The sequence below is a fragment of the Anolis sagrei genome, chromosome 7 (genome assembly GCF_037176765.1).
Source record: "Anolis sagrei isolate rAnoSag1 chromosome 7, rAnoSag1.mat, whole genome shotgun sequence".
NCBI classification, from domain to species: Eukaryota; Metazoa; Chordata; class Lepidosauria; order Squamata; family Dactyloidae; genus Anolis; species Anolis sagrei.
The window spans coordinates 34,841,200-34,985,378 of record NC_090027.1 but is presented as its reverse complement, the minus strand read 5'-3'; the positions used below and the strand labels follow the sequence as shown (position 1 = coordinate 34,985,378).

At 41.5% G+C, this 144,179-nt stretch overlaps 3 protein-coding genes across 5 annotated transcripts in view; 1 reads left to right on the top strand and 2 right to left on the bottom strand.

Moving 5' to 3' along the window:
- The window catches only part of SCN3B (sodium voltage-gated channel beta subunit 3), an 18,685-nt gene extending 537 nt beyond the window's left edge, over window positions 1–18,148 (bottom strand). Inside the window, exons 1-6 of the mRNA XM_060787388.2 lie at window positions 17,630–18,148; window positions 10,192–10,355; window positions 7,555–7,780; window positions 5,552–5,690; window positions 2,742–2,842; window positions 1–472 (exon numbers count right to left, since the gene is read on the bottom strand). The exon at window positions 1–472 is cut by the window's left edge and continues 537 nt beyond it. Of these exons, the coding sequence (XP_060643371.2) occupies window positions 2,779–2,842; window positions 5,552–5,690; window positions 7,555–7,780; window positions 10,192–10,355; window positions 17,630–17,684 (648 nt within the window). The 5' untranslated portion in view covers window positions 17,685–18,148 and the 3' untranslated portion in view covers window positions 1–472; window positions 2,742–2,778. The remainder of the gene's footprint in view (window positions 473–2,741; window positions 2,843–5,551; window positions 5,691–7,554; window positions 7,781–10,191; window positions 10,356–17,629) is intronic.
- Window positions 18,149–80,243: 62,095 nt separating this feature from the next.
- ATP12A (ATPase H+/K+ transporting non-gastric alpha2 subunit) lies at window positions 80,244–120,069 on the top strand. The gene is made up of 23 exons (XM_060787431.2): window positions 80,244–80,495; window positions 89,075–89,221; window positions 92,363–92,422; window positions 92,699–92,902; window positions 94,020–94,133; window positions 94,992–95,126; window positions 98,431–98,548; window positions 100,053–100,321; window positions 101,224–101,422; window positions 101,532–101,641; window positions 102,553–102,687; window positions 103,916–104,108; window positions 105,333–105,508; window positions 106,073–106,209; window positions 106,923–107,073; window positions 110,619–110,787; window positions 113,150–113,304; window positions 113,966–114,089; window positions 115,182–115,327; window positions 116,353–116,486; window positions 117,639–117,740; window positions 117,988–118,079; window positions 119,594–120,069. Exons 1-23 carry the CDS (start codon window positions 80,487–80,489, stop codon window positions 119,620–119,622), a joined length of 3,108 nt encoding a protein of 1,035 aa, XP_060643414.2. The 5' UTR covers window positions 80,244–80,486; the 3' UTR covers window positions 119,623–120,069.
- A 5,476-nt stretch (window positions 120,070–125,545) lies between these two features.
- LOC132782610 (uncharacterized protein CXorf65 homolog) lies at window positions 125,546–139,449 on the bottom strand. 3 transcript variants are annotated; one of them, XM_060787449.2, is made up of 7 exons: window positions 138,567–139,449; window positions 138,007–138,044; window positions 135,245–135,331; window positions 134,475–134,594; window positions 130,556–130,630; window positions 127,169–127,267; window positions 125,546–125,918 (listed from the first exon to the last, which is right to left on the bottom strand). In XM_060787449.2, the coding sequence occupies exons 2-7, from the start codon at window positions 138,029–138,031 to the stop codon at window positions 125,842–125,844; spliced, it is 483 nt and encodes a 160-aa protein (XP_060643432.2). In that variant the 5' UTR covers window positions 138,032–138,044; window positions 138,567–139,449; the 3' UTR covers window positions 125,546–125,841. The 3 variants fall into 3 exon arrangements, with proteins under 3 accessions (XP_060643432.2, XP_060643429.2, XP_060643430.2); XM_060787446.2 differs by lacking the exon at window positions 138,567–139,449 and adding an exon at window positions 138,194–138,547; XM_060787447.2 differs by lacking the exon at window positions 138,567–139,449 and adding an exon at window positions 138,412–138,547.
- Window positions 139,450–144,179: the final 4,730 nt, after the last annotated feature.

Below are 144,179 nucleotides of genomic sequence, written 5' to 3'. Positions count from 1 at the left end.
GTTTCTCGCCTGTCTGGTGCCTTCATTTGCTGCTGGAGAAATCAGCCACGCGACTGGTTTCCCCAAGAGCTTTCTGTGACATCGCTCAGGTAGTATCATAATTAAATTAACATTAAAGACAATCATGGTTGAATAAATGTTGCTTGTGTTGCCCCCAGGATAGCTATGATGTTTCAGAGCACCCAAAGGAAGCTCCGGGTTTGATGAGAGATGAGAGTATTTACAAAGCTGTTGAGAAGATACTGATGAAAGCGCTCTTTCAGCCCCGACTCCTTTTGATTCAGCATGCCTCAAAGGAGAAGAGTCTTTGGCAGATGGGTTGAGAGCACAAGATGGGAGCCATGAAATCAAAGCAAGGTCCTAGACAAATGGAAACAAATTTACACTGTCTCATCCACGGTTCTTCCTTCTCCTCAGTGCTAGGCTCCTCCAAACGTGTCTGCAGTGACTTAGGTCTTGCGTCTGCACAGTCCTGGAAACAGAGAAACAGTCACAGTATAATTCATGCTCTATTTTTCTGAGTTTAGATAGAAATTAGAAATTGACTGGTTTTATACATTAAAATATATGGCATAGCTCCATAGCACTCACCCACAACCATTTGAGGGTTAGCATTTGAGGGTTAGCATGGTATGGTGGTTTGAGTGTTAGATTTCTTTTTTGTTGTGTCAGGAGTGACTTGAGAAACTGCAAGTCACTTCTGGTGTGAGAGAATGGGCCATCCGCAAGGACGTTGCCCAGGGGAAGCCTTGATGTTTTGATGTTTTATCATCCTTGTGGGAGGCTTCTGCCAAGGTATCTACCTTGGCAGCCACCTCTCCACAAAAGTCAACATTGACACTGAAATACAACACCGCCTGAGCTTTGCGAGTGCAGCTTATTTCCGAATGAAGCAGAGAGACCTGTGAGATGTGGACTGTCTACAGACGTCACATGCAACTCCTGGAATGATTCCATCAGGCTGCCTCCGGAATATCACTTCTGATGTGAGAGAATGGGTCATCTGCCAGGACGTTGCCCAGGGGAAGCCTTGATGTTTTGATGTTTTATCATCCTTGTGGGAGGCTTCTGCCAAGGTATCTACCTTGGCAGCCACCTCTCCACAAAAGTCAACATTGACACTGAAATACAACACCGCCTGAGCTTTGCGAGTGCAGCTTATTTCCGAATGAAGCAGAGAGACCTGTGAGATGTGGACTGTCTACAGACGTCACATGCAACTCCTGGAATGATTCCATCAGGCTGCCTCCGGAATATCACTTCTGATGTGAGAGAATGGGTCATCTGCCAGGACGTTGCCCAGGGGAAGCCTTGATGTTTTGATGTTTTATCATCCTTGTGGGAGGCTTCTGCCAAGGTATCTACCTTGGCAGCCACCTCTCCACAACAGTCAACATTGACACTGAAATACAACACCGCCTGAGCTCTGTGAGTGCAGCTTTTTTCTGAATGAAGCAGAGAGTGTTTGAGGACCAAGACATCCGTAGGGATACCAAGGTGCTTGTTTATAAAGCTATTGTCCTCCCAACCCTGCTATATGCCTGCGAGACGTGGACTGTCTACAGATGTCACATGCAACTCCTGGAATGATTCCATCAGCACTGCCTCTGGAAAATCCTGCAAATCTCTTGGGAAGACAGGTGGACAAATGTCAGCATGCTGGAAGAAGCAAAGACCACCAGCACTGAAGCGATGGTCCTCTGCCACAACTCCGCTGGACCGGCCACGTTGTCCGGATGCCTGACCACCGTCTCCCAAAGCAATTTCTCTACTCCGAACTCAAGAACGGAAAATAGAATGTAGTGGGCAGGAAAAGAGATTTAAAGATGGGCTCAAGGCCAAACTTAAGAACTCTGATATAGACACTGAGAACGAGGGAGTCCTGACCCTTTAGCCACTGCCCTAAATGAAGGAGAGACTCTATCTACATGGACCATCTTAACTGACAACAAAAACAACATCTTTAAAAACGTAAGCCTGTGACACTAGTATTATCATTTTTGTCTTCTCCTTCATGAGTTTTCACATTTTCAACTGCACGAATTTTCAGACATTGGGCTCAAAGCCAACCATAAAAACTTTGGCATAGACACTGAGAACTGGGAAGCCCTGGCCTATGAGCACTCCAGCTGGAGGTCAGCTGTGACCAGCAGTGCTGCAGAATTTGAAGCGGCACGAATGGAGGGCGAAAGAGAGAAATGTGCCAAGAGGAAGGCGTGTCAAGCCAACCCCGACTGAGACCGCCTTCCACCTGGAAGCCAATGCCTTCACTGCAGGAGAAGATGCAAATCAAGTATAGGGCTCCACAGTCACCTACAGACCCACCAGAACACTGACCTTGGAAGACCATTCTACTCGGACATCGAGGGACCACCTAAGTAAAGTAAGTAAGTAAGTAAGTAAGGGGCTTCTCTCATATCTCCGCATGAGGAGCTGGAGCTGATACAGGGAGCTCATCCACGTTCTCCCCGGAGCCAGCTTGCTACTAGAAGTGATAGAATGCAAGGCATGAATATGAGGTGTTGTTGTGAGTCTTCAAGTCATTTCAACCCAAAATAATTCATTTGCAGCATTTTCATGGCAAGATGTGTTCAGAAGCGCTTTGCCATTGCTTTCCTCTGAGTGCGAAGGGCTGAAGGTCACCTAATGGGTTTCAGGGCCAAGTGGGGATTTGAGCACACACACAGATTTTTTTTTATTAATCTGCCAGCTAGCAGATGCTTTGCACAGAGCTCTCTCACCTTCATAACAAGCTCTACCCCTTTGTAGTTTCGTCTTTTATTCCTCCACAGGCACAGCACAATTTTCTTTATTTTCCGATGGAATGGCGAGGTAATCCGTCCTATAAACCAAAATGGAAAGGCTAAGATATCCAAACTGCCACTTTCTTTCCACACCTAAGTGATGAAACATTGACTTTCCATACCGAAAGTTAGAGGTTTGATCCTTGACCCTACTAGCTGAAAGGAGAGATCTCAGCAGAAATGAGAACAGCCTTTGCTAGAGATAATAGAATTGCTGCCAGGAAAGCAATATGGAGACATACTATAGCTGTGTCTGATTATGAGACCTATAGCATACCTCTGAGTTACTTATTCTGTTGCTATTGGAATGTAAGTGTTATTGCCTGGATTTCATTGACTTTGTTTCCCAGAGCCTAAATCAGTGGTTCCCAACCTGTGGGCCATGGACCACCAGTGGTCCACAAGAATGAAAATATGGCCCGTGGCCTCACCGTTACTACACAATTGCAGCAAGAGTAGCTGGTCTCATGAAATCATTTTCTAAAATGGCTTTTAGAAAAAAATTAAAATCATGGTTCTGGGGCCAGGCCTTCGTAGATGTATGTAGCATTTTATAAAGACATTGACTGGAATGGCGATTTGACTGATGAGACTGTTTCATTGTGTTAATGCTTGTTGATGTATTGTTTTAATTATGATTTATGTTTATGTTTAATTAATATACCGGTGGCAAAAATTTGTGCTTTTTTAATCTGTTTATTTGTTTTGTTCTGTTATAAATGTTATACAATGGTATGGTTGCTGATGACATGATAAATATATGTAGTGGGTTAAAGCGTTGAGCTGCTGACCTTGTTGACCGAAAGATCACAGGTTTGATTCCGGGGAGCGGCATGAGCTTCCGCTGTCAGCCCTAGCTTCTGCCAACCTAGCAGTTCGAAAACATGCAAATGTGAATAGATCAATAGGTACCACTACGGTGGGCAGGTTTTTTTGTTTGTTTTGTTTTGTCGTATCAAGAGCGACGCTCCTGTTGTGAGAGAATTGGCCATCTGCAAGGACATTGCCCAGGAGACGCACGGATGATTTGATGTTTTACCATCCTTGTAGGAGGCTTCTCTCATGTCCCCGCATGAAGAGCTGGAGCTGATAGAGAGAGCTCATCAGCCTCTCCCCGGATTCGAACCTGCGACCTGTCGGTCTTCAGTCCTGCCAGCACAGGGCTTTAACCCACTGCGCCACCGGTGGGCAGGTAATGGCACTCCATGCAGTCATGCTGGCCACATGACCTTGGAGGTGTCTATGGACAACGCCGGCTCTTCGGCTTAGAAATGGAGATGAGCACGATGCCTCAGAGTCAGCCATGACTGGTCTTAATGTCAGGGACAACCTTTAACCATGTTTAATTGCGGTTTTACTATTGTAATTATTTGTACTGGTGCCCAATGTAAGGCATTGAATTTTCCCATTATTTATGTGTAAACCACTTTGAGTCCCCTCAGGGCTAAGAAAAGGAGTATATAAATACTGTAAATAAATAAATAGTGCCGAGGCTTATTAAATATGGTTTTCTGTGGGTGAGCAGATGGCAGCTACTGGATGGCCTATGTTCTGTATCAGAAACTAGAGCTGATGTAGTCTATCCAATGCAATCCAATGCAGTCTAACAAAATTGAATCTAAAGTTGACCAAAAACTGATTTGCAGCCCTTTTGGTACTAATGTTAGAGAGGTTAAAAAAACAAAAAAGATTGGGAACCACTGGCCTAAATGAAGGAGTGACTCTATCTACATGGACCATCTTAACTGACAACTTTACAAATGTAAGCCTGTGACACTAGTATTATCATTTTTGTCTTCTCCTTCATGAGTTTTCACATTTTCAACTGCATGGGTTTTCACACATTGGGCTCAAAGCCAACCTTAAAAACTCTGGCATAGACACTGAGAACTGGGAAGCCCTGGCCTGTAAGCACTTGAGCTGGAGGTCAGCTGTGACCAGCAGTGCTGCATAATTTGAAGAGGCATGAATGGAGGGTGAAAGAAACCTGCCAAGAGGAAGGCGTGTCAAGCCAACTCCGACCGGGACCGCCTTCCACCTGGAAACCAATGCCCTCACTGCGGGAGATGATGCAGATCAAGAATAGGGCTCCACAGTCACCTACAGACCCACCCTGGAAGATTATCCTACTCGGGCAATGAGGGATTGCCTAAGTAAGTAAGTAAGTAAGTTTCACACTTTCACTGCTGAAGCTTTGAAAACTAAGATGGTATGTTCTGTGCATTTTTGGTATTGCTATTTGGGGGATTTTGGATGTTATTGTATTTTCCCATGTTTATGTTGACAATGACATGGATCTGAACTTCCACTCATATGAATGGGGAAGCTCTTCGAAATAGAGAGTTCTTGTTCTATCAGAGGTGGCCCTAGGTAATTTTCAACGGTAAGCAAACAGTATTTTGCCCCCCCCCCCCCCAACCAATCACTGATATATATTTTCTGTTCGTCATTGGTGGAGTTCAGGATGCTCTTTGATTGTAGGTGAACTATACATCCCAGTAACTACAACTCGCATATGTCAAGGTCTATTTCCCCCCAAGAGCGCCTCAAGAGCGCTCCTGGGCAAAATCAACTATACTGCGAATGCTTACTTTTCGTAATGGGTTGAGCCGCCCCTGTCTATAGTGTCAGATCTTCTAAAAAGCATGACCTAAGGCACATCTTTTGTCCCCCTTGTTGGTACAGCACACTTGTGATTTGGTCCCTCTCTTGTCCCATTCCAAAGAACTTTGGTTCTTCCTACTTACGCATTTTCCTGGGCAGCTTCTTCTGCTTTGGAGACTTTCCTATAGCAGTAAACCATTTCTACGAGCAGCCACAAAGTAAGGAAGATCAAGAGAATATACATCATTACTTGAGAGACAATGGATGTGACATCTTCCCCAGCTGTACAAGAGACAAAAGAAACGTAATGACTGTTGAGACTTCTCTCTCCATGGGATCCAGCAGACTTTGCCCTACTTTGGAGCCAAGTCTGCTTTACCTTTGAGCTTTGATAGCTTTGTGTTACTTAAAAAATAACCCTGAAGATCTATCATGAAGAAACTGAATTGCCAGCTTTTCTTATTTGTGGTTTAACCTTTTGAGTCTTCTAAGTAGGCAGCACTGGACAGACCTAGTTATTTTATAGGGCACACTGTGCCAGTTGGAAAATTACAGCACCTTTCAGTTCCAAAGTTAAACTTTTCCTGGATTGGTGTAGGTTTTTTCGGGCTATATGACCATGTTCTAGAGGCATTTTCTCCTTATGTTTCGCCTGCATCTATGGCAGGAATCCTCAGAGGTAGTGAGGTCTGTTGGAACTAGGAAAAAGGGTTTATATATCTGTGGAATGATCAGAGTAGAACAAAGAACTCTTGTCTGTTGGAGCTAGGTGTGAATGTTTCAACTGACCACCTTGATTAGCATTTGATGGCCTGGCAGTTGTTTGGTGTGGCTTGTTGGTGCCTGGGGGAATGTTTTGTTGAGAGGTTATTAGATGTGCCTGATCGTTTCCTCTCTGTTCTTTTGCTGTTGTAATTTCAGAGTATTTTTTAAATACTAGTAAATGTTGGGGGTGCCCTGAAATTTGCTTAAATCTATCCGAACGCACCTCTTCCTATAAACCATCAAGGATGTTAAGATCTTCCAGAGAGGCCCTGCTCTCGGTCCCACCACCTTCGCAGTTGCGTTTGGTGGGGATGAGAGACAGGGTCTTCTCTGTGGTGGTTCCCCCGGCTATGGAACAATCTCTCTGGCCCCTCCCTCCTGTCCTTCAGGAAGCAGCTAAAGTCCTGGCTGTGGAATCAGGCATTTGCAGATTGATGATGGATGATCCAGCACAGCTTAAGTGGTAATGGACAACAACAATTGGATTGAGTTTGATGATGAGTTGGATGATGCTTTTAACTTGTTGAACTGTTTTTATACACATTTAGATCTTATTTAATATGTATGTGGTTTTTATGATGTTATTTCTTGTATTGTATAGCATTGAATTTTTGCTGTTAGCTGTTCTGAGCAAATAAATAAATTAACCTCTAGAGCAATGATTCTCAACCTTTGGTCCTCCAGCTGTTTTGGACTTCACCCCCCCCCCCCCCCCATAATTCCTAACAGCTTGTAAGCTGTCTGGGATTTCTGGGAGTTGAAGTCCCAAACACCTGGAGGACCAAAGGTTGAGGACCACTGCTCTAGAGTCTCCCTGTAGTTTTTGGATGGTGTGGACAGCAGGATAAGGAGCAATTTAGACCTTTCCACTGTCCACATGGGGCACCACCACTGTACCATTTTCCTAGTGCTTATCAGCACTGGGAAAGAGGGATGGATCATGGCCATGTCACTGCCATAGCCATTCCCAGCTGGCCGCAGAGCTCAGTATGATGGTCAGGAGCTCACATGGAATTTTGTGGCCAGCTGAGAATGGTGAAGTGATAGTCTACCAGGACCAACGTTATCTTAACCCACCATAACAGCAGGTTCAGGATGATGCGTTGCATGTGGCTGCCTCCGGGACCAATCCGAAGCGTTTCTGTTCCAAACTAGCCCCAGATTTACTGGCCAGAGTAGACGTTCTCATAGTCTTTTTACTATAGGGGAACCCTTAAAATAATTTTCAGGCCTCAAGAAACTTTTTCATAAAAAGTATTATCTCTAAAGTTCAAAAAGAAACCCAACTTCTTGTGGGACTCATGGCAATCTTTCCTGAAAACCCAGGATTAGGGGAGTCCCTAATTAGGAAGCCCTGATGGAAGGGATTGCCCCATCATACCATCCTCTAGTACTGTGAGGTGGATCAGCGTCGTTCGGGTATAGAGCGGACGATGGCCCTCAAAGTTGAACTCCCGAGTGATGTTGCAGGTGTAGATCCCTGAATCATTCAGGCTGATGTTGAGTACGGAGATGGACACGTCCTGCATGTCGGCGCTGCCATTCCACTGGAGCCGGCCACGGAAGCGGCTGTCAAGTTCCCGCTTCTCATTTCTGTACTCATAGATCTGCAGGGAAAGGAAGAAGGCAGTCACTTCCAATCACCAATAATGTCATTTAATATTTTCCCTTGTACTTTTATGCTGTACAACTATAGTACCAAGGTTCTGTCTCTTTTTGTGATGGTTTGGTTATATGCTATGGAATCCTAGAATTTGCAGAATCCACTGTTTAATACGTCTAAGTATTCGAGATGCAAACCTTAAGAATCCACAAAATGGAGTCATGGCTACTAAAGAATATTCATAGAGTTGTAATGGTTGGGCCCTTAGAGAATAACCCTGAAGTTTCCTCTCCTAAATGATCACATTTCTTAATCTTTCCCCATCACCAGTTATAAGGATCATTTAAAGAAGAAAAGAAAGAGGAGATAATTTAGAGCATGGGAAATAAGTTATGAGATTCAGAAATGTCACAAAGGGTGGTTCTACACTGGAGAATGCCAGGCTTTAGCACAGCTACCAAATCACCACTAATGATAAGATCTCCCAACCAAAAGGTTGCCAGTTCGAATCCCTAGGTCAGCATGAGCTCCTGACTGTCAGCCAAGCTTACTGTTTACCTAAGCAGTTTGAAAACAGCTTGTCTTATAAATAGAGAAATTAGGTACCACTAAAAGAAGCGGGGGAGGTATTTTACGACACCAAAAAGAAAAAGTTCAGAAAAATGTCCAGTGACCAAAAGAAAGGAGGAATTCCTGATGGTTCTTTGTCATAGAGGATAAAGCAACAGCACTCTCCTGTGGCTGGATTCGAGCACAACCTCCAAGGTGCCAAAAAGCTGGATGTCAACACATGTTTTTTCCCTTTCTGTTCTGTTTGTCTTTGTCCTATTCATAACATCATTGAATGTTTGCCGTGTATGTATACTGTGATCCACCCTGAGTCCCCTTGAGGAGATAGGGCAGAATATAAATAAATATAAATTATTATTATTATTATTATTATTATTATTATTATTATTTGAAACACAACAAGATGAGTCCACAGCAGACAAGATCACTGGCTGTTGTTTTGGATCACACGTCGGACACTTCCCAAGTGTCTAGGACTGTGTGATGTATCAGCGAATAATGTGTGTAGATCCCAGTAAGGTGGCCTTTTGCAGCTGGCAGATGGTGATTTTGTCAGCACCAGTTCTGTTTAAGTACATGCAAAGGTCTTCAGGCACTGCACCCAGTGTGCCAATCACCACTGGGACCACCTTGACTGGCTTGTGCCAGCGTCTTTGCAGTTCGATCTTTAAATCCTTATATCATGTCAGCTTTTTCAGTTGTTTCTCTTCAATCCTGCTGTCGCCTGGGATTGCAACATCGACAATCCATACTTTGTTTTATAACACGATTGTGAGGTCAGGAGAATTATTCTCCAAAATTCTGTCTGTCTGAATTCGAAAGTTCCAGAGTAGCTTGACGTGTTCATTCTCTGTACCTTTTTCCAACTTGTGATCATAGAATCATAGAATCAAAGAGTTGGAAGAGACCCCAGTCCAACCCCCTGCAAAGAAGCAGGAATATTGCATTCAAATCACCCCTGACAGATGGCCATCCAGCCTCTGTTTAAAAGCTTCCAAAGAAGGAGCCTCCATCACACTCTGAGGCAGAGAGTTTCACTGCTGAACGGCTCTCACAGTCAGGAAGTTCTTCCTCGTGTTCAGATGGAATCTCCTTTCTTGTAGTTTGAAGCCATTGTTCCGTGTTCTAGTCTCCAGGGAAGCAGAAAACAAGCTTGCTCCCTCCTCCCTGTGGCTTCCTCTCACATATACATGGCTATCATATCTCCTCTCAGCCTTCTCTTCTTCAGGCTAAACATGCCCAGCTCCTTAAGCCGCTCCTCATAGGGCTTGTTCTCGAGACCCTTGATCATTTTAGTCTCCCTCCTCTGGACACATTCCAGCTTGTCAATATCTCTCTTGAATTGTGGTGCCCAGAATCCCACGAGTTCTTTGTTGCAGGCAGATGGTATTTGTGGCAGAAGTTCCAATGAATCATCTGAGCAATGGTGTTATGCCTCTGCTTGGAGTCTGTCTGTGCGATGTTTTTACAGCAGCTGAGGATGGGATCTATTGTTTCATTGCTTCCTTGCAGAGTCTACCCTTGGGATCTGTGCTTCTTTGCAGAGTCTACATTTGGGATTATTATTATTATTATTATTATTATTATTATTTATTGAGTTTGACATCACTTCAAGTGTTTGACAAGGTCTTAGCCTTTTCTATCTTAAGAGAGCTGGCACCTCATTAAACTGCAACTTCCGGGATTCCTTAGCATTGAGACATAGCAGCTAAAGTGTATTAATTCTATAGTGTAGATGTACTCTAGGATTCCCCCCTGAAAGGAAAGATGACAATATGGTATATTCTTGAAATCCCTTTTTGATTTCTCATCTCATCAAGCTTGTATAATCCAAAGGTTACTTACAGGAATATCTTGGCCCCCTTCAGCCTTGTAGAACCATTTGACCACCGTGTTGGCGGAAACCTCTTCTCGCTTCATGCAGGAGATGCACATGAGCTTCATGCGTGAACCCTGCACTGCCTGCTTCTCCGATGGCACTTCAACGCAAACTGCGGAGCAGACGCCGACTGCAGATACAAAAGGGACAGGGATATTTATTTATCATGTCAGGAGCAAACCAAACAGTTGTAGTGCATTAAAACAAACGAACAAAAAGAAACAAAACACAAAGTTTGCAAACTTTGTATTTGATTAAATGACCTTTGACCAGATTCCAGGGATTAGATTGCATGTGTGAATAGATACAGTGGGGTTGAGAGACACATGAGAGACACACGTGGAGAGTAGAGGTACACAAACACAAAGGATGTGTCTGCACTGTAGAATGAATGCAGTTCGGCACCACTTTAAACGCCATGACTCTATGCTACAGAAATATTGGTGTTGTAGTTTTACAAGGTCTTTAGCCAAACTACAGATCTCAAGATTCCATAGCACTATGCCATGGGAAATAAAGTGGTGTCGCACTGCATTCATTCCACAGTGTAGATGCGCCCACAGACAGAGGAGGAATGACAAAGAGCAATCTGTTAGTTAAGCATCTCCTCGTTCTCAATGAAAAATAAAGCTTTTGATTAATTGCTGGCATTCATTGAGAATGGATTAAATAACAGGATTTGTAAAAGCTGCCCTCCTTGTGTGCTGATCCCAATAATCTGTATTTAATAATAACCTTGGGCTGAACCAGCCAGTGCTTTACAGATTACATATGTGCCATTCCTTCTTTCTCTGCAAAGGTCTCCAATTTTTACACCTTTTTGACATTTCAGACATTACTTTGATTTGCTTTCAATTTTTGGGGCTAAAATTAAAACTGATATATTTGGTATACATGTGGATCACAGCCAACCAACTGGACATTATATAATCCAGAATCAGGGCATAAATGCTAAAAGTTATTTTTTTCCCAATTGGGGATAAAAGAGTTTCTAAACAGAGATGGTGTTCAAATACAGCCCCGAGTCCTTCTTTAGGGTCTACATAAAATCATAGAAGGACAACACATAATGTTGCTTAATACCATAATTGTGTTGGCACACTGCCCATGGCTTGAATATTCCTATTTAAAAGCCAAGGGGAGAAATTAGTGGACCAAAGATTGAAAGACATTTACTGGACAAGAGGAAAACTGTGGACAAAAATGGGCCAGTACTTATACTGATAGGGAAAAATTGGATGAATCAGAGCATAAGTGAATGACTCGTCTTTCATGTTTGGTAGGAATAAGGCAGTTGAAGTTACTCATTTACTATGTAGAGTCAGCTCTCTTGAGTTAGGATCAAAATTGGAAAGATGTGAATTTTTTTCTGTGTCAGGTGCAACTTGAGAAACTGCAAGTCGCTTCTGGTGTGAGAGAATGGGCTATCTGCAAGGACATTGCCCAGGGGGCGCACAGATGTTTTATCATCCTGTGGGAGGCTTCTCTCATGTCTCTATATTGGAAGCTGGAGCTGACAGATGGGAGCTCACCCTGCTTCCCAGATTTGAACTGCCGACTTTTTGGTCAACAGTCCAGCTGGCACAAGGATTTAAACCATTGCACCACTGGGGGCTCCTTTGTGAAAAATAAAAGCACTATATAATTCTTTCACTTCTCTGGGAATCTCCGTTGCAACTCTGTGGTCAGTTTCTGGGGGAAGTAAACCAGATCTATAATTAGAGAGGCCATATTCATAAAATCCATGTAAATATTCTTAATCCACAGCATTTAAGGCTAACCTAGAAGAGCAGCAACACTTCTCCTAGAAGTCTCTAACATGGAGGACCAGCCAGATACTGTAGACTCTCATCATCCATGGGAATTGCTAGATACCGGATAACTAGTTTCTGGTTGCGTGAGAGTTTCAATTAAAAGTAGGCCTAAATAATACTATACTCAATTCTATAGTACACCACAAACGTTTTATTAATTTGATATGAGTATTGAACTATAATAATAAAAAAGAAATTCAGACAAGTAAAGATGTCCGGTGGTGCAGTGGGTTAAACCGCTGAGCTGCTAAACTTGCTGACTGTAAGGTTGCAGGTTCAAATCCGGGGAGTTGTATGAACTTCTGCTGCTAGCCCCAGCTTCTACCAACCTAGCAGTTCGAAAACATGCAAATGTGAGTAGATCAATAGGTACTGCTCCAGTGGGAAGGTAATGGTGCTCCTTGCAGTCATGCCAGCCACATGACCTTGGAGGTGTCTATGGACAATTCCAGCTCTTCGGCTTAAAAATGCAGACGAGCACCAATCCCCAGAGTTGGACATGACTGGACTTAATGTCAGGGGAAAACCTTTACCTTTACCTTAAAGACAAATGTAATTTAATGGAACAGTCTTCCTATTTTTTGCATTACAAAACACTTTTTTATTTTAAGGATTATTCCTTTGATTTTTTCCCCCAGTTGCTTGGGAGTCCTATTTGCATGAATTCTGGTTAACTAAGAGTGTACTTTACTTAATAAGTAGCTAACACAGAATAGTGGATTCTTTTGTATCTTGAAAGCAGATAGTTAAAAATAAAGATAACATTCAAGGATGGATAGATGTATCTAGGTCATAAAAACAATCAGAAAGATTTCTGGAAGACAAGAGGTCAACAATTAGCAAATGGTTTGCACATTCTTGGTCTGGAAACTTCTGGGCTGCTTCCAAATAGGCATGGGGAATATACCAATGTAATTATAATTTTATGCAATGGCATATCATGTATTTATTTGTTACCCTTTAAAGACAACACAAGAAAGCCTTAAGAGTAACTTGCCAGGCTTTTGTCATTTTAGCATCTCGAGACAAATACGCATCATGCAAATGCAAAGTTTTGAACCCTTTTGGGAATATGAAAAACCATGCCACTGTCACTTTCGTTTTCTTCATCGGAATGTATAGGCTGAAAACTCACAATATTTTCAAATGCAAGCATAATATTTGAATAATTGAATAATTAAAAGCTCCAATAAGAGCATGCTGTACCACAAGAAGCCCCAAACCATTTCACCCTGTTCTTTTCCAAAACCGCAAGAGACAAGAATATTTGCCCTTACGTTATGAACCCAAAAAGGTGCATTTTCCACCCGCCTAACAGAATTGTAGACTTCTGCAGTTCTAATGCATCCACTTAAGTATCTGACGCCAAGGTTTGAGAAGTGAATATCACTCAACAGTTGGAACATTTTCTTTTCCAAAAAACATACATATGTGTAATACTGAATATATCCTTTCCAAGTGACATCCAATATTAGCAGTTCTTTGGTGCCAAGTGAACTATGTCAGTAGCCTCCCTAAATACCCGTTTGTCATGGAAAACACCAGAGATTATCTGAGCCATGAAGTTGGCACTTTGCTTTAGGGTTTCGTTTACATTAAAGGGTTTTTTAAAATAGGATGCTAAAAGCACTTCTACATTTCTCATGCAATTTGTGCATGGATATGAAGCTTGCTAATGCAATGTGCAAGGGGGGCGGGGGAAGTACCAACTGAAAGTAGAGTATGTAACGCACACAATCTAGGGATTTATAGTTATGGGGAGTGCGGATCCTCATTCAATGCCAGGTTTGAAGTGCTCCACAAAGCCTCAAAGCATTTGGGATATGCTTAGAATTAACAAAGGAATATGGACGTGCATTTTCACCCCTTTGCAATATCTTGTTAGGATGACATCCAAATAAAATTCTCATAAGCATGCTACTCTAAAAGGTGTAATCATTCCCTATTTGCATTTCCAAGATTAGTATATCTTTGGGGGGGGGGGGAACTATATTTCCCTCATCACTTTTGTATTGCCTTCTTGAGTAACCCCATAGGGAAGGTAGGAAGGATGGATCTTGTACTTTGCCATCGAAAGGGCTTCCGAAGAGCTGACCCAGTAGCCATTTCAATACCAAGTGCATGGCTTAAAAAACTGAAATCTATAAAGTTGGATTTGGCATTCAGCAGAACAATAGAGGTATCTTCTGGTTTCATTACAGGAATGAGGATTGGTGGACACTATGGAGCATTGTTCTCTTGAGTCCTTGCTCTAGATTTAAAGCTTGAAGGTGTCTGCTTGGGGAGGGGACACTGTATTTAAGCAGTCTTTAAATACAGTGTCCCCTCCCCAGTGTGTTCACCTTGAACAACATGCAATTCTGAACAAATAATGCATTTCCTATACTAGTGTTTCACAACATGGAGATCAGGATCCCTGGGGGGGGGGGGGGAATCACAAGGGGGTGTCAGAGTGGTCACCAAAGACCATCGGAAAACATCGGAATTGTGCCAGAAAAGTTTGGCCCAATTCTATCGTTGGTGTGGTTCAGAATGTTCTTTGATTGTAGGTGAACTATAAATCCCAGCAACTACCACTTCTAAATGTCAAGGTCTATTTTCCCCCAAACTTCACCAGTGTTAACATTTGAGCATATTGGATATTTGTGCCAAGTTTGGTCCAGATCCATCATTGTTTGAGTCCACAGTCTGTGCTGGTCAATGACCGAAATAAATGATTTGATTTGATTTGAGTCCACAGTGCTCTCTGGGTGTAGGTGAACTACAAGTCCAAAACTCAAGATCAATGCTCGCTAAACCCTTCCAGTATTTTCTGTTGGTCCTGAGAGATCTGTGTGCAAAGTTTGGTTCAATTCCATCACTGGTGGAGTTCAGAATGCTCTTTGATTGTAGATGAACTATAAATCCCAGCAACCACCACTCCCAAATGTCAAGGTCTATTTCCACCCAAACTCTACCAGTGCTAACATTTGAGCATATTGAATATTTGTGCCAAGTTTGGTCCAGATCCATCATTGTTTGAGTCCACAGCGCTCTCTGGATGTAGGTGAACAAGTCCAAAACTCAAGGTCAATGCCCACCAAATCCTTCCAGTATTTTCTGTTGGTCAGGGGAGTTCTGTGTGCAAATTTGGTTCAATTCCATCGCTGGTGGAGTTCAGAATGCTCTTTTATTGTAGGTGAACTATAAATCCCAGCAACGACACCCAAATGACAAAATCAATCCATACCCCAAGTATTCAAATATGGGTGTATCAAGTATTATGTTTCATAACAGTAACAATATTCCAGTTATGAAGTAGCAATGAAAATAATGTTATGGTTGGGGGGTCACCACAACATGAGGAACTATATTAAGGGGTCGCGGCATGAGGAAGGTTGAGAACTACTGCCCTATACACATACACACACACACACAACAGTAGAGAAATATCACAAATTAGAAAAAAAATGTAACTGTATGCTTGGATATTGCAATCAGTGGATTGCTATGCAGGCACAAGATGAACACTTTCCGTAGAGTTGCAACTTAATCTAATCACTTTTAGTTGTTAAGGTGTGTTAAGGTGTGTATGGACTTTTGAGGACATACACACATTCCTATGGCTTACATAGGAAGATGAGACCAGAAAGGAAGGAAACAAAAATCCCTTTCTTTGCACTATTCACAGGCATTGTCAGATGTGCTGAAGTTGCACTATTCCGCTTCCCCAACCCTCTCGGCAAAGACGTAAACAAAGAAAGCTAAGCGAATTCCTTTGTTCTCTTCCTGTTGTGGGGAGAGAAGGTTGGGCAAGATGGTAGAGCACAGGCTTGGGAAGACAACAGGCACCTGCCTTATGGTCCCACCACACCTGGCAGTGCCAGTTCTGCCTTTGGTCGTATTCACTGATTTCTAGTCCATGCGACTGCTTCATTACATTGTCCAGATCCAGAAATCTAGGGCATGAGCAAAAAAGGCAATCTTCCAGGTGTTGCTGGGGATGCCACTCCAATTGGATGAGGCTGGCTTCAAGACTGCTGGGAGTTGTAGTCTAATAGCTTAGATGGGGTTAAGCTTTGCCCTTTCCTGCCTTGGGGTTTTCTTCCTGACACCTCTCCTCATAGAATCATAGAACCACAGAGTTGGAAGAGACCTCATCGGCCATCCAGTCCAACCCCCTGCCAAGAAGCAGGAAAATTGCATTCAAAGCACGCCCAACAGATAGCCATCTGTTTAAAAGCCTGATGATGATGATGATGATGATGATGATGATGATGATGATGATGTAGGGACTGCGGTGGCACAATGGGTGAAAACCTTGTGCTGCTGAACTGCTGATCTTAAGGTTGACTGAACTGCTGACCTAAAGGTAGGCAGTTTGAATCCACAAGATGGAGTGAGCTCCCATCTGTCAGGTCCAGCTTCCGCCAACCTAACAGTTCAAAAACATGCAAATCTGAGTAGATAGAATAATAGAGTCATCGAGTTGGAAGAGACCTTATGGGCCATCCAGTCCAACCTCATTCTGCAAAGAAGCAGGAAAATTGCATTCAAAGCACCCCCGACAGATGGCCATCCAGCCTCTGTTTAAAAACATGATGATGATGATGATGATGATGATGATGATGTAGGGGCTACGGTGGCACAATGGGTGAAAACCTTATGCTGCTGAACTGCTGATCTGAAGGTTGACTGAACTGCTGACCTAAAGGTAGGCAGTTTGAATCCACAAGATGGAGTGAGCTCCCATCTGTCAGCTCCGGCTTCTGCCAACCTAGCAGTTCAAAAACATCCAAATCTGAGTAGATAGAATCACTGAATCATAGAGTTGGAAGAGACCTCCTGAGCCATCCAGTCCAACCTCATTCTGCCAAGAAGCAGGAAAACTGCATTCAAAGCACCCCCGACAGATTGCCATCCAGCCTCCGTTTCAAAGCTCCCGAAGAAGGAGCCTCCACTACACTCCGGGGCAGAGAGTTCCACTGTTGAATGGCTCTCACAGTCAGGAAGTTCTTCCTTATGTTCAGATGGAATCTCCTCTCTTGTAGTTTGAAGCCATTGTTCTGCGTCCTAGTCTCCAAGGAAGCAGAAAACAAGCTTGCTCCCTCCTCCCTATGACTTCCCCTCATGTATTTATACATGGTTATCATGTCTCTTCTTAGCCTTCTCTTCTTCAGGATAAATATGCCCAGCTCTTTAATCCGTTCCTCATAGGGTTTTTTTTTTATCCTCCACGCAAGGTGTTTATTTCTAAGACCCAGGTCAGAATTTGTATCCAAGTAGGATGAGCGTGTGGCTTCTCCACGTCCTTCTACTCAAAGATTCATTACGGAGTCTCAAGGCAATATTGGAAAAGATCTGCCTCGGGCTACTACTATTATTCACTATTATTACAATTATATGCTATTATTCCCAACTCTGGTGGTGTGCGAACCCTAGCCTTGGCAAGCTCTGGTGAGGCTGAAAGCAACTCATTTTCCCTTCTTTGTTTGCACTCTGGTGCCAAAAGATGCCCTCCTAGCCATGTCAAGAGTGATTCATGCCAAGCTGAGACAATGAAACCCCCCCCCCCCCACCACACACACACACACACACACACCATACTTACCCCAGAGCACAGCCAGCAGGGAAGAAGCATAGGCTACTTTGGTCAGGGCAGCCATGGTGGGTTGGTGGATGGAGGAGGAGATGTCCAAGCTATCTTCCCAGCTGCTTGCCTTGGTGGATGGAAGAGGAGATGTCCAAGCTATCTGCCTAGCTGCTTGCCTTGTGTTGAATGGGGTCGGGGGGAAGCTGGAAGAGGAGGAGAAGTAAGAGGAGGAGGAGGGTCCTCCTTGCAAAGCCGAGGCTGGCAATGGACAGACAGCGAGGTTCAGCACCACGGAGAGCGCCTCCCTCTATGGACAGCTCTGGGAGCCGCTCTTCTCTAGTCCTTCCTGCCCTGGGAGGGGTCCCCACTGTCTCCCACTCTCCCCAGCCTTTCCGTGGGAAAGAGGCATCCCGAAGACCTGAGGAAGGCGAGGAAGATCGGTGAGCCTTGGGGGACCTGAACGAGGAGAAGGAGGAGGAGGAGCAACAGGAGGAGGAAGGCTGGGTTGGGCTGGGAACAGTTCTTCCAAGCCAAGCATGCGCAGAGCTCGCCTGGTCAAAGCAGGCGACCCCTCCCATGTCGAAGGAGGGGGGAGATTGCCTGCCTTCCTGCCTGCCTTCCTCTCTGCCTTTCCCTTTCTCCTCCCTCCCTCTCCCACTCTTTCCTCCCTCCATCCCTCTCATTCTTTCCCTCTTTCCTCTTTCTTTCCCTTTCCCCCATTTCCTTCCTCTCTTTCTCCCTCCCTCTATTTCCATTCATATCTTTCCCTTTCCCTCTATTTCTTCCCCCTTTCTTTCCTTCCTTTATCTTTCTCTTTCCCCCTCTTTCTTCCCTCCATACCTCTATTTCTTTCCCCCTTTCCTCTTTCTTTCCCTTTCCCCATTTCCTCCCCTCTCCCTCCCTCCATCTATTTCCTTCCTTCCATATCTTTCCGTTTCCTCCCTCCGTCCCTCTATTTCATCCCCCTTTCTTTCCTTTATCTTTCTCTTTCTCCCTCTTTCTTCCCTCCATCCCTCTATTTCTTTCCCCCTTTCCTCTCTCTTTCCCTTTCCCCATTTCCTCTCCTCTCTCTCCTTCCATCTATTTCCTTCCTTCCATATCTTTCCCTTTCCTCCCTCCATCCCTCTGTTTCTTCCCCCTTCCTTCCTTCCTTCCTTCCTTCCTTCCTTCCTTCCTTCATCTTTCTCTTTCTTCCTCTTTCTTCCCCTCATGCCTCTATTTCTTTCCCCTTTTCATCTCTCTTTCTCTTTCCCAATTTCCTCCCCTCTCTCCCCCTCCATCTATTTCCTTCCTTCTATATCTTTCCCTTTCCTCCCTCTATCCCTCTATTTCTTTTCCCTTTCTTTCTTTCCTTTCTTCCTCTCTCCCTCCTTTTCTCCCTCCATACCTACATTTCTCTCCGCTTTTCTTCTGTCCTCTCTTTCTTTCCCTTTCCACATTTCCTCCCCTCTTCCTCTCTCCATCTATTTCCTTCCTTCTTTCTTTCCATAACTTTCCCCCTTCCTTCCTTCCTTCCTTCCTTCCTTCCGTTCTTTCCCCATTTCCTCCCTCCTCCCCTCTCTCCCTCCATTTTCTTCCTTCATTACATTTCTTTCCCCCTTTCCTTCCTCTCATTCTTTCCCTTTCCTAATATCCTACCCTCCCCCTCCCTCCATCTATTTCCTTCCTTCTTTCTTCCCATAACTTTCCCCCTTCCTTCCTTTCGTTCTTTCCCTTTCCCCATTTTCTCCCTTCCTCCCTCCATCTACTTCTTTCCTTCCATTTCTTCCCCCCTTCCTTCCTCTCTTTCTTTCCCTTTCCCCATTTCCTCCCCTCTCTCTCCATCTATTTCCTTCCTTCCATATCTTTCCCCTTTCCTTCCTTCGCTTCTTTCCCTTTCCCCCATTTCCTCCCTTCCTCTATTTATTTCCTTCCTTCCATTTCTTTTCCCATTTCCTTCCTTCCATTTATCTTCCCATTTCCTTTCTTCCTTCCTCTCTCTTTTTCTTTCCCTTCCCCCCATTTCCTCCCTTCCCCCTCATCCATCTATTTCCTTCCTTCCTTCCTTCCTTCCTTCCTTCCTTAGAACTGGACAGGGAGAGAATGAAAAGAGCCATTTCTCCTCTCCTTCCCTTTGCACATACAAATGTGCACATACAACTCCTTCTGTCTTCCTCCTTCCCTTTCTCTCTTTCCTTTTCTCTCCATCTATTTCTCTGTGCAAAGCTGGAACACTGAAAGAGATATTGAAAAAAGAAAAGAAAGAGAAGAAGAAATGAGTAAAGAAAGAAAAAGATGACACCTGAGTAGCTTTACAGAAGTTTCCCATACTAATGCCCACTATCGTTCATGCCCCACTCCCTAACATAAAGAAAACAATATGCCTGGCTTTTTGCCAGCAAAGCTTTTTAGGAAACCTGTCTCTTCCTTTAAAATCTCTTCACATCAACGAGGTGTTGGCAGGCCATTTTCTTCCCCCAAAGAGAAGTGCTCTGGCTCAAGTTTGGTGTGCCCAGCCCACTTTGGCACTGAGCCACACAGAAAGCAATGGGCACGCTGCCCGTACATCCTGCCATGTGCTTTGGGTGGCCTCTGCCGGGAGACTGTGTCCACATGAGGTTGCAGTCTGGCCAGGCAGTTTCATAAGAACTGGGGGGAGCGGGTGAGCCTGGGTGAGAGCGATGGTTGGGTACTCCTGTCAGAACGAATGGCATTGTCATGAGCCTGTAATGCTGACATTCGGAAAGCTCCAAAGGTCATCCTTGCAGCTGGAGCTGCCGAGAAATCCTCTGTGTTCCTGCAGGTGCTGAGAGGTTTAGTGGCAGGATCAGGGTGGGGAGTCCTTGCTTGGGAAAAAGATGCTCAGTCTGTTTGCATGCAGCTCCAACTCTGTCAAACTGGACAGACTCTGATGTGCCTTTTTTGTAGACAGCAGAGATGGTCACTGCTTGTGAGCAACAGTTCAATTCAGGAGGATCCATTACTTTCAATGGAGCCAGCCAAGAGGTCCTCTGAACCCTAAGTATATGCACTTGTTTCTGAATTCTTTGATCCATCTCACACATATAAAATGCTCTTTTGAAAGGCAATTCTCAGAAAGTCTTTATCCAAGCTGGAATGTGTCCAGAGGAGGGCGACTAAAATGATCAAGGGTCTGGAGAATAAGCCCTATGAGGAGCAGCTTAAAGAGCTAGGCATGCTTACCGTAGTCAAAAGCCAGTCCGAAGGTTCAAGGTTCCAGGATTCCAAAGGTTCAGGAGACAGGTCAGAACACTGAAAATCCACAAATCTGGGGGAAAACCAGCAGCATCTACCACCAAAATAAGACAAATACCTTTCTCCTTATATCCAGAAACACCCAGCTGCAACCCTTCTCTTGCATACCTCCACCCTTAATTGCTTTCACCCATTAACTCTTACTTACAGATTACTCAGCCCTTTAGAACTAAGACTTACATTAACCCTTCCATCACCAGCTGCTCGGCCTACCACCACCAACCACCATCAACTGCAGAACATGATACCTGATACCTGAAAACTAATATCAGTGCTGCATCCCAGACCAAGAAATGAGACCATAAGATTAAATCCACCACACTGGACTGTAGGAAAAACAATCCTTTTTTATTGATGAAAAATTGGTTACAAAAGAAAGTTAAATGCAAAGTCAAAAAGCCACCATAGACACACAGCAGTCAGGAAAATCTCTGAACTTGAGCAAAAGTCCAAAAAAGCACAAGACAAGAACCAGGTACTGGTTAGCCTCTCGCTAACCATGTACTTGAAAAACTAGAAGCCTCTGGGATTGCCGGCCATGGAACACAGGAATTCTGCCAAGGCACAGCCACAGTCCCAAACGTTGCTTGATCTAAGGAGGCACCCGGCAGGCGGCCCCTTATACCAAAGAAACTATTCCTTGAAATGCCCCTTGACTTTGAAGCCTGAGCCTGTCTCTCCTGTAATCTATTTGACCTTTGAATCACTCCTGTCTCTCGTTATCTGTTCCCTTCGATCCTCATTAAAAATCCCAGGTGGAGTGCTATCACGGCTGGATTCCAAAACATTTTCATCCGGCTGTTCAGTTTCGTTTTCCCCGCCGCTGAACTCAGCATCAACACCAGTTTCCACATTGTCAGGGAAAACTACATGTTCAGTGGCTTGCTCAGTTGGAAATACTATCAGAGAATCAGGTTCACACAGATCAGGTTCACACAGATCAGGCTGAACCCCAACAACCAGTTCCTTCTACTCTTCCAGGAGGTCACCGCTCTTCCTTACCTGGAAATGGGAAATCTTAAAATGCCTTGGAAAGAGTGTGTGGCTGCGGGCATAGTGCAGGCCCAGGAGAGAAAGTGTGTGCGTACCTTCCTGCAGCACCTCTCCTCTAGAGTAGTCAGCTTTAAGAACAAGTACCCTCCTTAAAGTATGCCTGCCTGCCTGCAACTGAGGGCCTCTCCTCTAGAGTAAGAAACAGCTTTAAGAACTTGCCTCCTTTAAATGCCTTGGAAAGTGTGTGTATGACATGCAGGCCGGGGAGATAAAGCATGTGCACGCTTGCCTACAGCTGAGTGTCTCTCCTCTAGAGTAGAACAGTTAAGAAGCCTCCTTAAAGCATATGCCTGCCTGCAGCTGAACACCTCTCCTCTAGAGTAGAAACAGCTTAAATGCTGAAAATGATGGGAAGGGGAGCATGGGAAGCCCCCCCCCCCCCAATAATGGGCTAATAATGGGCTGGAGGTTTAGCACAGATGGTAAATCATCAGTAATTATAAGATCTATCAACCAAAAGGTTGCAAGTTCGAAACCCCGGTTGGTGTGAGCTGCCAACTGTCACCCTAGCTCATTGTTTACCTAAGCAATTCGAAAACAGCTTTAGCTGTAATTAGAGAAATTAGGTACCACTAAAAAGCGGTGGAAGTGTTTTATGACACCAAGATCAGAAAATGCTGGGCAACCAGAAGAAAGGAGGAAGTCCTGACGGCTCTTTGTCATAGAGGATAGAGAAACAGCACCCCTGGTCTTGAGCCCAACCTTCCATGGCACCAAAAACATCTAAACAAACCACCTCCTGTTCTGTCTGCCTGTGTATTGTCTATACAAAGTGGCATTGAATGTTTGCCATGTATATGTACTGTGATCTGCCCTGAGTCCCCTTCAGGGTGAGAAGGGCGGAATATAAATAAAGTGTTGATGATAGTAATAATAATAATAATAATAATAATAATAATAATAATAATAAACTGGAAAAGCTGACACGATATGAGGATTTAAAGATCAAACTGCAAAGACTCTGGCACCAACCAGTCAAGGTGGTCCCAGTGGTGATCGGCACATTGGGTGCAGTGCCTAAAGACCTTGGCCAGCACTTAAACACAATTGGAGCTGACAAAATTACCATCTGCCAGTTGCAGAAGGCCACCTTACTGGGATCTGCACGCATTATTCACCAATACATCACACAGCCCTAGACACTTGGGAAGTGTCTGATGTGTGATTCAATGCAACAGCCAGCAGAGTGTCTGCTGTGGACTCATCTTGTTGTGTTTGAAATAATAATAATAATAATAATAATAATAATAACAACAACAACAACAACAACAACAACAACAGAAAACATATATTTTGCCACCCCGGAGCAAAAGCCGATAACTGCCCTCTGATTTTAGGAGGCTCTCAAAAAATGGATTGCAGCCCCCATCAAAAGCTGGGACACTGAAATGGGTCAAGGTTTACCTTGCACAAGCCTAATTCATACTATAAAAAGGAGCTTCCATTATAACATTAGCAAAAACTTCTTGATTTTAAGAGCTTTTCGGCAATGGAAGGGATTGTGCAGATCTTTAAACAGAGGATGGAATAAATGGCCCTAGTGGATCTTTTTCAATTCTATGGCTGTATGATTCCCTTGGAGTTCTGGCCAAAGCTAAGTAAAACCGTAGGTAGATCTGTTGGGATGTTTCCCCTAAGAGTTATTTGCGGATGATATAATCTATGCCGTGTCTAGTGGGAGGGTATTTCTCCCTGGTGCTTTTTATAGATTTTCAGGATCTGTTAAGAACCGTCTCGTCTGGCAACCACATGCTCACAGGAGCACAATAGAAATGATGTATGATCATGGCAAGCCAGGTGCACATCACAAAATGCAAAGCTCTGGCTCTGACAGGGTATTTGGGTCAGCAAAGTGCAGACCTTGCTCTCTGGGCATTCATCACAGAGCAGACAGAAGACAAGACGAGTGATCACATTAATCCTGCTGACTCAGCCACTATGCCAGTGGCAGCAAAACTTCCTTTCCTCCGTCTCTCGTATCCCTATGGCATTTGCCCTGGATTTTCCTCCTGCTCCCGAAAGTTCAAATTACTTAACAGGAATTATGTGCTGTCTCACATGCTTATTTTTAAGCATTCGCATAAGAAGAGGGATAATATAGCCCACTGAAATTCTCTTTTTCTCTCCACTTGTGCTCCTTCTATTTTTATCTTTTATATTCTAATTTATGCAATGCTTTTGATACGAAATAATAATTTCTATCCATAAGCATTGCCTATGACGGCATTTTATGCATGCACCTTCAAGTTGGTTGTCGACTTATGATGCTTTGGCTCCATTGCTTCGTGTCCTAATCTCTGGAGCAGCAGAAACCAGCTTGCTCTATCTTCAATGTGATTTCCTTCCAAACATTTAGTCATTCATAACTGCCTAAGCGGATTCCGGTCACTATTGTTGTTCTAAAATCAAAGGCTTGCTTTAACCTCCAAAAATAAAATTTACAGTCCTGTAAGCACTGATAGAAGGAGGCAAAGATTCATTTTTTGTCATGTGACATACCCTATGTAACCAATGTTTACAATACTAGAAGTCAAACAGGTTATTGGAAAGCATTACCATCATTTCATCTCATTGACTCATGGAAATATTAATGTACCACTCCATCAGAGGTAAGCACTAACATGTACCCATGTTGACCATAATTGTCTTTTCCAAGGTTCTGTGCAAAAATGACATGCTTAATATGGCTTGCATTCATTTTATTTGCTGGCTTCTAGCATTGGGAGTCAATGTGGTATACTGAGTTGAGTGCTGGACTGCAGGATATCAGCATTAGCCATGGAAACAACCTGTGGGTTTCCATGTCTCAGGCTCTCAGGATCAGAGAAAGGCAATGTCAAATCAGCCACTTTACTGAATTCTGATGCTTAATCGTTTCCCATATGATACATTAGGACATACCAAGGTGCTTGTTTATAAAGCTATTGTCCTCCCAACCCTGCTATACGCTTGCAAGACGTGGACAGTCTTAGAAGTCACATGCAACTCCTGGAATGATTCCATCAGTGCTGCCTCTGGAAAATCCTGCAAATCTCTTGGGAAGACAAGCGAACAAATGTCAGCGTGCTGGAAGAAGCAAAGACCACCAGTGTTCTGTTGCGCGCTGGGCCTGTAATTTTTTTTCTTTAGAACAGGATGTGCAACCTTTGCCCAGTGGGAAGCCAGGGGGCCCAAAGAGAAGTTCTCAGAGGTATTCCACCACAAATAATCTTTAGATGGATTGTGAAGTATAACAAAGTTTTTTATTAATAAACAATCAAACAGAAACTTCTCTTGTCTTCAGGAAAGATAAACAAATGATTTTATGCAACTGGTGGCTTCCTAAACTTGCCCATGAAGGACAGGCAACTGTCTTCAATAACTTCTTTTTTACTTTAAAGGAAAGTCCCCTTTTTAACTTCTCCCAGGTTGACTGTAATCTAACCCTTACTGATGTGGGCTCCGCTACCGGGTTGAACTGCTTCTTTAACACCGAGTGGACCTACCAGTAAAGACTTAGATGTTCTCTAGCTGGAGTTCTTTGATCTTTAGGCCTGTTTCCCCAGAAATCTATGGAGACTCTCAAGACTGTTCTCCCCCAGAAAGTCCTCAAAGCTTTGGGGAGGGTTCTCCAGAGTTCTCTGGTTTGCTCTTAAGACTGTTTCCCCCCGGAAAGTCTTAAGGGTTGAAGCTTTTGTACAGGGGAAGCTTACACACATCCTGTACATTAGCTTTCCTTGCTGAGACTAACTAAAAATGGCTCCCTTCCCTTCCCAATTGCCCTGAGCAAAGGGCGGAACCAAATTTAACGATGATGGACAGGTGACTTGCCCTATGACTGCAACCAAAGGAAGCCACCTATCTGCAGAGTCCCTGAAACCGAGGACTGCAAGCAAACATTTAATACAAAGCAAATAAAGTTGGAGCTCCTGGTACAGCCGTACCAGAACAACCAGCATTGAAGCGATGGTCCTCTACCATCAAGTTCGCTGGACCAGCCACATTGTCTGGATGTCCGACCACTGTCTCCCAAAGCAGTTGCTCTATTCCAAACTCAAGAATGGAAAATGGAATGTTGGCGGGCAGGAAAAGAGATTTAAAGATGGGCTCAAAGCCAACCTTAAAAACTCTGGCATAGACACTGAGAACTGGGAAGATCTGGCCCTTGAGCACTCCAGTTGGAGGTCAGCTGTGACCAGCAGTGCTGTAGAATTTGAAGAGGCATGAATGGAGGGTGAAAGAGAGCAATGTGCCAAGAGGAAGGTGTGTCAAGCCAACCCCAACCAGGACCACCTTCCACCTGGAAACCAATGCCCTCACTGTGGGAGAAGATGTAGATCAAGAATAGGGCTCCACAGTCACCTACAGACCCACCGCCAGGACACCGACCTTGGAGGATCATCATCCTCAGACTACGAGGGATCACCTAAGTAAGTAAGTAAGTAAGTAAGTAAGTACATTAGGATAGCCTCAAGTGAATACAAACATTGAGAATCTACTCAGTTGTACAAGGAGCGCACAACTCCCTTGTTACATCAGCTCCACTTGCTGCTGATTAGTTTCCGAGCACAATTCAAATGCTGGTTTTAACGTATAAAACGCTACACGGTCCTCAAGAGCTATGGAGACTCAGCATCAGGCCTGTAGCCAGGATTTTGATTCGGGGGAGGGGGGCTGAGTTTGATTCGGGGGGGGGGGGCTGAGTCTGAATGAAAGAGGGTCTACCCTAGCAAACCTTTTGTATTGTTACCCCAATACCCCCATGCATATGAGATATATTGAGCATGGTGATCAGATCATGATATGAATAAACATAACAGTTTAAATAATGTACCAGTAAGGCTGAAGCCCCCATAGCCCCCCCCCCCCCGGCTACATGCCTGCTCAGCATCTATATATATAAATTTGTTAGGGGCATCCAACGAGGAAACAAAACTCAAAAACCCCCCAACGAAACTTAACCAAAATTCCCATGCCCATAACACAACCCACAAGGTACAAACATATCTACTCAAAATGAAAAACAACACAACAACACACTCACAAAACGGCAAAACAACAAAACTCAAAAAAACCCCAACGAAACTTAACCAAAATTCCCATGCTCATAACACAACCCACAAGGTACAAACATATCTACTCAAAATGAAAAACAACACAACAACACACTCACAAAACGGCAAAAGGATAAAACTCTAAAAAAACCAACGAAACTTAACCAAAATTCCCATGCTCATAACACAACCCACAAGGTACAAACATATTACTCAAAATGAAAAACAACACAACAACACACTCAAAACGGCAAAAAAACAAAACTCAAAAAAACCCCAACGAAACTTAACCAAAATTCCCATGCCCATAACACAATCCACAAGGTACAAACGTATCTACTCAAAATGAAAAACAACACAACAACACACTCACAAAACGGCAAAACAAATGAGCATGCGCATTGGCGCCCAGCCGCAAGTTCCCTGGCGCGCGCACATGCCCTTCCGGCCAACGTTCCCTCTGCGGAAACCATGCCCACTCCAAGCCCCGCCACGCCACTTCCCGCACACACATACACCCCTGCCGCACACACACACACACAACCCCACACTCCATCACTCCCCCCGCCGCCGCACACACACACGCAACCCCACTCCCCCCGCCGCCGCACACACACACGCAACCCCACACTCCATCACTTCCCCCGCTGCCGCACGCACACACGCAACCCCACTCCCCCTGCCGCCGCACACACACACGCAACCCCACGCTCCATCACTCCCCCCGCCACCGCACGCACACACGCAACCCCACTCCCCCCGCCGCACACACACACACAACCCCACGCTCCATCACTCCCCCCGCCGCCGCACACACACATGCAACCCCACGCTCCATCACTCCCCCCGCCGCTGCACACACACACACAACCCCACGCTCCATCACTCCCCCACCCCAATCTTACCTCCTTTTACTTCACGCCCCCTCCAAACCCCACCCCGCCCCTTCCCGCCCTGTCAAAATCTAGGAAAGACAGGAAGGAAGGAAAGAAGGAAGAAAGAGAAAGGGAGGTAAAGAAAAAGGGGGAAGGAAGGAAAATTAGAGAAAGAAGGAAGAAGAAAAGGAAAGAAAAGGAAAGATGGAAGGAAAGAAAAGAGAGACAGCAGAAAAGAAAGAAAAAGGGGGAAGGAAGGAAAGAAATAGAGAAAGAAGAGGAGAAGGAAAGATGGGAGGGAAGGAAGGAAGGAAGGAAGGAAGGAAGGAAGGAAGGAAGGAAGGAGGGAAAGAAGGAGAGAAAGAGGGAAGACTGGCCACAGCAACACGTGGCGGGCAAAGGTTGTTATTTCTATTATTATTATGATAATGCTATTGTTCCTCTGAGACCCTTTTAGGGGGAATGGGAGAGGTGTCAGGTCCCAGAGGCAATGCATTGCATTATTGTTATTGTTATGATGGTGGTAAAATAAAAGGAAATAAAAAGTGAATGAAGGAAGCAAACAGGGAGGGAAGAAAGGCAAAGGAAGAAAGGGGGAGGGAATGAAGGAAAGAGAGAAGGATGAAACCAAGTAGTGAAAGAAAGAAAGAGGTAGAGAAGGAAGAAAGGAGAGAAAGGGGGAGGAAAAGGGGGAAGGAATAGGTAGGTACCTCTCCTTCATAATAGTCCAGATATCTACCTCAACTTTGATAGGTTTTACTATAGGCCACAGCAACGCGTGGCAGGGCACAGCTAGTATATATATATATATGTATATGTATATGTGTGTATATATATATATATATATATATATATATATATATACACACACACACACACACACACACACACACACACAATCAGTCCAGACTTGTAAATGGCACTCTATTAGTCCACAGAAGTAAGAAAAGTTGAATCAGTTGCCCCCCATTTAAAAAGTATAATTGCCTTTACTTTCATTCTGCTTGGAAGTTATTAGGGTCTAAAGTAAACATTTCCCTTTGACCTCTCATTGAACACATGCATTTTTCCCAAGAGAAAGTAGAGAGGAGCTTTCCTCCCCAACGGAAAGACACCTTCATGGAACTGGCAAAGATTCTGGACTTTTAGCCTTTGGGCTGGAGCAGAGAGGGATGGAGCGAAGGGGAGGAGGCGTGCAAGAGAGAGTGCTACATGTTGATGAATATGAATTGTGAATGCTAGAGAGAGCAGAGCCGCTCTCTGTGCAAGGGTTGCTATGGGAACCATCCCAGCTAGGGCAAGGCAGGCAGAAAAAAGGAGGAGGAAAGCCTGGCACATTGGCATTGGAATATGAAAGCTGAGAGGGAGGAACAGAGAGAGAGAGATCTGCTGTCAGTAACGGTCAGTGTCCCCAAAGATGCCTCATCAACTGGGACAGAGAAGGAAAACCACAGCAAGGATATCTGGGTTCTGCGTAATGCTCTCAGAATGGTTTCCCCCAGCCATTGACGTGATCACAGAAATACCTGTATTGGGCACCTATGCCGTTTGGAGTCCTTCATTTCTTTTTACGTTGTAGCAGGTTGACAGTCTTTGAATGCTGTCAGCACCTCTTCATCATCCACCATATCAACAACAGCACAATTTTAATCCAGGGTAATCTGAGTATAGGAACACTTAGCAAACACCTTCAGGAAATATGTCTTTGGAGAGGAGAGAGGAAGGGATGAGAGATTAGCACTGAGCCAGATCAACAGCCTTGCTTATTGAAGGGAAAATATCAGAAAAGAAAATGAACAATTCCAGTATCCATCCTCAAGTTTATTTATTCATTTTATTTATTTATTTACGGCATTTATATGCCACCCTTCCGTAAATAAATATTATGGTAGTAATATAATATATTGTATTATATTACTACCATATATATATAGTGATGTTTGTTTGTGGGATTAACATAATCCAAAAACCGCTGGACGAATTGACACCAAATTTGGACACAATACAACTATCAGGCTGACAAGTGACCATCACTCATAAAAACACTGAAAAATGTAGCAGGAGGGACTTAAAGCCAACAAAATAAAAATACATTAAAATTAATAATATTAATATAATAATAATAATTAGAAATCCAGCACTGCAAAGCTGGGCTATTATTCCTGAGCATGCGCAGGAACAGTAATAATAATAACAACATAGTATAATAATAATAACATAAATTAATATAATAATAAATATATAATAATATAAATAAAATAATATAATACAATAATAATAATAGAGAAATAATAGAATCTATATAAATAAAAAATGTTTTTTTGTGGGATTAACATAATTCAAAAACCACTGGACGAATTGACACCAAAATTGGACACAAGACATCTCTCAGCCCAATGAGTGACAATCACTCATAAAAATACTGAAAAACACAGCAGAAGAGACTTAAGCCAAAAAAATACATTACAACCCATACACACACACACACACACATACACGCGCGTGCAAACACACATATACACACATATATGTACACACATACACATATATAAACACACAAACTGGGCCACAGCAATGCGTGGCCCAGTTTGTGTGTGTGTGTGTGTATACACACACACACACAGGTTTTCCCCTGACATGAAGTCCAGTTGTGCCTGATTCTGGGGTGTGGTGCTCATCTCCATTTGTAAGCCAAAGAGCCAGCAGTGTCTGTAGACACCTCCAAAGTCATGTGGCCAGCATGACTGCATGGAGTGCCGTTATCTTCCTGTCAGAGTGATACCTATTGATCTACTCACATTTGCATGTTTTTGACCTGCTAGGTTGGCAGAAGCTGGGGCTGACAGAGGAAGCTCATGGTGCTCCCTGGATTTGAACTTGCGACCTTTCGATCAACAAGCTCAGCAGCTCAGCGGTTTAACATGCTGCACCACCGGGGACTCCCCTACAAATCATCAATTTTGACTTTTGTTCATTGTTGTTTTGAAAATTTGGAAACCTTAATCCCAGAACTGTGCTTATTGCAACTTTCCAACAGACATAATTTCACATATACATTGAAAAAGAGACTCCAACTTGGAGACGAAGGAGCAAAACTCTTTCCTCTCTCTGTTGTGGCCTCAGGCTATCTCGGTGGGACATGATGAGAACATAGAGGTATCAGAGACAAAAACAGCGTTGAGGATGATTTCCATTTGTATGTGTATATTTTTAAAGCTTAGCCATGCAAAATAAGCCCTAAAAGCTCTTTCCCATAGCTAGCAGGTGCAATATTTTAATTTCTTGAAACTTGTAATATGGAACCTATCTCCCAGCTGTTTGAAGGTGAACTCATTGGCACAGCTGGAAGCATGTCATTAGAAAAGCCTTTCCCTCTCAAGACATTTGCCCACAGAGTCACTATCGAATCTTATCTCAAGTTTTGCAAAGTGGAGGAGGGTGTGTGTGATTTTTCAGGCATTTGCTGCCAAAATGGAAAAGTAAAACCCTGCATCTCGATCTCTTTGTGTCAGTAAATGTCCTCTCTCCATGTACAGACAGATGGGCTCCTGGAACTCTCTCAGGAAGAGACAAGGAACAAACATTATGTTTCGTGCTATCTAGGACTTGCAATTTCACTGAAGCTCAGCTTAGTAAGAGCCCATTTATTGATAGGGCTAGTCTTCACCCTTTCTTTTGGAGTCATATACCATAGGTTCTAGAGGACCCAGTAATATTTACTACTAAAACAGGCATCCTGTTAGAGAGATACATAGGCAAAAGTGATTTTTTAAAAATAATATTTAACAGTTATATCCAATTGACAGTGGATCTGACAATAAAGACAGAAGCAATGTTTACATGGGTGAAATGAAAAGGACTCCATGTAAGTGCAGCACAACATACATAGGTGTATACAGTGGACTTGAGTTTGTCACTAACAGGACGCCAGCTGTTACACTTCAATATGTTTATAATATTGTTTTAGTGTTAATAATCACTGAATGTTTCACTAATAGTGTGGCATGGAGATGTGTAGAGTACAATCCCCATATCTGAGATGGATATGTTCCAAGATCCCCTGAACCTGAAATTGTGGATGATACCAAACCCTCAATTTTGGGCCTGAAGCATATCCTAGGATCACATTAAAGAATCTAGAAAGATTTATCAACACTTCCAGAGAAGGATATTTTTTGAGTATGGGTAAGTGAAAATATAGAGCATCAGAAGAGAAAGACATGGAAAATAATGATAGAAAATGGCTGGTATCCTATTGGAATTTGCACTACTGCAACATTGCAGATTCTCAGGAGGGAAACAAAGACATATCTATGATATTGTTACCACTGGAGAAGCAGAGATAGAGGTGTGTCCATTTCCAAATGGTCCCAATGCACAACATATTCTGATATTCAATACCCCACCACGCCATGGATCACCTTGAGTGGTGTCCCATTGTGCATCATCCTAATTCATCAGATTGGTTGCACATTGTGTCAGCAGCATAGCTTAATCTTCATCAACATAATCATTTTGTCCAATGGAGGATCACATACAAATACAGTAAGAAAAAGCAGAATGGTGGACCACAAGGGATGATATAATAATAATAATAATAATAATAATAATAATAACAACAACAACAATAACAATAACAATAACAATAACAATGCTGACAGCAGGATTGAAGAGAAACAACTGGAAAAGCTAACACGATATGAGGATTTAAAGATCAAATTGCAAAGTAACTGGCACAAGCCAGCCAAGGTGGTCCCAGTGGTGATCAGCACACTGGGTGCAGTGCCTAAAGACCTTGGCCTGCACTTAAACACAATTGGCACTGACAAAATTACCATCTTCCAGCTGCAGAAGGCCACCTTACTGGGATCTGCACGCATTATTCGCCGATACATCACAAAGTCCTAGACCAGTGATGGGCAACCTTTTGAGCTTGGTGTGTCAAAATTTGCCAAAAACCTGAGCATAACTTGGGTGGAGTGTCACTTTGAGAAAAAAAACACAATTTTGCAATACTTATAGTTTTAAAAAGAAAAAAAATGTATAATCCATGCTGAGTTATGGAGTGAACAATGCTCAAATGTGCCGATGTTAAATTTGTAGAGCCTTTTACAAATTTAAGGATGGAATTAGATTGGCTCTTATAAGGTGTATTTCTCTGTATGTGGTCGCATGTGTCTGCGTGTCATCAAAAATAGCCATGCGTGTCAGTGCTGACACATGTGTCATGGGTTCACCATCACGGTCCTAGACACTTGGGAAGTGTCCGATGTGTGATCCAATACAACAGCCAGCAGAGTAAGAATAATAATAATTTACTACATTTATATGCCACCTTTCTCACCCTGAGGGGGACTCCATGGACCATTATATAATAATAATAATAATAATAATAATAATAATCATCATCATCATCATCATCATTGTCATCAAAGCCAGAATTTAAAAGTTGACTATAGATTCCAAGTGTAGACTCTGCAAGGAAGCAGACAAAATGATGGATCACACACTCAGCTGCTGCAAGAAGATGCTCAGACTGACTGCAAGCAGAGGCATAATGCCATTGCTCAGGTGATCCATTAGAACTTGTGCTACAAATACCATCTGCCTGTGACAAAGAATGGGTGGGATCACAAGCCTAAAAAGTTACACAAATGTCAAACTACTCTACTCTGGGATTTCTGAATTCAGACAGACAGAGTTTTGGAGCACAATACTCCTGACCTCACGATCATGGAAAAAAACAAAGTTTGGATTGTCGATGTTGCAATCCCAGACAACAGTAGAATTGATGAAAAGCAACTGGAAAAGCTTACATGATACAAGGATTTAAAGATTGAACTGTGAAGACTCTGGCACAAGCCAGTCAAGGTGGTCCCAGTAGTGATTGGCACACTGGGTGCTGTGCTTAAAGACCTTGGCCAACACTTGAAAACAATCAATGCTGACAAAAATACCATCTGTCAGCTGCAAAAGGCCACCCTGCTCAGATTTGCACACATTATTTGCTGATACATCACATAATCCTAGACACTTGGGACATGTCCAATGTGTGATCCAACACAAAAGCCAGCATAATGATCTTGTTTGCTGTGTACAGATCTTGTTGTATATTATTATTATTATTATTATTATTATTATTATTATTATTATTCCAGGTAAAGATAAAAGTGCTTTAAATCAAGTCTCCCTCTAATGGCTCATTAAAAAAACCGGAAAACTCTGATTCTAATGTGAAATGAAATCCTTTCTGTAACATAATAACAAAGACAGAAGGAAAGGAGAACAAATGCAATGTGAAGGTTTTAGGCTGATAGGCAACCATTCTGCCTTAAGGCAGCTGGGACATGCGTCATCATAATGTGAACTTCAGCACCGAGCCACATGGGAGCAGCATAGAGAAGTAAATAAAGTTTTCTTCAACATCTTTACAAGTTATTTGGATAAAAGAGCAGAGATCATACTCCCCAGGTCTGCAAATAAGACAAATGGGGAAGATGTAGAAATGGAAAAGGTATTCAAACTATCTTTGAAAAATGTTTGAAAAGCATGTTTCTTCAGGAGCAGAAAACCCTAATCAAGAAAATCCTTGAGTGAGAAGAATATTCATAGTTTGGGATTTTTTTTTTGTACAGAAACAGCATATTCTGCATGTGAAGCAATATTTGTTGCACGTAGATATTACTTGTAGTGCAGCTAATGCTATTTCCTATACAGAAACCATCTAAGCAAAAAGCACTATATGTAAATTTTGTGCAGAATATATCCTAACTGTACAGAATATGCTGTTTCTGTGCAAAAAACCTGTGTGTGAATTTTGCACAGAATACACAGAAAATATTATTTCTGCAAAAAAAGAAAAGAATTTCTGCTTTAATTTTCTGCTAAAAAATACTATGTCAGTGGTTCTCAACCTTTCTAAAGCCATGACCCATTAATACTGTTCCTCATGTTGTGGTGACCCCGCAACCATAACATTATTTTCATTGCTGCTTCACAACTGCAATTTTACTGTTATGAATCGCAATATAAATATCTCATATGTAGGATGTATTTTCATTCACTGGACCAAATTTGGCACAAATACCTGATATGCACAAATTTGAATACTGGTGGGGTTGGGAGGGTTGATTTTGTCATTTGGGAGTTGTAGTTACAGGGATTTATAGTTCACCTACACTCAAAGAGCATTCTGAACTCTACCAATGATGGAATTGAACCAAACTTGGCACACAGAACTCCCATGACCAAGAGAAAATTCTGGAAGGGTTTGGTGGGCACTGACCTTGGCTTTTAGAGTTGTAGTTCATCTACATCCAGAGAGCACTGTGGACTCAAACAATGATGAATCTGGACCAAACTTGGCATGAATATTCAATATGCCCAGATATGAACACTGCTGGAGTTTGGGGGAAATAGACTTGACATTTGGGAGTTGTAGTTTCTGGGATTTATAGTTCACCTACAACCAAAGAGCATTCTGAACCCCACAACTGATAGAATTGGGCCAAACTTCCCACACAGAACTCCCATGGCTAACAGAAAATACTGTGTTTCCTGATGGCTTTTGGCGACCCCTCCAACAACACCCTTGCGATCCCCCCAGGGGTCCCGACCCCCAGGTTGAGAAATGCTGTACTATGCTGATTTAACACTATGTGCTAAATCTGCAAATGTACATGCTAAATTGTATATAGTCTCCTCCTCCTCTCTCCCTTTCTTTTAAAATGGAATTAATGAAGAATTACATCCCTATTAAAATTGATAATATCTCAGATTGCAGAAACAGAACTCAAGATGGTTTTGAAAAGACAGAATATGATAATGAATCCCAAGTGAGATAAATATTACACACACACATTCACACACACAGATACATACACGCACACATGCACACACACATATATAGGATAGGTTAATTCTGATGTAAGACTAATGCATCGGGAAAGGTCAAGGGGGTTAGTAGGACACACACACTAATCAGAAGTCAGTACAGTAGTAAGATAAGGCAACTAAACAGGATAGTGCAATTCTAGATTGCATCAATAGATGAGTAGTGTCCAAGTCACAGTTAGTAATGGTGCCAATCAATTCTGTTTTATCATGCCTCTTGAGTCTATTCATGTCAATGTGTTTTGAGTATTGGACTATGACTTTGGAGACTAGGATTCGAGTCCCCGCTTGGGCATGAAATCCACTGAGTGATCACGGGCAAGACACACACTCTCAGTCCCAGCAAATTTATGACCTTAGGGTCACTATAAGTTGGAACTGACTTGAGGGCACCCAACAAAAAGAGTCTGTCCTGATTTGGTTAGAGTACTTTGGGCCAGGTTTGGTCCAGATCCATCACTGCTTGAGTCCACAGTGCTCTCTGGGTGTAGGTAAACTATAACTCCAAAACTCATATTAAAAATATGGACAGCTTAACATACCTAACATCAAAAAACAAAAGGACCCCAATAAAAGAAACTGACTGGACAAAAGTGACAAATTATTTGAAACAGGAAAATGGAAATGTAATAATATAAAAGGAAGAGAAAACAGGAGAGAAGAAAAGACAAGATAAAAGAAAGAAGAGGAAAAACCACTTGGAAGATATTCAGGAAGTCAACAAAGGAGACATACACCACTCTGCTCCTGATTTTTAACTATGTTTTTCCCTCTCTTTTTGTCCTCACATGCTATGATATATTTCTCTCTTTTTTCTTTTCTTTTTTTCTCTCTCTTAATATTTTTGCATTTTTTTAAAAGAAAACCCTCAATAAAGATAATTTTTTAAAAAAAACCCTCAATGTCAATGCCCACCAAACCCTTCTACTGTTTTCTGTTGGTCTTGGAAGTTCTGTGTGCCAAGTTTTGTTCAATTCCATTGTTGGTGGAGTTCAGAATGCTCTTTGATTGAAGATGAACTATAAATCCCAGCAACTACAACTCCCAAATGACAAAATAAAAAAAAATTGAGTGAAGGACATACATTGGGTTGTTAGGTGTATGGTGACCAAATTTGGCAGCAATTCATCCATTGGTTTTTGAGTTCTGTCAATCCCACAAACGAACATTACATTTTTATTTATATAGATTTGACAGTGGAACAATCTGTTTCAATGGCAGACTCTCACTATTTTTAAGTTGTATGTGAACCTATCAGCCATGCATTTCCTTCTGCAATTGAAATAACTTACCTCTGAGTTCCCTTCTTGGATATTAACCAGAGCAAAGTATACAGAATGCCACCTAATTCTCCTAGCCTTCCACACCCAATTGTGACCTCTGCACACACTTCCTGAGACTGCTTTGTTCATCTCTTGTCAACCAAATCCATATTCTTTGAGCTGCCACATTCGATTCAAGGCAATATTTTTTGCTGCATTATCAGTTCTGAGGAGTGAATTTCATGGTTGAGTTCCCAGTGCAGATCTGCTACACGGCATTGTTCTCCAGTCTTGGTTTTCATTCTGAGTCCTTCCTTCAGAGCTCAGCTTACTATCAATAGCAACATTTCATATTGAGGTGTGATAGGAAAAGAGAAAAGCTTTATTTTTGTAATATTTTATAGGGTTTTCTAGCCTATGGGTAGCTATCTTTGAAGCAGGCAAGAAGACAGAACACCTCCCCCCACCCATCATTGTTAACCTCATTCTCAGATGGGTTTAAGTACGAGGGTTGAATGAAAAGTATTGCCTCCACCTTCATTACTTGGGTTTGGATGGGAATATTTTAATAAATCAAATGTGGAAATAATCCTTAGAATGTGCTCTTTAACTACCACTATTCACTTTTCCACATGATCAGCAGACAATTGGTTACATTTCTGCCAACTATGAACAAGTTTTCTGAAGCCGTCACGGAAGTCAACACTGTTTCTGCAACCAGCGTCTCACAGTTCTCTCATTCTGAGTACCCATTGGGCACAGATCTTCCAATAGCCAAGCAAAGCAATAATGTGACCCACACATTCTTGTGAAATGCTGATTATGCTTGAAATTTCTCTCTGATATGACAATCATGACAATCAATCTGTCAACCTTTTGCTTGTGAAACTCGGTGGTTGCTATCACAGGACGTCCAACTCTATGTTTGTTATACAAGTCAGATGTTCCCACCTCAACATCTTTAAACTTACTCGCCCAACAATGCACAGTATTAATATCAACACAATCACCATAAACAGCTTGCATTCTCTGATGAATCTCCTTTGGGGTGACACCTTCTGCTGTCAAGAATTCAATGACTGCACATTGCTTAAGTCGCATTGACTGACCGTCTGTGCAGGATTCCATACTTTGCACTTTAACAACACAACAATTCAATGCTAAGGCTTCTCGCCAAAATGGAACTGTAGAGGAGAGTCTACTGAACAAGCCAGTACCTGCCACATACCAGTACTGCCATCTCTTGAGGAGTTACGAAGGTGGAGGCATTACTTTTCATTCAACCCCCATAGAGAGTGGGTGGCAACTCCAAGAAGAAGGTGAACAAAAAAAAATCCTGGTCTAAATTTGGGCAAGAGAAATGTGTCGTCATCAGTACAAAATCAATGCAGTGTATTAGAAGTAGGTGTGGTACTAAGGGATAGAATCTGGGGCAGTGTAGTCTAGATTGGCAACTGGATTACTTTGCTGGAATGGATAACCCCACAGAGAGGACAACTACAACTTAGCGGTTGAGAGAATTGCAATGGGTGAAACTGCTTGTCTTAGTCACTTATTATTAGTGAATCACCCCAGATCACTACATCCTACCACTTTACACAGATCTCCTTGAAGAATTTGCAAGAATAACTCTCTGATGGCTGAACCTCAATTCCTCAACCACAATTCCAGGAGAACCAGACTTTCTATTCATCTCCCTTGTCCTCCTTTTGCTGCCATTTGACTCCTAGCCTTCAAACTCTAAATGTCTTATTCTTTGCTTTCAACTTTCTCTTCTTGACACTTCCACAAGACTGTCATTGGCACAGCACTTCCACCTCCCTGCCTGAGTTTCTTCCACATGTAGTCTTCTCTCTCTTTTGTTTCATTTTCACTTTTCCTTCTTCTCCCAACTCTTCTCATTCTCCTCTGTCTGCATTTTCCCTTTTCCCATCCAGAGCATCCATTCTTGCCTCATGTTACGCTGCTGCCTCTTGTGGAGGGATCATAATGCAGTGTTAGATCACACATGAGTTGAATTCAGAAGGTTCCCATTTCTTTGGCATATCCATATCGAAACTCAGCTATAAAGGAAATAGACAAGATCCTGAAAGCATAGACACATCACTGAATGCTAAAATTAGAGTGGTCCATGCCATCATTTTCTCAATTTCTATGTAGTGAAAGCTGGATGGTGAAGAAACCTGATTAGAAGCAGATCAACTCGTTTGGAATGTGGAGTTGGAGGAAAGTTCTTAGGATACTGAGAACTACTGAAAGGAGAAATCAATAGGTCCTAGAGGAAATCTAGGACCTAGGACCATCAATAATAATAATAATAATAATAATAATAATAATAATAATAATAATAATTTCAATCTGCCTGTGACAAAGAACTGGTGGGATCACAAGCCTGAAACAATTACAGAAAATGAACACGTCAAACTCCTCTGGGATTTCTGAATTCAGACATTCTAGAGCACAATACTGCTGACCTCACAATCGAGTTAAAAAAACAAAGTATGGACTGTCGATGTTGCAATCCCAGGTGACAGCAGGATTGATGAGAAATGTCTAGAAAAGCTGACACAATATGAGGATTTAAAGATTGGACTGCAAAGACTCTGGCACAAGCCAGTCAAGGGGGTCCCAGTGGTTATCGGCACACTGGATGCAGTACCTAAAGACTTGTGCCTGCACTTAAACACAATTGGCACTGACAAAATTACTATCTACCAGCTGCAGAAGGCCACCTTACTGGGATTATCTGCACACGTTATTCGCCAATACATCACACAGTCCTAGACACTTGGGAAGTGTCCGACGTGTGATCCAATACAACAGCCAGCAGAGTGTCTGCTGTGGACTCACCTTGTCGTGTTTCAACTGATGATGATGAAGAAGAAGAAGTGGTGGTATCACAAGCCTGAGAAAGTTACAGAAAATGAACACGTCAAACTATTCTGGGACTTCCGAATTCAGACAGACAGAATTTTGGAGAACACCACCCCTGACCTCACGATCGTGTTGAAAAACAAAGTATGGATCGTTGATGTTGCAATCCCAGGTGACAGCAGGATTGAAGAGAAACAACTGGAAAAGCTGACACGATATGAGGATTTAAAAATTGAATTGCAAAGACTCTGGCACAAGCCAGTCAAGGTGGTCCCGGTGGTGATCGGCACACTGGGTGCAGTACCTAAACACCTTGGTCTGCATTTGAACACAATTGGCACTGACAAAATTACTGCCAGCTGCAGACGGCCACTTTACTGGGATTATCTGCACACATTATTCACCAATACATCACACAGTCCTAGACAGTTGGGAAGTGTCTGACATGTGATCCAATACAACAGCCAGCAGAGTGTCTGCTGTGGACTCGCCTTGTTGTGTTTAAAATAATAATGATAATGATAATAATAATAATAATAATAATAATAATTTTATTTTTGTACCCAGCCTCCATCCGCCCGAAGGGACTCGGGGCCGCTTACAAATGGCACAATGTGCCTAAAACAATGCATAAAATAAACACACACTACAATACAAGATAAAACCAATAGCATATTAAACAATAATTTAAACTCAAAAACAATGCATAGTAATTCTTGGTGAGAATCAAGCCTGGATTCTCACTAGAAGCCAAGATGACCAGACAAAAGATATTATAGTTTGGCCACATCATGAGAAGAGATGACTCACTAGAAAAAGACAAATGCTGCTTTATAAATGTGGAGAGTAAGAAAAGAGAAGACCACATTGGAAATAAATAGACTGATGCAGAGAAGCAACAGCCCTCAGTCCCTATAAGTTGAGGTCAACTTGAAGGCACTTAACACCAAAGTTCGTACCTTTCTCTTTATGAAACCCTGGAGAGCTTATACCAGTTAATAATGTTGGTACTTGATCAACACTGGACAGACCTGTCATAATGTATCTCTCTTCGCAAGCTGCCCCTTTCATACCCCAACATATTTTAGATTTTTCTGCATTCTGCTATCAGAAGCTCTCCCTGCAGTAACTAACGTTGAGATCCAGTGTGGTGTAGTGGTTTGAATAGTCATCTAGGACTCTGAGAGATTGGGGTTTGGAATCTATACTCATCTATGGAAAGCCAATAAGTTTTTTTTGTTTGTGTCAGGAGCAACTTGAGAAACTGCAAGTGGCTTCTGGTGTGAGAGAATAGGCCATCTGCAAGGACATTGCCCAGGGGATGCCCAGATGTTTTGATGTTTTACCATCCTTGTGGGAGGCTTCTCTCATGTCCCCGCATGGCGAGCTAGAGCTGATAGAGGGAACTCATCTGCTCTCTCCCCGGATTTGAACTTCTGAGTTGTCAGTCTTCAGTCCTGCCAGCTCAAGGGTTTAACCCATTGTACCACTAGGTATCAAGGCCAGTAGGTGACCTTGGATAAGTCCTACTCTCCCAGCCTTACAGAACAGCAATGGCAAACCTTCATTGCACAATAAATCTTGTCACCCCCAACCCCACAGTGAGAGGGTCCTCATAAACTGGAGTCAACCTCAAGGACATAAGAACACAGTTGCCACTGCGATTTTTGTTTCCATCTATGAAGACAGTTGTTGCATTGCGCAGGGAGGAGGCTTTGTCATTGCATTAAAAATAGATTGCACCTTGCATACAGTAACCAAACAGCATGAGCCACACCTTTAAACAATGTGGTTGGCCGCATAAAACACTGTCTTTGGCTATAGTTAGGCAAGGTGATGCACAGTGAGTCATTGACTGCTGATATCATAGAGCCCTTTGTTTCCTGGATTGAATGGTCCATCTTGTTTTCCCTGGTGCGCTCTCTCGCTATCATGATAGTGGGGCAAACACACTCAGGGCAGATAAATGGAATTTCCCCAGGTATAAACAGGATGGAGGTTTTCAGTGACTCATGACTGATGGCTGTCGATTTTAGAGGATATGGACTTGACCGTCAACAGTATTTAGGTCATTAGTTCAACCCCATTAGCAGTGACAAAGAATGATTCCCATACATTAGCATTATGTGGTTTGAATCAGTTGGGTGCATTGCTCTCCCACCATCCCTCCATACGTTCAAAGGAAATAGGTCATTCCACATCTTACAAACTGAAGCCCTCAGATCCTCTTGTAAGTTTCAGTATTGAATTGATGGCCTTTTAGCAGGTGGAAATGAAAACTGGTGCTGCAATTTCATAGAAAAATCAGAAGCCACGGATTTCTAGTATAGACAGATTTGACATATTGAATGTATAGCATCACCAATTAACGTGGCATCTTAAGCAACCAAGAGACCTTCCCTGTGGGAGTTGACTATAGAATTGCAGGTAACTGTTCTCTAGGCATTTCCTGGGTTGTTCAGAGGGGTTCTCTGGTATTCTAAGCTCTCAGCACATACCGTATATACTCGAGTATAAGCCGACCCTAATCTATATAAATAAAAATGTAATGTTCGTTTGTGGTATTAACAGAAATCAAAAACCACTGGATGAATTGACACCAAATTTGGACACATGACACCTAACAACCCAATGTATGTCCTTCACTCAAAAAAATTGATTTTGTCATTTGGGAGTTGTAGTTGCTGGGATTTATAGTTCACCTACACTCAAAGAGCATTCTGAACCCCATCAATGATGGAATTGAAGCAAACCTGGCACAGTTCTCCCATGACCAACAGAAAATACTGGAAGGGTTTGGTGGGCAGTGTCCTTTGGTTTTGGAGTTGTAGTTCACCCACATCCAGAGATCACTGTGGACTCAAACAATAATGGATCTGGACCAAACTCTACACGAATACTCAATATCCTCAAATGTGAACACTGGTGGAGTTTGGGGAAAATAGAATCTTGACATTTGGGATTTGTAGTTGCTGGGATTTATAGTTCACTTACAATCACAGAGCATTTTGAACCCCACCAACGATAGAATTGGGCCAAACCTCCCACACAGAACCCCCTTGTGGGCCATAGCAATGCATGGCAGGGGACGGCTAGTGTAATAATAATTGTAAAATAATAAATGCAATAATAACAATAATAAATAGAGAAAAATAATAACTGTAATAATAATAGAGTAAAATAATGTAAATGCCATCTATATAAATAAAAATGTAATGTTTGTTTGTGAGATTTACATAGTACAAAAACCACTGGACGAATTGACGCCAAATTTGGACACTACACCCCTAACAGACCAACAAGTGATCATCACTCATAAGCCCCCCCCCCCCCAAAAAAAAGGAAAGGACTTAAAAACCCAATAAAGGAAGGAAGGAGACAAGGAGGGAGGGAAAGAATAAAGAAGGAGAGAAGGAAGGAAGGAGAGAAAGAGAAGGGAAAGAAAAAAGAAGAGGGACACAAGAAAAAGGTAGAGAAGGAAGGAAAGAGAGAAGGAAAGAAAAAAAAGGAAGTAAGGAAGGAAAGAGAGGAGGAAGGATGGAACCAAAGAGCAAAGGAAGGAAGGAAAGAAAGAGATAGAGAAGAATGAGGAAGGGAAAGAAAAAGGGGCGGGGGAGGAAGGAAAGAGAGAGGGAAGGAAAGAAGGAGGGAGGGAAGGTTGGCCACAGCAAAGTGTGGAGGGTACAGCCAATAATAATAATAATAATCATCATCATCAATAAAGTAAAATAATAATAATAATAACAATAACAACAACAACAACAACAACAGAGTAAAATAATAAATAATCTTGACTAGTGTATAACCCAAAGGGGACTTTTTCAGCCTTAAAAAAGGGCTGAAAACCTCAGCTTATACTTGAGTATATACAGTAAATGAAACCCCACTCAACAAGCTACCAGAATATGTAATCTTTCTTTATTTGAGAAAATTCCTTTGTGCATAAAATATTATGGCCAGATGTTGCCTCATCAAATGTAGCAACGGTGGGGTTTTGTCATAGTGTCTAGACGTCTGCCAGTGCTCCCTGGCTATCCAAAAAATCTGTAGCAACTTCAGAACATGTTATTTCATTGCTGCCTGTTTGAAAAAAAAATAGGTTTGGGGGTCAAATTTAATCTTTAACAAATGTAAACATGAATCCTAATAATAAAATTTATTATTATTATTATTATTATTATTATTATTATTAACAAGATCATACCTCTGCCTTATCTTATATAAATAAAAATGTAATGTTCGTTTGTGGGATTAACATAACTCAAAAACCACTGGATGAAGTGACACCAAATTTGGACACAATACACAAATCAGCCAATGAGTGACCATCACTCAAAAATCACTGAAAAACACATCAGAAGGGACTTAAAAGCCAAAAACTAAAATAAAAAATACATTACAATACAAAGTATGCGCATAAACACATAAATACACATATACACAAATATATACACACACATACACACACACACAAAACACATATACACAGACTGGGCCACAGCAATGCATGGCAGGGGATGGCTAGTCTATATAAAAATAAAAATGTAATGTTCGTTTGTGGGATTAACATAACTCAAAAACCACTGAACGAATTGATACCAAATTTGGACACAATACACCAGTCAGGCCAACGAGTGACCATCATTCATAAAAACATTGCAAAACACAGTGGGAGGGTCTTAAAATAAAAAAACAACCATTACAATGCATGCACAAGACCACATATATACATATATACACATATATACTCACACAAACACCTATACACAGACTGGGCCACAGCAATGTGTGGCAGGGGATGGCTAGTCTATATGTAAAAGGCAATATCTTGCAAAACCAACAGTCCATTTTCCACAGGAGACACATTTTCCGCATAGGAAGCTATACATCTGAATTGTGCACCAAAAGTGGTCCAACTTTCTCTGACATGCCTTTGTGAAGACAAATCAACAAAACACATTTTCTATAAGAACTAAAGAAAAAAGTTAGAGAACCACAGAGATGACACCGAGTAATCTATGATAATATTCACATCACGTTTATCTTTGCTAATGAATGACCGTGACCTTATTTGAAGAGCACGACAAGCGAGTATCTAGGATAAGGACAAGGTGTGACTGTCTGTCACCATCTCGTATTTTAAAAGGTATGATTGACTTCCCATCATTCATTGCAGGATGCTCAAATTATATTGACACAGGGATCACTTACACTAGATATATCCAACTTGCAAAACACAACCAGGATGAATCTGACCCAGTTTAGATGCATTCTGTTCCCTTGGCTCAATAAATTACTGCTTATTCATTAGTGGAAAAAAAAACAGGTTTCCTAATCATTTCCCATTCTCAATTATATCCCATCTTTAATTAACAAGAGGAAAAGGATCCATGTGTAAATATAATTTGGGCATCCTGCAATGAATGATGGGAAGTACATGATACTCAATACTCAATATTATCTCTGTAGTGATGTGTAGTTTCCATGATAAACAGATTAGACAGATGGAGTGATTGAGCTGATCTACACTGTAGAATTAATGCAGTTTGACACAACTTTAACTGCCATGGCTTAATGCTATAAAATCCTGGGATTTGTCGTTTGGAGAGGCACCAACATGTTTTGGTAGAGAATGCTAAATACCTTGTAAAATTACAACTCCCATGATTCCATAGTATTGAGCTATGTCAATTAACGTGGTACTAAGCTGCATTCATGTAGTTTTGACATCACTTGATCTGCCATATTATGGAATCATGCAAGTTGTAGTTTGACAAGGTCTTTTGCTTTGTTTGTCCAAGGGGACCAATGCCTCTTCAAACTACGACTGCCAGGGTTCCATTTTTTTCGGGTCAAGAGCGACTTACGAAACTGCAAGTTGCTTCTGGTGTGAGAGACTAGGCTGTCTGCAAGGACATTGCCAGGGGATGCCTGGATGATTGATGTCTTACCATCCTTGTAGGAGGTTTCTCTCATGTCCCCTCATGGGGAGCTGGAGCTGACAGAGGGAGCTCAACCCAATATCTTCGAATTCGAACTTCTGACCTATTGGTCAGCAGTCTTGCCAGCACAAGGGTTTAACCCTTTGCACTACTGAGGCCTCTTTAATATTAAGTCATGGCTGTTGAAGTGGAGTTAGTAAAAGGTAAAGGTTTCCCCTGACATTAAGTCTTGTCCAACTCTGAAGTTTGGTGCTCATCTCCAGTTCTAAGACAAAGAGCTGACATTGTCCATAGACGCCTCCAAGGTCATGTGGCCGGCATGACTGCATGGAGCGGCGTCACCTTCCTGCAGAAGCGGTACCTATTGATCTACCTACACTTGCATGCTTTCGAACTGCAAGGTAGGCAGAAGCTGGGCCTAACAGCAGAAGCTTACCCTGCTTCCCAGATTCAAACCAGCAACCTTTTGGTCAGCAAGTTCAGCAGCTCAGTGGTTTAACCCACTGTGCCACTGGGGGAATTAAACTGCATTAATTGTACTTTAAGTCTTATGGGTCTATTCTACATAATCTTGGTATTTATTTGCAGTTTGATGGCATGCTTGAAATTCTCTATTAAGAGTCACGGGAGTGAGTTCTACGCACCTTGCCAAACCTGGATTCTATAGGACATAGCTTTGAGACAAATGGCTTGAAGGCACATATGTATATGTACACACATATAGGACGTAACTGCAGAATCAATCAATCAGCTCTTGAAGGGATACTGACGCCAATCATTTCAGCTGCTGCAGTCAACCAGGAAACTTGGAGAGAAGTAGCCCTTGGCAAAACACCTCGAGGACCATTTTCAGAGTCCGGGAGGAGTCTTGGCACCTTCTGCCCCACTTTACCTTGCTCCACAGTGTGGCAGCAAAACTAGGAAATAGTGTTTCTGGGCTGACTGCCATGGAGGACTCTGCATCCCAAGAAGATCCTGACTTGCAGCAGACCCCAATATTTATCTCAATGACAGGAAAGGGATGCCTCAAAACTGGTATGAATTTCCTTCTGAAATGAGGCCAATCTGGGCCTGATTGCAGTTGGAATTTCCTCTTGCACAGCCAAGGCCACGTTCCCAGCCTGGTGCCTGGAGCGATCCAGATCTTGCCTCACGTGCAACTTGGCCTCTTTTCTTCCAGGGTGAAGATCATAGGGAGGGGTGGGAACAGTTCCTGAGATCGGTTTCCAGTCTGGGACTATTATCTTATTAGAGAGAGCAGTTGGTTGCAGTGATCCTCTGCCAAGTATCTCGTGCAGCATCTCTTCTGGAATGGGGATGAGTGAGGCCACACAAGAGGAAACAGGTCTAAGTGGGACATGGAGCAAAGCTTGGAAATAGTCCTTTGCAATGGGCCACAACTCTCAAAATCAGCCAAAATGGCTAAAGGCTAGTGGAGATTTGGGAAGAGGGTTGTTGTAGGTTTTTCAGGCTGTATGGCCATGTTCTAGAACAGTGGTTGTCAACCTTCCCAATGCTGTGACCCCTTAATACAGTTCCTTATGTGGTGGTGACCCCCAACCATAACATTATTTTCATTGCTACTTCACAACTATAATTTTGCTCCTGTTTTGAATCATCTTGTAAATATCCGATATGCAGGATGTATTTTCATTCATTTGGCACAAATACTCAATACGCCCAAATTTGAATACTGGTGGGGTTGAGGGGAGGATTGATTTTGTCATTTGGGGGTTGTAGTTCCTGGGATTTATAGTTCACCTATAATCAAAGAGCATTCTGAACTCCGCCAATGATGTAATTGAACCAAACTTGGGTCACAGAGCTCCCATGACCAACGACAAATTCTGGAAGAGTGTGGTGGGCATTGACCTTGGGTTTTGGAGTTATAGTTTACCTACATCCAGAGAGCACTGATGCATCTGGACCAAACTTGGCATGAATACTCAATGTGACCAAATGTGGACACTGGTGCAGTTTGGGGAAGATAGACCTTGACATTTGGGAGTTGTGGTGGCTGGGATTTATAGTTCACCTATAATCAAAGAGCATTCTGAACTCCGCCAATGATAGAATTGGGCCAAACTTCCCACATGGAACCCCCACGACCAACAGAGAATACTGTGTTTTCTTATGGTCTTTGGCGACCCCTCTGACACCCCCTTGCGACCCCCCCAGGGGTCCCGACCCCCAGGTTGAGAAACACTGCTCTAGAAGCATTCTCCCTTGACGTTTCACCTGCATCTGTGGCATGCATCCTCAGAGGTTGTGAGGTTTGGGAAGTTCTAACCAACATCATAGAATCATAGAGTTGGAAGAGACCTCATGCGCACTCCAGTCCAACCCCATTCTGCCAAGAAGCAGGAAAATCTCATCCAAAGCACCCTCAACAGATGGTCATCCTGCCTCTGTTTAAAAGCCTCCAGAGATGGAGCCTCCACCACCACTTGTGCTTCTACAGTCAATGATCCTCATTTGCAGATTTCACTTCTGCAGATTTGATTATTCATGGATTTGAGGAATTGCTAAGTTCTTCATTACACAATAGTGTTATGCTGGAGGACCTAGAGATCCAAGAGAGAATATTTAGGTTCTCCAGGGCAATTTTTTGGTTAACTTAGAAAGTTAAAACTGGCTCCAGTCTCATCCTGGAGAGCCTCAAAATATCTAGAGGTTTTGATGCAGAAAAATATGATCCCATGGAAAGAAATGGGTTCAACCTAGATCACTGTCTCTTGTATCCTATGGGGTTTGGGGTAGAATAATTTTACCCCATGGAACAAAGTGGTTTTAAATTGGTGTCAGTCTCCTTTAATGTAAGGGCCTTTGGGCAGGGAAAGGGATCTCTTGGTTTTTGGATATTGTTGTTTCTCCAATACTGACCTCTGTGATGAATGTAAGATGAATGTATTGCCAGCTCTTAAGTTTCCATGTGTGAGTGTAATGGGGAGGCAAAACTCAAAACAGGACTCGGGCGATTCCCTATCCTTGAAGGACAGTCACCCATGCTTTCCACTCTTTTTTAAATGATCTTTATTTCAAGAATTTTACAGCCATACATAAAAAGAACATAAGGGTGGAAAAGAAAGGGGGGGGAGTATGGGGTGTGAGATGGGGGGTATGGGAAGTGAAGGGAGTGAGAGGGTAGGATTCCAGTCCATTCCACAGGAAGCTTGCTTTCTTTTAATCTAGTATTCCTTTTATCTTCCAATTTCTCGCTACATTCTTGTCTTAAATCTTATATCTGAGATGAGATTTTTCCTTTCTTCTTCTTCTTCTCTCTCTCTCTCTATAATTAACTTATTGTTTCACTTCTTCTTCCTACTACTCTTCTTGATGATAGCACTTAGATAATTTTTCCTGGAGGTGAACTGTCAGGGGCGACCAATCTGTCTTTGATCTGTTGTCTATATCTTGTAGTAGAAATGTTAGCGAGTCCATATCTTTGTAGTCCAGTAGTTTTATCAGCCAGGATTCAATAGTTGGGATTTCTCTCTGATGCCATTTCTGGGCTATAACTGATCTTGCCGCCGCAGTCAAGTAAAAAAAAAAATTGTCCTTATTTTTGTCTATATTAAAGTCCAACAAATTTAATAAATAATATTCCAGCTTCAATTCAAATTTCATTTTTAATATTTTTGGGGTGTGCTCATGTATTTTCTTCCAGAAGTTCTTAATTTCTTTACAGTGCCACCAGGCGTGGAAGAACATGCCAGATCATCTTTGCATTTCCAACATTTATTAAAGGTAAAGGTAAAGGTAAAGATAGTCCCCTGACATTAAGTCCAGTCATGTCTGACTCTGGGGTGTGGTGCTCATCTCCATTTCTAAGCCGAAGAGCCAGCGTTGTCCGTAGACACCTCCAAGGTCATGTGGCCGGCATGACTGCATGGAGCGCCGTTACCTTCCCGCTGGAGCAGTACCTATTGATCTACTCACATTTGCATGTTTTCGAACTGCTAGGTTGGCAGAAGCTAGGGCTGACAGCGGAAGCTCACGCCGCTCCCCGGAATCGAACCTGCGACCTTTCGATCAACAAGCTCAGCAGCTCAGTGCTTTAACCCACTGCACCACCGGGGGCTCCAACATTTATTATTATTATTATTATTATTATTATTATTATTATTATTATTATATCTTGCTAATATCTGGGGAGTTAAGTACCAAAAGAAGAATAGCTTGTACCACTTTTCTGTGATAATCATCGATCTTGAATACTTCAATTTCATTTGCCATATTTTCTCCAAATCTTCTAGTGTGATAGAATGGCCAACATCTACTGCCCATTTGATCATGTTTTCTTTCACCAGTTCTGTTTCGGCCTTCCATTCTATAAGTTTTTTGGTATAACATTTTTATTAATTTCTTTTCCCTCTTCATGACCAAATCCTATATTGTTTCTTGCGAGGTGAAGTCATGTTTTACATCTTCCCTGTAGCTTTCCTTAATTTGTAGATATTGAAACACATGCTTTCCATTCTTGAGGTGATGAGGTCGTATAGTGTACAGCACTTGGAATTCATTGGTGGTCTCCCGTCCAAGTTCCAATCAAGGCTGACCATGTTTACCTTCCAAAATCAGAGACTTCTGATTCCTTCCAAAAATGATGTATCCTGGCAGTACACTGTTGTTTGTCACTAACACAATGCCTGTCATTTCGTGTTTACTTGGCTCAAGGTATAGATTTGAGGAGCACTGCATCTGCTGTTTGTATACAGGCAGAGAGCAGTTAAGACTATATATAGGCCAACCATTCCCTTTACTGAGATAAGGAAGAACCATGCATTCCCACCCTTCATAAATACACACAATTTTCCCAATCCAAGTGACAACTGTCAAAGTTATTTGACAGCTGCAGAAATTCCTTTTGCTTAGTCCATGAGGTTTGTTGCACCATCAGGTTGTGTAGGGATGCACAAGTGTTTGAGTGACCTACATAACAGAGCCAAACAAATTATGAGCTGACTAATAATCTCTTCGGTTGAGAAGGAGGCATTGTCATTTGGTGCTTAAGAAATTATCTTTGTCTGCTTCCTGATTGATAAAACTAGATGAGCTATGGGATATAGTGGGACGGCGAGAGAGAGATACTTTAGATATCTCAAGAGATATGCAAACTAAAAAACAAGCTCAATCCATGGTGAAATGCTGACTGTTGAGCCATGTTCCTTTGCGTAAATTGACCTTTCATGTTTTTTCTTCCTTACATTGGGGCTTTCCCATCAAACAAAATAGAAGTCTTGTCCAAAGTAAAGGAGGTGGGGAGAATTAAAGAAAGTATAAATAGGGAGAGTGCAAAAAGAAAAGAAAGACGTTGGCTGAGAACTAGAATGGAAACTGAATTAGTTGCCTTTTGATTTGATTTGTGTCTTGGAAGTGCAGAGGGGATTGGCAGAATTTTGTAATTCATGTATTTTAAAACAGCAGACAATCACTGAGTGTTGGAAAGGTCTATTTAAGTCAATGCAATTAAAATCAACAAGAAAAAAATACTTCAAATCAACTCCTATTTTGAAATCTTTTTACCATCGAAAGTGGGCAATTTTTGTAACAACTCAGGCATCATGATTTACAGCTCAATAGTACCCTTGGACAACATAGGAACACAAGTGAAGATCATCGGACATGCAAGCCATAACCATTACAGAAATATACTTTGTTACAATAGATGAAACTCTGCAATCCTAGGAACACCTACATTGTGTCTATATAGTCCAGATAAAATTAATTCACCTTATTTTAGTTATTGATTTCATTTTAATCCATGAACAGATTAGCCCCTGCTAAATCTCACTTGAATAGCCAGAAATTCCCTTAGAGACCAGACCACTGGCAACTAGAAAACCCAAGAGGTTTGTACTTGATACTAAACGATGCTTCATCTGAGGAAATCTCCCTCACGGGCACCCTTAAATCCCAGAAACTGATTCTAGTTAACTCTAACCTTTGGTTTCAGTTGTCAGATTCTCTCAGACCTACGTAAACATTGAGCCTCCCTGCGGTTCTGGCTTATCTCCAAACTGCGGCTATTATCGTTGACCCAACCAGGTGTCAAATTATCTTGCAAGCTCAGGCCAGGAGAAAAAGGGAGTGAATTTTCTTCTCTCGGTCTGACAGAAACTTTCTCAGATTCAGGCTCAGGTTCACATACAGGCTGAGTCCCAACACCAACCGTGCTTGCGAAGAAGATGGGACTGAGAGCAGGGTCTCCCCAGATGATCTTAAAGTTCTAGTAGGCTCATAGGAGGAGATGTATTCAGACAGATAAGTTAGACCTGAACTGTTTAGGGCTTTATAGGCCAAGACCAGCACTTTAAATTGGGCTTGGTAGCATATTGGCAGCCAGTGGAGCTGATGCAACGGAAGAGTTGTGTGCTCCTTGTATGCCACTCCAGTTGGAAGTCTGGCTGCCACCGATTGAACCAGTTGAAGCTTCCGGACCATCTTCAAAGACAACCCCAAATAGAGAACGTTGCATTAGTCTATACGAGATGTAACATCAAATCTGACTTCCCAAGGGATGGGCTCAACTGGCACACAAGTTTTTGTTGTGCAAAAGCTCCCCTGGCCACCTTGCCACTACTGCAAGTAGCCAACATGACCAATGGCTGGTTTTGCAGTAGAAGCACTGCTCCCAATTATTAATCCAGCACAATGCGAACCACAAGTAACTTCAGACCTTCCTGGAATCTCTAGAGTAAGACTGGTGTGTTTTCAGATGTAAACAGCTGGATCAGGCTGGCTCCAGGGCAATCTAGTGACCACATGTGCATCAGACCCAGTACTGTGTTGCTAGTCAGAAACAGCTCCAACCCGCTTCTTTGGCCTGAATTCAATTGCTGATTACCTGATTTCTGCAAAAGGTAATTTAGAATCATACCCACAGTTAAAACACGGTTAAAAGTTGGAAGAGACCACATGGTCCATCTAGTCCAACTAGACTAGGTATTACATGGTTATTATATACAATACTAAGCTATAGATTAACAGTTATGTGATTCTCTTGGCACTTTTCTTACCCTAACAATTGCAACACAATGCTTGATTGTTCCAATAATATTCTAATCAAACACATATAAAGGGAGGTAGAAAGAGCATTAGAGAAGTAGGCCGTGTGAAGAAAGGACAAGGTACCTTCTAAGAACTCGGCGATGGAAGAAAAATACACAAAGTGAAGCACACATTCCGGCCCCATTGTTAGTTCAAATAATACTCTGAAATTTCATTCAAGAATACAAAGACTGAGGCTTTGAAAACAGAGCAGAAGGATGGGTGACAGACACAGTTTCATCATGCCTTTGCCCCAGAAACTGATGGAAGGCCCTCCTTCCATAATCCAATTGCTATTGCTTTGGACTCTGAGGATGGAGGTACACTGTCATATAGTACAGTTTGTATAGTATAGTACAGCCTTCTCCACTGTGGTCCCCAGGCTTTGGAACTCACTGCCTGGTGAGATTAGGCAAGCCCTCACCCTAGCAACCTTTAAGAAAGATCTGAAAACTTGGCTCTTCCGATGTGCCTTTGGATTGGAGTGCCCATACATCCCATTTCTGTCTGCTTGATCTACAGTGTTGTCCTCATGATGCACTTTCCCCATCCTTAATGAAGGCCTAACGCCACCGTCCGGCTTCTTTGAGCTCCTCTTGCACAAATTCACTTTTTACTCCAATCTCATCCAGGGTTTTATCATTTTATGTCGTGCATTTGGCCCGCCCACTGTGTTCTACTTTTATTATGCTATTTTGTACTGTTGGTCTTATTTTGTTAATTCATGTGTTCTTTTGTGATGTATTTGTTGTTTTTGTATTTTCTTTTCTTGTGTTGTATCTTTGGGCTTGGCCTCATGTTAGTCACCCCGAGTCCCCTTTGGGGAGATGTTGGCGTGGTATAAATAAAGATTATTATTATTTGAAACACAACAAGATGAGTGCACAGCAGACACTCTGCTGGCTGTTGAATTGGATCACATGCCGGACTCTTCCCAAGTGTCTAGGACTGTGTGATGTATCGGCGAATAATGTGTGCAGATCCCAGTAAGGTGGCCTTTTGCAGCTGGCAGATGGTAATCTTGCCAGCGCCGATTGTGTTTAAGTGCAGGCCAAGGTCTTTAGGCACTGCACCCAGTGTGCCGATCACCACTTGGACCACCTTTACTGGTTTGTGCCAGAGTCTTTGCAGTTCGATTTTTAAATCCTCATATCGTGACAGATTGTTGTTGTTGTTGTTGTTGTTGTTATTATTATTATTATTAGGAAACACAACATACACACTATCTACAGACCCACCAAGAAAATCCAACAAATGCTACGTTCAGCAAAGGACAAGAGGAATCCTCTCACTTTTGCAGGAGTCTACCGTATACCATGCACCTGTGGACAAGTCTACATAGCGACCCCCAAACGCAGCAGCCTTGCCCAAACACGAATCAAGGAACATGAAAGGCACTGCAGACTACTTCAACCAGAGAAGTCAGCCATAGCAGAGCACCTGATGAACCAGCCTGCACACAGCATATTATTTGAGAACACAGAAATGCTGGACCACTCCAGCAACCTCCATGTCCGACTACACAGAGAAGCCATTGAAATTCACAAGCATGTGGACAATTTCAACAGAAAGAAGGAAACTATGGAAATGAACAAAATCTGGCTACCAGTATTTAAAAAACTCTAAAATTACAACAGCCAAACAAGAGAGGAAACAATCAAGGACATCTAATCACCTCTCAACAAAAGATTGCCCCAGGCACACCTAGCTCCAACAGACAAGAGTCCTTTGTCCCACACTGGTCATTCCACAGATATATAAACCCTTTTTCCTAGTTCCAACAGACCTCACTACCTCTGAGGATGCTTGCCATAGATGCAGGCGAAACGTCAGGAGAGAATGCCTCTAGAACAGGGGTCCTCAAACTTTTTAAACAGAGGGCCAGGTTACCGTCTCTCAAACGGTTGGAGGGCCGGATTATAAATTAAAAAAAACATGAATGAATTCCTATGTACACTACACATATCTTATTTGTAGTGCAAAACACACTTAAAACAATACAATAATTAAAATCAAGAACAATTTTAACAAATATAAATTTAGTATTTCAATGGGAAGTGTGGGTGTGGTTTTGGCTGATGAGATAGGATTGTTGTTGTGTGCTTTCAAGTCGTTTCAGACTTAAGTTGACCCTGAGCGAGGGCTGGGTAAATTATCTTGGAGGGCCGCATCCAGCCCCCGGGCCTTAGTTTGAGGACCCCTGCTCTAGAACATTGCCATATAGCCCGAAAAAACCCTACAACAACCCATTGTTGTTGTTGTTGTTGTTGTTGAATCTGCATTATATGGTCAGTGTAGAGCCATATTATACAGTTTAACTGAGCTGCATTCTATGGGTCTACATTGACCCTATAATATAGATTCATGTTGCATGATATGGCAGTATAGGTCCTGCCAGAGGGAGAGAAGAACAGCCAGCACCCATTGGACTTAATGCTCAAATGCCATCATTCCCCTTTCCTTGCATATGTTTTTTGATCATAAGCTTGAGAGCAAGGAACTATTGAAATAACAATTGTAAGCTGCCTATGTAAAGCACTGTGCACACTGATGGTGGCAAATAAAGATATAAATGGTGGGCAAGCAAATAAATACAGAGCTAACCCAGTTTCATCCTCCAGGAATTTAGTCCCCGTAGAAGTTTGGATTAGAGTTCTGTCTTCCAGTAAATACTCAACCCTTAGAAAGATTTGGTCTTTTGTTCCATCACTCCAAGGAAGCCAAACCTTGTTCCTGGAATGGATGATTTGCATCTGTGTTGGGAATTCTGCAATTACATAATCACAACAAACAACTTTAGCTTTGTATAACTTTATATAGGTCTCCTCACTAGTAACACGTCTGTGTCTGTTTTGATGTTTAATTTTATTCTGTCTCTATTGAAACACTCCAAAGAACAGATTTTTTTTTGTTTTGGTGCAAAACAGGATTTCTATATGTTTCCAAGGTCATTGTGTACCTTGGCCTTCTGAAGTTCATTGTTTTCTCACCAATATTTTACAACTTCATGTTCTTCTGCCTGGTGTGTTAATCACCAGATTCGATGCAAAAAGCGTAGGCTTATTGCAATGATTGTTGAAAGCCGCTCATGTTCCAACAAGCAGGACGTAGCAAACAGAACGGCTCCCAGGCAAGTAAACGACATGACTCAGCCAGCACACCATGCTTGGTATTTAGCAGAAAACAAAGGACCCAGCTAAACTTCTAGTTTAGTGTTCTTACTTCTGGTTAAGTTCTGGGCCATCAATCCTCTACATTTGCAACTAGGAAATTGTTCAGTTTAGTGCAGTGTTTCTCAGTCTGGGTGTCGGGACCCCTAGGAGGGTCACGGGTATTTTCTGTTGTTCATGGGTGTTATTTGTGGGAAGTTTGGCCCAATTCTATTGTTGGTGGGGTTCAGAATGCTCTTTGATTGTAGGTGAACTATAAATCCCAGCAACTACAACTCCCAAATGTCAAGGTCTGTTTTCCCCAAACTCCATCAGTGTTTACATTTGGGCACATTGAGTATTCATGCCAAGTTTGGTCCAGTGCTCTCTGGATGTATGTGAACTACAACTCCAAAACTCAAGATCAATGCCCACCAAACCCTTCCAGTATTTTCTGTTGGTCATGGAAGTTCTGTGTGCAAATTTGATGCAATTCCATCCCTGGTGGAGTTCAGAATGCTCTTTGATTGTAGGTGAACTATAAATCCCAGCAACTCCAACTCCCAATTGCCAAGGTCTATTTCCCCCAAATTCCACTAGTGTTCACATTTGGGCATTTTGAGTATTCATGCCAAGTTTGGTCCAGATCTGTCATTTTTTAAGTTCACAGTGCTCTCAGGATATAGGTGAACTACAACTCCAAAACTCAAGGTCAATGCCCACCAAACCCTTCCAGTATTTTCTGTTGGTCATGGGAGTTCTGTGTGCAAATTTGGTGCAATTCCATCGCTGGTAGAGTTCAGAATGCTCTTTGATTGTAGGTGAACTATAAATCCCAGCAACTACAACTCCCAAATGTCAAGGTCTGTTTCCCCCAAACTCTATCAATGTTTACATTTGGGCACATTGAGTACTCATGCCAAGTTTGGCCCAGATCCATCATTGTTTGAGTCCACAGTGCTCTCTGGATGTAGGTGAACTACATCTCCATAACTCAAGGTCAATGCCAACCAAACCCTTCCAGTATTTTCTGTTGGTCATGGAAGTTCTGTGTGCAATTCCATCGCTGGTGGAGTTCAGAATGCTCTTTGATTGTAGGTGAACTATAAATGCCAGCAACTACAACTCCCAAATGACAAAATCAGTCCCTAACTCCACCATATTCAAATTTGGGCATATCCGTTATTTGTGCCAAATTTGGTCCAGTGAGTGAAAATATATCCTGCATATCAGGTATTTACATTGCGATTCATAGCAGTAGCAAAATTACAGTTACGAAATAGCAACAAAAATAATGTTATGGTTGGGGGTCATGCCATTAGGTTGGGGGTCATGCCACCACAACACGAGGAACTGTATTAAGGGGTCATGCCATTAGGAAGGTTGAGAACCACTAAGTTTAGTGGGAGAAACTATATGGAGAATTTGAGACCTAAGGCATTCAGCAGGAGATAATCCACTTGTTTATAAACGAAGACTTCATAAATGGATGTCTGTATGCAATCCTTATCTATTTAAATATGTTTCTAAATTAGGAAGCCAACAAATTTAAATGAGAAGGACAAGAGTTCCTCTTCCTACAAAGAAGTGGATTTGAAATGCTGCCTTTTGCCTACCCGTTATTGCTATACGATTGTATATTGTTTTTGTTCACCTTGGGAATGTCAATTGAGATGGAGAGCACCAATTTTAGAATGAAATAATCAACTGCTTTAGCTCTTCTTGAGCAGTCAACAGTACAACAATTTCATTGACACAAACAGGCATGGAACAGAAGTCATTCTGGGAATTAAGCTTGTTTGTTGTTATTTTTAAATTCTGGCACCAGATCACTGACAATGGAATGAAGCAGGATTGAATCAATCAGACATTGGGTTTTCAGGCAGGCATTGATCCTGGTAGTTACATAAGTCTCCTTATCATGCAAAACACACGTCTGTTGACATTGTCTTTCCATAATTTCCTCCACAATTTCTCCAAGTTGACAGAAAGCAGAACAGCAGCTGTCCAAGCAGTTGAAATATAAGTGAACTAGCTGTGCCCTGCCACACGTTGCTGTGGATTATAGTAAGACTTTTCGAAGTAGAGGTAGATATCTGGACTATTATGAAAGAGAGGTACCTACTTATTCCTTCCCCCCTTTTTCTTCCCCTTCCCCTTCCTCTCCTTTCTTCCTTCTCTACCTCGTTTCTTTCATTCCTTCTTTCGCTCTATGGTTTCATGCTTCCTCCTCTCTTTCCTTCCTTCCCTCCCCCTTTCTCTACTTCTTTCTTTGTCCCCTTTCTTCCCTCCCTGTTTCCTTCCTTCTTTCACTTTTTATTTCCTTTTCTCCTTCCTTCCTTCTTTACCTTTTTCCTGACTTCCCCTTTTCTTTCCTTTCTACTTTCTCTTCTTCCTTCCTTTGGTATCTCTTTTTTGCCTTCCTTCTCTCTTTCCTCCCTTCCTTATCTCTCTCTCCCCCCCTCCTTCCTTCTTTCCCTCCCTTCTTCTCTCTTTCCTTCCTTCCCCCTTTCCCTCCTTCATTCCTTCCTTTTTTCCCCTCACTCCTTCCTTCTCATCTTTCTTCCTATCTGTTCTCGCCCAATACCATGGTAGAGTCCCTTCTAACTCTATTCTATGAGTCTATTTAATATAGTAATATATAGTAGTAACATTATATTATATAGTAATATATATAACAATAATATATTTAATTTATTATATATGTATTATATAGCAGTATATATAATAGTAATATATAAAGTGTGTGTATGTGTGTGTGTATGTGTGTGTGTATATATATCACCAACCAGTGATCCAACATCCATCCATATATATCTGTGTGTGTGTGTGTGCACACGTGTGTGCGTGTATCTATACTGCCATATAATCCAGTCCTAAATAGATAATCTGGATTTTACATGGCAGTGTGGAAGTGGTGACTTTGGGTGCATCTACACTGTATATTTAATAAAGGAGGATGAAGCTGGCGAGGGGAGGAGAAAAAGGAAGAAAAGAAAGGGAGGAAGGGAAGGGAGGGAAGGAAGGAAGGAAAGAAAGGGAGGAGTGATGGAGAAAAGGAAAGGGAGGGAGGAAGGAAGGAAAGGAAGGAGGGAAGGGAAGGAGGGAAAGAAGTAAAGGAAGGAGAAGGAAGGAAAGTAGAGAAAGAGAGGAAGGGAAGGAGGGAGGGAGGGAAGGAGGGGGTTGGATTGGATGGCCTTTAGTTTCGTGTCAGTTTCGTGTGTCCCTATTACCCCCATCATGGCACCTTCTTCCTTCCCTTGTGCTGTGGGAGTGTGTGTGAGACAGACAGAGAGTCAGAGAGTGTGCACAGAGTGTGGCCTGTCTCCCTCTTTTTTTCTCCCCCCCCTCTCCTTCCCCTCCCCCTTCTCCTCAGCCTCTGCCCTTTGATCCCATGCCTTAGTGTTAGTTAGGGGCCAAGAGACATGCAGGGAGCAGCAGCCATTGCAACCGCTGCTGCATTGGAGCCCTCCTCCTCCTCCTTTTGACACCGCAGCATATGAGCCACCCTGCTGCTGCTCTCCCTTGCCCATTAGGCCCCTTCTCCCACCTCACCTTCCAAGGACTGCGAAGGCAAAGGGGAAGATGAAGTAAGGTGGCCTTGCTAGCTGTGTCCTCAACGCAAGGAGGGGGGGCAGGGGAGTTGTGTTGTCTTCGTCCTTTTTTGAATTTAAAGGTGTTTTTGTGGGTATTTTTCAGTGATGGTCACTCCTTGGATTGTGAGGAGTTTTGTTGCCAAATTTGGGGTCATTTGGCCCCGTAGTTTTTTTGTTTTTAAGGTACTCATTACGCACGGAGTATATTTCAGCATATAAGACGACTGGGCGTATAAGACGACCCCCAACTTTTCCAGTTAAAATATAGTTTGGAATATACTCGCCGTATAAGACTACCCCTCTTCCAACACACACCAAATAAAAATTTGAAAAGCATCAGATTTGATTTCAATATGGTAATTTTCCTATTTCTGTACCTCCTTCTCTGCCTCTCAGATCTCACACATGCGCACCTGCACTGCTTCACTGCAGTCTTCAGGAGCGAGATCTGAGAGGCAGAGGAGGAGGTACGGTAATAGGATACAAGGGCGGGCCAGACAGGTAAAAGAGTTGTGTTTTTCCGGGCCCAGAGCCGCTTTATCTCTTTTTTCCATACCCCGGGTGCCCCGGATGCCTGCAGCTTGTTCTTCCCTTCACTTACACCTTCCCGGTGAGGCGCCCCTTCACCTCACCATCGGGACCGCATTAAGTCCATGAAACCTGATTAATGGATTTTCTTCTACCATACTTGTACAACGTCACCCTTAATGCTTTCATACAGTCGCTGCATATGGCAGAGACGCGGCCACTGCCATTTTTGAGCTCCCCCCACCATATGCGACAACCACAGATTCTCCAATCCAGATTGGAAGTTTCAGCACCCGCTCTATAAGACGACCCTGGCATATAAGACTACTCCCGCATATGAGACGACCCCCATGCATAAGGCTACTCCAGCGTATAAGATGACTCCCACGTGTAAGATGACTCTCAGATATAAGACGACCCCTGACTTTTGAGAAGATTTTCTTGGGTTAAAAAGTAGTCTTATACGCCAGAATATACGGTATCTAGATTAAGACTGTACTGAATCAATGCTTGCTGATACGGATTGGTGGAACGTGATCAAACTGCAAGGCACTGCCAAGGAAATGGATGTGTGGTTTGGTGCATAATTCATCTACTTGGATGAATAATGTTTGAACAATGCTAACTTCTTTCAGAAAGTGCTCACACACACACACACACACAACCCAACCATTCTTATTTTCCTAGTATGGAAGAAGTGGCCTTTTCACACCTATCTCCAGAGATCTTGATGCAGTCCACTTTTTCCCTGATGTTAGCAGCAGTAGAAACAAGAGTGAACTCTTCCAAACTGCAGTAAACAACATGGAAAGAATTTTCTGTATGCATGTGTCAGAATGCCTTGAAGGGACATCTAAAAACCTTGGGGAATGTAGCTGGAATATCCATGGTATACACAATTGTGTCACCAGAATGCTCAGATTAGAAAAGTTACTTTTTGGACTACAACTCCCATAATTCCTCAACTAGTATGGCCACTTGCATTTTGAAATGTAGTCCACCTCATATTGTGATTATCCAGCAAGACCTAAAGAGAGTGGTTATCTCCCCATCCACCCTGTGATGACCACCTTAGACCATTAAGTTTGGAACGGCACTATTTTAACTGCAATTAAACTCTTAACTAGATTTTTAAAAACCTATCTGGGTGGTCAGTTATTAGTTAATGTAAGTACCTAGCTGAATGTAAAATGGTGCATAAATACCTGTCAGTCCTACACACACAGAACTCGTGGCACAGGAAAGGCAGTACTTTTAGGATTGGGCAATTGAGGCAGAGCAAGGGACATGACTACTTCAGCTTTCCTTCACACTGATTAAACTCTGACATGTCAAAAATCAGAATCTTGTTCAACGAATCCTTAACTCTTCACAGGAGTCAAGATGACAAAACTGTGACTGTCACACTTTCACCATATGAGAAGACATGGGTGATTAGCAAAGGCGAGAATGCTAGGTGAGGCAGAAGACAGTAGGGTAAGAGGGGGACCATGTTCCTGATGGAGAAACACTGTCAGAGAAGTCATTTCCCTGAATCTGCAAGACCTGAGCAAGGTTGTTGACAAGGAAGGTCTCTGATTCATTGGGTTGCCATAAGTCAACTTGACAGTATTTAACAACAACAAAAACCACATTATTATATTATCTATATAAATAAAAATGTAATTGTCATTTGTGGGATTAACATAACTAAAAAACCACTGGATAAACTGACAACAAATTTGGACACAATACACCTATCAAGCCAACGAGTGACCATCACTCATAAAAACACTGGAAAATACAGTAAAAGAAACTTTAAAAGCAAAAAAACCCAAAACCCCAAAAATATACATTACAACAAATGCACAAAACCACATATATACACAAATATATACACACACAAAACACATATACACAGACTGGGCCATAACAATGCATGGCAGGGGACGGCTAGTATATATAAATAAAAATGTAATGTTAGTTTGTGGGATTAACAGAACTGAAAAGCCACTGGACAAATCAACACCAAATTTGTCACTCATTGGCCTGATAGACATAATAAGCCTATCAGGCCAACGAGTGACCATCACTAAAAAAAAATTGATTCTGTCATTTGGGAGTTGTAGTTGCTGGGATTTATAGTTCACCTAAAATGAAATAGCACTCTGAACTCCACCAACGATGGAATAGAACCAGACTAGGCACACAGAACTCTCATGGCCAACACAGGGAGGAGGGAGCAAGCTTATTTTCTGCTTCCTTGGAGACTTGGACGCGGAACAATGGCTTCAAGGTACAAGAGAGGAGATTCCATCTGAACATGAGGAAGAACTTCCTGACTGTGAGAGCCATTCATCAGTGGAACTCTCTGCCCTGGAGTGTTGTGGAGGTACCTTCTTTGGAAGCTTTTAAACAGAGGCTAGATGGTCATCTGTCAGGGGTGATTTGAATGCAATATTCCTGCTTCTTGGCAGGGGGTTTGACTGGATGGCCCATGAGGTCTCTTCCAACTCCATGATTCTATGATTCTAACAGAAAATACTGGAAGGGTTTGGTGGGCTTGACCTTGAGTTTTGGAGTTGTAGTTCACCTACATCCAGAGAGCACTGTGGATTCAAACAATGATGAATCTGGATCAAACTTGGCATGAATACTCAAGTGAAAACACTGGTGGAGTTTGAGGAAAATAGACCTTGACATTTGAGAGTTGTATTTGCTGGGATTTATAGTTCACCTACAATCAAAGAGCATTCTGAACCCCACCAAGGAGAGAATTGGGCCAAACTTTCCATACAGAACCCCCATGACCAACAGAAAATACTTTGATTTCTGGTGGTCTTCTGAGACCCTTCTGACATTCTCTCACAACCCCCCCCCCCCGGGGGCCTGACCCCCAGGTTGAGAAATGCTGCCTGAAGGCTATCCGATCCAACTCCCTTCACATGGGCAAGAAAACATAATCAAAAGCCTCCTGAGAAAGAGCCATCCAGCTTAGATATAGATAAATAGATATTATTCACACACACATATATGCCAGATATAGTATCTAAAGAAGGACAATTATATCTTGCATGTTCCAGAGTAAGCAAACCAGACAATCTCTACATCAACACTGACAGGAAATACTGTTTACCCACAAGCTAACACTATTTTCCACGTAACCAAACTGGCCCACAGCAACACGTGGTAGGGGGCAGCTAGTATATATTAAAGGTAAAGTTTTCCTCTGACATTAAGTCTAGTTGTGTCCAACTCTGGTGGTTGGTGTCCATCTCCATTTCTAAGCTGAAGAGCTGGCATTGTCCGTAAACACCTCCAAGGTCATGTGGCCAGCATGACTGCATGGAGCACCATTATCTTCCCACCGGAGCGATACCTATTGATTTACTCACATTTGCATGTTTATGAACTGCTAGGTTGGCAGAAGGTGGGGTTAACAGCAGGAGCTCATCCCACTCCCTGGATTTGAACCGCTGACCTTTCACTCAGCAAGTTCAGCAGCTCAGCAGTTTAACCTGTTGAACCACCAGGGGTATAATAAAATACATAGCACTTTCCAAAATGTTTGCAACATGACAGAGGAATTTCCCCAGCCAAGGTTCCATAAACTAAAAATAAAAGAAAAAAGTACAACATAATTCCACAAAACACATTGTAGTAGCCAATGGTTACTGGTTCTCATAATGCAACAAAAGAAGTAAAATTGCATTAGAAGTACTTTTGCATGGTTAAATAGTTGTCTGTTACCCTGAGTTCTCACAAGTAAACGATTGTATTTCATGCATTCCCTTTGACCCAGTTTCCGTGCTATTCCTTTGACCCAGTTTTAGAGTTTTACATTAGAACGTTTTTCTTCAGACCTAGTGGTATGTATAATTACAGGGTATCCAAATAGGAATGGCTTATGGGTAGATGTAGATAACTAAATACAAAATCCAAGTTAGCATGATTTTCTTCTGACTTGGATCAGCCATTATTTAGTGACAGACAATGAAGGGGAGTCGATAGAAAGAAGGGGAGACAGACCCCTCTACCAGCTCAGCTTTTGGCTCCTTCTTGCCTTGTTATATTTCCAAACTGGGAGCTGTAAGAAATTAATAATTTAAATAATTGGGCCTGATTTTGTTTGTTTCCTTCTTCTTTCCCCCTTCTTGTTCCTTCTTTTTATTCAAGTTTTCAGATTGCAAACTTGATCAGATATGTAAATTTATTATTATTTCAGAATTGGATAAATATTGTAGTCCCCATTCCTTCCTGTGGGTGAAAAAGCACTAATTTTGCACAATATACTTCCTCTATTTGAACATTCTGTGCAGAATATATGTTGGGAGTGCACAAGGAAAGCATTTCCTGCACAGAAAACCATATTCCCTGTGCAGAAAACACATTTTCTGTGCAAAAAAGGGCCACATATCTCTCTGTGCAGAAACACTTCACGACATTGAAAGAGAAGAAAACTCCACAAAAGTTTTGATGCTTTGTTGAGTCTTCCCATCAAGGTTTCCAGGTATTTGAAAAACCCATTTTTGACTGGAAAATGAGTGTTGGAAAATGTTCTTCCCATATCGACTTGAAGGAAGGGACATAATATTGGATTGCTACTGGGATATTTACTCAATAGAACAAGCCCTATGAGGAGCGGTTTAAAGAGCTGGGCATGTTTATAAGAGAAGGCTGAGAGGGGACATGATGGCCATGTATAAATACGTGAGGGGAAGCCATAGGGAGGAGGGAGCAAGCTTGTTTTCCACTGCCATAGAGTTCTCAAGTAAAAATATTTGTATTCTCTGAGGATTTTATTGCTGTCCATTTGTAAAACATTTTAATGAATTTATTTTGAGACTAGGACACGGAACAATGGCTTCAAACTACAAGAAAGGAGATTCCATCTGAACATTAGGAAGAACTTCCTGACTGTGAGAGCTGTTCAGCAGTGGAACTCTCTGCCCAAAATGTGGTGGAGGCTCCTTCTTTGAAGGCTTTTAAACATAAGCTGGATGACCATCTGTTGGGGGTGCTTTAAATGCAATTCCTGCTTCTTGGCAGAGGGTTGGATTGGATGGCCCATGAGGTCTCTTCCAACTCTATGATTCTATGAATAGAATAATTTAGTTTTTAAAAGTGTCCTATAATAAATAGATGAATAACATACCAACATGACACTTCCTCAAGATGCTCCGTTTACCCAAGTTGTGCATTTTTAAACATTGCACTATGAATGTTGCCAGACAAAGGGTTCTGGACACTTATAATTGCAGTATATTGTGCAACTTTTTTGTGATGCAAATCTATACATATAATAAAAGTGAAAAATGTGTATGTGGCGGAGGTGTTCACTTACACAGACAGCCTCTCGCCTCTACGAACAGGCTATAGTTCCAAGTGCTGAGTAGCCTCCAAAGACACTTCCTCCACTGACATAGTAGGTTATATTGAGCACCATGAACACGTAGCCCAAAGCCTGCCAATGTTCTCCCCACCACCCAAGGAATGCTTTCATTCAGGGACATTTCCATCCTAGATTTGACATGTTTCTACTAGCACAGGCAGGCATCCCAGGGCACTCTGTGTGGAATTGACATGACTCCGCCCACTGCCTCTCCTTAACCCTATCCTACGCTGTCCTATGGCACACAGCAAACACAGAGGAATTGATCATGGCAGGGTTTTGGGGTGAATGCCCTGAAAATCTGGGAGTTGGACTTCTTTGAATAGAGCACTGAACCCAGCCAATGACGGATCTGGACCAAACTTGGGACACAGATCCACCATGGATAACTGTGCATACTGGTAGGGTTTGGGGGTGATTGTCCTGGGAGTCACCATTTTCCCCGGTGGCGCAGTGGGTTAAACTCCTGTGCCGGCAGGATTGAAGACCGACAGGTCACAGGTTCGAATCCAGAAAGAGTGTGGATGAGCTCCCTCTATCAGCTCCAGCTCTTCATGCGGGGACATGAGAGAAGCCTCCCACAAGGATGGTAAAACATCAAAACATCACTCCTAACATGGCAAAAAATTCCGCATTTTCCAGAGAGCACTGAGCCTAGCTGATATTGGAACTGGACCACACTTGGCACACAGAACCAACATGTCCAACTTTGAAAAACGGCAGGGTTTGGGAAGGATTGACCCACCATTCTGGGAATTGTAGTTCAGCCACATCATTATGCATTTTCCAATGGGAGCATTCATAAAAAAACAAAAGCAAAGACTGGCTTTTTTCCCTAATAAATAGTATTATACATTACCAAACTGATGCCTTTCTTGAATAGCACGGACAACGCCAGGTCCCCAAGCTAGTATATAATATAGGTTATAGCTAAAAAAAATTCAAAAATAAAGTAAAAGACAATCAGGTTTGTAAAATTGTTGCAGAATATTTAGTTGTCTAATGGGAATAAAATTCAAAATCTGGACTCCAAGGGATCTCTCCTGTAGAAAATTCCAAGTGGAAAACAGCTTTGGGGAAAACCCCAATTTGCTGGAACTGTTCCTCATCACTGTGCCATTGCAAGGATGCCTGTGGTTATCAGCTGTTTAGGGACAATTAATAAAGTAATTACTGCCTGTACTTTGTACATTTCATTTCCCTCTGACCTTGTTTATAATTTCCTGCAACTCACCATAGATAATATACTTCATGCATCTAATCAAAATGGTTCTTCCCCATAAGTACACATATCCGTTGTTCTTTAAGTAAGCAGAACCTTTCATAATTTCTAGTAAGTGAAGTTTACGATACAAGCTTGAGACCAACCTCTTTTAGGTTCATAGTCTGTGCTAGATTGGATTATGACCTTTTGCCATGAGGTTGAAAATATTGAGCAATACTGAACATGTCTTTAATACATTTGAAATCCGAAGCTGTGTTAATAGGGAAAATTTCAGCAGGTAGAGCTTGTCAGACTGGGGTGAAAAATTCCACCTTTTGAATTTGTCTCTTCTGCACAGCTCTTAAAGGATCAAATGTCTACACAGACACAGCCATATTATAACCAGGTTTGCCACATTCAATTAACTGAGACATCATTCCAAGAATAGGAGCCCCCGGTGGCGCAGTGGGTTAAACTCCTGTGCCGGCAGGACTGAAGACCGACAGGTCGCAGGTTTGAATCTGGGGAGAGGCGGATGAGCTCCCTCTATCAGCTCCAGCTCCTCATGCGGGGACATGAGGGAAGCCTCCCACAAGGATGATAAAAACATCAAATCATCCAGGCATCCCCTGGGCAACGTCCTTGCAGACGACCAATTCTCTCACACCAGAAACGACTTGCAATTTCTCAAGTCGCTCCTGACATGACAAAAAAAAAAATTCCAAGAATGATCAGCAAATGTTCCAACAAGGCAGCTTCCCTGAGTGTAGAACTAACCTTCTTCCTTGTTCTTTAAGGTTCATCACATGCTATGTTCACATTAAAACAATGGTATGTGTTGTCAAAGGCTTTCATGGCCAGAATAATTGGGTTGCTGTGGGTTTCCCAGGCTGTATGGCCATGTTCCAGAAGCATTCTCTCCTGACATTTTGCCCACATCTATGGCAGGCATCCTCAGAGGTTGTGAGGTCTGTTGGAATCTTCCCCTTGAACCCTAAAACAGGCCTTTTTATATTTCAAAGTATATAACTGGAAGACTAGATGAAGAGAGGCGATTCTCTGCTTATATGCATCTTAAGGACAGATTTGATCAACACAAGATAATGCATCCGTAAGAGTTAGAGAAAATGAGTTTTTGTTAGAGTTGTTGCAGATATGACCATGTAATTAAAACAGCACTTTTGAAATTGAAGTAGAAGAGAAGTCTGTAGTGGGTACATGGTCGGGCATCCGGACATCGTGGTCGGTCCAGCAGAGTTGATGGCGGAGGACCATTGCTTCAATGCTGATGGTCTTTGCTTCTTCCAGCACACTGACATTTGTCCGCCTGTCTTCCCAAGAGATTTGCAGGGTTTTATACACAGTTGTATATTGGATTATGTGGCACTCAGATAATCCAGTTCAAAGCAAATATTGTGGATTGTCTGCCCTGATAGCCTGGGTTATATGGTCGTGGGGAAGGGCCCTAGCAATTGATGAAAAGTTGTCTTAATCCACAACTAACCACCTAGTTATAGTGATAACAATACTCCAGTTGGCATGCTATGCGGTTGCTTTTCATTTTGGACTTTATCACACATAGCGAGCAAACTGGCATCGCAACTGGACCCTCACCATTAGTAATGGTTCCTATTGCATGCCACTCCCATATTTATCCTGTCCTTAATTGTTACTGGGCAAAACCTGTCAATTGTTTCCATTTCTACAACCCAGAGGCAGAAATTGTTGTTTTACCAACTCTGAGTAGTCAACTAAGGGGGATTATTCCCATGTTGTTCCATTGATCTACCTCGCTTGAGGGCACGGACATCTGTAAGCAGACTGTGTGTTTCCACGTATGTTTTAGCATCATCTCCTTGACGTCTATAGTAGTATGTTGTAAGTGAGTGCTTTGAAAATTGAGGCTTAGGTATAATGTATATCTATGCAGAGAAGAACAAGGGTGCAATTTGCCGTAGCGGTTTTTCCTCTTGAGAAGCACCCAGACTAGTTCTGAGCAGGAGTTGATGATAATTAGAATAACCAAATGAGAAATTCCACCATCAGGGAAGTAGGGAAAAGGTCATCAATCACTTCTTTTTTGTATGTGAATCAGGAGCGACTTGAGAAATGCTCAATAGCTCATTAACCATCTCATTATTTAACAAAGCTGCATCACAGAAAGAGAGCTGGAGCGAAGAAAAGTAGTATCCAAGGACCAGGAGAGGGAAACTCAATGCAACTGGTCATCACTCCAAGGAAAACAAAGACCTCACTGCCAACAGCACCCAACCTTCAGTGCAAAGATGTAATAATAATAGTAGTAGTAGTAGTAGTTGTTGTTGTTCAGTCGTTTCTGACTCTTCGTGACCTCATGGACCAGTCCACACCAGAGCTCCTTGTTGACCGTCACCACCCCGAGCTCCTTCAAGGTCAATCCAGTCACTTCAAGAATGCCATCCATCCATCTTGCCCTTGGTTGACCCCTCTTCCTTTTTCCTTCCATTTCCTCCAGCATCACTGTCTTCTCTAAGCTTTCCTTTCTTCTCATGATGTGGTCAAAATACTTCATCTTGGCCTCTACTATCCTTCCCTCCAATGAGCAGTTGGGCTTTCTTTCCTGAAGTATGGACTGGTTGGATCTTCTGGCGGTCCAAGGCACTCTCAGAACTTTCCTCCAGCACCACAGTTCAAAAGCATCTATACTTTATTTATATACCGCTCTATCTCCCTGGAGGGACTCAGGGCAGTTTCCAAGTAACAGCATCAAAACATACAGAGTCACAACATAAACAAAAAATAACAGTAACAGCAACATAAGCATGGAATTACCCAACAACACATAAATATTAAAAGAAAAAATCCTGCCTGCTCTTCATGTCTATTTGTTAGGGCATGGAAAAGGAATGGGTCAGGACAATTAAAAAGGCCGGGTCAGGACTGATACAAATTGAAATAAGATGGGACTGGCATTTAGGTACAGTACTGTAATAGGTAAACGACAAAAGCAGGGATGGGCCATTTCCAGGGGCCTGTTAGGAGAATGACCAGGATAATATATAGGGGGCTAGGTCATGTCCAGATAGGGGCAAGGTTGTGTCCTGGGCTGAGCTAGCACTGGTAGCTCTCGAAGATTTGTTCAAACCACCAAGTCTTCAAACTCTTACAAAAAGAAGGGAGGGATGGGGCCTGCCTTATTTCCCTTGGAAGGGCCTTCCAGAGGCGGGGGGCCATCACCGAGAAAGGCCTCTCTCTTGTCCCCACCAACCATGATTGTGATGGAGGTGGGAGCGAGAGGAGGGCCTCCCCGGAGGATCTTAGAGTTCACACCGGTTCATAGATGGAGATGCGATCGCGAAGATAGGCGGGGCCCAAACCATTTAGGGCTTTATAGGTCATTACCTGCACCTTGAATTTGTAAATAAGCCAGGTGTGCATCAAGTATCTTTCCTTTGCCATTGTCCTGGTAGGTAACCAGCATCTCAACCAGAATTCCCACCATTTTGCTCGTTAAGCCTTTTAAAATCACAATTAGCACTTTTTCCATAACTATGAGGCACCATTTTGGAATTCCCAACTTGCAGACATGCAAGTGCATTTCCCACTCTAGAAAAGTGCCATACTGAACTCACATGACCATAGAGGTCAGATTACAACAACAACTGCCTGTGATGGAAAAACTAATTGTCTCTCCAGAGTTCCTTTATACCTCAGTTTAACTCCTCTGTAGCTATCCTCTAATAGAGGCCAAGAAGGCAGTCAACAACTGTCCATGATAATTAATCAATTAAGATACACAGACGGATGCACCCACACATCGAGTATCATTGCAGAGTTTGTGGTGCTCACTGATTATTCACAATGGAAATTTAGGAAAGCACCAAAGCTATCCTCTAATGATTGCCTGGCATATTTTTTACAATAAAATTGGGAAGTCATAATTAAGAAATCCAAGGAATTAGAAATCTAAGGAACAATATATATAGAATTAGCTACACCACATGTAGGTCAATATTCAGGGCAATTCCTCATACTGTCATGAAGTTAAGACATGTTCCAATACTCCTTTAAATTTGGACTCACCCATTGACAATGCTTCCTGAATTTCTACCCATTTTCAAAATTCAGGGGTTACTGCTTTTTCAAATATCAAAAAATATCTCTATTATGTTTTTTCCCCTTTGATTTATCTTGGAGTAATTTGCTCAAAAGATCTTTATTCTCAATATTTTAACTTCAAAATACTGTCTAGGTGAATGAGGAGGGTGTCTTCAAAATAATAGGAAAATAATGTCTTACTTAATTTATTTTGTGTCAAAAGAATTGCATAAATAAGTATAAACTGATAAAATAGAGGAAGCCCATACAGCTAATTTTTTTTTGACCAACAACAGGGAACAGCGACTTCATTGTCTGTAGCTTTAAGCAATTCTTCCTCTGTGCATGAGGCAGGGCATGGTGGACAAGCATATAGGTGTGAAATTGTCTGTTTTGCTCCACAGTCACACAAGGTGGAGGATTCTTTTGGGTAGTGCCATTTTGCCAGGTTGTCTTTTGATCTGCCCACTTCACTGCTGAGTCTGTTCAGGGACTTCCAAGTTGACCATTCTTGGTATGCCCCGGAGACAGACCCTTGTGGCAGCCCATCCAGATTTCCTGGGTTTTTTTTCCTGTGATATTGTAAGGCATTACTTAAACCAGGAAAATAATGCCTTACAATAACATAGGAAAAATTGTCCATGATCAGCCATAGGGACAGAAAGTGATGACCAGAATGGTTAGAGATGCAAACAGCAATGTTTCACAGCAACTGCAAAAATATTCTGTATGAGACATACTGGTCAAGCCATTTTCCTATGCTGCCTATCGTTTGCAATATCATCAATACTGTTTATTACCATACAGGTATGCATAGTAAGTCCTCTGCATGCATGAGTTCAAGCAGATAATCTGGATTTTATACAACTGTGTAGAAGGGGGCTGAGATTTCTCAAGGACCAATCTTTTGGAACAAATGCTTTAGAAGTTTTCTTTGGTTACATATTTCGCACTAGCCTTTGTCTTTCTTCTTCTTCTTCTTCTTCTCCTTATTTTTATTCTTCTTCCTCCTCCTCTCCTTCTCCATCTCCATCTCCATCTCCATCTCCATCTCCATCTCCGTCTCCGTCTCCGTCTCCGTCTCCGTCTCCGTCTCCGTCTCCGTCTCTGTCTCCATCCCCGTCCCCGTCCCCGTCCCCGTCCCCATCTCCTTCTCCTTCTCCTTCTCCTTCTCCTTCTCCTTCTCCATCTCCATCTCCATCTCCTTCTCCATCTCCTTCTCCATCTCCATCTCCTTCTTCTCCTCCTTCTCCTTCTGTTATATGGACATATGGATGTTTGTGGCATGGGATCTTGCATTATCTAACCTGGTCAGCAGTGTCTATTGTCTTTCTGCATTCTAAAGGGGATCTTTGGGCCATGACATCTGTCTGCACTAAGCCTTTGCCCCATTTGTGTTAAATGTCACATTTTGTTGTTGTTGTTGTTGTTGTCTATTCGTTCAGTTGTTTCCGACTCTTCGTGACTTCATGGACCAGCCTACGCCAGAGCTCCCTATCGGCCATGGCTACCCCCAGCTCCTTCAAGGTCAAGCCAGTCACTTCAAGGATGTCATCCATCCATCTTGCCCTTGGTCGGCCCCTCTTCCCTTTTCCTTCCATTTTCCCCAGCATCATTCTCTTCTCCAAGCTTCCATGTTTTTTTCATTATGTGCCCAAAGTACTTCATCTTTGCCTCTAATATCCTTCCCTCCAAGATCCAACCAGTCCTGAAGTATGGACTGGTTGGATCTTCTCGTGGCCCAAGGCACTCTCAGCACTTTCCTCCAGCACTACAGTTCAAAAGCATCTATCTTCCTTCGCTTAGCCTTCCCTATGGTCCAGGTCTCACATCCGTAGGTGACTACGGGGAATAACATTGCTTTAACTATGCAGATCTTCATTTCCAGTGTGATGTCTCTATTCTTCACTATTTTACCGAGATTGGTCATTGCTCTCCTTCCAAGAAGTAACCGTCTTCTGGTTTCCTGGCTGCAGTATGTGTCACATTTTAGATCTTCCCTTTTATTCATTCATGTAAAGATCTTGGATACTACAGAACTGGTAGAGCCATGATATTATGAGGTAACAGCCTGAGATGCTGATCTGGTGGGTTGCCCAGGATTATTCTCCTATTGCAACATCATGACTCATGTTACTCTACAGGTGCAACAAGCTTTAATCCTAATGGTATCTCCTTTTTGACTTGAACTGGAGATCTAAGAGATTAGGACAGAAAAAAGGCAATCCTGTAACTAGCTGCATATGCAATGTCTGATGTGTGTGCTGTGAATTGGAGATTGCCAAATGTTTTAACTTTTTTGAAAATTGAAAGCCCTTTATTGCTGATGCTACTTGTGTGACCACTTGCCTTATGACTATTATATTTTATAGGCTAGGTATAATACATACCACGTCTGTCAATACGGTATGATGCTACATCTATGGGAGATATATTCCAACAATCAGGTGAATACTTGAAACAATGGATAGCAGTGAATCCTATCTTTTGACTATAGTTGAGCCATAAGCATACTATAGAGTAACATTGGGAAACCTAGAGAAGCACACAAACATGTCTGGGTGGAGAAAAATATTTTGAAGCCATGGGTAAGTGAAACCATGGATATTAATCCATCAATAAGCAGGGCATAGTGTACTTTGAAGATGTTTTAGACAGTGGCACAAAACACATATGCATCATCTTTATCCAAATTGAAATGACCACTTTGACCAGGGACCACTTTGAGCAACATTAGTACCACAAGAGTTACAAATCAGTTTTTGGTCAACTTTCAGTTTGGTCATTTGGGGTGCTGATTCAGAAAATTGTATTGGATAGACCACATCAGCTTTAGTTTTTGACTGAGTATGCCTGCTGTTTGGCATAGGCCCATGCAAAGCAGGTGAACATTGAATGAAGCATGCAGAATAATCACAGGATGTCTTAAACCTACATCTGTTGATAAACTTTACAAGCTAGCTGGCATCCCCCCCCCTCCTGATGTGTGACAGAAAGTTGCTGCTAAATTTGAGAGAAATAAGGTTGAACACTGTGAAAGCCATCCACAGCATGGCTACCAGTCTCCTCCCAGTAGAATCAAATCAAGGAAAGGCTTTATGAGAACTCTTGGCGTCCCCCAGCAATAGCAAGGGTATCCCTCTGGGCAACTAAACCAGGAAATCCCAACAGGATGGCCCCCCTCGAGGGTCTTCCACCAGGGGTAAACCAAGAATGGACAACTTGGAAGTTCCTGAACAGACTCAGAAGTGGAGTGGGCAGATCAAAAGACAACCTGGCAAAATGGCACAACCTAAAAGAGTCCCACACCTTGTGTGACTGTGGAGCAGAACAGACAACTCCACATCTGTATGCTTGTCCGCTATGCCTTGCCTTGTGTACGGAGGAAGAATTGTTGGAGGCTACAGACAATGCTGTTGCTGTTGCCCAGTTTTGGTCAAAAGATATTTAGCCACCTGCACTCCTTCTATTTTTATCCTAATTTATGCAATGTTTTTGATACAAAATAAATCAGCTTTAGTTTCTGATACAGAACATACACCATCCAATAGTTGTCCTCTGCTTGTCAACAGAAAACCATATTCAATAATCTAGATCTGATGTGGTAGTAGTAATCTTTTGTGGATAGTCAGTCTCTCCCCTCCTGACATCCCCATTGCCTCAACATTATAAGAGGGTTTCACAAGCTCTTGCTGCTACGTAATTTTGAAGCAATGATGTAGTAACAGTGAGGCTGTGGACCATATTTTCATTCTTATGGACCACTGGTGGCCCATGGACCACAGGTTGGGAACCACTGATCTAGTGCAAGCAACTGTGGGAGGAGTCATCTGGATACTAAAGACTCATTTAAGACATTATTGCATGAGGGCTGGGGGCATTTGAACTAGTTAACAGCAAGTTTTAATGCTGTTTAATTATTGCACAACATCATTTCCTGGGAACTCCTTAAAATAGTTACAACAAACATTGAAAAGGGAGGACGATTTCTGTGTATCACCAGTCCAATTTCTGAAACTGTTGTATTTTCAGATATTCTCAGACTGAAGATCCATCTGCTCCATTGACTAGCCCACACAGGTTGCTTGCAACATCTGTGCTAGGATTTCAGTGCCAACTGAATCATATGGAGGGAACTAGGAAGGGTGAATCAGGTTTTAGGATGGAAGAAAGGGCACTGCCGTCCACTCATGCCATTATTCACCCATACATAATTTGGCTAATTATAGTATGGATCGAACTTGATTTCACCCCATTTGGAATCAGTAGGTGTCAACTGAAACTTTTTAAGATACTGTGATTACCTCTGTGGACTTCATTGATGGAGAATAGATATGTGTTTACTAGGCATGGTTAGGTTCAGTCGGAATCTTCGTAATTCAGATTAAATTTGGAAAGATTTGCTTTTTGGAGCATAGATGCAGGCGAAACGTCAGGAGAAATGCCTCTAGAACATGGGTTAAGGAAGAATTTGGAAGTTCCAAAAAGTTTTGAACATTTTTTTCTGTGGGAATCGGAATTGCCTTCTGAATTGAACCACCTGCGCCCCCTACATCCGAAACGAGTTTTGAACCATTTTTTTTTTATCAAACAAACCTAGTGTTTGCTATTTCCAAACAGATTGAACTTATTTAAAGAGAGTATTATCTGAAGCGAGTTGGAGATGTAACTGTCGGCAAATCACAACCCCATCCAATTCAATACAAAATGGGGATGCAAAGCTAGCTTTGGGGTCCAAAACAACCCTATTTTTTTACAATCAGGGTGTTAACTAAAAATTAGGGAAAGTGAAGGGCAAACCCTGAAGGCTGAATTCCTTTAGGAAAGCTGCAGGTGGTTTACGATGCTAATTTAACCTCAAGTAATATACATGTTTTCGTCAGAACAGAGGCAAATAAGCCCGTATGGATACCAGCATGATGAATATCTGCATGGCAGAAAATGATAATAAGAAAAAAGCTTTTCTGACACAAACAAGGAAAATGGAAATGTTAATAAAAATGCAAGTCTGCAAAATCAAAAACAGGAAGTTGAGGAGAAAAATGCTGATAAACAAACTGGCTAGATTGGTTCTGATGCGGGAGGAAACTATAATAGCGAAGGAGGACGAGGAAGAGGCACCAGCAGCATTGTTTGACCAGTTTGTGCTGCAGGAAAACTATTTCCCAATGCAGTTGATATTTAAAGCAGTGGTTCCCAACCTTCCTAATGCCGTGGCCCCTTAATACAGTTCCTCATGTTGTGGTGACCCCCAACTATAAAATTATTTTCGTTGCTACCTCACAACTGTAATGTTGCTACTGTGATGAATAATCATGTAAATATCTGATATGCAGGATGTATTTTTATTCACTGGACCAAATTTGGCACAAATACCCAATACGCCTAAATTGGAATAAACGTGTTTTTCATTTTGTCATTTGGGAGTTGTAGTTGCTGGGATTTATAGTTAGCTCACAATCAAAGAGCATTCTGAACTCCACCAATGATGGAATTGAACCAAACCTGGCACACAGAACTCCCACAACCAATAGAAAATACTGGAAGGGTTTGGTGGGCATTGACCTTGAGTTATGAAATTGTAGTTCACCTACATCCAGAGAGTACTGTGGACTCAAACAATGATGGATCTGGCCCAAACTTGGAACAAATACTCAATATGCCCAAATGTGAACACTGGTGGAGTTTGGAGAAAATACACCTTGACATTTGGGAGTTGTGGTTGCTGGGATTTATAGTTCACCTACAATCAAAGAGCATTCTGAACCCCACCAATGATAGAATTGAACCAAACCTGGCACACAGAAATCCCACAACCAACAGAAAATATTGGAAGGGTTTGGTGGGCATTGACCTTGAGTTGTGGAGTTGTAGTTCACCTACATCCAGAGAGCACAGTGGACTCAAACAATGATGGATCTGGCCCAAACTTGCACCAATACTCAATATGCCCAAATGTGAACACTAGTGGAGTTTGGAGAAAATAGACCTTGACATTTGGGAGTTGTAGTTACTGGAATTTATAGTTCACCTACAACCAAAGAGCATTCTGAACCCCAACAATGATAGAATTGGGCCAAACTTCACACCTAGAACCCCCTGACCAGCAGAAAATACTGTGTTTTCTGATGATTTTTGAGACCCCTTTGATGCCCCCTGGTGACCCCTAGGGGTCCCGACCCGCAGGTTGAGAAACCCTGTTCTAAAGGCTAATGTCAAGGAGATACAACACAAGATGAGGTTTATTCATTTTAAATATTTTTCCATGACCTTAAATCCAAAATGTCTAGAGAACTTTGCAGCAATTAATAAACACACAAAAACACTAAGTTACTCCTAAAAACAACAACAACAACAACAACAACAACAACAACAACAACCCAGGGACGAAATGTGCAAGACATTAAAACCCTGAGGAAATGGAAAGGTCTTATTGACTTAATTAATGCATTTAAACTTCACTAGTTGACAAAACATCACCTTACAACAACTTGCAAAGACATAAATAACATGACAGGCCCTGCCCTCAGATTTACAATCTAAATTTTAAGACACATTACACTAAAATAGCAGATATTCACTAACATCCTAAGGCAATATAACAAAAAAAAAACCCAAAAACATAATATCTGGGAAATGACAGGGCAGGGAAAATTAAAACTGGATGGGATATTTTAAAATGTGAATGGCTAAAACATATTAAATTAACAAGGTAACACAAACACTCTTTAGTCACTTGGTGAGAGTTGCATCAATATGTATATAAATGAGCAAGAATGTCAGTGTGAGGAAATCTAACACTAAAATACTGCACGTGAAAATGAAACAGAGATAAGAAAAAGAAAGTACATTTTAGAGAAAAACGATGAGATCAAAGCTGAAAGATATTCACATTCCTAACAATGTAAAAACTCACAATGCCATTGCTTAGGGCCTCCCAGTTTTATGACTTTTGGAGGTCACATGTTGACTACCACCCAACATTTCTCTAGCACAGTATAAATATCTGCCCCGTTCTACACTGCCATATAATCCAGATGCTCAAACCATATTAACTGCTTTGAACTGGATTATACGAGTCTATATTGCCATATAATCCAGTTCAAAGCAGATAATCTGGATTTTATATGGCAGTGCAGAAGGGGTCTCTGTGAGCCGTGATATGATACAGCCCTCATGCAAAATAGAAACACTATGCAAAACATGACAATAAGTGGGTGCTCATGTGTAATGAAGAATGTACAACTATAATGTACTACTTTAATGCATAACATCGTTGTATATGCAACTCTACTTCTTCCATTGCCAGCAGAATTAATCTGTTGTACCATTCATCCCTGAGGTGTAGCATGACGTATATACGTATAGGTCACTAACACCTACCACATAACTCCTGTCTCCAGTTTTGTGTTCTCTCTAAGGACACTTGTAGCGGAATTGCTGTTCTCTCTGGGAGCTTCCAGACAGCACTAAATCACAGGTTTTAAACAGGGGCAAAAGTCCCAGGGCTTCAGAAGAGATCCACATACAGACCTGTTGATCCCGAGAGAATCACTGCAAAAGTTCAGTTCTTTATCCTGGTCAGAGAAACTGTGCCCTCCACATGTTTCATCAAGTTTCTGGCACACAAACGAAGTGTCACCTTCTTTTGAGGAAAAGATCAATCAGGAACAAACATCTAAAACCCAGGAACAAACCCAAACAGAAAAAAAAATCCCATGATTTTCAAGTGCAGGGACATACAGACATGCGAAAATCTACATATTCATCTCCAAACCGCTATATTCCCGCATCTGGAAATCTCGTGTTTTTTGCCTTTTGTAGCGATTGCTTCTGTGTTTACAGGAAACAGCATCTGGCCACCCTCCTTGTTGCTGTGGAACATCCTGGGGTAAATGTACTGTCTGGACAGGCCCTCTCTTGCACCCAAAGGTGTATTAACTAACAGACACAAGACGTTCTGGCTGTCATTAAACATCAAGACAACCAAAGTGCTTTTCCAGCAGTCACCAGCCAATCCCTCTCCAATGCCAGAAATACAGCTTAATGGTGTAACATTAGAAAATGTTGACCATTTCCTCTCCCTTGTCAGCCACCTCTCCACCAAAGTCAACATTGACACTGAAATTCAACACCACCTGAGCTCTTCGAGTGCAGAATTTTTCTGAATGAAGCAGAGAGTGTTTGAGGACATCCGTAGGGATACCAAGGTGCTTGTTTATAAAGCTATTGTCCTCCCAACCCTGCTATACGCCTGTGAGACGTGGACTGTGTACAGATGTCACATGCAACTCCTAGAATGATTCCATCAGTGCTGCCTCCGGAAAATCCTACAAATCTCCTGGGAAGACAAGTGGACAAATGTCAGCATGTTGGAAGAAGCAAAGACCACCAGCATTGAAGCAATGGTCCTCCGCCATCAACTCCGCTGGACTGGCCATGTTGTCCAGATGCCCAACCACCGTCTCCCAAAGCAGTTGCTCTACTCCAAATTCAAGAACAGAAAGGAGGACAGGAAAAGAGATTTAAAGATGGGCTCAAAGCCAACCTTAAAAACTCTGGCATAGACACTGAGAACTGGGAAGCCCTGGCCCTTGAGCGCTAACAGATAATAGTGCACATCTTTGGACCTCCCAAAATGATTGCCCTTGCATGAACATTTCCGGCACTGCAACTAGTTTCCCGCTCTCATCTGCTCAAATGCCTTTGATCACTCAGACTTTAGAAAATGTTTTTTTTTTCCTTTGATAAGAATCACCGGCTTTAAAAGAAGTAATAAATCTTTTCCTGGAGCAGGTGCCATTCCTTCTGCTGTCATGTTGTGAATTCTGCCTTATAGTTGTTCTTTCTTGTAAACACAATTATTTATATTCTGTAGATTAAAGTTGGCAAATGAAATCTAACATTAATGTGTCTGGAGGAATGAAGTCAGATTGCAATCACTCAGAATGTAATGTACAGTTGAAACCATGCTTGGTCTTTTCTTTTTCTTGCCCAGTGTATCTAAGGTCCCTTCCATACATCCATATAACCCAGAATGGCAAGGTGGAAAATCCTACAATACCTGCTTTGAACTGGATTATCTGAGTCCACACTGCCATATATCCCAGTTCAAAGCAGATCATGTGGGATTTTATTGAGATGTGTGGAAGGGGCCTCAAGGGGAAGATGTTGGGTGCAGATGGACCTTTTGCATTCGTTGACTCAAAGGGAGACAAAAAGAAGCCTTGAAGGCAACCAAGGACTAGATCAAGGCAACGTAACCCTTGTTCCCCAGTGGAGGGAGCAAACGCTTACAAGCATAATTAGAAACTCTGACCTGGAACTCATATGCCCATTACTCTGGTATGTTTCCTCCTACTTTTGGATGAAGCAGAGGATGGGTTGGCCTTGAAGTGCCTAGGAGGTGTGGCTAGGCAACATTCATAAGGGCCAGAAAGTATCAGATTCTTCCCACAGGCTCTGGAAGATGAACCTGTCCTATCTCCAGGATGCTCAGGTGTAGAGAAGATTCCAGCTAACACCAGCTCTCCTGTTTGGAGGCTACAAGCCCTGTGAGCAAACCCGTTCCAGTTCTGGGTCTTCATAGCTCCTTGGGTCTTGCGTTTGAATATATTTTTCCTTTAAGAAAAGCTCCCTGAGTTAACATATTCGTTGGTTTGGCTGCAAGAAAACCTATTTCCCTGCTTGGCCAAAGGAAGAAGACATTTACAATGGGAAAGGTGAGTAAACCTGGAATTAAATCTATTGACTTGGTTTGGTGGCCTCTTGGGAAGATACGAGCATTTAAGGTTATTCAATTTCTTCTCAGAGCATGGACAGGTTACTTTTAAGGCTATAGCCCAGGCACGGGCAAATTTCAGCCCTCCAGGTGTTTTGGACTTCAACTGCCAGCGGCTATTAGAAATTGTGGGAGTTGAAGTCCAAAACATCTGGAGAGCTGAAGTTTGCACATGTCTATGTTCTAGTCATGGAGGACCTCTGAGAGCTTCCAGTTATATATAAATCATGGTAAAATTATGTGCAAAAAGGAAGGACCGAATTTGGAAATGTTATTTTGCATTATCTAAATTCAAAAATACACAGCGGCAAAGAAAGATTAAAATTCTGTGCAAAAAGGAAGGACTGAATTTGGAAATGTTATTTCTCCATTATCTAAATTCAAAAATACACAACAGCAAAGAAAGATTAAAATTTTGTGCAAAGATGAAAAGATGAAGAACAGAGCTTGAAAAATCATTGCTTTTTTGCAACTCGCAATAAACATTTGGACGTAAGTAGTCCGTTGCCTGAAACCTTGAGAGTTGGAAATGGGATAGATAAACAATTCAGATGACCTGGTATTGTAGTCCTTTAAAAATGAGTGGTTTTTCAAGCTCTGTTCTTCATCTTTTCATCTTTGCACTGAACTTTAATACTCTCCAGTATTTTTAAAGAACCATTGGAGTCACTGTTGCTAAATGAGACATATATTATTGAAAAAATCATGATAAACCTGAGCAACATGTTGGTCTATGGCCATCTTAGTTTTTTTTTTTTAAATTAATATCTGTGGAGTCATTCTATGGAAACAGTCTATGGAATTGTTTCTTTCATCTTCTGTGTCTCAATTTCATTTTCAAATGGCAGAGAGACATCAATATTAACTGATTCTTCATCCAATGCCTTTCTTCTCTATTGTCCATTATTAAAAACTGATGGCACTGCAGGTGTGTGAAGTGGAAAACACGTCTTGCTGGCTAGGCAAGAAACTTAAAAAAACTGACACAAAGGGAGAAGAGTCAATGGTCACGTGCACACACACACAAATAATATTGGACACTGGACTTCATTTGCTGACATATATGGAATAACCTAACAATGTATTGCTGAAGGCTTTCATGGCCAGAATCACTGGGTTGCTGTAGGGTTTTTTGGGGGGGCTATATGGCCATGTTCTAGAGGCATTCTCTCCTGACGTTTCACCTGCATCTATGGCAAGCATCCTCAGAGGTTGTGAGGTCTGTTGGAACTAGGAAAATGGCTTTCCACAGATATATAAACCCATTTTTCTAGTTCCAACAGACCTCACTACCTCTGAGGATGCTTGCCATAGATGCAGACGAAATGTCAGGAGAGAATGCCTCTAGAACATGGACACATAGCTCGAAAAAACTTACAGCAACCCAATAACCCAACATTTTGTGCCTTGGTTCTCCATGTGATCCATATAATTTAAATATTTGCTTTGCACATTTATATGGATTCTCCGGATCCCTTGTCAGGTCTAGTCTGAAATAGCTTCTGCAAAACTACAATACCTGATTATTGCGGTCTGTTTACTTGATGCACGGAGCAGCGGTGGTGCAGAGGGTTAAACCCTTGTGCCAGCTGAACTGCTGATCTGAAGACCTAAAGGTTGGTGGTTCAAATCCATGAGATGGGGTGAGCTCCTGTCTGTCAGCCCGAAAGAAAGAAGTCTACCACAGGATGGTAACACATCCGGGCATCCCCTGGGTAACGTCTCTGTAGACTGAATTTTCTCACATCAGAAGCGACTTGCAGAATAATAACAATAATAATAATAATAATCTATATTTATACCCCGCCACTATCTCCCCAATGGGGACTCGGAGCGGCCAAGCCCAGACAACATATTACATCAAAATAAAATCAAAACATAAACAATATTCTCAATTCACTTCTGACATGCTTTTTAAAAACTTGATCCAAGAGTAGAGTCCAGTCCTTAGAATCAAAATAAAAGTTGCAACAGGTGTATACTTACATAGGTTCACATTTCTTAAACTCAGAGTAGCAACAGAGGCATCTTCTACATTTGGGGTCATCTTATTTGTCCATCTAGTCCAGGCATGAGCAAACTTGGGCCCTCCAGGTGTTTTGGACTTCAACTCCCACAATTCCTAACAGCCGGTAGGCTGTTAGGAATTGTGGGAGTTGAAGTCCAAAACACCTGGAGGGCCCAAGTTTGCCCATTTTCAACTCTGAGAGTCTCAGGCACATGTTGATATGTTGATACTTTTAGTTGGAGATGTCAAGTTCTGAAAATGAACCATTCTGTGTGCAGAGCATACATACTACCGCCAGACTACAGTGACTTCCCCGAAGAGATGGAAACACCCTTCTATGTAAATATATGCAGAATTGTGATGCAGCGTCCATTCAAAAAGTAGGAGTCTCAGGATAATTTTAACTGCACCCTAGGGTACTGACAATTGACACATGATGTGAAGATGTCAAATTGAAGGAAATATTGAAAAATACAAATATTAAATAGGTTTAAGGAAGTGTTTAATCTGACTTCATGCATCACCTTCCATTCGCTTATGATGGAAAATATTCCCCAATGTGCAACCTTGTTGATTGTCAACAGCTACTAAATATTTAAATTGCATTCTTTCATGTTCTAGGAGTGATACTATATAGGACTGATGCCATCAGAGATCTAAGAGTTGACAAACTTTATGTCATAGGGAGGGTGGCTTGGCAATATGATTGGGGTGTGTGTGCATGTGTGGTTATAATTGACTTTTGAAATATCAAAATTAAATTGAATTTTTGAAGAAATTTGAGTTTCGGTTTCAAACACACTTTGGTATGGTTGCATGCCATCAAATCAGCAACCCTCTAACGGAGAGCCTTTCCACACAGCTCCATAAGACAGAATATCAGGGCAGATAATCCACAATATCTGCTTTGAGTCCACACTGCCATATCATCCAGCTCAATGTGGATTGTGTACAGCTCTGCGGAAGGGGCCTGGGAGTTATCCATGAGCTGCAGTTGTTGAAGCTTTGCTCAGGTGTTGGCCTCCTTTATTGAATCCATCCATAATGTGGTCTTCTTCCTTCATATCATTTCATATCTAACCAGAGTGCAGTACTCTTAGTTTAATCCTTTTGGCTTTGAGAGAGTATCCATGCTTAATTTGCTCTAAGACCCTCTAAAGCAGTGTTACTCAACCGTCGTAATGCCGTGACCCTTTAACACAGTTCCTCATGTTGTGGTGACCCCCAACCATAAAATTATTTTCGCTGCTACTTCATAACGGTAAATTTGCTACTATTATGAATTGTAATGCAAATATCTGATATGTAGGGTGTATTCTCATTCACATGTCGGCCCAAATACCCCATATGCCCAAATTTGAATATTGGTTGGGTTGGGGGGCAGGGGTTCATTTTGTCATTTGGGAGTTGTAGTTGCTGGGATTTATAGTTCACCTACAATCAAAGAGCATTCTGAACTCCACCAACAATGGAATAGAATCAAACTTGCCACCCAGAACTCCCATGCCCAACAGAAAATTCTGGAAGGGTTTGGTAGGCATTGACTTTGAGTTTTGGAGTTGTAATTCACCCCCATCCAGAGAGCACTGTGGACTCAAACAATGATGGATCTGCACCAAACTTGGCACAAATACCCAATATGCCAAAATGAGAACACTGGTGGAGTTTGGGGGGAAAATGGACCTTGACATTTGGGAGTTGTAGTTGCTGGAATGTATAGTTCACCTACAATCAAAGAGCGTTCTGAACTCCACCAACAATGGAATAAAATCAAACTTGCCACCTAGAACACCCATGACCAACAGAAAATCCTGGAAGGGTTTGGCGGGCATTGACCTTGACTTTTGGAGTTGTAGTTCACCTCCATCCAGAGAGCACTGTAGACTCAAACAATGATGGATCTGGACCAAATTTGGCACAAATACCCAATATGCCCAAATGAGAACACTGGTGGAGTTTGGGGGGAAAATGGACCTTGACATTTGGGAGTTGTAGTTGCCGGGATTTATAGTTCACCTACAATCAAAGAGCATTCTTTGGGCCAAACCTCCCACACAGAACCCCTATGACCAACAGAAAATACTGTGTTTTCTGATGGTCTTTGGTGACCCCTCTGATACCCCCCTCATGACCCCCCCAGTGGTCCTCACCCCCGGGTTGAGAAATGCTTCTCTAAACGGCTTGAGAAACGCTGCTCATTTTACACTATTATTATTACATTTAAAATAATTGTTGTTATTGCTATATTCATTATTTTACTCTTTTTATTACTATTATTATTACATTTCTATTATTTTACTTTATTATTATTATTATTATTATTACATTTATCATTTTACTCTATTATTATTATTACATTTTAACTTTATAATTGTTGTTATTGCTACATTCATTATTTTATGTTTTTTATTGCTATTATTATTACATTTCCATTATTTTACTCTATTATTATTATTATTATTATTATTATTATTATTACTTTTCCATTATTTTACTCTCTTTATTATTATTGGAAGGATACGTAAGCACATTTACATTGAAGAAGGTTAGAATAATAGTTTAATCAGAGCTGGACAGTCTTATCTTAAATTACTGTTTTATGTAAATATTTAAAAACATTTCACCTTCTGATTCCTCAATTAATGTAATTTTATTGATATCTATTTTTATTTTGAAATTCACCAGTAGCTGCTGCATTTCCCACCCTCATCTTATACTCAGTTTAAACGGTTTTCCCAATTTTTTGTAGTAAAATTAGGTACCTTGGCTTATATTTGGGTTGGCTTATACTCGAGTACATACGATAATTTTATACCAGGTCATAAATCAATGAGGAAAAATCCCAACAATGTAATAGATGCACATTTTGGAGAAAAACCAAAACCAGTTTAATTCATAATATTACTACTGTTGCAAAAGGTAAAATCACCCAAAGCCATGGAGATACGCAGACATCCTCAGTCAAGCCCTCGGTCAAAAAGCCGGCTGTGACCTGAACCTCAGTCACCAAGTGTGACTATGCTTGCAAAGACAGCCATATAATCCTCAAAGAATCTGGTAAGGAATGGGGTCAGCCAATTGTTGGTCATTCCAAAGAATGGCATGTAATTTATAGCTCAGTTATGATCTAGAAAGTTATGTATATAAAAACGGATGAGCTCATACAAAAACAGGAAACTTGTCTTCGGAGCACAAGCTATCCAAAGAAAAGGCAGTAGAGAACAATGGCTTATCTATGCTGTCCAAATGAAGCAAAGCGGGTGAGGTAACTCTCATTAGGAATGGCACCTGTTGCTAAAGCGGCTTGCATACCTTCCGCCACAGATTCTTTGAAAGCAGTAATAGGCTGTTGGCAAACTTTCAAGGCTTGGGTAGATAGGTGTCCAAATGAACTTGGGTGTGCAAATCAGTATGATACTGGAACTTATCTACAAGCACTGAAATGAATGTAAACATTGCTCCGTTCATGATGCATAGTATTGGTTGCTAATTGCCATTAAGTCACGTTTGGAGATATGGTGGGAGACTTCAAATGCACATTGCTCTCAACAACCCTGTTCCAGTCCTGCAGATTGAGGGCTATGACTTCATTGGGTTGTTGTAGGTTTTTTTGGGCTATATGGCCATGTTCCAGAGGCATTCTCTCCTGACGTTTCACCTGCATCTATGGCAAGCATGCTCAGAGGTTGGGAGGTCTCACAACCTCTGAGGATGATTGCCATTGATGCAGGCAAAACGTCAGGAGAGAATGCCTCTAGAACATGGCCATATAGCCCGAAAAAACCTACAACAACCCAATGTTCTAGAGGCATTCTCTCCTGACGTTTCACTTGCATCTATGGCAAGCATACTCAGAGGTTGGGAGGTCTCACAACCTCTGAGGATGATTGCCATTGATGCAGGCAAAACGTCAGGAGAGAATGCCTCTAGAACATGGTCATATAGCCCAAAAAACCTACAACAACCCAGTGATTCCAGCCATGAAAGCCTTCGACAATACATTATGACTTAATTGATTGAGTCTATATCCACTTGTAACTTGGGTTCCATCAATAGTGCCATATAATGTAATTTAAAACTTTGTAGACTCATATAATGAAGTCGAACTGCATTATATGAATCTAAACTGACCATATAATTCAGTTTCAGACTGCATTATAGTGTGGTGTTAATAAGACCATAGCTTTATTTTTTTTGACTGGTTCCCATTTTACCATGTGTTACCTTTCCTAATGGACCATGTCATCTCATAATATAGCCGAAGAATGATCAAATTAGCTCCCAGGAAGACCTTAGGCTTGATCTGTCCTTGATTTTACAATTTTATGGTCTATTGACTGCCAAAAAAGACAACTGATTTGTTCTAGGATCCCTTTATTTATTACTAACTTGGGGACCTGGCAATGTCCAGGTTATATTTCATTGTTTGTTTTTGGAGGGTTAAACCAGCTATTTAAATAGCTTCATTGGCTACCCATAAGTTGCTGAGCCAAATTCAATGTGCAGGAAATGACCTATGAAGCCCTAAACGGTTCGGGCCCCGCCTATCTTCGTGATCGTTTCTCCATCTATGAACCAGCATGAACTCTAAGATCCTCCAGAGAGGCCCTCCTCTCGCTCCTACATCTGTCACAAGCACGGTTGGTTGGGATGAGAGAGAGGGCCTTCTCGGTGGTGGCCCCCCACCTCTGGAATGCCCTTCCAAGGGAAATCAGACAGACCCTATCCCTCCCCTCTTTTTGTAAGAGTTTGAAGACTTGGAGGTTTCAACAAATCTTCGAGAGTGACCAGTGCTAGCTCAGCCCAGACACTGTCTGGACACGACCTAGCCCCCTATATATTACCCTAGTCATTCTCCTAACAGGTCCCTGGAAATAGCCCATCCCCACTTTTGTTATTTACCTATTACAGTATTGTACTCAAATGCCGGTCCCATCTTATTTCAATTTGTATCAGTCTTGACCCAGCCTTTTTAGTTGTGACTCTGTATGTTTTGATGTTGTTGCCTGGAAACCGCTCTGAGTCCCCCCGAGAAGATAGAGCGGTATATAAATAAAATTATTATTATTATTATTATTATTATTATTATTATTGGGTTTCCAGGTCCATCAGTGGTGGGGTCCAGAGTGCTCTTTGATTGCAGATGAACTATACATCCCAGTAGCTACAATGGCTATAAAACAAGCTGAATTCCCCTCCAAATCCTTTCAATGTGTAATGTTGGGCATGGGGGTTCTGTGTACCAAATGTGGTCCAGATCCATTGTCAGTTGGGGTCACAGTGCTCTGACTTGATGCAGGGCAAACTACAACTTCCTTCATGTGGAGTCAATCCCCCAAACTCCTCCAGTATGTTTAGTTGCTGCTCTGTTATGCAGACAGAGTTGAAAAGAGTAGGGAAGGATTAAGGGAGAGGTAGTGGGTGGGATCATGCTGATTCCACACCAATGGAGTGAGAAAGGAACCCTGGGATACCTGCATGTGGTGGAGGAAACATCTAAAATCTGGAATGAAATGGTCCCTGAATGAAAGCATTATTTGTGCGGTGGGATGTAGTGTTTGGGGTGGACATTGCAGGGTTTGGGCAACATGTTCATGGCGGTCATAATAATCTGCAATGTCAGTGGAAGGAATGCCTTTGGAGGCTCCTCAGCACTTGGAACTATAGCTATTTGTGGAGGTGGGAGACTATGTGTAAGTAGACACCTCTGCCACATACGCACATACAGAGATTTTGCCAGTCTTCAATATTTGCAAAACTTCAACATCTTGGAGTGAATTGATTCTTTTCCTATTCAATACCTTTAAAGTCCAGATAACACAAAAAATACATAGAAACTGAGAATACAAAGGCATGGGCAATTTTCACTTTAGATTTCTATACTATGCTAGCACTACTTGAAATAAGACAGAAGTGTGTTCATTATTCAATTTAAGGATACATCAATATGTTAATTTTATAGATAAATGCATATGTACATCAACTGCAATCAATACATTAACTTGTAGAATGCAAATCTGCTAATAGATAGATACTTCCTTGTTGTAGTCTCTGCATGCCATCATTTTTGCTGTTTCTTTTTTCCATTTTAAAAACCTGGCCGCATTTTTCCAGCAACAACCCAACAAGTATGCTGTTCATTCACCCTCAGGCGCCAGGGATTGCTTAAGAGAGAGTGACAGAAAACATGAAACAGCCTAGTGAAGTCCTCTAAAATGCAATATTTTGGTTGTTTGTTTATGTATATTGGTAAGGCAATAAGACAATACAGAAAATTATTAATTTTAGAAATTGGGCATGTTAAACCAGAAGAAACATGAAGTGACATGTTGCACTCATCAAACCCATACGTATGGGAAATAATCCACATTTTTTACTGTTCTGGGAAGCTACTCTATCTATTGAATGCTTGCATATTCCATAGAAGGGGCCTTCACCTTTAGAGATGGTTTTGTGGATGAGTCAACGGAACAAATAAAGCCAAACTAACTTCTCTGTTCATTTAATTTCAGAAAAAAGCTGATATCTACTCAGTTGAGATCAATGGAACAAAAGATGTGGAAGAAATTGGAAAAGAAGATGAAAAGGAAAAGAACAAAGATACAAAAAAGGATAAGAAGAAAAGGAAGGAAGAAGACCTCAAGAAAGAGTTGGATCTGGTAAGTACTATAGTAGAAACACCTATAGCAATGGCCTTTATCCACACTTTGATTTCATAGGATTGGAACTCCCAAAAGTGGTCTCCAATGATGATGCTGGCTAGGTCTGTTGCGGTTTGTGACAACCCCACCAAGCTCTTTGGCCATTTGTTCCATCTTGATAGACCTGATCCACCTCTGAGACCAACATGACCTCCTTGACCTGGTTTGTGATGGGAAAAGGCAGTAAAGTATGAGGCTCTCAGTTCTCTTTCAGCTCAACTCCTCTGTTCCTGTCCTTTTTACTATCTATTCATTTCAGGTGACACCATGAGTTACCACACTAGGTGACACCAAGCCTAGGGACACCAATAGGCTTGGGCCTGAATCAGTTTGAATGCAAATAATTCAGTGGTCTGTTTCATATAATCTCCAAAAACAGAACAGGGAGGAGGAACCTGCAAAACCCAGCAAAACGGATAAGGGAGCTGGATTTTAGCAGTTCCTGGAGAGTATGGAGTTAAGTCTGCAATATACCCGAGGCAGGAGTCTGCTGTGGGGCTCCTGGAGAAGATGGGATTGACTGTAGCATCTTTTCTCCCTCCCCAGCAGCAGCAGCACCCATCCATTTCTTTTTGGAAAGTTTTCTAGGCTTCTCCTCCAGAGAGGGCCATGCTGAGAACTCGCTTTCCCAGCAGCACTTTTGTGGGGTGGGCATTGAAAAGTCTATGGGATCCCTTTAGAGCATGATGGGAGTTGAAGTTTTTTCTCTCTGTGTGTTTCTCAGCCAATAAAAAGCCTGGTTGTGCCCATGCTCTGATTATCTGGGAATGGATACAACTGGTGATTACAATTCCCAGAACCTTCTCTTGCGGTTTGTCATATTTAAACAAAATGTTATGGTAAAAACTTAAAATAAATGTAAAAAATCAGTAGATTGATTAATTGCTTTGAAACTTGGCAGGCCTGAAGTTGTAAATAGGGTCTAAAGCTGAGGTAGGTTTCATGCAGATAGGTCTTAAAATGACTGAGGATTGAGCCTTTAAAGCAGTGGTTCTCAACCTGGGGTCCCCGGATGTTTTTGGCTTCCAACTCCCAGAAATCCAAACAGCTGGTAAACTTGCTAGGATTTCTGGGAGTTGTAGGCCAAAAACATCTGGGGACCCCAGGTTGAGAACCACTGCTTTAAAGTTTCCCATTATAGCTAATGGGCTGAATCTTTGCCGGAGGAAAAACGGCAACACCTCTTCCGATTTAAGTAACTTCCCGGTAAACAGAATGAGGGGCTAGCTGAAAATGGACCCCGAAATGGCATGCCTTTTGGTCGAATTGCACACTTCTAGACACCAATGGGCTGGTCCATGAGGTCACTAAGAGTTGGAAACGACTGAATGAATGAACAATAACAAGACACCAATGCTTCCATGTGCACAAAACTATCACTCTTGTAATCTTCCATCTTTTCCATGTGCCATCAGCTTCATAGAGGTAAAACAAGCATCCTGTCATAGATATAATCTATCATGATGCATCTGTTTCGATACTTAAATAGAAATCTTTTCTCAACCCTGCTGGATAAGATTTCGTATCTGGAGATTAGAGATTGCACATGAGACCTAAAGTTTAGCAAGGAGGAAGTATTCATCCCTTCAATTAAATTAAAAAATGCAATCATTAATGGAAGCATACTTTGATCTTTGCAGCATGTAACTTGTTGTGAATTGCATTGTGTAAAAGCAACAGAAGAACTCAATATATTGTGGCATCTTGCTTGGTGTTTTTCAAGGAAAGACTGTAAAAGCACTTGTTTCTGTTTCATCATAATGCCATACTAGGTAATGCTTGTGCGTTCCTTCAACGCCATGATTCCATGACTAATGAGATGACTTTATGTCTCAGGAGTTTAAATGTGTTCAAGATCCTCCAATGGAATGCTATACAATTATACCTCAAATTGCATACTGTAGAATGGCATTTCAAGATCATCCCCCTAAATATTAAAACAACCTGACTATCTCTCTATATGTAAATGTTCTGTGCATAATGAGTACCTTAAAAACAAAAGAACTAATGAACGAAATCACACCAAATTTGGCAACAAAACGTCTCACAACACAAGGAGTGACCATCACTCAAAAAATTATGATTTTGTCATTTGGGAGTTGTAGTTGCTGGGATTTATAGTTCACCTCCAATCAAAGAGCATTCTGCACTACACCAACGATGGAATTGAACCAAACTTGGCACACAGAACTTCCAAGACCAACAGAAAACAGTAGAAAGGTTTGGTGGGCATCGACATTGAGGTTTTTTTTTTTTTTTTTAAATCTTTATTGAGGGTTTTCTTTTTAAAAAATGCAAAATTCTGCACTACACCAAGATGGAATTGAACCAAACTTGGCACATAGAACTCCCATGACCAACAGAAAATACTGGAAGGGTTTGGTGGGCATTGACCTTGAGTTTGGGAGTTGTAGTTCACCTACAACTAGAGAGCACTGTGAACTCAAACAATGATGGATCTGGACCAAACTTGGCACAAGCACTCAATATGCCCAGATGTGAACACTGGTGGAGTTTGGGGAAAATAGACCTTGGCATTTGGGAGTTGTAGTCACTGGGATTCACAGTTCACCTACAATCAAAGAGCATTCTGAACACCACGAATGACAGAATTGGGGCAAACTTCCCACACAGAACCCCCATGACCGACAGAAAATACTTAAGGCCATCCTATCTAACTTCCTCCATCAGGGCAAGAAAATGTAATCAAAGTCCTTCTGATAAAGAGCCATCCAGCCATAGATATAGATAGATGGATGGATAGATAGGATTCACACACAGAGAGATATAGTATCATAGATTTGAAAGGGACCCTTAAAGAGGGGCAATGATACGTTGAATGTTCCAGGGTGGGCAAACCAGACACTCTCCACATTAATACTGACAAAGAAACAGCAAGAAATACTGTTTACCCACAAGCAGAAAGACATTACATATGTTATAAACCAACACTTTCTCAATACTTTATTTTCCAGATCAACAGACTGGGCCACAGCAACGCGTGGCAGGGGACAGCTAGTGACATATAGATTTTGATAGCTATAGAATACATATTGAAATTTAAAAAAAATACTGATCTATCTGTTTTTTCTGTTTTAGGATGACCACAAACTAAGTGTGCAAGAACTAGAAGAAAAATATGGCACGAGTATCATTAAAGTAAGTTGATATGGAGAAGAACAGTAATTTAACCACAGTGAAATCCATTCTGATATTGAAAACATAAATTGTATTTTTGCTATTGAACCTGACGCTTTTTAACTGAGGAATGAATTTTAATAACTTTAGTCCATACTAACATGCCTTTGTTTCAGGAAGGAGAAAGCCATATTTTTTTTAAAAAATAGTTTTAAAAATGGGCTGAGTCAACAATTTTGTCAACATCTCAGAATTCACATCACACTCTTAGATCATTTCTGTACTTTCTTTTTACAGGGTCTTGCAAGCTCAAGAGCTGCAGAAGTTTTGGCCCGTGATGGTCCCAATTCTTTAACCCCACCCAAATCGACTCCAGAGATAATCAAGTTTCTCAAACAGATGATAGGAGGGTTTTCCATCCTCTTGTGGGTTGGAGCTATCCTTTGCTGGATTGCTTTTGGGATTCAGTATGGACAGGGAGTTTCTTCAGCATTTGACAATGTAAGTATGGTTATGTTTTCATGGTAGCTATTTCATTTGTCTTGAGTGTTCCACCTATTGAAAAACTATAAATAGCATTAACTAAATAGCTACTATCCCAAATGTCTACCTAAGCTCTAGCTTTGTACAATCCAATAGTGAACCCAGATACAGAAAAAAATCATTTCTTCATTCTGTGTTATTAGAAATCCTAAATTTGAAGAATTGTGATTACTGCAATGCACTCTACATGGGGTTGCCTTTGAAGACTGTTTGGAAACTCAAACTAGTCCAATGGGTGGCAGCTAGATTACTCACCGGAGCGACATACAGGGAACATCCCCCCCCCCCCCCCGGTTGTGTCATCTCCACTGACTGCTGGTCCACTTCCGAGCACAGTTCAGAGTGCTGGTTTTGGCCTATAAAGCCCTACATGGTTCCAGCTTACTTGTCCAAACATATCTCCCTCTACAATCAACCTCGGAGTTTACAGTCATCCAGGGAGGTCCCACACTTAATGCCGCAGATGTGACTGGCAGGGATGAGAGACAAGGGCCTTCTTGGAGGTGGCCCCCCATCTGTGGATTACACTCTCCAGGGAAATTAGGTCGGCTCCATCTCTTCTTTCCTTTAGGAAAAAACTCAAGTCATGGTTCTGGGATGAGGTATTCAGGTAGCAGGCTGAACAGCAATTTGCAATGCTTCATGAGAATTGATAATGGACAGGTTTTGGACTGGATCTCTGGACATTGAATTGGACTTGGATGTGGCCATATTGTTGTAAATAATGTTTTTAGATTGATATTTTAACTAATGTTTATATGTGTTATACTATGTTGCTTGTATGTGTCGGCATCGAATTGTTGTCGGTTGTAAGCCACCCTAAGTGTCCCTGTCCCCCCCACTGTGTGGGTTGAGAAGGACAAGGTACAAATGTCTGAAATAAATCTTATGTTCTTACTGATAGCTCTCCAAAATGTTCCCTATGCAAGGGGGTGCTATAAAGCTATACATCTCTTTTCCTTTGTTGTTTGGACACATACAATATTTATGCAATTGTGAGTCGCATTGCATAACTATGTTACAAATGGGGGAAAATAATCAACATCCTAACTTGCACAATTTTCTTGCCATTCAGCTCTACCTGGGTGTGGTCCTTTCACTTGTTGTCATCCTTACTGGCATGTTTGCATATTATCAAGAATCCAAAAGCACCAACATCATGGCCAGTTTCAGTAAAATGATACCACAGGTAAGTGTCCGATATCAATAAATCAATGTGTTTAAAAACTAGATAGTAATGTTAAGAAGTTTAGGATACTTTCTCTCCCAGTTTAAATGAGAAATAAAGTTGACTTGACATGTGTTATTGCCATCTATCTATCATCTATCTATCTATCATCTATCTATCTATCATCTATCTATCATCTATCTCTCTATCATCTCTCTATCATCTCTCTATCATCTATCTATCTATCTATCTATCTATCTATCTATCTAATGTTTGTTTGTGGGAGAAACATAACTCAGAAACCACTGGATGACATGAAATTTTGACACAATACATCTAATAGTCCAACATGTGTCCATCACCCCTAGAAATACACAAAAAACAGCAGAACAGACTTTAAAAACCACCAAATTAGCCATATATTCATATACACATGCACACATACATACTCACGCACACACACATATATATGATATATATATCACACACAATTTATACATACATTTACACCTACATACATATATACACACAAATATACACAATATACATATACACATAAACACAGAAATGCACAAATATATACACATGTATATACACACAGACATATTTATACACACACACACACACACACACACACATATATATCTACACACACATATACACAGACTGGGCCACAGCAACGCGTGGCAGGGGATGGCTAGTAGAAGATAAATATATTCACTGGCTTCCATTGCTTTTCAACAAATGTAGTCTGATGCAACCATCATAACAAACATATAAAATGGTTGAAGCTCTGGGTAGCCCAGTTTGTTGGAAACATTTCGGCCTTTTGTTTTAACCATGTAGTAATCAAACTCTTATCCTTGTTTCTCTCATTAGCAAGCCCTTGTTCTCAGAGATGCAGAGAAAAAGGAAATCCCGGCTGACCAACTAGTAGTGGGAGACATTGTGGAAATCAAAGGCGGAGACAGAATACCAGCAGACATCCGGCTGATTGCCAGTCAGGGCTGTAAGGTAATATAATAAATGAAAAAAAATCAGAATCCATCTTTTAGCGCTTTGGGAAACATAAAGCACAGCACAGGTTAAAACTCTCCTAACTGGAAATCCAAAATGTTTCAAAGATTCCCCACATGAGTAGCTGAAATAATGACATCTTTGCTTTCTGATGGTTTAGTACAGTGTTTCTCAACCCTGGAGGGGTCACCAAAGACCACAAGAAAACACAGTATTTTCTGTTGGTCATGGAGGTTCTGTGTGGGAAGTTTGGCCCAATTCAATCGTTGGCAGGGTTCAGAATGCTCTTCGATTGTAGGTGAACTATAAACCCCAGCAACTACAACTCCCAAATGTCAAGGTCTACTTCCCCCAAACCCCACTAGTGTTTACATTTGGGCATATTGAGAATTCATGCCAAGTTTGGTCCAGATCCATCATTGTTTGAGTCCACAGTGCTCTCTGGATGTAGGTGAACTACAGCTCCCAAAACTCAAGGTCAATGCCCACCAAACCCTTCCAGTATTTTCTCTTGGTCATGGGAGTTCTGTGTGCCAAGTTTGATTCAATTCCATCGTTGGTGGAGTTCAGAATGCTCTTTGATTGTAGGTGAACAATAAATCCCAGCAACTACAACTCCCACAGGACAAAATCAATACCCTCCCCCAATCCCAACAGTATTTAAATTTGGGTGTATTGGGTCTTTATGCCAAATTTGGTCCAGTGTATGAAAATACATCCTGCATATCAGATATTTACATTACTATTCATAACAGCAGCAAAAATGACAGTTATGAAGTAGCAAGGAAACTAATTTTATGGATGAGGGGCAGCACAACACGAGGAAGCGTATTAAGGGGTCGTGGCATTAGGAAGGTTTAGTAGATACAAACTTTGTTTCATGCACAAAGTAATTTAAAATATTGTGTACAAAGTTAACTCCAGAAAGTTTGTAAAAAGTATATATGAAACATAAATGCTGTGTTTAGACCTGGGTCCCATCTCTAAGATATCTAGTTATATATATATATATATATATATATATATATATATATATATATATATATATATGTTAGTGTTGCAAAACCCAAATATTATCCAAAATCAAAACACTTCTGGTCCCCAGTATTTTAGATAGTAGTGGTAAAGGTTTCCCCTGACATTAAGTCTAGTTGTGTCTGACTCTGGGGGCTGGTATTCATCTCCATTTCTAAGCCAAAGAACTGACATTGTCCGTAGACGCCTCCAAGGTCATGTGGCCAGCATGACTGCATGGAGTGCCGTTACCTTCCCACAGAAGTGGTACCTATTGATCTACTCAAATCATTTATTTCGGTCATAAACCAGCACAGGAAATAAAAGTCACAGTTTCATACAAACTTGGTACGTTTAAAAATATAATTATAAATACTGAAGCACAATAGGGGTGAGGAAGCGGAAGGGGAAATGGGGTAAAAACCTACAATGCACATGACTATCAGCAAATTATAGATTCAAGGAAGATGATTATTAGATACACAGTTAACACATATACATATACACACATATATACATACATATATGCATATACACAAGCACACAAATATACACAATATACATATACACATATAACACAGAAATACACAAATATACACACACGTATATACACACAAACAAATATACACACACATACACACACACACACAGACTGGGCCACAGCAACACACCGCAATCCCCTGATGGATTTTGTATGCTGCTGCACAAAACTTTGCAACATAGTAGGTTGATCTACTCAAATTTGCATGTTTTTGAACTGCAAGGTTAGCAGAAGCTGGGGCTAACACTGTGAGCTTACCCCACTCCCCGGATTTGAACCATCAACCTTTTAGTCAGCAAGTTCAGCAGCTCAGGGGTTTAACCCGCTGTGCCACCAGGGACCTTAGCATTTTAGATAAGGGATATTCAATGTGCAAACAGAGTCTCTTTCCATAGATCTGGTGCATGAAGATGTACAATCAAAGAAATGATACATCAGCATCCATGTGAAAAATGTGTCTTTGAGGAAAAAATAGCTTGTTTTGAACTATGAAAGAAAAAGATCTTCCCCAGAAACCTTGATCATTTAATTATGATAACAATCGTGTGGGAGGAAATGTCTTCATTTAGCTTGTTTGAACAATCACTTAAGAGTAAGATAACAATCGTTCTCCCTGCAAAGATACTTTCTATGATATATTGCTCTATAGTCATCCCCACCCTATCAGAGACATTGGTTGAGTAATCCTTAGGTGAAATATTTATTTATTTATTTATTTGTCGTGTCAGGAGCAAACCAAACAGTTGTATTGCATTTTTTAACAAACAAACAAAGCACAAAGTTTGCAAGCTTGGTAGTTGATTTGAATGTCCTTTGACCAGTAGCTGGCCACTTGGAATGCCTCTGGTGTTACTATAAGAAGGTCCTCCATTGTGCATGTGGCAGGGCTCAGGTTGCGTTGCAGCAGGTGGTCAGTGGTTTGCTCTTCTCCACATTCGCATGTCATGGATTCTACTTTGTAACCCCATTTCTTCAGGTTAACTCTGCATCTCGTGGTGTCAAAGCGCAGGCTGTTCAGCGCCTTCCAAGTCGCCCAGTTTTCTGTTTGCCCAGGAGGGAGTCTCTCATTTGATATCAGCTATTGATTGAGGTTCTGGGTTTGAACCTGCCACTTTTAGACTCTTGCTTGCTGAGGTGTTCCAGCGAGTGTCTCTGTAGATCTTAGAAAACTATTTCTTGATTTAAGTCATTGATGTGCTGGCTGATACCCAAACAGGGGATGAGCTGGGGCTGTCACTGCTTGGCCCTTTCACTGTTGGCTGCTACTTCCCGGCGGATGTCAGGTGGTGCAATACTGGCTAAATAGTGTAATTTCTCCAGTGGTGTAGGGCGCAGACATCCCGTGATAATGCGGCATGTCTCATTAAGAGCCACATCTACTGTTTTACGTGGTGAGATGTGTTCCACACTGGGCATGCGTACTCAGCAGCAGAGTAGCATAGCGCAAGGGCAGATGTCTTCACTGTGTCTGGTTGTGATCCCCAGGTTGTGCCAGTCAGCTTTCGTATGATATTGTTTCTAGCACCCACTTTTTGCTTGATATTCAGGCAGTGCTTCTTGTAGGTCAGAGCATGGTCCAGAATGAAAGATGACACTTGGGGATAATGTCACAAGTGATATGGTCAGTCTTTCTTGGGTTATCATATACCATTACTATAACAATTGAAGCTACCTGTAAAACTGGTGATGAGTAAACATAATAATGGGATGCCTAAACTCATCCAAGCATTTGGCTTTGACCGACAGGTGGACAACTCCTCCCTTACTGGAGAATCAGAGCCACAGTCCCGCTCCTGTGAATTTACTCATGAAAACCCACTGGAAACCAAAAATATTGCTTTCTACTCCACAACTTGCTTGGAAGGTGAGTGTGTTTGTATGGGGATGGGGCAGACAGAAAGAGAGACAGAGAAAGAATGGCGGGATGGAGAAAACTTCATCTCCAAACAGAGAATTGTCAGTAACATCAGCTGCAGCAATTACTACTGCTACATTAATCTTTTCCCTAACACAAGTCTTAGGGATTGGCCTAAAACCTGACATAAAAAGGTTAGCTAGGATCCTAAGTGTCTTCCTTATTTATCCAAGGAGCAATTCTTGTCTTCATCAGCACCATCTCCTACCTCATTTCCAAAGGGTCCTATGATCTTCAGAAGCACATTTGGGGAAAGAATGTAAGGACCTTTAGAGAAAAGAGGAAGAGAACCCTAATCCAGAAATTGTACAACTGGCCCTTCATACCCATGGATTCCATCATCCATAGCTTGGAAATATCCCTCCCCCCACCCAAATAAAGAATAACATTCAAAAAGCAAATTTAGTTTTCCATTTTATATAATGGACACCATTTTATATGCTGCAATGAAATTTGCAGATTCACTGATTTTGGAATAATAATAATAATAATAATAATCCGATACATCACACAGTCCTAGACACTTGGGAAGTGTCAGACGTGTGATCCAATACAACAGCCAGCAGAGTGTCTGCTGTGGACTCATCTTGTGGTGTTTATTATAATAATAATAATAATAATAATAATAATAATAATAATAATAATTTTATATTCTGTCCTATCTCCCCAAGGGAGAACCTCAGGGCAGATCACAGTACATATATGCGCCAAACATTCAATGCCGTTTAGACAGACAGGGATCCCCAGGGGGTCCAGGAATCAAACTCCAGCAGTAACCAAAGGCCTGCTATACTGTTCACAGATAAAATATAAGGTCCATACCATTTATTTAGATAGAAAAGACATATGCACATCATTGTTTTGGTTAAAAGGTTTTCCCCTGACATTAAGTCCAGTTGGGTTGGTGCTCATCTCCATTCTAAGCCAAAGAGCCGGCATTTTCTGTAGACACCTCCAAGGTCATGTGGCCAGCATGGCTACAGAAGCTGGGGCTAACAGTGGGAGCTCATGCCACTCCCCAGATTTGAACCTATGACCTTTCAGTTCAGCAGCTCAGCGCTTTAATCCACTGCGCTACTGGGGGCTCCATCATTGTTTTAGCTAGAAACAAAAAGGTCAAGGGAACACAATAGAACACCAAGGAATTGAGAGATCATAATAAGGTGACAACAGTAGGACCAGTATGGGGTTATAGCAGCAATGGTGGACTTGGATTACAGAGGATCATCTAGTTTCGGGAAATCCACTGGGCAGAATATGAACAAGCAAACTTCCTCTGAGTAAATATTGTCCTAGAAAAGAGTCACCTTGAATCGGTGTTGATTTGATGGCACATAGCAACAAAGCAGTTGTAAAAAGCTCCATGAACTAAGAAAGATGAGGAGCAAATCATTTCACAAAATCATGGTATCCAAACAGGCAAGGGATGACATTTGCTTCCCTTTCTCCTTAGGTGCTGCTACGGGTATGGTGATCAACACAGGTGACAACACCATCATTGGAAGAATTGCTTCACTAGCTTCTGGTGTTGGGAATGAGAAGACACCCATTGCTCTGGAGATAGAGCATTTTGTCCATATTGTGGCTGGAGTAGCTATCTCCATTGGGGTCCTTTTCTTCGTCATCGCTGTCTCCATGGGCTACCATGTTCTCGATTCCATCATCTTCCTCATTGGCATTATTGTGGCCAATGTGCCTGAAGGTCTACTAGCTACAGTTACTGTAAGTTTTCATCAGCTAGAAATGTTAACTTTCATGGCACAGGCCTTCTCTAACTCCAGCATATTGTGTAAAATTATAGAAAAGCTGACAGCACCGAGGAAGTGGATGGAAAGATATTTGCCAAAAAATCCTATTTGCTTGATCACATTGATCTGTCAAGATACCGATTTGTTGCTACTATTTTGATATCCTTATCTGAGGCCCCTTTGACACTGCGCTATATCATAGAATCATAGAGTTGGAAGAGACCTCATGGGCCATCCAGTCCAACCCCCTGCCAAGAAGCAGGAAAATTGCATTTAAAGCACCCCCAACAGATGGCCATCCAGCCTCTATTTAAAAGCCTCCAAAGAAGGAGCTTCCACAACACTCCGGGGCAGAGAGTTCCACTGCTGAAAAGTTCTCACAGTCAGGAAGTTCTTCTTAATACAATGGGGCCTACTCTAATGTGGAACTACGGTGGAAGATGGAGGTCACCATCTGACCTCCCCATTACAATGAGAATGGGCTACCTGAATCCCACTACTCATCTTGAATGCCTCCCCAGTCTCAATCCACCTAAAACCATAAGCTTTAAAGCAGTGGTTCTCAACCTGTGGGTCCTCAGGTGTTTTGGTCTATAATCCCAACCAGTTTACCAGCTGTTAGGATTTCTGGATTTCTGGAAGGCCAAAACATTTGGAGACCCACAGGTTGAGAACCACTGCTTTAAAGGGACATATGGCAAAAACCACACATTTGTGGCTAGTTTGGGAACACCATTTTTCAGGTGTAATATGGGGTCCCAAAGGTCACATGAAGTCTTCAGTCCATACATTGCCTCTGATTTATGAAATGTCAGTCTTCGGTTCTTCTCTATAATTTGATTAACATGGACTTTGATTTTTTATATATTTTGTTAGGTAAGCTTGTCCCTGACTGCAAAGAGAATGGCTAAAAAGAATTGCCTTGTGAAGAATCTGGAAGCTGTGGAGACATTGGGCTCTACTTCCGTCATCTGCTCCGACAAGACAGGAACCCTGACACAGAACAGGATGACCGTAGCTCACCTTTGGTTTGACCATGCAATCTATTCAGCTGACACCAGTGAAGACCAATCAAGTAAATATTATTCAGGGGGCATGGAGCAGAAGGAAGAATAATTAGCACTGTTTCCTATTTCAGAGTATGAAGCACACAATTTATTGGGTTTTTCTTTCTCCCCCTTCAGGTCAAGACTTTGACCAAACATCTCTCACGTGGACAGCACTGTCAAAAGTTGTCGCTCTGTGCAACCGGGCAGAATTCAGACCAGGACAGCAGGATGTGCCGATCATGAAGGTATGTCTGTAAGAGTACCCTCAATTCACCTTTCAACATTTGGTGATCTCAGAGTTTTCATAGGAAATAAGTATTTGAAGTTGGTATTGCCATTTCCTTCCCCTGAAATATAGCCTATAGAATCTAGTCTTCATTGGTGATCTCCTTTCCAAATACTAACCAGGGCTGAGCCTTCTTAGCTTCCAAGATCCCTGGAAATCTGGTTCTTTTAGGGTATTTAGGTGTGATTGTGAAGTTACCAAGTTCGTTTCTAATTATCATTAACTGAGGGGTAGTCTGAATTGTGATCTTTTTTTTAGTTAGAAGCACAAATCGTCATTGTATAATTTATATTGGAAATCCTTCTAAATTAATATAAATGAATGTGGGACGATATGATCTGGAGGAAGAACCCAAATCTCTCAAATTATATGGAATTATTAGCAAGCTTTTCCAAACACAATTTACTCTAGGGCAGTGGTTCTCAAACTGTGCTTCTCCCGATGTTTTGGACTTCATCTTCAATTCCTAACAGCTGGTAAGATGGCTGGGATTTTTGGGAGCTGAAGTCCAAAACACCCAAAGATACCAATTTGAGAACCACTGCTCCGAGGAGACAAACTATATATATATTTATTTATTGTGGTCAATGACCAGCACCAAAAAATTAACAAACAATGAATAGGAACATATACATTTAGGTATTAAGAAATACTGTCAAAAACTGTGGGAGATAAACTACAGCATGGTCCCCATATCAATCAGGGATAATATAGTCAAAGATTCCACTTACGAAAACTTGACAAAAGTTTGATGCTAGGCTACAAGGAGAGTACTTATATTAGAAAATTTAAATCATATCTGTAGGGTATGTGAAGAAATGAACTATTTTTTTAAAAAAGCTGAGATCTAATTTTCTAAAATGTCCACAGAGAATTGTGGTAGGAGATGCTTCGGAAACAGCTCTGCTGAAGTTTTCGGAAGTTGTTTTGGGCAATGTGATGGAAATCCGGAAGAAACATAAGAAAGTGGCTGAGATTCCTTTTAACTCAACTAACAAATTCCAGGTAAGTTTGATTTCTTAGAAGAGGCTATTTATTATTTGTCATGTCAGGGCAACCAGTCAACTGTATTACATTTCTAACAGAACAAAACAAACAAACAGACAAAATACAACATTTGTGAGTTTGGTAGTTGATTAAATGTCCTTTGACCAGTAGCTGGCCACTTGGAGTGCTTCTGGTGTTGCTGCAAGAAGGTCCTCCATTGTGCATGTGGCAGGGCTCAGGTTGCATTGCAGCAGGTGGTCAGTGGTTTACTCTTCTCCACACTCGCATGTCGTGGATTCCACTTTGTAGCCCCATTTCTTGAGGTTGGCTCTGCATCTCGTGGTGCCAGAGCGCAGTCTGTTCAGGACCTTCCAAGTTGCCCAGTTTTCTGTGTGCCCGGGGGGGAGTCTCTCATTTGGTATCAGCCATTGGTTAAGGTTCTGGGTTTGAGCCTGCCACTTTTGGACCCTCGCTTGCTGAGGTGTTCCAGTGAGTGTCTCTGTAGATCTTAGAAAACTATTTCTAGATTTAGAAGAGGCTGATGTACAGAGATGTTAAGAGAAAATGTAACATCATGGGAAGATTCACAGTTTTTGCTAACTCATACCCAATTGATTAAAGTGAATCAACTCGAAACATGATGAGGCCTTTGAAGGCACTGAACAGACTGTGCTCTGGCACCACAAGATGCAGAGCCAAACTTAAGAAATGAGACCACAAAGTGGAGTCCATGACATGCGAGTGTGGAGAAGAGCAAACGACAGACTACCTATTATAATGCAACCTGAGCCCTGCCACATGCACAATGGAGAGCCTTCTTTTAGCAACACCAGAGGCAATCCAAGTGGCCAGCTACTGGTCAAAGGACATTTAATATAATGCCAAGTTTCTAAACTTTGTGTTTTTTTAATATATTACAACTATACCCTTGGTTCACTCTTGCTATGATAAATAAGAGATGAGGCTTAGATCCAACCCACACCATACAGCTAGAAACATCCACTTTAAAAAGAGACAACATGGGCCAACTGTGATTCATACCTCAATAAACATTATTGAGACTTATGGTGCTATATAAAATATATCATTGTTGCCATACATTAAATTTGTATGAGCTGTCAAGCTAGCTTGACTTTGTGTTATGTTCTACTTCCCTGAGAGTATGAAATTGAAAAGAAGGTTTTAAATCAATCCTCAAAGGCATCAAAGCAGTGCATTTCAACTGTGGCGTTTCTGTTGCCCGCAGCTTTCCATCCATGAGACGGATGATCCTGAAGATAAACGCTTCCTGCTTGTGATGAAAGGTGCCCCTGAAAGGATTCTGGAGAGATGCAGCACCATGATGATTGATGGGCAAGAGGTGCCTCTGGATGAGGAGAAAGAAGAAGCTTTCCAAACGGCATATATGGCACTGGGAGGCATGGGAGAGAGAGTCCTGGGTGAGCTGAATGTTTGAAAAATAACATGCATAGAGATCATCAAATGGGTTAGACTTGCATTTTGAAAATCCATCATGAAATGATTTAACTGATCATTCTAGAGCAAGACATCCAACTTTGGTTTGTTTGGCTGCACTGGATAGGTGGCATTTATATAAAGCAGTGCTAACTACATGTAGTACAATCCCCCACATCCTTGGGGCATATGTTCTTAAACTTATCATAGAAACAGAAAATGAATGATGTTGAATTTGATGCCTTTCCTGTATATACCATAAAATCTCACTGGAAGACATATACATTCCTTGGGCGTCTAGGAATTCGCTAAGTCCTGTAGAGAAATTCTATATTAACTTCTGGCAGCAGCATACCACAAAATTGCCCAGCGAATTCATCAAGAGTTAGCTTCTCTAGGTATTTGTTAGGTCCTCCAGTGAGAACTTTATGATGATCTCAGGGAGAAGAATATGATAGGATTGTCTGGAGGGCCAAGAAAATTGCTAGTTATAGTAATTGTACTGTTTTATTTGTTTGCTGTTTTGTTTTTACTGATGTGTTGTTGGGCTTGGCCTCATGTAAGCCACCCCGAGTCCCCTTGGGAGATGGTGGCGGGGTATAAATTATTATTATTATTATTATTATTATTATTATTATTAGAGGATCTATTTTGTCAGATGCAGATAGTTAAAACTGCACGTATGGGTCCTGTGGGAGTGGGAGATCATATTGTGCATTGTTTGATCTGTATTCTAGTGACTAAGACTATGGTTTATGAAGTCTCCAATTTGGATCTTCACTCTACTATTATTGATGGATAAGAGGAGCCTCTGGGGCACAGAAGAAGCTTTCCAAACAGCATATATTGCCTCTATCCTTTTAAACATATCCATTGATCTAGTTGCAAGGTCATCCATAGTTGGGAGTTGCCAACAATATGTTGATAATACCCATCTCACTGTCTCCCTTTTGCAACTGATGCCAAGAGGATCATGGAAATCTCAAATCATTGTCTGGATGGAGTGAAGAACTGGGTGTGTGTGAACAATCTATGGATCAATCCAGATCAGACAGAAGTTCACAGTTCTTTGTACCTTAATTATTTTTCCACTTGGAGCTATCCAGAAGCTATTGTAGCACAAAACTGAACATTATCCATAATATGACTTGTATTCTTTCTTCCTTAACTTCATCTTTTGAGATGTCTCCTTATTCTTTGAACTCCAGGCTTCTGTTACCTGTATCTGCCAGAGGAAGAATTTCCAGAGACGTACACCTTTAACACGGACACCATGAACTTCCCTACTTCCAACCTCTGCTTTGCGGGGCTCATGTCAATGATTGATCCACCTCGATCTACTGTCCCAGATGCTGTCATGAAATGTCGGAGTGCTGGCATCAAGGTGGGTTTTCTGAAAAGCAACTTCCAAATGGGTTTTAAGTGCATTGGGCCCCTTTCCACAATCTTGTTCTGCATGTTAGTGATTAGCAATTGCACACATTTTTCAGAACTCTTTCCTGATATTGATGCTAATTATTATAACTATGTATAATAGTTTGCATAGTTGTAGTAAGATTATTCCATGACAACTCCAACTATAGTGAAAAGAATTGGCAGATTTGAGGAATTTCAATATATATAGTGGAAAATGCTTTCTTCTCACTGTACAAATATCTCTACAAAATCTTTTTGTTACAGCCAACCACTGTGAATGCATTTTATTGGCCTTAGTGTCAGTATTATATGTATTTTTGATATGTGCATTTCAATAGTGTTGTGTTTTATCTGTCTGTTTTAACCATGCTGTACCTCAACTTGAGCCACAAGGAGAGGCGGGTAACAAATAGATGATGATGATGATGATGATGATGATGATGATGATGATGATGATCAGAACGATTCTGTCTCTGTAGCCATAAACTGGCTCCTTCTCATTATTCGTCTGGAATGCTTGTCCTTTTGATAGGTGATCATGGTCACTGGAGATCATCCAATCACAGCCAAAGCTATAGCCAAAAGTGTAGGAATCATCTCAGCCACCAGTGAAACAGTGGAAGACATTGCTAAGCGCCTCAACATTCCAGTCGAGCAGGTGAACAAACGGTAAGGATGGCCCATAAATGCAAATCAACATATGCTCCTTAAGGTGTTACCCTTGTTCGACTATGCTACTAATTCTATCACTTAGCAATATCTATTTTACTAGAGTGCTCCAAGACCATTGTTTTGGGGCTTCTATAAGTGGAGTTCTCTAAGACTTGTGTGCCAGCTGTGTCCATATCTTGGGAAGTCAGATTTGGCCACGGTGGTCCATGCTCTTGATACATCTCTATTGCAATACACTCTCCGTGAAGTTGCTTTAGAAGACTGTTCAGAAGCTTCAAGTAGTCCAATGGGTGGTAGTCATGGCCAGCAGTGACACACAGGGAGCATACAACCACCTGTTGAGGGAGCTCCACTGGCTGCAAATTTGCTACTGAGCACAATTCAAAGTGCTGGCTTTAGCCTATAAATCCCCAAACAGTTCAAATCCAGCTTACCTATCAAAACATACCTCCCTTTACAAGCCAGTTGGACCATTAATATTGACTGAGGAGTTCCTGCTCTTGATCCCACTACCCTCACAGAAGCGACTGGTGGAGATGAGACGCGGGGCCTTCTCGGTGGTGGCCTCTCAGCTGTGTAACTCCCTTCCCAGTGAGATCAGATCAGCCCTGTCTTTTTTCCCAATCTACATAAGATAATCAAATTTATTTGCATCTAATTTTCATACTGCAAGTTGCATCGGATTTGACTGTGATTGCCTTTTTTTTCAGAGAGGCCAAAGCTGCTGTAGTCAATGGAATGGAGCTGAAAGACATGACTTCAGACCATTTGGATGACATCTTGATCAACCATTCAGAAATCGTCTTTGCTCGCACTTCGCCCCAGCAAAAACTGATCATTGTGGAGGGCTGCCAGAGACAGGTGAGTGGCGATGAAGGAAGAAACAAGTGTACATTCAGTGTCAATAAACTCTTGTGAGCTTCATGGAAAATAGCTATGCAAGTGGCAATGATAACAACAACATAGCAGGCAGGGATGAAGAAAGAACAGGTTTAACCACCTCTATTTTCAAAAAGGACTTTATGAGTTTTCCAGTTCTGTGCCGTCACACCCAGACCCTATAACATTAAAACTAAGATGTGCTTCTCTCTTTATCTGGGTGAACTGCTGGGGGTCTTTCTTTGAAGCAATAACTCAATACTTTCAGCAACTGATGCCAGTCAAGATATGAACATCAACAAAATGTTTATTTCCAAAGTCCTTGGCAGACTTGGCACAGCTTGGTAAAGTTACAATACAAACAGTCAATTTGAGAAACCATAGAGATGTTCTTTCTTTCCATTTTTCTTCAATTACTGAGGTAACCTTTCTCCAAATGGTAGAAAAAATCCTGAGATATTTCACCCTAACCCTGAGCTGCTATGGTTAGAAAGAACAGGTCTTCCCCTATCTAAGCACAAGGTCGGTTTTGGAAATGAAGTAATGCTCAATAGTACTCAATAACTATTTCTCTCTATTTCTCAATAACTCAATTATTTATTCATTCATTTATTTATTTACTTTATTTATATACCACTTTTCTCAGCCCTCAGGCGACTCAAAGCGGTGAACAACATCGATACAAAACATCACAAGACAAGTATAGGTCAATTAAAGACAATTGTAACATAAATCATTAAACATCAGTATAACAATCATTAGCGCCTCAACAGTAAAATCAGGATCCAGTCTCATCATCCATTATTCCATATTCCTATGTTCAATTACACTGTTTAATCAAATGCTTGTTTGAACAGCCAGGTCTTCACTTTCCTCCGAAATGCCAGCAGGGAGGGGGCCAATCTGATATCTGCAGGCAGGGCGTTCCACAGCCGAGGGGCCACCACTGAGAAGGCTCTGTCTCTCATCCCCGCCAAGCGCGCCTGTGATGCAGGCGGGACAGAGAGCAGGGCCTCCCCAGATGATGTTAGTGTCCTAGTCGGTTCATAGGAGGAGATTACAATCTCAATATCTTAATATCTCTCTCTCTATAACTCAATAGTACTCCCAATGGGTTTTTCAGAGCTCCCTGCCTGACCAACAGCACATCTGAGGTTCTTTTCTCTACTAAAGAAGGCAGGGGAGATTCCAAAATGGAGATCTCAACCCCAGGAAAAAGGGCAGACTCCAAACCCAAAGAGATCCTTTCTAAACCAATAACTGCAGAGGGCCTGTAGCCTGGCTTTCCAGACTCTGATACTGTTTAACTTCCAGAGTGCTGCTGGGTCTATAGCAACCCTGGGGAAATGCAAAGGAATGCTATCCCATGCAGCTAAAAGGCAATGTAAACCATGCTCCTGGAAGACGGAACAAGTTCCCATCTAAGACTTGTCTGTAATGCTGCCTTTTTAAAAATGCTTGTCTCTATTTTACCATTTGCAGCACCCACATGCAAAGTAATATTTATTTAGTCCTCCAAAGGAAGTACAGAAGGTGAGGCAAAGGGTGTTATATAGAGCCTATGTTTAGAAACCAGAGCCTATAAGCTGTTCGGCACAGTATTATTTATAACCAGACTCAATGTACTAAATCCTCAAAAACAAGATACCCGGTATTTGCCTTAATCAGGTTGTGTGGGTTTTTCCTCTGCTAAATTTAGCTCCCCGTTTGCCAGATTCCTTTTCACTTAGGTATTGTGACCTTTCCTAATAAGGACAGGGTTATGTGAATTGCCCCGAACAGCTATGGATTTGGAACCATCAACTTACATAAACCTCTTAATAGATACATGTTACTATAATAATTTCAGACTTGCATTAGATTATTTAAAGAAAAGAGATCCGCCAATGCTGCAAAACCTGAATTAGCCAGCTCTTGGTTATCTAAAATGTCTAAAACTGTATTCTGATTGGTTTGCATGGCACTATGCAAATGAGACTTACTTATCCCGGCACCCTTTCCAAGGCTATATGGACAAATGCAGTTTTGCCCTATGCAAGTAGCCACATAACACACTACGGCACAAAATGATGTTATTTTCCATTTACAAAAAGTAGACCGAGAACATAACTAGTTCCATTACAGAAAGTAACAAATGTCCCTTAAGGCAGAAATAGGATACCTTTAGATAGAAATGACAGGGCTGTTTATGCAATTGGCTGATGTTATAGCTAAGCTGAGGGAATGGTTCTATTTTTCAAGCTGCCCATCCTAAAAATTCCATAGATGCTTCAAAATATTTTAAACGGTTCTGGCCCAATTTACCTGTCCGAACGTATCTCCCCTTATGAACCATCAAGAACATTAAGATCATCTGGGGAGGGCCTGCTCTCGCTCCAGCCTTCGTCTCAAGTACGTTTGGCGGGGACGAGAGACAGGGCCTTCTCAGTGGTGGCCCCTCGGCTACGGAACGCCCTCTCTAAGGAGATCAGATTGGTTCCGTTGGTCCTAACATTTCGGAAAAAACTGTTCAAGGCTGTTCAAGGAAGCATTTGCAAATATTGAGTAATGGACACAGGAAAATGGAACAGTGATACGATGGAATTGGACAATGTTTTTATTTATAATTTACTGTTTACTGTTAATTTACTGTTTTATGTTTTGTTGCTGTTGCTTTGATTTTACTGCTGTTAATGTTTTTAAATTGTACTGTGTTTTTGTGGCATTCAATTTTGCCTTGTAAACCGCCTGGAGTCACTGGAAGGCTGAGAGGGGCGGTATACAAATAAAGCAAATAAATAAGTAAATAAATAAATTATTGCATGGGCATGCATGACTAGAGCCTCGCACCAGCAAACCCACACCTGTGTTGGGATAACAAATAGCCACAACTTATTTACTGCTTACAGAAGAGACTCAGGGTTGTCAGACCTGCATGGGTCCTGGATCCAGGGGTCAGGCAGCCCGCTGCTGTCCGATACTTCTTAACCACTCAGGGGGTGCTACTGTTAGTGACTGGCACAAAACTGGGACCCTGACACTGTTGCACCCCTGGAGAACCACCTAACCTCCCCCCCCCCCTTCCAATGGGGAGATATACACAAACCAGATCCAGGACCCATGCCGCATGCCATAAAGTTGTGACAAAGGAACAATGCTCAACAGAAACAATAAAACTTGAACAACATTTATAAAGGGTGGGTGGGCTGGGACACAGGAAAGGTGCGCTACTTGGTGTGGCCTTTTGCAGCCTTTTAAAGGCTACCTGAAGCTTGCAAGGGCAGCCGGCCCAGCCACTAAGGGGGTAAGCAGGGGCTACCTCCAACTGGCAGCCACCCAGCCAGTGGGAACTTCTTCTGGGATGAAGAAGCCCCCTCTGATGCCATGTTGGTCGGGAGGGTGCCCCACCACCACCACCACAACATCTTCACCCAGTTGGGCAGAGCATTTCTGAATAAGTTCCTATAAGGCTCATACATTAGCACCAAAGTTCAAGGAGGATGGTGGGCACATTTTCAGTAATACCCCTGGGTTTTTATGTATTCCAGCAAGCTGTAGTTGCAGTGACGGGCGATGGTGTCAACGATTCTCCTGCTTTGAAGAAAGCCGACATAGGGATTGCCATGGGCATCGCTGGCTCCGACGCTGCAAAGAACGCAGCTGATATGGTCTTGCTAGATGACAATTTTGCTTCTATTGTTACAGGAGTGGAAGAAGGTGAGATGTAGCCTATTACTCTGGCCTCTTGCCGATTGCATGCAATCTATGCATTTGGGGTGAGCAAAGTAAAGCCCTACATCTGCACAGAGGCCCCGAGATAATATCTGTAATCCTTAATATCCCCAGACATCTCCAAGAGAAGAGATTAATCTTCTAAATAGGTTGTAGTAGCACTTTTTAACATTAAATTATTACTGCTTGTCATTTTTAAATTGCCACTTCCTGGTTGAAAGAGGCTACGTTGATGCATGGGTTTGGAATTGGAGACAATATCATGTGCTCACAGTGCGTTGACAAAATTTAGTGACCCTCACGGGACGTTGGTATTACTTATTCGGCCTGTGCAGTCAATGAAACAAATGTTTTAATACTCGTTACTAAATAAGAGGGAGGGGGGATGTTTCTAAAATGTTTCTAAAATATCGTGAGAAGGTTGTATTGTAACTATTGCGATGTAACAAATTTTCCATTACTTTTGCGCAAGTGTCAAAGGTAGACACCTGACCTCAGTTGAAACTGCATCAGGTTGCTCCTCAGCTCATTGCTTCTTTCAAGTTCATGTCACTTAAATAGGATATAGATCAAATAAAGTGGCAGCTCTTTGTGTCTAGTCTCATTCTCCCTTGGTTGCCCATCAGAGCTTTTTGCTTTGCATAAATACTAGCGTTATAGAATCTGAGTTACAGTCAATCAATCAATCAATGCTTTATTACGGTCTTTGACCAGCACAGTACAGAATGGGGCATCGTTGCCCAAGGAAGGGAATCGCAGTTCCCAAGTAGATCAGGTATAAAAGCAGATTAAAAACATGTTATAAAAGAGACAAATTAAAAAGATAAAACAGACTAAACTTACAGTTTAAAGTACATGTATGAATCTAAAATAGGGGGCGGCTAATAACAAACATCCGACAACTGGGAAGCTATAAAAGGGATGAGAGGGGAGCATTTACAGCATTTCAGTTATTACAAATCATTCTAACTATATTCCCGGCAGGAAGTTGCCTGGTAGAGTCAGTCATCAGCCGTCTAATGTTAATTGCTGCTTCACAGAACTTGGCAACACTGTAGGTTGTCGCAGAGCAAGAGTCCGAGAGCAACAGGGAGGTGTAATATCTTTGAGTGCGCCCTGGATGTTTTAAAAGCCAAGGGGTGATGAAATTAGCTCTAATGTCTCTATAGAACATACATTGGAGGAGCACATGTTCAGTTGTTTCGATGTAGCCAGACTCACACGGGCATAGTTTCTCCTGGGCAGAGGTCTTCCGGCACCTCTCCTCCAGTACTACCGAGAGTTACAGTCAAATAATAGGGTACTGTCATGGAATCTATCCTTTTTCACACCTGTGTTCTAATCCTGTCACTTGTCCCTGCCAACCTCCCAAGTAAGCAGAAGATGGAAAACCCAATCTAACCAAATAATGTCCAAGGCCCCCAATACCAAGGTCAACTTTATTGACATTGTGATTGTATTTTTTTAAAAAGCAATGCCTACTTTGCAAATACTAATATTTAAACATGAAAAGATAATACCCAGACCTGCTCTTTAATTGCAGTTCCTACCAAGATAAATGTGGTAGTCCTACCTATGGTTTCTATTGCTCTCCAACTCTAACAAAAATGAAAGAGTAAGGTAAAGGTAAATGTTTCCCCTTGTCATTAAGTCTAGTCGAGTCCGACTCTGGGGGTTGGTGCTCATCTCCATTTCTAAGCCAAAGAGCCGCCATTGTCCATAGACACCTCCAAGGTCATGTGGCCAGCATGACTGCATGGAGCACTGTTACTTTCCTGCAGAAACAGTACCTATTGATCCACTCATATTTGCATGTTTTCATAGAATCATAGAATCATAGAGTTGGAAGAGACCTCATGGGCCATCCAGTCCAACCTCCTTCCAAGAAGCGGAAATATTGCATTCAAAGCACCCCTGACAGATGGCCATCCAGCCTCTGTTTAAAAGCTTCCAAAGAAGGAGCCTCCACCACACTCCAGGGCAGAGAGTTCCACTGCTGAATGGCTCTCACAGTCAGAAAGTTCTTCCTCAGGTTCAGATGGAATGTCCTTTCTTGTATTTTCAAATTGCTCGGTTAGCAGAAGCTGGAGCTAACAATGGGAGCTCACCCCATCCCACAGATTCGAACTGCTGACCTTTTGGTCAGGAAGTTCTGCAGCTTAGCGGTTTAACCTGCTGTACCACCTGAGTACACAAGAGTACAAGAAAGGAAATGTCTACCTTTTGTAACAGCATAAGTTAAATTAGGATAATTCTCATTAATAACACATAACATTTTTCTTTAGCAGATTGCTTTCAGAAATATCTGACAAACTCATCCTTTCCCTATTCTATTCCTCATCTACAGGTCGCTTGATTTTTGACAACCTGAAGAAAACCATTGCCTACACCTTGACCAAAAACATTGCTGAGCTTTGTCCTTTCTTGATTTACATCATTGCCAGCGTCCCATTGCCCATTGGCACCATCACCATCCTTTTTATTGACTTGGGCACAGACATTGTGAGTCTTAATTTCCTTTAAAAAAATGCAGTTTGCATTGTTGCCGTAACATGTAATTTGCACAATGAAGGTCAATAATTACCTTGCCAGCTTCTTCCTCCTTATTTGCTCTGGAGTAGAACACCTTTGCTAGTAAAGGAGAAAAATACTAAAGATTTAGAAACAAAGACATCTAAGAAGTGATCTGATTATCAGTTAGATCATTAACCCAACTTGCCTACGCTTGCCAATGCTAATTGGTTGCCTAACCAGGGTTTCAAACAAAAATATTTTCAATGCTGTACCAAATACTAACCACATTTAGTTCTGGGAAATTTCCAGAATCAGATGAGATCAGATGTGTTCAGCAGACTAAAGTTCTTCTTCTTAACAAAAGGCAATCTTATCTAATTAACTTAATTGCTCAGTTATTCTTGCTAGACGGTCTTGACAGAATTACTTTTATATTCATACCCTGGAGCACTACAAATAAAGCAAAACACACACCTATCTAAGGCCCCAACGACACTGCCATATAAAATCCAGTTTATCTGCTTTCAACTGGATTATATGGCAATGTAGACTAAAATAATCCAGTCCAAAGCAAATAATCTGGATTTTATATGGCTAAAAGTCTTGTATGACACCAGTGGAGCATTTATTAAATGATTTTCTCTTACAGATTCCTTCTGTTGCACTGGCCTATGAAAAAGCAGAAAGTGATATTATGAAAAGGAAGCCACGACACAAAAAAAAGGACAGACTTGTCAACCAAGAGCTTGCTGTGTACTCCTACTTACAGATAGGTATGACATATGATTTTATAGAAGTTCTAAATAGGTGCTTTGAATCAGATATACACACACACATACATACACATGCCATCCCCTGCCATACGTGGTCCAGTCTGGTGATCTGGAAAATGAAGTAATGCAAAAGTTTCTAATATATTTAATTTCTTTATGCTTGTGGTTGAACAATATTTCTTGTTTCTTAATCAGTGTTGATGTGGAGATTGTCTGGTTTGCCTACTCTGGAACATGCAACATATAATTGTACTTCTTTAGGAGTCCCTTTCAAATCTAGGATACAATATCTCTGTGTGTGTGAAACATATTTATCTATATCTATGGCCAGATGGCTCTTTGTCAGGAGGGCTTTGATTACGTTTTCTTGCCCTGGTGAAGGGAGTTGGACTGGGAGGCCTTAAGTATTTTCTGTTGGTCATCAAAGTTCTGTGTGAGAAGTTTGCCACAATTCTGTCGTTCGTAGGCTTCAGAATGCTCTTCGATTGTAGGTGAACTATAAATCCCAGTAACTACAACTTCCAAGTGTTATCGTCTATTTCCTCCAAACTCCATCTGTGTTCATATTTGGGCATATGGACTATTTGTGCCAAGTTTGGTGCAGATCCATCATTGTTTGAGTCCACAGTGCTCTCTGGATGTAGGTGAACTAACACTCCCAAACTCAAGGTCAATGCCCATGAAACCCTTTTAGTCTTTTCTGTTGATCATGAGAGTCCTGTGTGCCATGTTTGGTTCAATTCCATTATCAATGGTGTTCAGAATGCTCTTTGATTGTAGATTAACTATAAATCCCAACAACTACAACTCCCAAATGACGAAATCAATTTTTTTGAGTGAAGAACATACATTGGGCTGTTAGGTGTCTTGTGTCCAAATTTGGTGTCAATTTGTCCAGTGGTTTTTGCGTTCTGTTAATCCCACAAACGAACATTACATTTTTAGATAGATAGATATATGACTGTATCTAATCTGGTGCCCTTTTATTTGGGATGCAAAAATTATCCAGTAAAAGCTAACATGCATTGGGACATTATAATGTTTATTATTTTCCTTCTCTCTTGTAAAGACATCTTATTTCTTCTTTTGTAGGTCTTCTGCAGACAATTGGAGCCTTTCTGACCTATTTCACGGTTTATGCTGAGCAGGGCTGGCTCCCGCACACACTTCTAAACATCAGAGTCGACTGGGAAAATCCATTTCATAATGACTTGCAAGACAGCTATGGACAAGAATGGGTATATAGCCATCTTCTTCAATTTGATCACTAATTATTGTCATTGGAACATAAAAATAACCATCTTTATACAAGGGAAATGTTTTGTTTGGTGCTAGCCACAAAAAAAAAAAAAATCTATTGGAAGGGCTGGCAACAAAGATCTTTGTTCAGCGCCACATACTTCCAAAATTAGCAAATTAATGTTTGCTCTCCAGTAGATAATAGTTGTGTAATAGATCGAAGTGGTTTGTCTTAGGGAAGCCAGCACCACGCAATCCAATGTCCCTTAGCTTAGGCTAAATACTTGCATGTGTACATACCATGGTCCACATATTCTTAATTCCTGATACCCAGAAATAACCTTAGTTTATAATATTAGATGTCCTGCAGCTACATGTATTTTGAGGTACATCCATGTAGCCTGTAGTTCTTCAGGCAACTGTTATCCACCATTGGCTTTGTAAGTGTCCTAGGCTTCATTACTTATTTGTTAGCAGCCTGAAGGTAACGGCACTCCATGCAGTCATGCTGGCTGCATGACCTTGGAGGTGTCTATGGACAATGCTGGCTCTTCGGTTTAGAAATGGAGATGAGCACCAACCCCCAGAGTCGGACATGACTGGAATTAATGTCAGGGGAAAACCTTTACCTTTAGCTTTACCTATGTCACTATGTTTGGTTTACTGTTCACTGCCACTGTTTGGTTTACTGCTTTTTTCTCAATGTTTTGTGTATATTGCTTATTGTTTATGTTATTTATTTTATTGCAACTTGTATTTTATTTTATTGTAATGTGTTGTTTGGGCCTGGCCTCATGTCAGCCGCCCCGAGTCCCCGTTGGGGGAGATGGTGGCGGGGTATAAATAAAGATTATTACTATTACTATTATTATTATTATCATTATTATTATTATTACCTAGCTGCCTGAAAACTGTAGAATCAGATGTACAAATATTTATCAGACCTGGCTATGTTCTGCTTGCTGCAACACATTGCTGAAGATCTCTTGATGTCAACCATTCAACCCTCTTTCTTCGTTTGCAGACTTTTGAGGAGCGGAGAATACTGCAGTATCATGGTTACACTGCCTTTTTCGTCAGTATCACCATTCAGCAAGTAGCAGATTTGGTCATCAGAAAGACTCGACGGAATTCTATTTTTCAGCAAGGGCTTTTCAGGTTAGTGCAAAATTTACCAAGTGGAATCCCTTATGTTCAGAAGCTTCAAAACAACGTATCCCTCTTCTCTTTTTTAAATGGCCTATTATCATCATCGTCATCATTATTTATTTATTAACTAGCCATCCCCTGCCACGCATTGCTGTGGCCCACATGGGGGTTCTGTATGGGAGGATTGGTCCAATTCTATCATTGGTGGTGTTCAGAATGCTCTGTGATTGTAGGTGAACTATAAATCCCAGCAACTACAACTTCCAAATGTCAAGATTCTATTTTCCCCAAACTCCACCAGTGTTCACATTTGGGCATATTGAGTATTTGTGTAGAGTTTGGTCCAGATCCATCATTGTTTGAGTCCACAGTGCTCTCTGCATGTAGGTGAACTACAACTCCAAAACCAAAGGACACTGCCCACGAAAACCTTCCAGTATTTTCTGTTGGTCATGGAAGAACTGTGTGCCAAGTTTGGTTCAATTCCATCGTTGGTGGGGTTCAGAATGCTCTTTGTTTGCAGGTGAACTATAAATCCCAGCAACTACAACTCCCAAATGACAAAATCAATTTTTTGAGTGAAGGACATACTCTGGCTTATCAGGTGTTTTGTGTCCAAATTTGGTGTCAATTCATCCAGTGGTTTTTGAGTTCTGTTAATCCTAGAAACGGACGTTACATTTTCATTTATATAGATTAATACCGAGAGAAGGGTCTCTCCTGATCATCTCAGGGCCCACAAAGTTTCATGCAAGGAAATGCGGCCAGCCAAATAGCCTGAGTCTGAGCAAACTGTGGTGTCCAGATTAATTTTGACAACTTATGCTTAAAATAATTTCCAGGTCATTCCCATGTCCAAAGTGAATCTTAAAAAATCCTCTTCCAATATTAATGGGGTATCCATATTTTTAAATGTTTTTAATATTGATAATGTTTTTAATTAGGAGACGCAAATGGCTTATGTTTTTATTACTTTTGTTTGGTTTTATACTATGTATTAATTAATGTTTTATGATGTTCTTATTGAATCGTTGCCTCTCTAAACTGCCCTGAGTCGCCTGAGGGCTGAGAAGGGCAGTATACAAATATAGTAAATAAATAAATAAACATTTCACAAATAATCTAATCGCCTATTCTATTGTTGTCCTTCATTTCCTATAGGAACAAAGTTATCTGGATGGGCATATTCTCCCAGATTGGCATTGCAGTGATTCTGTGCTATGGTCTTGGAACTGTGCATGCCTTAAATTTTGCACCCCTCAGGTAAATTCAAAATGCTGCTGTCAATTCATATATATTAACAGGTGTGGTTAAGGGAAGTGCTGAAATTCTTTTTTCTAATAATAGGGAGGAGGATATAAACATTAATGTTCAATATCATTGGGTTACATTAAATATATTCATAAACATTACTGTCCAATATCATTGGGTTACATTAGGATATTAAGTATAATGCCATTTTTTTCCAAAAGGTGTTTTAACCCCTAATGCTCTCCATCTTTTTTGTTAGGGTTCAGTATTGGTTTGTTGCTATGCCTTATGCCATCTTGATATGGGTCTACGATGAAATTCGCAAGCTGGTCATCAGGCGGCACCCAGGAAGTAAGTAGCTGGCACTTTGTGTGGTTATGCCTTTAAGCAGCCATCAATTTAATTGGAGTTTCTTAGGCAAGGAATACTAATAGTACAATTTTTAACATTTTATGCACAAAAATGACATGTGAGAAAATTTTGCAGACTGACTACTGAACAGTTTTTTCGTGTCAGGAGCGACTTGAGAATCTGCAAGTCACTTCTGGTGTGAGAGAATTGGCCGCCTGCAAAAACATTGCCCAAGGGTTGGCTGGATGTTTGATGTTTACCATCCTTGTGGGAGGCTTCTCTCATTCCCCTTGTGGGAGGCTTCTCTCATGTCATGGGAAGCTACAGCTTGACTGACAGGAGCTCAACCCACCATCCTCAGATTCGAATTGCTGACCTGTTGGTCATCAGTCCTGCCAACACAAGGGTTTAACCCATTGCACCACAATGAAATCAGCCGAGGACTCACTTGGATATTTCCAAATATCCTTTCTACTTCTAGTTCAGCAGCACTTATGTATATCAGGGTTTCTCAACTAGGCAAAGCAGGATTCTGTGCGATGATGTTATCTATCTATCTGTTAGGCATGGTTAGGTTCGGTCAGAATCTTTGTAATTTGGAATAAATTTGGAAATATTTGCTTTTTGAAGCAATTTTGAATTTTTTAAGGAAACCGGAAGTCTCTTTGCCCTTCCGAAGCTTTTTCTGCCATTTCTGTTATGAAGCAGTAATTGAGTCAAATATGATTCAGCTTTCCCCGCTTCTGGTCTCAAGCCTGGGAAGCGTTTTAAACCAGAAAGGATGGATTTCCTGCCTTTCTTCTCCCCTCGCTTCTGGTCTCAAGCCTCAGAAGCGTTTTAAACCAGAGTGGATGAATTTCCTGCCTTTCCTCTCCCCTTGCTTCTGGTCTCAAGCCTGGGAAGCGTTTTAAACCAGACTGGATGGATTTCCTGCCTTTCCTCTCCCCTCACTTCTGGTCTCAAGCCTGGGAAGTGTTTTAAACCAGAGTGGATGGATTTCCTGCCTTTCCTCTCCCCTCGCTTCTGGTTTCAAGCCTCAAAAGCATTTTAAACCAGACTGGATGAATTTCCTCCCTTTGCTCTCCCCCCCCCCCTCCCCGCGTCTGGGTAAAGTAAAAGTCAAAGTAAAGACCACCCAATGAAACAGGAAATAACACTTTCAAACCATTAAGGAAGATTTCGGAAGTCTCGGAAGTTTTGAAAAGTTTTGAACTTTTTTCCCGTGAAAATCGGAATTGACTTCCGAATGGAACCATCAGTGCCCTCTACATCCAAAATTAGTTTTGAACCATTTTTAAAAATCAAACAAGCCTACTATCTATCTGTCTAAGCTGTAGATATAATATTTTTATGCAAGGACTCCCCAAGAACTTAACATTACTTCAATGATTATTCCCCAAGGGTAAAATGTTGACAATGGTGACCTTGTCTTGACAATTTAAGCCAGACAACTATCTTGCCATTTTGGAAATAGCTAATTGTTCCTTTGTTTGCTTTTTTTTCTTCTCTCATAGGCTGGTGGGATAAAAACATGTATTATTGAGGATGCTTTTATCCCTCTTCATTTCTCCATGCTGGAGAGCACAACTTAGTTGTCTCTTCTGTCATCTGATGCTTGAAAGTCCTTGGACTGTGCAATATCAACCAATCAGAGGAACGAGCTGAAAGACTTTTGAATGGATGTACGCTGAACTGCAAAATCTTACCCTTGGATTGCCAACTTGAATGCTGCTTTTGTAATAATACCTGACTCTGTGGTTTAAAGGGTACGAAGTTCAACGAGAAGAAAACTGTGTTGTATATAGAATCAAAGAGGCCACATGTTTGTTGCAATAATATTGTAAGTGACTTGCACTAGGTTTCTTAATATATGTATTTTTGTTGTAGAGAATTATTGTGACACAATCCAACTGTGAGCTTATCTGTGTAGACCAGAGGTGTGTTATTCAGGGCTACGCTGTATAGGCGCAATTTGATAATAAAAATAACTTTTTACATAAAGTCCCTGCTTGTCATGTCCATCTTCTATCAATGGCAAACCATCTTCTAAGGCAAACCAGAAAAGGATTGGGTTGTTGTATGTTTTCCAGGCTTTATGGCCATGTTCTAGAGGCATTTTCTCCTGACATTTTGCCTGCATTCATTCCATTAACACTCAAATCAAGAAGAATCCCTGACCCTAATAGTTTATAGGAGTCAAGCAAGGCCACATCATTTGCCATGACTTATTCTTGTTAATATATATCCTTGTCAATGCGGTCACGTGGTACAGTAACTCATGGTGTCACCCTCATTGACTTCTTCCTGGAATATTGTAAATATAATGTCCAATTTAAAAAATAAGATGTAAAAAAAGCAGGAGCAATGAAAACAAGTGTGCATGCTTGTAGAACCTGCAGATGAAACTGTTATTTATGGGTAATAATGAGAGCTTGACTAGAGTGTATGTGCATTAGGTTCAAAACGTAAATTAGCATATAGTTTTAGCTTTCTAGGTATATCGATACAGAATGTGTAAGCTCAGCTATGTTTTAGTCTAGAATTAAAAGTTTTAAAAAATAAAATAGCATTTAGTTTTGGATCTGCGGCTACATTGCTACTAGGGAAGGAAGAACGATGACCTGGAGCTCAGTAAAGCCATCCTCCCTGGACTACCTTAAAAATCCCCTCTGTTTTCTCTACTGCAAAACTAATCTCCTTTCTGCTTGAGGTTTTGCTTTTCTAAAGCTGTTTCTACTTTGTACTAGAGAGGCAGGTTTCTCTTTTTGTTTGCTGAGATTACTATTTTTATTAGTAATTGTTATCTTTTAGTATTTTCTGAAGGAGGGGAAGGGAAGGAAAAAAAGAAGCTAAAAGAGTGACTCCATAAGCCCCCAAACATATACACGTGCACCCCACCCACCGTCCCTCAGATCTCCAACTGCCATTAAATTAAAAAAATCAGGAAAATAAAGGAAAATAAAAAAGATTAAACTGTGATGCCCAATAGGAGAGGAGGAGCCATGATCAACTGCCACATGGTCCCTTTTCGGATGGGTATCCGTAATGGCTGGCCCCTTGCCCTTTCGAGCATCCGAACAAAACAAATAAGCTGAATGGTGTGAATGGAGTCACCTAATAGTCTGCACCCCCTGTATCCCCTGTCAGTACGCCTCACTTTGATTATGTTAACTTTCCTTCAGTTTCTTCTTTTAGAAACCGAAGAGCAGCTTATACACATAGACTGAAAGTAACTTTATCCACAATCTATATAAATAAAAATGTAATGCTCGTTTGTGGAATTAACATAACTCAAAAACCACTGGGTGAATTGACACCAAATTTGGACACCATACACCTATCAGGCCAACGAGTGACCATCACTCATTGAAACACTGAAAAACACAGCAGAAGAGACTTTAAAAGTCAAAAAATAAAACAATACATTACAACGCATGCACAAAACATATATATGCAAACACACATATACACAAATATATACACAAATACACAAAGCACATACACACAGACTGTACCACAGCAACACGTGGTAGGGGACGGCTAGTACTTTACATAATTTTGTGAATGAAACCAAGTCTGTGCACACTGAGCAATTAGAAGGCAAAACTGTTGCTATCTCCATCACCCATATGAACAATTCTGGATTTGGGAGTAAGGGTGACAGGAATTATATTTTTGAACCTCATAATTGTAGGTCAAGTGCATTTAGTACCAACCTGTATTGCATCATTCTGTTCGCAGTTTAACCAGTCCAACCTGCTTTCTTCTTTTTACTGCTCAGACTTGAAGTCTTTGATTTTCTATCCCATTCCTCTTTACAATGCATGCCACGACTCTCTTGTTTCAGAGAGCAGAGAGCTTGAACTAGCGTAAAAACCCATCCCACAATATGTAATCACCTTCTCTCTTTTTCCTGTATGGAAAACAAATCAGCTCTCTTGTTATTCTTCCTTCTTTTATTATTATTCTTCCCTCTTTTAATATTTTAATAATGTTATATTTGGTAAACTCAAATGTCTTCCTTCATTGCTAGCTAAGATTACTCCTTGGTAGTCAGGGAGGCTTCTTCACTTGCCATTTCCAACCTTCTGCATACTGCAGTTAGACATCTTTTTAGTGTAAATGCATAGGCATAACTTTGGACTGTTCTGATTGGATAGGCACAGTCGTAATGAATTTATTTTTTTTGTCCCAGTTTCTCTCCTCTCCTTCCACTTTCTCCCTTTGTCCTAATTGTTAGATATAAGCTTACTCAATTCAGAAAACAGCAGTAAAGCTTTTATTCTGGGATGCATCCACACTGTATTATTGATGCATTTTGACACTATTTAACTGCCTTGGCTCAATGGTATGCGATCATGGGAGGTGTAGTTCTGCAAGTCCTTTAGACTTCTTTGCCAAAAAAAGGTTCTGGTGTCTCTCCAAACAAAAACTTCCAGGTTTACATAGCATTGACCCATGGCAGTTAAAGTGCTATCATACTGCATTAATTCTACAGTGTAGATGTTCTCCCACAGTGAGGGCATAGGTTTTCAGGTGGAAGGTCGTCCCAGTCAGGGATGGCTTGACACACCTTTCTCTTTGCACATTCCTCCCTTTCACCCTCCGTTCGTGCCTCTTCCACAGCACTGCTGGTCACAGCTGACCTCCAGAGGCAGGGCTTCCCAGTTCTCTGTGTCTATGCCACAGTTTGTAAGATTGGCTTTGAGCCCATCTTCAAATCTGTTTTTCTGTCCCCCAATATTCCATTTTTCATTCTTGAGTTGGGAGTAGAGTAACTGCTTTGGGAGACAGTGATAGAGCATTCGGACAATGTGGCCAGTCCAGCAAAGTTGATGGTGTAGGAGCATCGTTTCAATGCTGGTGGTCTTTGCTTCTTCCAGCATGCTGACGTTTGTCTGCCTGTCTTCCCAAGAGAATTTCAGGATTTTTTGGAGGCAATGCTGATGGAATCGTTAACTCTTGGTGTGACGCCTGTAGACAGTCCACGTTTCACAGGCATATAACAGGGTTGGGAGGACAATACCTTTATAAACAAGCACCTTGGTCTCCCTACGGATGTCCCAATCCTCAAATACTCTCATTAGGAAAAATGTAGCATAATGTGCAAAGTCACATAAACAAATACATGAGCATCAAATACACAAGTAAAGAACTGACAGAGATCCAACATGGTTTTTTTCAGTGACACAGCATTGTATAAGATTGCTCTAAGAATATGATAAGTTGAGGTCAACATCATTTTATAGAAAAACTAGAAACAATGCAAGTATTTTGGGGCAAATAATTGTCGTTAAAAGCATTGAGACAAAGTTCAAATAAGGTGGCCAGTCTCAATCTTTAATCCAAGCCAAGGAATAGCCTTGGTTTGCCTTTTATCCACTACTTCTTGTGTTCAAATGAAAAAGTCAATGGTATATTACGTTAACTCGTGAATGTTCCTGACAATAATACAATATGCTCTTAGTTCTTGCACAGTGTAACCTCCTGTGAAAATTAAATGAAATAGTCCACTTCGTTTCAAAGAAACTTTAATGAAAGGAAACACTGCATTCTTCTGGAGGAACATAGCGTACCATCTTATCTCTGGATCCTAGACCTTTCACCTAGGAAAAATGCCTTATCGTCTTCATCATGTCACTATGTGGCGGTTCTGGCAGCTAAGATCTGAATAACATTCAAATGTGGGTTTTTTCCTCTCTTCTTGGAGCCGCTCTGATATTTTTTATCTTTTCCCTAAAATTGCTTGCTGGAAGTGTTATCAATTTATTTCTCTCCTGTCCAATGCGGTAAACTCATGAAAGAGGATTTAGGGAGGAATAACATTCAGTTTTACCCTGTCCTTTTGAAAATGTTGGTAGTTTATCTAGCTAGTTGCCCAAATAATACAGTAACTTTCCACTTTTGATGGGGTTATGGGCCCAGAACCCCTGCAAAAGAGGAAAATAAGAACAGCTTTTTTATTTGAGAGAGAATCTCTTTATGTAAAAATAGATATGTTTATGTGACTCTATGGTCAAATGTATTAACTGTATTGATATTATCAATTTTGTGCCATTTGGGTAATAGGTGCATTTGTTTTGTGAGCTCTCAAAGAAATCTATGTTAAAATATTAAAATAAAATAAATGTGAGGGGCATCCTCCTAAAATCCTTAGGGAACTAGTAACTGTAGTAATAATGTTGGAGGATTCCATATCATTTATATTTGTATGCATATTTTTTTATTATTGATACCCGCTTTTTTCCTCTTAGAAGATACTCAAAGCAGATAACCATGTCAAAAAATAAAATAAAAGTGTACATTTAAAAAGCAAAACATCTAAATGTTGCGATAGAATCAAAGATAGGAGTATTAAAAGAAATAGTTTAAATCATTAAAATATATTATAATACAATAAAATATCTATATAAATAAAAATGTAATGTTCGTTTGTGGGATTAACATAACTCAAAAAACCACTGGACGAATTGACACCAAATTTGGACACAATGCACCTATCAGGCCAACGAGTGACCATCACTCATAAAAACTCTGAAAAACACAGCGGAAGGGACTAAAAAGCCCAAAAATAAAAAGTACATTGCAATGCATGCACAAAACCACATATATACACACAGGCCCGTAGCCAGGATTTTGATTCGGGGGGGAGGGGGGCTGAGTTTGATTCGGGGGGGGGGGGGCTGAGTGAGTGAGAGAGGGTCTACCCTAGCAAATGTTTCATATCGATACCCCAATACCCCCATGCATATGAGATATATTGAGCATGGTGATCAGATCATGATATGAATAAACATAACAGTTTAAATAATGTACCAGTAAGGCCTTTTCGCAGACCACCATGAGAATTTTGGGGGGGGGGGGACTGAAGCCCCCTGAACCGCCCCCCCCCCCCCCGGCTACATGTCTGTATACACATATACACAAATATATATACACACAAAACAGATATACACAGACTGGGCCACATCAACACAGGACAGGGAATGGCTAGTATTAAAATAAAATGCCATTATTTTTACTTTTTTCATCCACACCTTGTTGGAAAATGTGTTGTATGTTCTCTCTCCCTTTCATGGGGTCTTATCATTTAAATGGTAACCTGGTCCTGGGGCATCCCTTCCTTTTTCCTTTGCATGGCAACTAAAGAACAAGAGGCTCTTAGGTAAAATTAGATTTGAATATTCGGTGTATAAGCTTTAAGAAAACAGATTTCTTTACTCTAAAGCACTGGCTTTCGTGTAAAAACAGCTCCCCTGGTGGCCAGAAGCTAGAATATTAAATAGCCTCTGAGTGTCTGTCTATATATCTTGTGTGTCTATGGCATTGAATGTTTGCCATGGATATGTACATTGTAATCCACCCTGAGTCCCCTGCGGGGTGGGAAGGGCAAAATATAAATACTGTAAACAAACAAACAAATAAATAAACCAGCAAGAAGTATCAGAAGATCCCAAGGTTCTTATCATAGGTATATTTATTAATTATAGTCTTTTAAAACTTTGGAAGAAAAGTTAAGAAATAAGAAGCCAAAGATGTGTCCCAAAAGAGAAGTACAAATATATAAATGCTCCCTTCATTTCTATAGCTAATTGCGTATGTTGAGGCACAACTGGCACATCTATACTGCAATGTACGAAGTGTACAAGACTGCCCAATGAAGATTACAATGAGAATTGCATCTCTAACATGGCACCAAGAAGAAGAAGAAATCTTTCATGAGATATTTGGCACTGGTTATCAGTTGACACTCAGTGAAACGTCAAAATTTTCTGCTTTGCTTTGGGGATCCAAGAGGAGTCCTTGTTCTACTGCCATGGGGTGAATGGTTTCGTAAGCCTGCAGAAGAAAGAGACACTGATCAACCAAAAATGATGTCTACCACCAACAATATGGCTCCTTATATCAGTTGTTGGGGAGCACAGGTTTGTTTGTTTGTTTGTTTACAACATTTCTACCTCACTCTTCTCAACTCAGAGCGGCTTACACTGGCAACAATTTGATGCCACAATATCACAATATAAGAACAATATAAAACCATAAATACACAATAGATTAAAAACAATAACATTAATTATATAGCCATATAGCTATTTCCGTTATCATAACAATCATATGGTCCAGTACAATGTCCAAAATGCCGTTACGCCTGCTAGCCAAAAGTCTGGTTCCAAAACCACAATTTCAGTTTTTTCCTAAAGGAAAGAAGGGAGGACACTGATCTAATCTCGCTGGGGAGTGAATTCCACAAGCAAGGGGTTACCACTGAGAAGGCCCTGTCCCTCATCCCCACCAGAAGCGTTTGCGAGGCCGATGGGACCGAGAGCAGGGCTTCCCTGGTGGATCTTAAACTACGAGGCAGAAGGTAGAGGGAGATACGTTCGGACAAGTAAGCTCGGACAAGTAAGTAACTACGAGGTGGGATGTAGAGGAAGATTAATTTCGGACAAGTATGCTTATTTAATTTACCTTATTTATATCCCGCCTCTCTCTACCCCGAGGGGGACTCAAGGTGGCTTACAACATACAATACCCAACTAAAAACATGGTTTAAAATTAAAAATAAAATAAACATGATTAAAATACATTTCAATGAATCGCATCATCCAGAACCAGAGTCCGAGGCCATTCTGTAGTCATATTGCACATTTTCCATATTAACATTTTTGCACTGCTCTATTTTTCAAAAGCCTCCTCCCAGAGCCAGGTTTTGACTCTCCTTCTGAACACTAGGAGGAAGGGGGCTGCTCTGATATCACTAGGGAGGGAATTCCACAACCGAGGGGCCACGACTGAGAAGGCCCTGTCTCTCATCTCCACCAGCCGCGCTTGCGGAAAAGGTGCAACCGAGAGCAGGGCTTCCCCAGACTATGGTTCATAGGGGGAGATATTATTGGACAGGTACGCTGGACCAGAACCATTTATCACAGGCAAATAGTGCATTTAATTAATGACCATTCAATTCTACAATACCCATTAGTATTTTTGTTGTCATTGCCATTTGTTAGTTCAATGAACTGTAGATTCTTTTTGGATCCTTTATTTGAATTGTATTGGAGTATATCAGATTTAAACAATTACAGACTCACCTCCAGCAGCTGGGATATCTAGGGTTGACTTTTTATGAGCCCTTCTGGATTTCATCCTGGGAGAAGGTTTCTTTTGCTCATGCCAAGTTGCGAGTTTAGCTTCAGGTAGAAGAATTACATCATGGAATTCATAGAATATTTTAAAGCAAGACTAGCTGGTTCAGCAGTTTAAAGAACGAGCTAAATATAACATCGGCTATTATCTAGTAAATACACATAGTTTCAAAGCTTTGTTTTGGTTTTTCCCCCTGACAATCTCTAATGCTAAGACATAACCAAGGATTATCAAATTTAATAAGTAGTATTCTTGCCATGGGATCAAAAGGGATTGTTTGGATTACTGCACTACACTCTCCCATTTTGGTTTCCAAAATGCTAAAAATTATGCGATGGTATCGCTACAGAAAGGAGAAAAACACCCCGGTTGCTGGTTTGGATCAGTCTTATTATTTCATTTTTTAAAAAATCAGTTGGAGATTAGTCTAAAAATATCTCTTTGGTAATCCTTTATCTTCTGTAGTTAAACGTCTATAGAAAAGGTGTTCTCCTGCTTGTGAATAGCAACATTTTTAGAATGACAGCTCAAAGGCCATAAGTACTCGATGAAGCAAGCCTTCTCTTGCCTCAGAAGCAAACTAAAAGTGAAAGTCACACAAAGGGATTTAATTGCGGATGGCAATAGAACTTAATTATGAATGATTGGAAATAGCAACCTTCTACAAGCCTCCCATACTAGTTGTTTGTTATGAATATAATTGAGATTGCTTACAATATTGTATGTTATAACATTACTGCATCTCTGTAGCACCAATTATAAGGAACCTGGGGAAAACTATACCAGCCAATTGACGCTAATTATAAGGAACTTAGCAGGGAAAGGAACCGGAATTTTAAAAATAGTGAATCCCACAAGCTGCCAACCAAATTATATATAGGTGCATGGGAATTTTTAAATCAGGAAAGAGGCAACTGGGAGATCTTGAAACTGTTTCTTCAATTGTTTTTACTGCCACCTTTTGTTTGGTATTCAGACTGAGTTGTATGTGGAGAGTATACTTAGTAATATCCTTTTGCGTCACAATACTGTTTGTTTTCTTTAGTGGGTTTAAATCACAATGATGTTCACACTGAGGCTATTGTAAAGTGTTAACAGGCTTAAACTTCTTCTGGTACAAATGTGTAGTGGTTTCAGTAAGTTACTAGTACATAAGCTTCTGGTTACTTTTGATGTACAATTCTTAGAAGGGTTCTGGGTTCAAATCTTGATGTTAACAAAACAGGAAATTATCTCAGGAAATTAATTGCTGAAAATAATTCCAAACAAAATTCCCCCTTTCTAGAACCTAGCCAATAGCCTTTGGCCTAGCCTTCCTCAGGGACAAAGAACAGACCATGAACAAGGTCCGATTCTACTATTTGTATTTCTAGCTAATTTCTCTAACTCTTGAATACCACAAAAGATTAACCCAGCTCTCCTATCTAACACCAACCAACTGTTATCACCAACCGACGAACTCCCCCTAACGGACAATTTCCAACTGCCAACTCAAGCCTCAGTTCAAAAGGTACTTTTTTTTCTTTTTGAACACTAGGCTCCTCCCCCTATTTTCTAACCAATCCTGGCTGTCTAATCTCTGCTTCCTGGACATGCCCCCTCTAGAAAACCCTTAACTAAGATGGCGTCTCCTTGTTTCCCTAACCTAAGATGGCCGCCAGGGCTTCGCCAGGAACACATTCTAGCTGCTTAAAGTAAGGAGTTCTTTACATATGTATATTTTGATATGCATTTTCCCCTTAACTCTATGTTATTAGAGTTTGTGGGAGGGACTACAGACCATGTGTCCTTGATCTTAGAACAGTGTTTCTCAACTTGGGGGTCAGGACCCCTGAAGGGGTCCTGGGGGGGGGGGTTCATAGGGGTCGCCAAAGACCATCAGAAAACATGTATTTCTGATAGTCTAAGGAACCCTTTGGCAGAGAAGGCTGAAGATCTCTCAGCCTGTCCTTCTGTTTCTTTTTGGAAACAGATGGTGACTCCTACCACCAAAAGCCCTTCTCCGCTGTAATTGGACGGCCTCTCAGCCAGCCTCTCGGCCAAGGGGTTGTTTCTGAAATTCCAAGTTGGGGGGGGGGGGGAGCAGGCATGCTTGGTGCATGGCAGCGTGGTGCGCATATGTGGGTAAGGGAGAGCATACGAGGTTGGAGAGAGTCCTTTCAAAACATGGGGTTCTGTGTGGGAAGTTTGGCCCAATTCTATCATTGGTGGGGTTCAGAATGCTCTTTGAGTGCAGTGAACTATAAATCCTAGCAACTACAACTCCTAAATGTCAAGGTCTATTTTCCCCAAACTCCACCAGTGTTCACATTTGGGCATATTGACTCAAACAATGATAGATCTGGACCAAACTTAGCATAAATACTCAATATTGTTGTATATTTACATTACAATTCATAACAGTAGCAAAATTACAGTTATGAAGTAGCAACAAAAATAATTTTGATTGGGGATCACCACAATATGAAGTACTGTATTCTGAAGCTTTTTTCCACCATTTCTGTTATGAAGCAGTAAATGAGTCGGAAATTATTCAGCTTTTCCCTGCTTCTGGTCTCAAGCCTGGGAAGCGTTTTAAACCAGAGTGGATGGATTTCCTGCCTTTGCTTTCTCCCCCCCCCCTCCTCCCCTGCTTCTGGAGTAAAACAACTACTTTCAAAGTAAAGACCACCCAATGAAACAGGAAATAACACTTTCAAACCATTAAAGAAGGATTCGGAAGTTTTCGAAGTTTCGAAAAGTTTTGAACATTTTTTTCTGTGAAAATCGGAATTGACTTCTGAATTGAACCACCAGCGGGTTTTGAACCTTGAATTTTTTTTAATCAAACAAGTCTAATATTTACCTCTAAAGAGAAGACTGACTCAAGCGAGTTTTTAACTCTTCTCAGGAAGATACTTTACAAAAAGTTTAAGGTCTCTAAGAAGTTCATGCCTTTCCAAAAAGTTATTATTCCAAATAGTGTGAATGCCAATTAATCTACAAAAGGGTCACGCTTCCATAAAGCTTTGGAGATTCCTGGTTTTCCCAATATGAATAGAGATGTCAAAATTGCCCTCATATTTGCTCATTCATTTTTTTCTTGTTTTAGTTAATCAACACAGCACTGCAGAACTTTTAAAGACATTAGAGAATGAATGAATTTCCATCTGTGTTTTCTAAGTTATCTATGGATATTGGAGATGCGCTTCTTAGGAAGAGCTCCTATCCATTAGCAACTTTTGATAACTCTGCATGTTTAGCTGCAGGTGCCCTACTTTCTCCATCCCACCATGACTTTTGATAGAAAATTCCCCAAGTTAAATTGGAAACACATGAATTCATTCACCTACCTAGGAACCTGGAGTTAATGATGATTTCATCTTTCAGCAGTGGGATAAATCCTGCCTCAGAAGGTCTTTCATTATCTGTAAGAGACAAAGTGGAGAGGCTTAAGTCTGAGGATGTGGATGGCATGTCCTACCTAGGGATGAGCATACATGATGGGAATTGATATTGAAAGGACTTCTTACATAACTATGTTAGTTTGTTTCTGAACATGGTTATTCAACCTCCCTCTAAAAACCATTCTGTATGGTTTGAATATGTATGAAGCACTCTACTTATGATACCTTGTTTTACAAATTCATTGAAAAGGATTGCTGGAGCAAAAGGAACCTTGATACCAGTGGCTGGCCCATATCTAGGTGGCACCTATTTCCCACTCTAAGGTGGGGCTACAATCCCCTTTCCTCTTCTACAAACAGGTCTGGGATATGCATATGAAAAGGAAAACATAGCCCGAGTATTTATTGACGCAGGACTACCCCCAACACCCTGCCAAAAACAAATAGCTGAACAAATAAATGAGCTTTGCATGGAGTATAGCATGCTCGGGGCTGGTGGAAGTCTTCTAATTATGTTCCTATGCTTTGCCTTTTCTCCAAGTTGTCATAACTAATGTTTTACAGATTGGACAGGTTAGATATCTCCCTGTCCAATCTGAGACTGAAAACCAGCAACTTGTAATGGTTTTGAGTAGGCTTGTGCATTTCAGTTGAACCATAATCCATTTCTGCTGGCCAGATTCCAGTAGACTCCCATATCTGTTTTCAGGCACCTCTTGAAAATGGGAGGGTAGCCAGATAGACTTTTTTGGTCCGCACCCAAAAAATACAGCTAGATCTGGCCCATTGGTGGCAATGGGGAACTTATGAGTCTCCACATTCTGTTCCTAGGACTCTTCCCTTTCTTCCCTTCAAGGGAGCCTGAGTTTCAGCAACAGGGTAAGGGAGGCAGACACAACTTGCGTAAGACACATCACTCTTCCATTCTGGTTGGCCCAACAGGCAGGGCTCACAGGGAAACCCAATGCGAGTAGAAGCACGCAGCAGCAGCCTCTTTCTGCAGCACATGCTCCTGAAATTGCTCCTGTTCAGAAGCTTCAAATGGTCCAGCGTGCGGCAGCCAGGTTGCTAACAGGAGCAGTGCTCAGGGAGCATACAACTCCTCTGTTTTGCCAGCTCCACTGGCTGCCAGTTTGCTACCGAACACAATTCAAAGTGCTGGCTTTAGCCTTTAAAACCCTAAATGGTTCCAACCCAGCTTACCTGTCTGAACATATCTCTCCTTACGAACCATCCATGAATTTAAGATCATCTGGGGAGGCCCTGCTCTCGATCCTGCCTTCCTCGCAGGCGTGCTTGGTGGGGATGAGAGACAGGGCCTTCTCAGTGGTGGCCCCTTGGCTGTGGAACTTCCTTCCCAGGGATATTAGATCAGCCCACTCCCTCCTGACTTTTTGGAAAAGAGTAAAAACCTGGCTCTTTGAGCAAGCTTTTGATAACACGGTGCAATTGGATGAATACAGTATGATGAAATAATGAACACAGAACAGCTTAGATGATGCAAATGGATAAGGAGTTGAACTGATAGACATTAATTATTATAGTTTTAATTGGCTTTATATGGATATTTATTATGTGATTTATAATATTTATAATGTTTTTAATTGATATGTATTTATGTATGTTTATGGCATCTAATAGTTGCCAATCTGTACACCGCCCTGAGTTGCCTTCGGGCTGAAAAGAGCTGGATAAAAATGCTGTAAATAAATAAATGATCAGCTGCCACGTAGTCCCGTTACGGATGGGAAACCATGACAGCTGGGCCCCTGCTGTTACGGCCTTCTGACCAAGCTGAAGAAGCTGGATTGGCCAAAGAAAAATGGCTAAAAGGGATCTGTGCACAAGCTTAGTTTTGAGTCCTGGACTACGAATCTGGAGACCAGGATTCAAATACCACTTAACCATAGAAATCTGTTTGGTGATCTTGAGCAAGTTAGGCTGTCTCGGCCTCAGAGGAAAGCAAGGGCAAGTCCCTCTCTGAGCAAATCTTGTCAAGAAAACACCATGATTTGGGGTCACCATAAAATTTGAGGTCACCATAAAATGAAACCAATTGAAGTCACACAACAGCAGGAACAGCTATCTGACCAAGAGGAGATTGCTTTGAAGGAAAGAAGCTCTAGCTGACACTGGTGGAGGCAGGGAATATGAGCAGTTTTGAAGCCCTGTATTGACACTCCTAAACTCTTTATCTTGTATCAGTGAGAGCTTAGTCTAGCCTTTGAAATAATGAAATAAAGCCTTGCTTCCTGCTTACATCACTGTTCCAGCTCCTGTTATTTGAAAGAGGACCAAATTCTCAAGACACAGATTACTTTGCTGTTACTATGGAGGCACAAAGGAATCTTAAGAGATAATCTCGGCTTCAGTAAACACATCAATGGAAGCTTTTCTCACTAGGCAAGAAACAAAGCAAAGTCTTCCCTTCTCTCTGCCTGTTTGCATTTGGACTGTAAGGGGGAAAGAGTTTTTTAAAAACCTTTCAACATCCCACAGTTTTGATCGGAGATCCCTCCAGGGCTACTGACAATTTATGTAACTTTTTCTTTGGATGCTAGTTGAAAAGATTTCAGCATGGTACATTGGATAATTGCTACCAACCAGTCTAGGTTGATTCATTAGGAAGCAAATTTCATACTTTTCAGTGGAATCTCATTTCCAAGTAAAATATAAAGGATAGCTACATGTCTGCAACTCTGAACCCAAAATTATGTTTTGCCGTGTGATTGTTTTATTTTACGTTCTTTGTATCCCACCCTTCTTCTGTCATATCACCCATACTTTGTGTAGTGTTAAAATAAACCAATACACAATTAGACATACCGTATATTCCGACTGACCTTGAAGGAGCTGGGGGTGGTGACAGCCGACAGGGAGCTCTGCCGTGGGCTGGTCCATGAGGTCACAAAGAGTGGGAGATGACTGAACGAATGAACAACAACAATATTCCGGCATATAAGATGACTGGGTGTATAAGACAACCTCCAGTTGTCTTATACACCTTTTCCAGTTAAAATATGGAATTTGGGGTATATTCACCGTATAAGACTACCTCTCTTCCAACACACACCAAATAAATTTTTTAAAAGCATCAGATTTGATTTCAATATGGTAATTTTCCTATTACTGTACCTCCTTCTCTTCCTCTCAGATCTCGCACATGCGCACCTGCACTGCTTCACAGCAGTCTTCAGGAGTGAGGGCCATGCCCACAAGCGTGAAGCTAGAGGTTAACGTAATGCTTTCATGTTGGGGAAACTTATTTAATGATCTGGTTGAAGGGCATTCTCTGTCAGTCCAATGTTGCTTTTACCCTGTTAGCTTCTGTGGAATTACCTTGGCTTTTGCGGAAAGCTTCTGGCTCTTTGGGACTTTGATTTTGATCCTGATTTTTGGAGACCTTGTCTTGCTGCCATGGACTCTTGTTTAACTGATGCTAAAGGACTATGCTTCATATTATTTGCCTTTGGAACCTGTATACTTTGCCTTTGCATTTAAGACTCTGTTTTGCCTATTGAACTTTACCTCGTTATTTCTGTTTTGATTTTGCTTTTTCTCAATAAACTACAAAACCTACAGCCTTGGTGTGTGGTGGTGTCTTGAGCAAGGTGAATCTATCCTGAGTTGCGACACTTCCGAATTGAATCACCAGTGTCCCATACATCCAAAACGAGTTTTGAACCATTTTTTTTAAATCAAACAAGCCTAGTATCTACCTACCTACCTACCTATCCATTCACACACATACACCCAATGTATAGCGCTTATTCCAGTTTACATAATTCTTCTTGGTTTTAGGGGTGAGTGTTGCATAAACCTGTTAATCTTGTGACTCTTTTAGGATGTAAAGTATGGTACTTACTGGTTGCAATGCCAAGGAGCACATAAGTCTCTCGTTCCCCCAGAAGCTCAGCTGCAGAGCGGTGCTTGTTTTGGAGTAAATTCTTTACTTGGCCACTCTCATCTGCTAAGTCTATTTCTTCTGCAAAGCAAAATTCGAGCGCTAGATACATTTGCTTGGCATGACAACCATTATCTACATGAAATTTTGCTAAGTACAAGATTACAGACACTTCTCCTAAGAAGCAAGCTATATGGAAAAACAGGAAAAGAGTGCAGGAAAAAAAAGAGGAAAACATCATTTATCTATTTAAGATAACTAACTATCCAATACATGAGAATCAGTATGGTGTAGTGATTTGAGTGTAGTAGTAGTAGTAGTAGTAGTAGTAATGAATCCTCTTTGAGTCCCTTTGGGGACATAGAGTGGAATATAAATAAAGTTTTAATAATAATAATAATAACAATAATAATAATAATTCATATCCCACTTTTTTCCTGATAATATATTCAATGTGTCTAACTACATATCAGAAACAATATAAGTGGATGAAGAGTGTGGGAAACAAGGATCAAATTCCAACTTGGTCTTGGAAATCATGATCGTTTGCCTTATGTGTTATTTTCCTTCAAGGTGAATGTTTTTGACAATGGCATTCAAAATTCAAAATTGATACTTACTACACTTCAGTTGGTTCAATCACATCAGTACATCCCAAGATGAGACATTTCTCTCATATACAGTGGAAGGAAAAGTATCAGAATGTTTTGATATTTTTTTAGTCACTGTACCTTCATCCTCACAGCCACAGCGACGTTTAATGCCGTCTAGGAGAATCTGGACTTGACAATGAATGTTAAAAATATCTGCCTTGTGTTCTATGAAGGAAAGATAGAGAATAGTATTTGGATTTCATTGCTTTATTCTTTTTGTTTAAGGATGCCCTGCTCCCTCCCTGCTGAAATCAGACAGGCGCCCTCCCTTATGGCCTTCCGTAAGGGCCTGAAAACATGGCTCTTCGAGAAGGCCTTCAATTGAGTGCTATGTTATCGGAATGACGACCGGAATGGTCTTCGACTATGAGATTGATTATGACCCCAAAATAAGACGAAGCGGATTTTTAGCTTAATTAGATGTTTGTATTAGTAAGATGTTGTGTTGTGGTCTTGACTCTTTGTAAATTGTTGTTTTTTCTATGTTTTGTACACCGCCACGAGTCGCCCTAGGGCTGAGAGCGGCGGTTAACAAGTGCAAATAATAAATAAATAAATAAATAAATAAATAAATAAATAAAAACTAAGCCTACATTATACTACCATGAAAGTGAGAGATGCAGGGTTGCCAAGAAAGTACCCAAAAGCAGCACTGCCAAGGAATCTTTACTGGCAATGTCCAGTGCTGAAGAGTTGCACTTGGAGATCTAGAGATTCTTAGAGAGAACATTTTAAAGATTTTGGTGACTAGTAGCAAAAAAATGTGGCCCGGTTTCTGTTGTCATTTACCAACATGTCACCATCCTCTGAAGGTGCCAGCCACAGATGCAGGCAAAACATCAGGGGAAAATGCTGCTAGAACATGGCCATACAGCCCGGAAACCACACAACACTCCATGCCAACTTGACCAGGGTTCTTGGAGACCTTTCATTCATGGGATCACCCTGGTCATCAATTGCTCTGCTCAGGTGTTCAATCTGTGGCTTAATTCCTTGATCCAATACGTGTGTGATGGGTCCTTTCTCTTTCCCTCCCACTTTCCACTTTATCAAGCATTATTGCCTTTCCTGGTGAGTTATGTCATTCCATGATATGTCCAAAGTACAACAGCCTGAGCTAAGTTGTCTTAATTTTTAACAAGACCTCAGGTCTGACTTGCTGTAAAGCAGTGTTTCTCAACCTGGGGGTCGGGACTCCTGTGAGGGTCATGAGAGGATGTCAGAGAGATCTCCAAAGACCATCAGAAAATGCAGTATTTTCTGTTGATCATGGGGATTCTGTGTGGGAAGTTTGGCCCAATTCTATCAATGATGGGGTTCAGAATGCTCTATCATTGTAGGTGAACTATAAATCCAGGCAACTACAATTCCCAAATGTCAAGGTCTATTTTCCCCAAACTGCACCAGTGTTCACATTTGGGCATATTGAGTATTCATGCCAAGTTTGGTCCAGATCCATCACTGTTTGAGTCCACAGTAGTCTCTGGATGTAGGTGAACTACAACTCCAAAACTTAAGCTCAATGCCCACCACATTCTTCCAGTATTTTCTGTTGGTCATGGGAGTTCTGTGGTTCAATTTCATCATTGGTGGAGTTCAGAATGCTCTTTGATGTTAGGCAAACTATAAATCCCGGCAACCACAACTCCCAAATGACAAAATCCCCCAAACCTCAGCAATATTTAAATTTGGAAGCATTGGGTGTTCGTGCCAAATTTGGTCCAGTGAATGAAAATACATCCTGCATATCAGATATTTACATTATGATTCAGAACAGTAGAAAATGACAATTATGAAGTAGCAACAAAAATAATGTTATGGTTGGGTGTCACCACAACATGAGGAAATGTATTAAGGGGTCATGGCATTAGGAAGGTTGAGAAACACTGCTGTAAAGACTCATTTGTTTGTATATGTGTTTTGAGTATGTATGTATGTGTTTATGTAGCCATCCATGGCATTTGTAGGATTCTTCTCCAGTGCTACATTGCAAATGGCCATTGTGTGTCAGAGTTTTTCAGGATGTGTGTAGGAGTTCTTCAGTTCCATCCACCTAGTCTCACCTCTGATAACTGTGTCCATAAAGGACAATTTTGGACAGGTTTCATTGTTGACTATTCTAGTTCTTTGTGGATATGTTATTACAAATTCCTTATAGGTATTAATATAGTAAGGTTGTATCAGGAGTGCTTTGTTTGGATAGTATGGCAGGAAGTCAGATGGATAGCCCTTGGGAGTCTTCTAACTCTATGATTCTATGTTATACTAGCTGCCCCCTGCCACACATTGCTGTGGCCCAGTCTGTGTATATGTGTTTTGAGTATGTATATATGTGTATATGTTTTACGCATGCATTGTAATTTATTTATTTTTGCTTTTAAAGTCATTTGTTGGCCTGATGGGTGTATTGTGTCCAAATTCGGTGTCAATTCATCCAATGCTTTTGGAGTTATGTTAATCCCACAAACGAACATTACATTTTTATTTATATAGATTATTAAAAGGGACATCTTCTAGAGACTTGGTCCAACATTGGCAACCTCCAAATGGAAATGCTTTCCCTTATTCCTAAATTTTCTGCTGTGGTAGAGGCAAAAAAGGTCTGCCTATATGTTTCACATACCTTGCCCAGAAGTGGAATTATGCTTCTGGGAAGCTTCTCGGGCCACATTTCTGGTTTTGAACAAGATAAAAGGGGAGTATGGAGGTTGTTTTAAAGAACATACTGGTTTTTGGGGCAACCGTCATGGAAAATTCAACAGGAAAGATACGGAGGGGAGCATAGAAATGGATTCATACTGGCCACTCCAAACAAAGCCCAAATCTGGAAGATCGCTTACCTCCATGAAGCACAGTGATGAACATTTTTGTTCAGGACCTAAAGGATGAAAAACAAACACAGGTGAAACTAACCACAATATCAATACATCCACTCAGAAAATGACCCAAAATTGAAAGTAGGGAGATGGAAAATATAACAGTTATGTTTCAAATGTAGATTTTTTACTTAGAGAAGGTTACACTTACCCCTATTTAACATGCCATAATAATAACAACACGGGAATGAGGCTTAACAATATAACCACAAAATATCCATTAACCTGAGCCAACTATAATTACTCATTTTTCAAGAAAATACGACAGTGACATTGTACTAGCAAGTAATCCCAAATTCAACAACACTGTGTACGGATGTGGCTCAGTATGTCAAGGTAAAGCATTATGGACGGGAACAAGCCTATTACCTCGTTCCCTGAATTCTGTATTAGTTTTGTCAAAGAAAGCAATACCCAGAATGATTATACGTTGCAATGCCAAATTCAACACCACAGTGTGTACCAATGTTACTCAGCATCATGGGAGGAAGAAAAACTATGACATTCCCTAAATCTGGTACAACCTTTGCAAAAGAAAGCAATACCAGGAACTGTTTCCCAGGCAGTTGTTTACTGGAAAGAGAATTAACTTGTCTTGGTTGCTGGGTGCCACCCAGGTTTCTTTTCTTTCCTTTTTTTTTAATGGTGACCAACTGATCTATTAAATGGATTGGCATCTTGAGTTCCTTTCATGCTCTAGTCAACAACTTGGAATAAAGAGCTTGATAAACACTTTAAATCTTAGCCAGGAAATAAAGAAAAGCCCTCCGCTCTTTAATATTAGTTGAGTAAATGTTATCTCAGTAGCCATGAAAGAGAGAAGGAGGGACAGATAAATAACATTGCCTGCTTTTAGAGTGCGCCATGTTACTAAACTGGCCCTCAGCCAGAATAATTGTTTCCTTATAGTAACTCTATAAGGAAAAGTAGGTTAGAGGAAATGCTTGGCGATGTGAGCTGCATTTGGATATAGGGAGCAACAACAACACCACCATCATTCTATTTTAGTAATCATGTTTTAATTACTAAAATAGTAATCAAAGCTCTATACCAGTGTTTCTCAACCTGGGGGTCAGGACCCCTGGGGGGGTCGCGAGGGGGTATCAGAGGGGTCGCCAAAGACCATCAGAAAACACAGTATTTTCTATTGGTCATGGGGGTTCTGTGTAGGAAGTTTAGCCCAATTCTCTCATTGCTGGAGTTCAGAATGCTCTTTGATTGTAGGTGAACTATAAATCCCAGCAACTACAACTCCCAAATGTCAAGGTCTATTTTCTCTGACCTCCTCCAGTATTCACATTTGGGCATGTTGAGTATTCGTGCCAAGTTTGGTCCAGATGCATCATTGTTTGAGTCCACAGTGCTCTCTGGATAAAGGTGAACTACAACTCCAAAACTCAAGGTCAATGCCTAACAAACCCTTCCAGTATTTACTGTCGGCCATAGGAGTTCTGTGTGCCAAGACTGGTTCAATTCAGTCATTGATGGAGTTCAGAATGCTCTTTGATTACATGTGAACTATGAATCTCAGCAACTACAACTCCCAAATGACAGCATCAATCTCCCCTTCAATCCCACTAGAATTCAAATTTGGGCATATCAGGCATTTGTGCCGAATTTGGTCCAGTAAATGAAAATACATCCTGCATATCAGATACTTACGTGACGATTCATAAGAGCAGCAAAATTACAGTTGTGAAGTCGCAACAAAAATGTTATGGTTGGGGGTCACCACAACATGAGAACTGTATTAAGGGGTCACGGCATTAGGGAGGTTGAGAACCACTGCTCTATACAGTTCTGACCCAGCTTACTTGTCTGAACACATCTGCCTCTACGTCCCACCTCGTAACTTAAGATCATCCGGGGAGGCCCTGCTCTCGCTTCCAATAACATCACAAATGCGGCTGGTGGAGACGAGAGACAGGGCCTTCTCGGTGGTGGCCCCCCGCCTGTGGAACGTGCTTCCGAACGAGATATGATCAATCCCATCCCTCCTGGCTTTCAGGAAGAAAGTAAAATTGTGGCTATGGGACCAGGCTTCCAGTCAGCAGACATAAATTAGCACTTCAGTGGAAATGGATTGGAAAGGTGGTTAGCATGAGGATACAATTCTATTTGGTAATAAATGTTTTTATATTGTTTAATTAATGGCTTATATATTTTATGTGCGTATTTTAATGGTTTGATGGTTTGTTTAATGGTTATTGTATTAATTGTTCATGTAACGGCATCGAATTGCTGCCTATGGAAGCCGTCCTGAGTCTCCCTTTTGGGGTAGAGAAGAGATGGGATATAAATACCAGAAATAAATAATGTTTCTCACACTCTTTCAATCCCTCTAAGAAGCCGTTACCATAGTAGTATCTCTTTCATCAGACATGCCTACTGTAATAAATCGTCACTGTGAGCATTTGTGATGTTTGTCATTAGGACAAACAGTAGTAGTTGACCAACAGAAGTGGAAAACATAGTGCAGAAATAATTCCATGCATGTGTGCAACTCCACACAACATATATGAGTGTCAATCCAATGTAATGCAACTCTGTTCAGTTTGGTAATTTTCACCGTGTAGTGGTTTTCACCCCAACTTTCCAAACATATCACATGCATTCATTACACACCTCAAATTATTTGACCTTTCACAAGACCATGTTGGATGGTAAACGCATCCATGCAATTTCGCAAACATATGTGCGTGTGCGCATTTCACTTAACAATTCCTCATACATCTGCTCTCACAAAAAGCCATTGGGAGCCAGAGTGATTTGCCTGTTCGTTTTTTTTCCCATGAGCATTCATCAAACCTAGTTGACATGTCCCCTCCCACAGGGAATTCCCAATTCTTTGGCAACTGACATATGCAAAACAACAAATCCTCACTTTGTAATTGCTTTGCACCTGCCTGTCTCTCGATTTGTGGTCTTGGCCTATGAGTAACCTCATCACACATTAATAACCATTAAACATGGAAGTATTTTAGGAAGGATATTACATAAATAATAAACAAACAAATAAGACATTTTTAGATTCTTTGTGGAGAGAAAAAATGGAGTGTAAACAAAACATAAATAAATGAATACATAGCAATACAATATGTCCCGGCTTGCAGTTTAAGATCATCAAGGGAGGCCCTGCTCTTGGTCTCGCCAGCTTCCCAAATGTGTTTGGTGGGGACAAGAGACAGGGCCTTCTTGGTGGTGGCCCCCGCCTGTGGAACTCGCTTCTCAGCGAGATTAGGTCAGCTTCATCCCTCCTGTCTTTCAGGAAGAAACTGAAATCATGGTTCTGGGACCAGGCTTTTTGACAGAGGGAAAATAGCACTTTGGATGTGGAATTGGATGGGAATGGCTATACGGTTGACAAATATTTTAATTGTTTTTAATTTAATGATTTATTTATTGTTTTAAACTGTTGTTGTATTGTTGTATTTGCTTGTATGGCGTGGCATCAAATTGCTGCCAAGTGTTAGCCATCCTGAGTCCCCCCGTCAGGGGTTGAGAAGGACTGGGTAGAAATGTTGGAAATAATAATAATTTATTTATTTATTTATTTATTTATTTATTTATTTACTTCATTTATATACCGCTTTTCTCAGCCCTTGGGCGACTCAATAATAATTACAGAAACGAAAGAATGGTGTGGACACTGGCAAGAGGGAGGCCATTAGAAGCCAGTTACAGAACTGCAGTCGGTCCTCCGCATTGATGTGTTTAGTTTTTGTGGATTTGATTACTATGTTCTGTCTAAAAAATTCTAGGACCACACTATGATCAATCTCTACCAGAGGTTGACCAGAGTGTGGTGCTAAAAGACCTTGAGATTCCTAGAGAGATCACTTTCCTAGGTACTCGTAGGTTCTGCAGTGCAAGTCTGTGGTCAACGTCTAGCACAGGTTGACCACAGTGTCATGACAGAGGACCTACACATTAATAGAGAAGTGTTCTCTCACAGGTAAAAAATTGTTTTAAAATATAATATTTCTACTGTCATGGGAATCCTGCTCTCTTCAACTGAGTGAATGTGTGGAGGACCTACCGAGAAGACAATTCCATCTTGTCTCCTGTGACATCAGAGCCCTTCCCCCAGCACCAAAAGCCACTCTGGAGCCAGAGTACAGAAGGGAGCTGAGAAGACAATTCCATCTTGTCTCCTGTGACATCAGAGCCCTTCCGCCAGCACCAACAGCCACTCTGGGGCGAGAGTACAGAAGGGAGCCGAGAAGACAATTCCATCTTATCTTCTGTGACATCAGAGCCCTACTCCCAGCATCAACAGCCACTCTGGGGCCAGAGTACAGAAGGGAGCTGAGAAGACAATTCCATCTTATCTTCTGTGACATCAGAGCCCTACTCCCAGCATCAACAGCCACTCTGGGGCCAGAGTACAGAAGGGAGCTGAGAAGACAATTCCATCTTATCTTCTGTGACATCAGAGCCCTACTCCCAGCATCAACAGCCACTCTGGGGCCAGAGTACAGAAGGGAGCTGAGAAGACAATTCCATCTTATCTTCTGTGACATCAGAGCCCTTCCCCCAGCATCAACAGCCACTCTGGGGCCAGAGTACAGAAGGGAGCCGAGAAGACAATTCCATCTTATCTTCTGTGACATCAGAGCCCTTCCCCCAGCATCAACAGCCACTCTGGGGCCAGAGTACAGAAGGGAGCCGAGAAGACAATTCCATCTTATCTTCTGTGACATCAGAGCCCTACTCCCAGCATCAACAGCCACTCTGGGGCCAGAGTACAGAAGGGAGCCGAGAAGACAATTCCATCTTATCTTCTGTGACATCAGAGCCCTACTCCTAGCATCAACAGCCACTCTGGGGCCAGAGTACAGAAGGGAGCCGAGAAGACAATTCCAACTTATCTTCTGTGACATCAGAGCCCTACTCCCAGCATCAACAGCCACTCTGGGGCCAGAGTACAGAAGGGAGCTGAGAAGACAATTCCAACTTATCTTCTGTGACATCAGAGCCCTTCCCCCAGCATCAACAGCCACTCTGGGGCCAGAGTACAGAAGGGAGCCGAGAAGACAATTCCATCTTATCTTCTGTGACATCAGAGCCCTACTCCTAGCATCAACAGCCACTCTGGGGCCAGAGTACAGAAGGGAGCCGAGAAGACAATTCCAACTTATCTTCTGTGACATCAGAGCCCTTCCCCCAGCATCAACAGCCACTCTGGGGCCAGAGTACAGAAGGGAGCCGAGAAGACAATTCCATCTTATCTTCTGTGACATCAGAGCCCTTCCCCCAGCATCAACAGCCACTCTGGGGCCAGAGTAAAGAAGGGAGCTGAGAAGACAATTCCATCTTATCTTCTGTGACATCAGAGCCCTACTCCCAGCATCAACAGCCACTCTGGGGCCAGAGTACAGAAGGGAGCCGAGAAGACAATTCCATCTTATCTTCTGTGACATCAGAGCCCTACTCCTAGCATCAACAGCCACTCTGGGGACAGAGTACAGAAGGGAGACGAGAAGACAATTCCATCTTATCTTCTGTGACATCAGAGCCCTTCCCCCAGCATCAACAGCCACTCTGGGGCCAGAGTACAGAAGGGAGCCGAGAAGACAATTCCATCTTATCTTCTGTGACATCAGAGCCCTTCCCCCAGCATCAACAGCCACTCTGGGGCCAGAGTACAGAAGGGAGCCGAGAAGACAATTCCATCTTATCTTCTGTGACATCAGAGCCCTTCCCCCAGCATCAACAGCCACTCTGGGGCCAGAGTACAGAAGGGAGCCGAGAAGACAATTCCATCTTATCTTCTGTGACATCAGAGCCCTACTCCCAGCATCAACAGCCACTCTGGGGCCAGAGTACAGAAGGGAGCCGAGAAGACAATTCCATCTTATCTTCTGTGACATCAGAGCCCTACTCCTAGCATCAACAGCCACTCTGGGGCCAGAGTACAGAAGGGAGACGAGAAGACAATTCCATCTTATCTTCTGTGACATCAGAGCCCTTCCCCCAGCATCAACAGCCACTCTGGGGCCAGAGTACAGAAGGGAGCCGAGAAGACAATTCCAACTTATCTTCTGTGACATCAGAGCCCTTCCCCCAGCATCAACAGCCACTCTGGGGCCAGAGTACAGAAGGGAGCCGAGAAGACAATTCCATCTTATCTTCTG

Coding starts and splice junctions, on each gene's coding strand:
- ATP12A (XM_060787431.2), top strand. Junction 89,222..92,362: donor TCAAGAAAGAGTTGGATCTG/GTAAGTACTATA, acceptor TTTCTGTTTTAG/GATGACCACAAACTAAGTGT. Junction 92,423..92,698: donor ATGGCACGAGTATCATTAAA/GTAAGTTGATAT, acceptor TTCTTTTTACAG/GGTCTTGCAAGCTCAAGAGC.
- LOC132782610 (XM_060787449.2), bottom strand. CDS start 138,031: ATGTTCATCACTGTGCTTCATGGAG. Junction 135,332..138,006: donor CATCACTGTGCTTCATGGAG/GTAAGCGATCTT, acceptor TTTCCTTCATAG/AACACAAGGCAGATATTTTT. Junction 127,268..130,555: donor CATTAACTCCAGGTTCCTAG/GTAGGTGAATGA, acceptor TTCTACCTGAAG/CTAAACTCGCAACTTGGCAT.